Here is a 117363-nt window from a genome sequence, read left to right as displayed (position 1 = left end):
TCTAGCAGTTCGAAAACATGCAAATGTGAGTAGACCAATAGGTACCGCTCCGGCAGGAAGGTAACGGCGCTCCATGCAGTCATGCTGGCCACATGACTTTGGAGGTGTCTACGGACAATGTCAGCTCTTCGGCTTAGAAATGGAGATGAGCACCAATCCCCAGAGTTGGACATGACTGGACTTAATGTCAGGTGAAAACCTTAGCCTTATCTGCCAAACAGAGCTGATCCCTTACCAAGCTCCAACTCCCAGGATTCCATAGCATTGAGTCAGGATGGTTAAAATGGTGTCACACTGCATTTATTCTACAGTGTAGATGTACTCACAGTCAGCTCTTATTTTCTTTCTCTGGGTTCCCTAAAACCTGTACAAAACTTTCAATGTTTCTTTACTTAAAATAGTGGTTCTGTGTGTTGTTCCCCATTAATAATGCTTGATCTCTTGTTGCCTAATCATACCAACCACACACTGATATTGCTCAGCCAAATGGCTTTCCATTTTGGAGGATATGGTTTCCACTATCTTCTAGACCCCTTCAGTTAGATAGACAGTGCTTCTGAAAAACGTTTAAAGAGTCAACGTTAAAGTAAAATTAATCTGCCAAGCAGTACATGGAATGAAGAGAGGACATGGTGCTGTCTTGCCCTTTGCCTTAGGCAGCGAAACACACACACACCTTTTTTTGTAATCTGCAAAAGCTCTGAATGTTCCTGTATTTTGGGGATGTGCGGTTTAAACCGTAACATGAACATGCCACCAAAGAATCACTGCTGGGCTGTCTGTTCCACTTTTCATCTAGAATATTTCTTCAAGGAAAGGGATGGGGATTACATTTGGGGTGGTTTTTTTTCCTCCCCTTGGTACACTCTGTTCCCTGAAAATTCATGTGTTGCCTCAGGTTGAAAGGAAGAGACAACTGTCAAGTCTTAGCATCAGTGAGCCAGGTGATGAGGAGGACAGAAATCAAGCTTGGAGAAGGGAAGGGAATGATACTCTCCACAATCAAAGGAAGTTGAGAGAGGGACCTACCAGGACACTGTCCTACACCATGGCCCTTGGGAAAAGCCCACCATCAAATGTGTGTATGCATGTTGCTTTGTAAACCTTCAATGAGCCCCTGATAGCACGGTGGGTTAAACAGCTGAGCTGCAGAACTTGCTGACCAAAAGCTTGCCAATTGGATCCGGGGAGTGGGGTAAACTCCCACTGTCAGCTCCAACTTCTGCCAACCTAGTAGTTTGAAAACATGCAAATGTGAGTAGATCAATAGGTACCCCTCTGGCAGGAAAGTAACAGTGCTCCATGCAGTCATGCCAGTCACATGACCTTGGAGGTGTCTACGGACAACGCCGGCTCTTCAGCTTAGAAATGGAGATGAGCACCAACCCTCAGAGTCAGACACGATTAGACTTAATGTCAGGGGAAAACCTTTACCTTTACCTTGTAAACCTTAAAGTCATTTCTGCCTTTTGGTGACCCTATATGACCCTCAGGAAATCACTCAGCCATGGAAACCCACTGGGGCACGCACTCTCAGCCCCAGAAAACTCCATGTGTGCACATACCATGAAAAAAAAAACTCTTTAAATCTGAAAAGGTTGAACTCTGGGCTTCTTCAAATGACAACAAAGCTGCTCATAACAGTTTCTAGTTCTCATAGATGTTACAAGAGCAGAAAGCTGTAGAGCTTGAAAACACTCCGATTTCACCCAGCCGTGGTGTTATGCAGGCAGCCCCAAAAGCTGCCAAATAATATTTGCCCTGGGTGGGAAGGCATTCACATAGGCACCATATACACTAATTATTCAATGTGGTTTAAATGTGGTATTGAAAAATGGCTTTGTTGTGCAGATGATTGCATATGAAATTCTGGAACCAGTTTGAGGCTAGGATGGTGATTATTACACAAACCACAATGCACTGATATGTATTACGGGTTTTCTTTCATGGGCTTTTGTGAGTGTTCATTGTCTGTTCATTCACTTTGAAGCTAGCTTTGAACTGCATTAAGTTGTCAGTGTAGATGAGTACCTAAACATCTTCCCTTTCAAGTGCATCAATGTCCACAGGTGTACCAATATGAGCCAATAATGCCTTCTGTGTGCCCACTCATTGGTGCCCAGTTCAAAAAAGGATGCACCAGTTCTGCTGGAGGTTCAGAACCACTGTTTGAGGGTGGAAAGAGTTTCAAGGTGCCGACTGTCCAAACATGTGCCGTTTTTCTCTAACGGGTGCTGTGCTGCTATGCTGGGAGCGAAAGGTCCCGCTTCCATTCCTCCCTGTCAGCATCTCGGCCCCGGGGACAGGGCGTTCCCATTGGAGGGAGACGGGGCTTCTCCTCCAGCAAGAAACACAGCTCTCTCCTTGGTTATTCTGGTCCTGCCCTCAGCCTCTCCAGTTACACCACGAGACATAAACAGGGCAGGGGAGCTTTTTTTGGTCCGGGCAGAGGTTTGCACCGCAAGGAAGAGGCTAGTCAGGAAAATACAAGCCCAGAGAGTCCTGTTTCCTAGCAACTTCTGGGAACTCTAGTCCACAGCATACCCTTTAACCTGCAGTCTTTTATAAGAGGGCCTCGTAGGAAGCTCACAGCGCCAATGTAGCATCATGGGCTGAATGTTAGATCAGGACTCAGAGAAACAAGGGTTCAAATCTCTGCTCATCCATGGATGCCACAGGGAGATCTTAGGCCACTCACGCTCTTTCAGCAAAGAAAAAGGCCAAAGCAAATCCCCTCTCAATAAATCTTGCTAAGATAACTCTGTGATAAGGTTGCTATGAGCTGAAATCTCTGTGGCCCAACCTATACTGCTATATAGTTCAGTTTAATTGCATTGCATTGCATTGCATTGCATTATATGCTAGGGTATACTCTCATAGTCAAGTTCGATGCAGTCAAATTGCATTCTGAAACTGCATTATATGGTAGTGTAGATAGGCCCTTAGAGAGAGTTGCCATAAGTCAGAAATAAATTTACATGATGTAGGAAAGCAGCCAATAGTAACTATCATCTACTCTAATATCCCACAAATATTGCCATCAAAATTAAATGTGCGTGACTGTTTTTAAGCTTTTCAACGGTGCAATACAATTTGAGATGCAGCCAAAATATGTACCCCTTTACATGCACAACATCCAGAAAAATGCTAACATATGCAGCATGATCAAAGCATTTTAGATGAAAGGAGCTTTTCCTTACTTAAAGCAATGAGGAATGCATCACCCGAGAAATACTTAACTTGTGTTAAAGAGACAGAAGCCTCTCTCAGTGCATCCAATAGTCCTGGATCCAAGGACAACTGATTGCAGAAATCTTGTAACAATTGGCCATTCCCAGGGTTGCCAGATTGATAACTAGAGTGGGCTTCTATACCTGTAGAGGTCAGTTGTCATGCAACCAGGTAGTAAGCAGCATGTGCTGAAATTCCCTCTGTAGAACCCTTAAAGATAGAGGCAACTTCTGCAGTTTCCACTTTGGCAACACTATGACTGCTCCTGGGAGCCCCTATGGCACAGCGGGTTAAACCGCTGAGCTGCTGAACTTGCTGACTGAAAGATTGGTGGTTCGAATCCGGTGAGTGGAGTGAGCTCCTGCTGTTAGCCCCAGCTTCTGTCAACCTAGCAGTTCGAAAACATACAAATGTGAGTTGATCAATAGGTACCCCTCTGGTGGGAAAACAACAGCGCTCCATGCAGTCATGCCGGCCACATGACCTTAGAGGTGTCTACGGACAACACCGGCTTAGAAATGGAGAAGAGCACCAATCCCCCAAGTCAGAAACAATTAAACTTAATATCAGAAGAAAACTTTTACCTTTATCTTATGACTGTTCCTAAATAAAACAAGACAATCAACTCATCAGTAAAAACAGCAATGTTGTTTCTATGGATAACAGCAGCTTTGTTTGCAGAAATTTCCAAAAGAAGCATATCAGAGTCAGGGTCAGCGTCTTTCCCTTTATGTAAATCAAGCAACTGTCAAAGTCACAGAACCAAGGGCCAGCAAAGGAATAAGCAGTTCTATCATACACACCGGAGATCCTGTATTGCTGCAGTCCATGATATTACAAATTCATTCTTTATTCTCTATGTGGATATTGCCAGCAGTCTGCTAGTTCTCTGGGGTAATATAGGGTGGGAGGAAGGAGGCAAGCTACATTGTATTCCCTCATTGCAATTCCTCATACACAGTCATCACCCTTTCACCATTAGACTTAGTATTTTACTCACTGACTGCTATTTCTGCTGTTTCTTTCTGACTTATAGTACCCCTAAATAATTTCTGAACTAGGCAAATGTAAATTCAAATCATGACAGGGTTTACTCGGCACAATTTATTCAGAAGGTTTGACTGTCTTCCTCTAAGCTAAAGAGTATGTGGCATGACCAAGGTTATGGGTTTCCATGGCTGTGTAGGGATTCGCACACAGGACTTTGGAGTCATAATCCAACACAATCACACACTGGCTAATGGTCCTCTTGTCCATGCCTGGGCAAAGATGCTTCTGGGTACATCTACACTGCAGAATGAATGCCGTTTGAGACTAACTGCCATGGCTCAACACGATGGCATCCTGGGAGTTGCAGTTTTACTAGGTCTTAAGCCATCTGTGCCAAAGAGTGCTGGTGCTCTAAACATTGCACAGCAGTGAACCATGTCAATTAGAGTAGCATCAAACTGCATTAATTATTGTTTTAACCTTTCTTTTTTGTGCAAAATTCTCACTCATCTATTGTACTGTTAGAACCAAAGAATATGGGGGGGGGGGGGGGGGACTGGAGACAAAAGAAGCATCTGTACTGTAGAATTAATGCCATTTGATACCGCTTTAGCTGCCGTGGCTCAAAACTATGGAATCCTGGCAGTTGTCCTTTTACGAGGTCTTTAGCCTTCTCTGCCAAATAGTGCTGGTGCCTCACCAAACTACAATGTCCAAAATTCCATAGCATTGAACCATGGCATTTAAAGTGGTGTCAAAATGCATTAATTCTACTGTGTGGGCACATCTGTTGGTATAACTTTGTTGTAATAATAATAATAATAATAATAATAATAATAATAATAATAATAATAATATAAACTATTTCCATCTCCCCAAGGGGACCTAGAGTGATTCACATGGGGACCAAGCCCTATCAACTGATAAAACAATAAGATGACGGCATATATAATTAAAACGATAAGAGTAAAATAACATTCATAAAATACATCAGTGAGCATCAGGACTAAATGGTGGGGCTATTAAGAAATTACAGGGAAGGTACTATGAGGTGTATACAGCCAGTGCGGCGTAGTGTTTTGAGTTGACAAGCTGGAATGTGTCCAGAGGAGGGTGACTAAAATGATCAAGGATCTGGAGAACAAGCCCTATGAGGAGCGGCTTAAAGATCTGGGCATGTTTAGCCTTGCAGAAGAGAAGGCTGAGAGGAGACATGATGAGGGCCACGACTCAATATGTAAGGGGAAGTCATGGAGAGGAGGGAGCAGGTTTTCTTCTGTCCTGGAGACTAGGACGCTGAACAATGGCTTCAAACTACGGGAAAGGAAATTCCACCTGAACATTAGGAATAGTTTCCTGAGAGAGAGCATTGTTCAGCAGTGGAACTCTCTGCGAAGTGTGGTAGAGGTTCCTTCTTTGGAGGCTTTTAAATAGAGGCTGGATGCCCATCTGCCAGGGGTGCTTTGAATGCGATTTTTCTGCTTCTTGGCAGAGGATTGGACTGGATAGCACACAAGGTCTCTTCCAACTCTAGGATTCTATTATTCTATGAGTGTTGGATTACAATTCTGGAGATTAACGTTTGAGTCCCGGCATTGGAAACCCACTGGGCAACCTTGCGGGAGTCGCACACTCTCAGCCCCAGAAAATCTCATGATAAGTTCGCTTTCGGGTCGATGTGAAGGCATACTAAGAGGCAATGGAGTAAGGGAGTGGAAATCGTAACCCTTTTTCACAATTTAACCTTGAGTGAAGCCACCACCATGTATGGAAAGCAGAACTGAATAACACCAAGAACAGAATCCTGGACATTATTCAGTACCGCTTTCCATACATACCCTTATCCTGCAGAAAAATGAAATGAAATGGCTCTCCTCCAGTTCTCTCTCCTGGAGCTAAGCTGCTTTCTTGCATTTACCCTTCTTTTGCAGGGAAAAGACAGAGGGCAGAGGAATGCCCAGCTGTCTCAGTGTAGTTCTAGGAGTTGGTGACTGGAATGTGAATGCACAACCACTGCGGATAGTGACGTCACAGACACATAAACACTTCTCTCTCTCTCTCTCTCTCAATCTCTCCCCCTCCCTCCATGGGCTCTCTCTTTCTCTCTGTAATTCTCTCTCGCACACAATCTTTTCCACATGGGGAGAGACACAGCACACCAACACAACCGCCCACCAGATTACAGAGAGACACTCATGAAGGATGGGAAGCCCCCTCCATGTACTCAGATAAATATCAACCTGCCTGCAAAACAGAGATATCAGGCAGCCTACATGCGGACAGGCATAAACATAGACACAATGATGTATGAGGGTATTATGAGAGTCATCCTCTTTTGTTCGTCAAGGCAATATCGGTGGAGGGAACAATGTAAGCTCTCTAATAACACAGTACACATTGACAAGGTATAGAGAAACAGCCAATATTAGCCGGCATCCGCTCCCACTATTATTGCTCCTTAAACAAAATGATTTTCTGAGTGGATGTCATTAGCCTTTTCAAAGTGGAGATATAGCTTGAGGTGCCGCCAAAATGATGTTACATATACAGAGTCCAGAAAAATGCTAAGATATGCAGCACAATCAATGCATTTTTAGATGGAACTAAGAGCCATCCCTCAAAGCTAGTATGGGGTAGTGGTCAAGGTTTTGGGTGATGCCTCCTGAGAACAGGGTTCGGTTCTCTGCCTGGCTATGGAAACCCATTGGGCGACCTTGGTGGAGTCACATACTCTCAGCCCTAGATTCATCTTGGAATACCATTAATCAACAATGACTTGAAGGGGCACAATAAGAACCAACTATCTGCCCCACATTGTATATATATATACATACACATACATACACACACACACATATATATACATAATTCATACTGATTGCCTTTGACTGCTACTGTGCACTATATCTATATATATAAAAGAGTGATGGCATCACGGCGACTCACAAAACAGCAAAAGTACAGGCCCCCCAACCTCAAAATTTGACAACACAACCCATCATCCACGCCTCAAGGTTGATACAACAAAAAGAAAAGAAAAATAAAGTCCTAATTAGAGGGAGAGCAATAATTTTTTTTATCCAATTGCTGCCAGTTTAGAGGGCTAATCTCTGCCCACTTGGTTGCCTAGCAACCAAGGCACAGCCAGGTTTCAGTTAGGGGACAGGCAGATTTAGGCCTCACTTAGGCTTCTTCCACAGATTATCTAATTCGCACTGGATTATATGGCAGTGTAGACTCAAGGCCCTTCAACACAGCTATATAACCCATTTATAATCTTATATTATCTGCTTTGCTAGATTATCTTGACTCCACACTACCATATAATCCACTTCAGTGTGCTTTTTATACACCTGTGAAGAAGGAGCCTCATATAATCCAGTTCTGAGCAGATAATATAAGATTAGAAATATACAGTAGAGTCTCACTTATCCAACGTAAACAGGCCGGCAGGATAAGTGAATATGTTGGACAATAAGAAGGGATTCAGGAAAAGCCAATTAAACATCAAATTAGGTAATCGTTATACAAATTAAGCACCAAAACATCATATTATACAACAAATTTGACAGAAAAAGTAGTTCCATGCGCAGTAATGCTATGTAGTATTTACAGTAGAGTCTCACTTATCCAACACTCGCTTATCCAATGTTCTGGATTATCCAACGCATTTTTGTAGTCAATGCTTTCAATATATCGTGATATTTTGGTGCTAAATTCATAAATACAGTAATTACTATATAGCATTACTGTGTACTGAACTACTTTTTCTGACAAATTTGTTGTCTAACATGATGTTTTGGTGTTTAATTTGTAAAATCATAACTTAATTTGATGTTTAATAGGGTTATCCTTAATCCCTCCTTATTATCCAACATATTCGCTTATCCAACGTTCTGCCGGCCCATTTATGTTGGATAAGTGAGACTCTACTGTACTGTATTTACAAATTTACCACTAAAATATCACAATGAATTTAAAACACTGACTACAAAAACATTGATTATGAAAAGGCAGACTGCATTGGATAATCCAGAACATTGTATAAGCGAATGTTGGATAAGTGAGATTCTTCTTTAATATGAAATAATTACTGGGATAGAATAATGCAGAACAATATAATCTCTAAAACCAGGACAGTAAATAAACAGGGGAATTCCACACAGGAAACAATCAGGGCCAGCTAACACCTCCCAACAAAGTATTCCCATCATCAAAGTCTGGCAAATCCTGTTTTCTCAGGGCCACAGACAGTAGAAGCACATAAAATATCGCAAACAACACCACTCTGAAAACATGGGAATTCCTGACAGGAAACAATCAGGGCCAGCTAACACCTCCCAACAAAAAATTCACTCAGGGAGGAAACAGCCAGGCTTTAAAGCTGCAAGGCCATTACATCCTAATCATTTTTCCTAATTGCAGCATTCATACTTGCCTCCAACAAACAAAAAAAACCAATCAGAAATATTGTATATTCACAACCTTTAGGAAATAATATCCCCTGATGGCGCAGTGTGTTAAAGCGCTGAGCTGCTGAACTTCTGGACCGAAAGGCCACAGGTTTGAATTGGGGGAGCGGAGAGAGCCCCCACTGTTAGCCCCAGCTTCTGCCAACCCAGAAGTTCGAAAACATGCAAATGTGAGTGGATCAATAGGTACTGCTCCAGCGGAAAGGTAACGCCGCTCCATGTAGTCATCCCACATGACCTTGGAGGAGTCTACGGACAACGCCGGCTCTTCGGCTTAGAAATGGAGATGAGCACCAACCCCCAGAGTCAGACACGACTGGACTTAATGTCAGGGGAAAACCTTTACCCTTGACCTTAACTACCACCAATTCCTCAATACTTTATTTCCCATACCACCATATTTCGCCACAGCAACGCGAGGCCGGGCACAGCTAGTATATATATATATATATATAGTGCACAGCAGCAGTCAAAGGCAATCAATATGAATATTTGCCTTGGCTGGATATGTAAACAGGCGAGTCTACATTTTTCTAATAATTTTTTATCAGATGCACACAAATGCATAAGTTTCTAAGAGTAGAATAATGTAGAATAATTGCATCACTTTAATTCAAACATGGGCAAACTTGGGCCCTGCAGATGTTTTGGTCTCCAACTCCCACCATTCCTAACAGCCTCAGGCCTTTTCCCCCTTAGCCGTATAAGCTGATGAGGGGAAAAGGAAGAGGCCTGAGGCTGTTAGGAATGGTGGGAGTTGGAGTCCAAAACACCTGGAGGGCCCAAGTTTGCCTATGCCTGATTCTACAGAAAGATGTGTAGATCTTGCAAAAGAAATCCAAAAGTACACCACTTTCTGTCCTGCAGCTCCCTCTGGTGGCCATTGACATGAATTCCACCTGGAACAAAAGTCTGAAAGAGAGAGTGGTGGTTAATTTGAAACCTGGCGTTTCTTGAGCAGAAAGCAATCCTTTCAAAGGAGTCAAAATGTGTTTGCAAAAAAAGGAAAGGGCTTGTACTTTCTCTTAATGGCACTAGCAAAAAAGACCAACCTCAAAACATTTTCCACTTGGATTGTTTAAAATACATATTATTCATTTCTAACAAACAGCACCGTGTTTGGCTATGGCTGGAGGTCAAGGTCCAAATCCTTGCTCAGTCATTAAACCAGTGGTTGCCAACCTTTGGGTCTCCAGGTGTTTTGGACTTCAGCTCCCACAGTTCCTAACAGCTGGTAAACTGCCTGGGATTTCTGGGAGTTGAAGTCCAAAACACCTGGAGAGCCAAAGTTTGCCCATGCCTGATCTAGTGTCTACCAATCCCAATGGGTGCTGGTTAACTGAGGCCCCTTCTACGCTGACATATAGTCCCGATTATCAAAGCAGATAATCCACATTATCTGCTTTAAACTGGATTATATGAGTCTACACTGCCATATAATCCAGTTCAAAGCAGATAACCTGGATTTTATATGGCAGCGTAAAAGGGACCTGAGAGTCTAGTGTATATGGAAACACAAATACTTCAGAAACTGAATAAAACCTTTCTGATTCAAAGCTTTTCAGATCAGGAATATTCAACCTGTACTAAAAATCTGAATACAGTCAGTTCTCCACATTTGCTGGAGTTAGGAAAATAAGGAAAACAGCTATCTAATAATATCTAAATCTTCCAGCCATTTCATAAAATATTATAGGAATTTCTATGTTCAACATCCACATGTCATCTCTACTGACTCCTCATCTCTCTGTCTCTGACTGATATAGATGTGGGGCACAATGGAGGGTTAGGAAAGAAGCATAACTTGACTCTGTTCTGCTTCTCCGGGAGGAACGTGTTCAGTTTTGGATACCACACATTAAGGAGAACATTGACAAACTGTCTTGTGTTCAGAGGAAGGCAAAAAAAATGATGAAAGGTCTAAAAAACCAAGCCCTGTGAGGAACACATGACAGAATTGGGCACATCCAGCCTGGGGAAGAGAAAACTGAATAAACTGACAGAGATCTTTAAATATCTGAATAGCTGTCAGGTAGAAGATGGAGAAAGCTTGCTTTCTGTTCCTCCAGAGAATAGGACATAAAAAGACAAAAGATACACATTACCAGGAAGAATTAAAATATACAAAGCAAACCCCTAGGAGGGATTGGGAATGTCAGTCTTCTCTTTCCCGTTTGATGGGGAACAGACCCCTGTCAAATGCAGCAGTTGCATTGGGGGACGTTGATGAACTAGCAAATATGCAAGAACTGCGAATGTAAAACACTCAATTTCTGTTATTCATTTGTGGCCACCCAAGTGAATTCCAGTCCTCTTTGATTCTGGCAAAACCTAATTCTCAAACAAGCATGCTTCAGAAGCAATAAGCAGTAAGGCAACAAAAGAAAAGACCAAAGAGACACACAGTAGGTTTGATAAATATATTTTATACTGAAATGCATAGGTGGATCAGTCTATGGTACTGGCTACAGGGAACCACAAACCAAAGGGGAGAAGTGGATGTGGGAGACGTCTGTTATTCCCAAGCTGTGATGGGGGGAGTTTGCAAAGAGAAAAGACTGAGGCAGGAAACTGATGGAAGACCCATGTGCTGCAAGGACTGGGAAGATCACAGGGAAGACAATCCAACAGCAATGTCTTCAGATGGGAAAACATCCTGGCACTTTTCTGGTCTTTGTAATAACACTGATCAGCGTTCATGAATACAGGAGCTAAGTTCGAATAATGACCTTTTTTGGAGTGGGTGGGTTTACAATTCTCAATATTCTGCCAAGAAGACCATTAACTTTTCCAAGCTCTGTCCAAGAGTTTTGATTGTGTCCCCTTCCCCTCCATGGAGGCCCAAAGTTACATAGGGTTTGAGGCCCTTTCCTCCTGCTATACTACAAGCCTGAGTGGCTGGTGGGACTCTGTGCTTTTGGAGCTGTATCTAACCACTATCCATTATCGTCTCCAGCTTTGGAGTCCTTGGTCAGGCAGACCAAATGTATAGGAGTTTCCTGGCCATGCTATCCATACTTTACAGCTAGCTGTATCAAGAGACACAAAGGACACATAGAGGAGATATAGCTGGCTGAATAACATGGTTTCTCGTGCAGAATCAAAGGTTTAATTCAGGCTGGATCTACACTACTAAATAATGCAGATTGAACTGCATTATATGCTCAATGGAAACCCATATATTGGAGATTGAATTCCACTGAACTGCATTATGAGTCTATACCAGGCATGGGCAAACTTGGTCCCTCCAGGTGTTTTGGACTTCAACTCCCACAGGAATTGTGGGAGTTGAAGTCCAAAACACCTGGAGGGACCAAGTTTGCCCATGCCTGGTCGACACTTGTCATATAATCCAGTTTAAACCGCATTATTTGGCAGTGTAGATCCAGCCTCAGCCTCAAGATGAGAAGGCGCAAAGAGGGACTACCAATCCAGACACATCAAGATCTTCCTTTTTCACAAACTAACAAAAAATTCTTCCAGCAGACTGATTCTTCCTCTTCTCAACCTCCTGCCTCAATTATCAGTCAATTCCTTTTTTTCCCCCAACAGCTAAAATTTCCCTGGAAAGTTTTATCAACATTACTATCTTATCATTAACTTTATTTATACCCCAAATCCAAGACTCGTTGCAGCTTAGCTTTGAGTTATACCAAGCTCAATGACTTAGTATTTTTAAAATAATAAATTAGCATGGCCAACATAATGATATTGGCCACATCGGGACAACTTTTTGTTCCTGGTAGGTTTTGATCACGTTATAAGATGTTTCTTGCCTTCACTGCTCAAAATGGACAGAACGCCTTTCCCACATCAAACAGTAAAGTGAAAAACCATGTCTGAGTTTATGGATTACAATCGGGGTGGGCAGTTCTGGAGAATGCAGGAATTGGGGTGAAAGTGCCATCGTGAGTTGCCCACACCTTCATTTTAAACATGGAAAGAAACTTGACAGGTACAGCTTGGGAGAAGAAATGTAGACAGCTGGGTGCCCATCTTAGCAGGACAAAAATCCAGAAGATACGTACGTCGCAATAAATAAATATATGTATAGTATTCATATAATAGTCCATGCACCAAATATAAGAAAAAGTTTGCATTTGGACATGCTGTGTTAATGGAAGAAGGGAAATATTTTCTCCTCGGAGTCTAGCGCCACCTCCGTCGCTGTCATCACTTCCTAGCAAAGTTTGGGTTTTTTAGCAGCTGAGCGGATGACGGGGGCAGCTATGTTTGAGGAAGCGAGGCAAAGGCGTCAATGAGTGGGGCTGAGGCAGCCGGACCCAAAAAGGTGAGGACTGTGCCACACAGAGCGAGGAGCCAGAGCCAGGAGGACGGGCCGAGGAAAGGGTTGAATGGGATTTCACAGGAGTCAGGCATCCTTACGGGGAGGAATTAGGGACTGATACTTTGTTAGAGATATCTAGTTTGAGATTACGTCATTACACTGTAGCAGACGAGGCTTGAAACAGTACCATGGATGGGACATTTAGGATTCATATTTGGGAACGGGACAAGGAAAGACCGCTGAAGAGGTAAGAGGAAGCGACTGGGATGATAATTTGATTGAGAAAGTGGGGAAGTGTTGATTCCTGATACTTTCCCAATTAAAGGTTGACCTCACGGGAACACAAAATCATTATAACTTAACATACAAAAGTTCACCCCTGAATATTTTAATAAAACCTATGAAGAAAGGTTCATCCTACGCAGACACTACTCTTCTACGAAGAGGTGCCCTCCGATGACCATGCTGGCAGGGAATACTGGGGGTTGTAGTCCAACATGCAAGGAGAGGACCTCATCGGGAAAGGTGGTTATGTGCAACTAAGACAAAGAACACCAAAACAGGAGGTTCCTATACCGCTTCAGTGTGGACCATCACCACGGGTAAAAATGTTGAAGATTTGTGATCTTGCTTTAAAACAATGTGTAGCCCCCCTGCGCTTTGTTTTGACATGCAATAATACATTCTCTTCACTTGTTTTTTTTTTTTTTTTTTGAAAAACTAGAATGAAAATTTGGGCACTTCTAGGCTGGTGTGGCATGTGAGGTGTTCAGTTAGCTAAATACTGACCTCGGACCTCCATCCTTTATGATATAGATTAATGACACAATAATTCACAGACCTGCATGCGTGATCATTGATCGTCTTTTGATTATTTGTTAAGCCCGCACTCTGCTAATTTAATTGTATCCCTTACTGAAGAAATGACACTCTGTCAAAGAAGGAATCACAGAATCCCAAATGGCGTGGCCTCTGAAAGGAAGAGTTAAGTGACTGCTGCAGAGTTGGATCTCAGTTGTGAAGACACAACTTCATGGAAGTACGGTCACGATTCATTTCATTTTCCAAAGACAACCTTGGGGAAAACCTTGGAATGAGGCCAAAGCCCAGGTCCTGAGTGACCCCTTGTCAGATTTCATCCATTTTACCTGTCACTTCTTTTAAAAAAAGCAAATATAGCTCTGTCTGTTCCTTTAAATCTAGATTTTAGCAAAACTATTGTCTTTATTGTTTTTAGCCATTTAAAAAGGGGCATTCAGGGAAAACCTTCACAGACCAGGGTTGTGGGTTACCTTTGTGGTGCGAGCACTGATGTTACTGCAGAATATTTACACACGAATGCTACGCAGCATTTGAGATAACACAACATCAGTGAAACTTTGGGATGTTCAAAAGGTTCCACTGAAACTTAGGAAGGACTTCTGTAACTGGCCAGAATATTATATCATGGTCTACACTGAGTGCCTTTTCACATACTTAGCTATATAGCTGAGATGCGAAGGAACTCTGGTGTGAATTGTGAAGATACATGAAAGGACATTGGCAAGAGTGTCCCAATCTCCACCATTGTGCATTGGGACCAATTGTGCATTGGTCCAGATGCACATTGGTCCTGATGCAATGGTCTTCATTCATTTTGCTTGGCTCACCAGCAAAATTGCATAAGGGCAACCCCTTGCTGAGTACGGACACTGCGAAACGGCTCAATTCTATTTCCTGCAGACCCAAGTCCACTTACAAAGACTTAAGTCCCCAAGTGAATGCTGACCTTTATTTCTCTAGAAATACATATATAGTGACTGTATGTGTGTGTGTGTGTGTGTGTGCTTTCATTCTTAACCTCACCAGTTTGGATTCACCTAAGGGAGGTAAAGGAGGAAGGAAGCAACACACCAGAAGAGGCAATCAACAGAATGCAAATGGATGAGAGGTTGTATAAGCTCAGGGTTAGGGCTGGGCTTCAAGCTGGAGTCATGCTCTTGGGAGCAGAGTTCTACAGGCAAGGCTTGACTGAGGGATGTTGAGTATCCCAGGGTACCAAGAGGATCCATTCTCACACTAGGGAAGTCGGGGAGGGCAGGATGCCTGTCGGGGAGAGGGGCAACCCCGTCGGGGAGAGGGGCAACCCCGTCGGGGAGATGGGCAACGCGGTTGGGGACAAGCTGCCACGCCGCAAGGTGGAAGGGTGCACAAAATCGGGGTTGATGAAGGTGAACCCTTGGAATTCGCTCTGGTCAAGGCTTGCCATGACCAACTGGTCGGGGGGTGTCAGGGCAGGGGGTGCCCGTGTGAAAAATTTGTCAAAGTTTTCACCACTCCGGCCACACTGCAAGGGAAGGAGGAGGAAGGGAAGGGAGAGAGGGAGGAAGAGGAAAAGAGAAAGAGTTATCTATTAATCTATAATACAACTTTTCCTCATTTTTTTCATTTTACTTTCTTGTATATGCATACATGGAACTGGGTGCTTTGAGTTCAATAGAGCTAAGATCAGAGCAGACACATACAAGACTGCATTGTTAATGAAATGAAATCAAAAGCCAAATGAAAACACTCATTTTAAATCTATTCTTAACATCTTAGCTATCTTTAATTTTATCTAAAGGTGGTAAACTCTCAAGAGGGAAAAAAGGAACTTAGGAAAACTACGACGCAATGGGTTAAACCCTTGTGCTGCTGAACTGTTCAGAAATTGGAATCCACAGGACGGGGTGAGCTCCCGCTGTTAGCACTAGTTCCTGCCAACCTAGCAGTTCGAAAACATTCAAATGTGAGTAGATAAATAGCGGGGGGGGGGGGACATAGCTTTAGCGGGAAAAGGCAAAAAAAGACGCTCCAATCAATCATGCCGGCTACATGACCAGGAGGTAACAATGCAGGCTCCTCAGCTTGAAAATTGAGAAGAACACCTCTCTGAATCAGAGATGAGCACTGCCTCCAAAAGCCGGAAATGAAAGGAGAAGTCTTTGCCTTTGTCTGTGTTGTGTGTCTCATTGTATCTGAGTGTAAATAAGGCATTGAATGTCTGCCTTTGTTTGCTTTATATATACTGTAATCCGCTCTGAGTCCCTTTGGGGAGAAGGGCGGAATATAAATAAAGTATTATTATTATTATTGTTGCTGTTGTTGTTGTTGCTGATATTAAAAATCATATGCATTCTCATCTTTATATTTACATTTATGAGAAAAGGTGTAGAGTTTAATGGGCAATGATAATAATGTGAGAGGCAATGGACAATAAATGGAATCGAAATGAAACTTCCATGAAATGTAACTCGTATGAGATCATTAGGAAAACTATTGAAAGAATACAGCATTATAAAATAGAGAAAGGAAAAGACAGCATTTGAGAAGCAAACATTTCTACATGACACTCACTATACTATAGTTCTGATATAGTTCTGGAAATGGCAAGAGAGACAGTGGGGGAAACAGAATACAAATTATTTTTCTCTAAGCACACTCTGTGAAAAGGCAAGCCAATATCATGTATCAAGTCTTTATGTGCAGGAGTTGAGATATGAAAAATTATATGCATGTGTCAGCAGAGGAGTGTATGGGGGAAAGCAGCTGTAAATAGTAATATCAATAATAGTATTTCTTACCTGCCTCTCTTCATGACTTGAGGCGGGTTACAACATGTCACAGTACATAAATAAAACTGGTGCAAGCTTATGGAAGCTTCTACTTATGGAAGCTTATGCCTTAAAAAATCTATGTGTAACAATGCATGGATAAACTCAATAAATAAAATGGATTTTAACAGGTGCACAGAACAACAGGAGAGTACCTGACCAGGTATAAAATGTTTATGTGGACAGCATGTATGGCATGAGTTTAAAAAGTTTGTTGGGTACCACATTCTTGAGAAAAGTCATGGTATTTGCACTTCTTCATATGAGAAAAAGATGCTGCTAAAAATGCACAGATTATGTAAATAAATGTACATATTTGGGGAAATATATGTGTCAAAATTCCCATGCAATTCTCCCAATGACAATCTCAATCCATGATGAAACAAAGAGAATAAGAAAGCTGGAATATTGAGAAATGCAGTGAAATTCGAGGTGAAGAAATGTTCACATTTCTGCCTGTGTCCAGTTCCTTTTGGGAATGGAAGGCTACTCACTGGCCTGGGGATGAAAGGTGGAGCAATTTCTAGCTGTTCCAGTCGCTCCCAGTCCATCCAACGGAAAAAGGCATGCTCCCGAATATCCCGCTCCCCTTCTGGCCCCGAGCCCAGGCGCTTCAGTGGGTGTTTGGTCAAGAACTGGGGAAATGGAGAGAGAAAGAGATTTGTGAGTAATCCTCCCTCTTCTAATGACATTCAGTCTCCAATACAGTAACTATTCAGGGACGAACTAGACGTGGGAAGCTGTTTTCTCCCTTTGGATTGTGAGAGTTCGGATCCAAACCTTACCCCTTTGCAGATAGAGACAGCCTCCCGCGAAAGTGATTTGGGATAGGAGACAGTGTGCTCCATAATGGACTGGAAGAGTTCATCTTCATCTTCTCCATCAAAGGGTGGCTATGGATAGAGAACAGAAGGAATAAATGAAAGATTCCATTATTTTCCTAAAGCGAAACATTAGGAAAAACACCAGATTGGCTACACTGTATTTCGAAACCAGGACTTTCTAAATTCATTAAGGAACCAGCTTCACAAATATTAACACATGTCTCCTCTTATTAGATACATAGTCTTCTTAGATCCAGTATGGTTAGCATTAGAGAAACCTACCTCCAGAATCCATTTAGCAAAAAAGCTAATGAAAATCCTATGGCCAATGTCATGTGCACAACTACAAATGTGCATGCATCTTTTGAGAAAACAAGATCTTGCAACTCCTGGGACTATTCTCTTAGGAGTATCCTAAAATATCCACACATACAGTAAATTTCCCAAAGGACTGAGCTATCACTGAGATCAATTTTTGGAAGGATCCCGAATTTGCTGTTCCTTTCCCTACTTTGCAATTTAATTGTCAGAGTCAGAAACTACGATCTCATGATACCACAAAGAACTGGGTTGCTTTGAGTTTTCCAGGCTGTATGGTCATGTTCCAGAAGCATTCCTCCTGACGTTTCACCCACATCTATGGCAGGCATCCTCAGAGATTGTGAGGTCTGTTGGAAACTAAGCAAGGGAGGTTTATATATCTGTGGAAGGTCCAGGGTAACTGACTAATCTTAAATTGACTAATTATTGAACTGAGCAACTTCATGACCAGAGCCTGGAAAGTTATTTTTAAAAGTAACGTATAGCAGTTCTAGTCCCTTGAATTACTTTCTCAAAAGCAACTAAGATTGTGACTAAAGTAACCGAAGAGTTGCAGTTACACTGCAAAAGGAGTGAAACGATCTGATCCCTTGCTATGTTACCATAGTACAGTAATGTCATGCAATGTAATCCCTCCATTATTGGGGAAAGAAACTAATTACCTTCAAAATCATGCTCCTCTCACAACACACCTACCTGCCCAGCTAACATTTCATACAGAAGGACACCGAATGACCACCAGTCCACAGACTTCCCATACGGCTGATAGGCGATAATCTAAACGGGGGAGAAATGGAAAATGAGGCCACTTCAGATATTTACTTCAATTTCACTCCCTGACATGAATAATTCCAATGACATAGCTTATATAACTAAATAATAAAGCATTCTATAACAAGAACTATATTCCACTTTAATCTGGAATGGTTTTAGGATGCTCTCCCTAAAGAAATCAGACAGGTGCCCTCTCTAGCTAACTTTAGGAAAGAACTAAAAACCTGGATCTGGAAGCTGGCTTTCGAAAATGGTTAAATACTTTAGTATGATGGTGGTCTTTTAGCCTTGTTAAGACCTATTGGTGCAATGTGTTTTAAACCCAGTACAATTTTAACCTATGCATTTATTTATTGTGATGTCGTTTTTAAAAATTCTGTTTATGATTATTGGTTATATATTAGTCTTGTATTTTTGGTTTTTGCTTATGTATGTATTGGGTCTTGATTCTGTTGTGGGCTGGCCAGAGTCCTTTTGGAGAGGGGGAACATTATAAAGATGATGCCGATGATGATGATGATGATTATTATTATTATTATTATTATTATTATTATTATTATTATTATTATTATTATTTGCCATGGCAACATCCCATTTTTTGGCGTGTCAGGAGCAACTTGAAAATCTGCAATCCGCTTCTGGTGTGAAAATAGGCCATCTGCAAGGATGTTGCCCAGGGGACACCCAAATATTTTACCATCCTGTGGGAGGCTTCTCTCATGTCCCTACATGGGAAGCTGGAATTGACAGACAGAAGCTCACCCCGCTCGCCAAATTTGAACCCCCGACCTTTCAGTCAGCAGTCTTGCTGGCACAAAGTTTAAACCCATGAAATCCTAGGATTTGCAGTTTAGATGGACATTTAGAATCCTGAGCCAGACAGTTCTTAGGCCTCACAAAACTGCAAACCCCACAGGATGTTGCCATGGCTGTTAAAGTGGAATACAGCATTGTAACAATGTAGTGTGATAAAAGTAGTTTAAAAAACCCGAAATCCAACATGAGCACCAGTACAGCTCAAAATAAACTCCTTTTGAAATAACAGTTGATCTTCAACCAAAAGTCAGAAAACTAGAACAGAAAGTGCTAAGATGAGTCCTTCTGAGAAGTGAGTTCCACCATCCAAAAGTGTCAAATCACTGTTGGGGCAGTCCACAGAGCAGAACTATTGTTTTGGAATCAAATGTGTGTGCTTTGAGGCAAGTTTCTTCTGGAATGAGATGGTCCATAATGTCTCAGGGTCTTTAAAATTCAATGATGGCACCTTGAATCAGAATCAGATGCTTAAAACAAAGTTGCTTCAAAACTGGTGTGATATATTCCCATTGACTAGCTATTGTCAATAGCCCAGCAATTGCATTCCAGAAAACTACAGTGAACTTTTCAAGAGCAGCCCTATGTAGGCAGCATTGCTGTAATCTAGAGAGTCAATAACCAGGTCTCACGAGTCCACGGGGAAAAGAATAAGGGTCAAATGGAATTGTATGTTCATTCATTCAGTGTTCTGCTCCTTATAAGGAACTAACTGCAAAACTAAATGTGATGTGGGCACCTCCAATACTGGATGCGACCTGAGCTACAGAAAAAATGGAACAAGATAAAATAAGACAGAATTCAGATCCTCAGTTCACCCCCATACACATTTCATTGTGCAAAATTAGAATTCGGAGTGAATAAATGTGAATGCCCATAGCACCTCTCGTTTTTACACATCGTGGTTAGGAATTTGAAACCAGGGCCCTGGTGATTACACATGGCAAAAGGTCAACCTTAAAATTAGATGATGCCTGGAAGAGAATTTAGATTAGACCAGAAAGTCCTGAGATTTCTCTGGAAAAAAAACCAAGTGCTTTACTGAGAAACTCTGAATGAAAGATTCCGTACCTCTGGAGCGATGTAGTCAGGCGTTCCGCAAAAAGTCCGGGTGGTGATGCCGGGGAAAATGTTTTCTTTGCACATCCCAAAGTCTGTAATCTTAATGTGACCATCAGCATCCAACATTACATTATCCAGCTTCAAATCCCTAGGCAGAAAGGAACAAAGTGTGCAATTGGAATACTTCCTCCCAGTGGAAGGTGTCAGATTACATCTAGGCTGATGGGGCTCAAGAGGCCAATCCTGCCCTGGCCATTAAGTTCATTACACTGGAAGTGCAAATGTGCTCCAGAGGCACAGGGAGGATCATGAAAGCGTATCCCCAAAGGTTTCACGGATGGAAAGTAGGGCATATGGGGCCAAATCGTATCACAATGTGTTAAGTGTTAAAGTTAAGGAGAGGTTGCAGCAGTTTGCTTTTGCCGATGTAATATTAGACAAAGAGAGATGAAACCCTGAGATCTTGGAGGAAAGGAATGCAATTTTATGGACAGGCTAGAAGGGCTATGATATGGGACCTTTCGACTACACCAGTGGTTCTCAACCTGGGCCCCCCAGATGTTTTTGGCCTAAAACTCCCAGAAATCCCAGCCAGTTTACCAGGTGTTAGGATTTCTGGGAATTGAAGGCCAAAAACATCTGGGGACACCTGGTTGAGAGCCACTGCCCTACACAATTACAGAATTATAGTGTTGAGAGGAGCTCCATAGACCATTGGGTATATATATATACACCCTACACACACTCAATGCAGAACCCAAATTAGAGCATCCCCAGTTTACCCCCACTTTCAGTGCCATGGTTTGAATTTTGCTGGGGCACTGGAGTTATCAGGCTGAGAAGCCTAAATACCCCTGCCTTAAACTGGAAATCCCAGGACCTCACTGGATGTAACCATGGCAAGTTAAAGTGGAAGCATAGGACTATAGCTCTGCTGTATATAATGGCTCCAAGCTTCCTACATCCCAGCTGGAAAGGCAGGTAGATGGAATAGCTGTCACAGACTCACCTGTATATAATTCCTTTGTTATGTAAAAAGAAGAGACCGATTGCGATTTCTGCAGCATAAAACCTGTAGCAGAGAAGATGAAGGCAACAATGTGGCACAGACAGGATGAAGTGGGCAATTGTATGGCAAATATCCCTTTAGTAAAGGAGAAATTGGAGTGGTTCTAACACCCACAGTTTGTGCTACATTTGAAAGACCCAGGCAGACGCGTTCTTTAGGCAGTCAATCCACTTCAGTAGCAAGTGGCTCCTTCGTACTTGACGTCTGCCCTGTCAAGTACTAAAATTCGCATCAAAAATCAAAATTTGTGAAACTAGTGTGTGAATCACAATGAGAACACTTGTCATTCCAGATAGAAGTGGCAGGGACCCTGAGTGTAGGCTGGCTTCCTGTTATGTATCTAGTTTGTTTTTGTTTTTTTCAAAAACATATGTGCCACCAATACCTGGGTTGGCTGGCATGTGCAATATTGATATTATAATACCAAAGGCCACCTGAATATATTTATGCCAGCCAGCCAACTCAGGTAACACTGCAAATGTTGTATCTCGTGTATTGAAAGCCCCACTGTTTTTTTATTTAGCTCCATGAATGTGCATTATATTTTACAGAGTAATCAGATGTCAGATCCCAGTCCCAAACCTGACATATTTAAGCTAACATTTTTTGGATGGAAGTATTTTTCTACCAAAGAACACATCTGGTGTAAACTGTTGGTGGGGGAGTGCTAACAGTGTCAATATGTTAGAGGGACCCCATGAATTTCAGAGGACTTTCTAAAGCAGTGGTTCTCAACCTGTGGGTCCCAAGATGTTTTGGCCTTCAACTCCCAGAAATCCTAACAGCTGGTAAACTGGCTGGAATTTCTGGGAGTTGTAAGCCAAAACACCTGGGTTGAGAACCACTGCTCTAAAGAAACACAGGTTGAGAACCACTGCTCTAAAGCAAGGAATACTCGGAGGTTGTTTTGCCCGTTCCTTCTTCTGAAACATAGCCTGCAATACCTAGTACTCACTGGAGGTCTACCATCTAAGAACTAACTAAAGCTAATCCTGCTTAGCTTCCAAGATCAGATAGGATTTTGTGTGCACTAAATGTGAGTAAGGGGACACAGTTTGTCTGGATGCCCACCAACTTTTCTCTTTCCTTGTCTGCAATGGGAAGGCAAAAAAAGATAGGTCTCTTGTGTCAAAATTGTGAACCATTCACTTACAGTAGGCTTTTGAAATGGTCTGCATGAAATGGCATTAATTCTACAGTATAGATCAGTGGTTCCCAACCTTTTTTTCAACAGGGACCACTTAACCAGGGTCCACTTTGACCAGGGACCACTCTCCAACATTAGTACCAAAAGGATTACAAATCAGTTTTTGGTCAACTTTACATTCGGTTTGATTATTTGGGGTGCTTAATCAGAAAATTACATTAGATAGACCACATCAGCTCTAGATTATTAAATATGGTTTTCTGTGGGCAAGCAGATGGTGATGCCTGCCATAGGTGTGGGCAAAACGTCAGGAGAAAATGCTTCTGGAACATGGCTATACAGCTGGAAAACTTACAGCAACCCAGTGATTTTGGTCATGAAAGCCTTCAATAACACATAGGTAAAGGTTTTGTTGTATCTCCGCCATCACGGCCTGCTTTGCAGCAGGAGTTGGAAGTGGATTCAGAATCTGACTCAGTTTTTGGGGCCATTCAGGACTTGGATCAAAGCCCACTGCCTTTGCAGGTGCCTGAAGTTGTGGTGCCTGAGGTTGGCGTTATCAGATGTTGTTGACGCTAGGGAGGATGCCGTTTTTAATAGGAGAGAATCTTTTGCAATGGAAAGGAGGCAGACGGAGTGAGATGAAGTAAGCGCTTGGCTCTCAAGCGCACTAATGACTAACTTTCCCATGTGAATTTTGGCATGTATCAGTTCTCATTGACTTGTAGCCTTGGAATTCCCTTAAAAGTGTTTCGCTCCCTTCTCTGCGGTGTCAACTTTGCAATCCTTGGAAGAGGAGTCCGTGTTCCAGTACCTTGTTCCTTGCCTTGGTCCCGTGCCTTGTTTTCAGATTTCCAAGCCGAGTTCATGCCTAGTGACTCTCGAGTATACCTCGCCTTGTTCCTCCAGATTCCTTGCTTCCAGAGTTCCTCCTTTCCAGGTGGATTACAGTTTGTGGCTTCACGGTGCCTTGTTCATGTTCCTGTCAACTTTGGGTTGATCCTGTTTGGATGATGTTTGTGGGCTACTTTGATGGCTTGCTGGAACTATGACTTCCGTTTGTGGATTACAATTGAAAGACTTTATTGAACTCATATCTGAACCATAAGAGACATTACTTTATGGACTATTTACTCAACCGACTTTAAACTTAGTTGCTTGCATATATATATAATCTTTAATAAACTACTTTGCTTATGATCCTGCCTCCAGTGTGGTTTTCAAGGTTTTCCCCTAACATTAAGTCTAGTCATGTCTGACTCTGGAGGTGGGTGCTCATCTCCATTTCTAAGCTGAAGAGATGAAATTGTCCATAGACACCTCCTAGGTCATGTGGCCTGCATGACTGCATGGAGCGCTGTTACCTTCCTGCAGAAGCAGTACCTATTGATCTACTCAAACTTGCATGTTTTAAAACTGCTAGATTGACAGAAGCTGGGGCTAATGGCGGGAGCTCACTCTGCTCCCCAGATTCAAACCACCAACCTTTCGGTCAGCAAGTTCACCAGCTCAACGGTTTAATCCACTGCACCACCGGGGGCTCCTCAACAACACGTAGAACATTGCTAATTTTAAATAGGGTGGCATTTTAAAAATTTGAAGCAATGCAGAATATTCCATCATCCCAGAGTTTTTTCCCACTGACTCATTCTTCCCTTATTCTTCATTCATCTGTTTCACTCTCCTAAACTGACCTTGGGGCAAAGTCACCACTACACATTTCACCACGAATTTACCATTGGTCTCTACAGTCGGCCCTCCACAGTCACTGGGGATAGGGACAAAAAAAACCTTATGAAAGTTTAAAAAAAAACTGCAAACCTGCTATTTCAAAACCTGAGAGAATGTTTAGGTCTTTTAGCCTGACCCTATGATCAACTTTTGATGTAAAATAAGTGCAGAATAACAATGGAGAACCTAGGGATTCCTAGAGAACATTTTCAATTAAATTATGAATAATCAAATCTGCAAAAATCAAAATTACAAATGTGTAGGGACGACTGTATTAACATATTTTTTTTTTACTAAATAAAGCCACAGGATGGGGCTAAAGGGAACACAATACTTACAAGAAAGGAAAATGCTTTCACTATAGTTGCCAACTCGGATAAAGGACAGAGTTCCTGTGACTTTAATACTCAGCAGATCAGGGAGAAGGAAGAGGTACAGTAAAGCTCCATCAAGAAGGATGAAGGTATCTTTACCTTCCAAACCCCATCTGTCATCCACAGCTGTCTCTCCCAACACGCCAAGAGAGAGAGAGCCAGCTGCATCCTGAGGTGCAGCCACACTGTAGAATTAATGCAGTTTGACACCACTTGAATTGCAATGGCTCAATGCTATGGAATCATTGGAGTTGTAGCTTGGTGATACACAAGAAATTTTGGTAAAGAAGGCAAAATACCTTGTAAATTACAACTTCCAGAATCCCATAGCATTGAGCCATGGCAGTTAAAGTGATGTCAAACTGCATTAATGCTACAGTATAGATATACCCCCTGTCTCCAGTCCCCTCCACATCCTTTGATCAATAATAATATACTTTATTTATATTCTGCTTTGTCTCCCTGAGGGGACTCAGAGCGGATTACAAGTACACATATGGGAAACATTCAATGCCATTTGACAAAGACAGACAGTACATAGACAGAGGCAAGGCTTCTGTTTATGTACAATAGGCGGGTTTCCTAACAGAACAATAGACCAATGAGAATCTTGCCTAAGAAAGAAAGGTAGGGAACAAGAGAAGAAGGGAGGAAACAGGGGAAGGCCCCCCAAAGAAGCTCCCTGGAGACTCACGTACATAGCATGCGGTTCCTTGAATTTCCCAACCTGCTGGATGTGATACATCAGGTCTCCTCCATTGACATACTCCATTACAAAATAGAGCCGATCCTTGAAGAAGGAAAAAGCACAGTATGTGATGCACTCTAGACAGACAAGATAAAGGACTTCCAAATAATACAGGATATCTCCTTTCCTGTACACTTGGTATGTAGGAGAGGAGCGACTCAATTAACTGGTAAATTTATTTAAATCCATCCTAATTGACCAAAAATGTGTCCCAATTACTTTTTAAAAAAGCCCTCTTTTGATCAGAAATACTTTACAATCTTAAAAAAATGCATTTTCTTCTCTGAATGTTTTATTTTCTTAAACAATGCTGGCCTCTATGTATATGTGCATGCATTAGGAATAGAAAGAATATTCCAAGATATTTTAATTGACAAAAATGTGTTTCTCAGTCAGTGCCAGAATCACTAACAAGGTGAATTCTGAACTGAAGAGAATCCCCATCACTCAGGATTTATTATTAATTTATTTGCCATATTTATATCCTGACTTTCTCAACCCCGAAGGGGACTCAAGGTAGCCTTACAATAGGCAGCAATTTGATGCCATACACACATATATCAAATAAACAATTACAGTGTTCCCTCACTTATCGCGGGGGTTAGGTTCCAGGACCACCCGCAATAAGTGAAAATCCGTGAAGTAGGGACGCTATATTTATTTTGATATTTATACATTATTTTAGTAGTTATACACTATTTTAACTCTTTATCAACCAATCGTGTGTTGATAAATCACCTCCTTCTACTCCTGTTGCCACTTGGGCTCCTTTTCTCTCCCTTTGGCTTCTCCTTCCTCCCTTCCTTAGGCTGTAAACTGTAATTTTTTATGATTTATAATAGTCTTTTAGAGTTTATTGAAAAACCGCAAAACAGCGAATCCGCAAAAAGTGAATCACGAAGTAGTGAGGGAACACTTTCTCTTGTCTCTACCAGTTGTGCTTGCGAAGGAGATGGGACCGAAAGCAGGGCCTCCCCAGACAATCGTAATCTCTGAGGTGGTTCATACGTTCGGACAGGTAAGCTGGGCCGGAACCGTTTATTACACGTAAAATTCACACATAGTAGTTTTACACAGAAAATAGTGTTTTTCTAAACAGAACATAGCATTTCTGTGTTGAAATAGTATTTTATGCACAAAACTGGCAGTTTCCGGTGCCAAAAATGCTGTGTTGTGCACAAAGCACCACATGTGAATTTTCCGCAGATGTCTTCTAGTGCAAGTAGTCTTCTAAAACTGTGGTTTTTGAGGGGTTTCTTGTAGTGAGAAGAAACTTGCTAACATTAGCAAAGAATTGCACCCCTAGAATGCACCCTCAAAAGCTACAGAAAGTGTGTTTGTCCATTCTTTCAGTTGTTTTTTCTTATGTGAAAATTTTCATTGCTGATAAATAGTGCTTCAATTCATCATAGAATTAAAATGGCAAGGAGAGCCTCACTAGGTGGCCAGAGATTACCGCAGTTTGGAAGGTAGAGTGCAGTTGGGTCAGGAAGTGGGGGCGTTCCCCCATTGCCAAGACTCGCTTTTCCACCATGGTGCATTCCACATCGTCATCTTGGATGATCACATCTTTCTTGAGGATTTTAATGGCATACAGCTCATCTGTTCCACGGCGCTCTGCCAGCATCACCTGTGGGGAGAGAATCCCAAAGTCTTGAGTCTTGTGTTCACCTAGGCTAGGAGACATAGAGAGCCTGGCTCTTCTGCCTTTCCTGTGATCATTTCTTAGATCAGCTGCAAGCACCCAAGGAAGTAGGACTGCATGACTGGGGGCCCTTCTCTGACCACCCAACTAATAATATCAAAACTATAATCAAACAAGAAGCAGTAGCTGGACAGTAGCATTATTGCAAGCCATTAACAGATGTTTTTCTGATATGAAAAAGATTTGATTCCACAATGATCAAACTAGAATACAACAATGAGAGCAATGATGTTATGTCATAAGTAATAGTCACAGACAGAACTAAACTGGTGCAACTGTGCTACAAAACCATTATGTGATTTTGTTTTTCCCTGCAGCGTACAACTTACTATCAACATCCATGCTGCCTTGGGGGCTCTTAAAGTTGAAAGAAGAAAGTTTCTCAACCTCTATCTGAGCAGATAACAACCTGTCCATCCTCTTTTTTTATCATGTCAGAAACAACTTGAGAACTTACTGCAAGTCACTTCTGGTGTGAGAGAATTGGCAATCTACAGAGATGTTGCCCAGGGATGCCCAGCTGTGTTACCATCCTGCTGGGAGGCTTCTCTCATGTCCCTGCAAGCTAGAGGTGACAGACGAGAGCTCACCCTGTCTTGCGGAGTTGAACCATCAACCTTCAGGTCAGCAACCCAACCTTCAGGTCAGCAATTCAGCTAGCACAAGGGTGTAACCCATTGCACCACCGCGGTTCATTGTCCATCATCTAACCAACTCTCTGCTCAGTTGCCAAACAGCAAGCCCACCTTGCCAAAGCTGCCTTTGCCCAGCACCATAAGAAAGTTGAAGTCAGAGATGTGGAAGCGGTTGGTACCAAAGAATCCGCCACGCTTGGAATCTGTAGGGCTTGGAGATGGAGACTGGATGGGGCCATGCCGAACCTTCTGCAGGGCACACAATAATAAAGGAGGAAGGAGAGGAAACAGGGACAAGGTGAGAGACGTGAGCACCTCCAGCTGGTTTAGAGCAAGGGATGGGGGAGGTGGTTCTAAAAATGATACATTCTGCAATGTCTATAAACCCTGGTCCCAAGTAAGGATGCTCATTTCCATTATCTTTGCTATCCAGCTGTCTATTGACTTATAGTGACTCCATGAATCGCGCAGGGCTTTCTTGGGCAAGACATGTCTGTATAAGTTCCTTTCTCTAAAATACCACGCACAATCTGGTCTTCATCAGCAGTCTCCCATTCAAGTTCTAATTGGTGTTGATTTTGCTTAGCTTCCAAGATCAGGTGGGATTTGACCTTTAGGGCATTAATATGCTAGAAAACATCTCCAGAACTAATTTCTATGGACAGCAAGTGCAAAATCTCCTCCACCCCGGGGAAAAGTTGGAATTGAAGAAACTGTAGATACCTCATAGAGCTCCAGAGGGAAGTTGCAGGCCTGAAAAGTCAAAAACAGCAAGACTTGGAGGGATGAACTGGCAACTTCCATCCCGCCCGCTCTCAAGTTCAACACCACTTAGCAAGCCAGACTGCCCACTTACTCTCCTACCCCAGCTCCTAAAAGGCAAAGACGTCTGCAGGTGCTCCCTCCACCCCTTCTCCTCCTTTCCTCACAGCAGCAATCCCTTTCCCCCAGCTGAGAAGTGGTATAGGCTTTGTGGTGGAGCTGGGCTGGCACACAGTGGGGAATCAGAGGAGTGTCCAGACAGCCACATGGTTACCTCAAATTTCTGCAGCAGCCCACAGTTTTCTGCATCAGCCACAGGGACACTATAATATTCGCCCTCCTCCTGATTGAGCAATTTGTACCTGGGACAGCAACGCAGACAGGGACACCGGGCAGGGAGAGGAAGGGAGGTGAACAAGAGGAAGGCGGGATGGTGGAGAAGAAGAAAGTGGTGGGAATGAGAGAAGAGAGTTAAGAAGAAATGGAAGTAAAAGTGAGAGATTTGATGGGTAAGATTAGACAGAAGATAGAGATAGATAGATAGATAGATAGATAGATAGATAGATAGATAGATAGATAGATAGATAGATAGATGATGGAGCCATCCAGGCAGACAGATAAAACCCCAAAAAGACACCAAGACGGAGGGGGAAAGAGAGAGAAAATGAACCACTGGTGTCCCATCAGCTGCCAATCATTCTTTTCCACCTTTGCTTCTGCCCCCCAAGTGTCCCCTTACCAGCCTTCCAACGGGCCCTTGAAAAGCTCTGAGACCCCAAAGGACATGGCTCCCATGAAATCATTGCGGGTTGTCCGGTCCCAGTCCCACACCTCAATGGAGAGCCGCCGTTCCATGTCACCTGGCTGCAGGGTGCTGGCCAGATAGAAGAAAAGGGTCACAGAGCAAAAACAGGTAAATATAGATACACCCCTCAAAACTTTCCACTTCCACCCTTTTCCTAACACCTGCACTTACAAAATGAAGGTTTCATTCCATACTGGATTGAGTGTGGATCTCACTGTCCGGGTCTTTTGCTTCGTCTGGTTTTTAGGGTCGGGAATGAGCTTGATTTTCACATAGGGATCCGAGAGCCCATTGGGATCCATTGGGATCAAGTTCAGTGCTTCCAAAACTGATAAAAAAAGGGGGAAAAGGGAGGAGGGGGATACAGTATTAGCTTTTAACAGAATATTAGCTTCCAGCAGGGTTAGTATCAAAGGAACACATGAGTAGGCGGGAAGACAGGCCTCCTGCATTTTCTTGTAGGCGGAGGGAGGAGGTTCTCCTGGCTTCCATCCCCAGCCACCTGCTGCGGGCCAAGAAAGTTTCTGAGGCAGCAATTGCCACCGCCTTCATATGCGGAGTGGTGGGGTGGGAGAGGACATAAAGGAGATAGTAAAGGGATGGGTAAGGAAATCCCCTTCTGTCATGAAAAATACAGTGATGGCTTTCTTCCCACCACCTACATGCTAGATTCCTGGATGAGGGAGAAAAGAAAGAGAGAGAAAACATGCAAGAGAAGGTGTGAAAAACACAGGCGGGGGATGTCAAGTTCTGCAGCTTGGAATAGAAGCCAAGCATCCTTCATCATCGCCACCACTACCATCATCGTCATCGTCATCACAGCTCTCCAGCTCCAGCCCTCTTGCTCCCTTGCAGTTTGCTACCTGTTGGGACTTTCTTCGCTTCTGAAAACATCAAGGTGGCTTCCTAAGTAAGTCAGCCTTATCATCTGAGCTGACTCTTAATCATAATCATGAGAATAGAAACGCATGGCAGATGGTTCAGTAATAAGGAGAGTAAACATACTGAAATCAAGGGGCCTTAAGCTCATAATAACTTGGTATCCGTTGACATCTACTGGGTTTTGATTCCAGGGCTCCTCGTAGATAGATACCAACATTCATATTATATACAATGGTAGAGTAAAATGCTGTCCCTTATTTAAAAAAAATGTCAAAATCAAGGTTTGTTCTTCTGGAATTAAAAAAAATTAAACCATAGAGGATTAAATCTGCATAGTTTTGTTGTTATGTTCCTTCAAGTCTGACTTCTGTTTCTCTGAGTCACATCTGACTTACAGCCATCCCCGCCAAGGCTTTTCTTGGCAAGATCTGTCCACAGGAGATTTGCCATTTCAGACCTTTTGCCCAAGGTCTGAAATAGGAATCAAAATCTATGCCATGCTGGCTCTCAACAACTAACTTACATCCCATTGATTTCAGCATGTCTGCTCTAAGAATAATGAAGTCTGGGTCCAACCTGTTTTCTTGTTATTGTAATTATACAGCACTATTAGCACTATTACGTTGAGACAGAAAGGGGGGGGAAAAGAAATATACAGAATGAATTATGTGAATAAAGGCACTCAGAGTGATGTACATTTGTGCATAAACATACAGAAATATTCTACACCAAGGAAGGCTCAGTACCATAGGCAAATTAAGCTGAATCCTGTGACCTTTATGTGAAGAACATTCTGCATGGAATATGCAAATTGAATGGGTATTTATATAATTTATTCAATCCCTGTCTGTGATAAGGAGGCAATAAAAAACTGTACAAAATTCCAATTTTATATCACTGGAGGTCTCTACTATTTCAGCTAGTATTATCTGACTGGGATGCAGAATGGCTTAATTATGCCAGAAGTTACTTCGAGTTTTGCTGGCTAGGGATTTTTGGAAACTAAAGCTCCCTGAAATAATATTTCCAAGCTCTTTGCACAACATGCCTCATTTGCATGAACTATCTATATTATCTATCTGTCTATCTATCTATCTATCTATCTATCTATCTATCTATCTATCTATCTATCTATCTATCTATCCATTCATTCAGGATTGCCGGATCCTGGCACTGAAAAATGATAACATGTTTTAGAAGAGGAAAATTCCCAGTTAAAAGATCTCATTGGGTTCCTCTTCTCACTAAAAATGCCAACCCAACCACTACTCAAAACCATGCGCTTGACCCATATAGATCTGCCAACTCCAAATTCCTGCAGACCAATGGTTCCCAATCTTTGGGCCTCCAGGTGTTTTAGACCTCAGTTTCCACACTTCCTAACAGCTGGTAAGTTGGCTGGGGTTTCTGGGAGTTGAAGTCCAAAACACCTGGAGACCCAAGGGTTGGGAACCACTGCTGTAGACTCATCTTCCATATTTTCAATGCTAACAGTTTACAGACAGATAATGCTACAACCCTGTGCTTTCTGCTCATAAATGCCTTTGGGTTGAATTCACAGTGAATTGCACAGCACAATTTAATATGCACACAGACCAAAGTTGTGGCTCTAGGATCCTTAAGATGTTGCTGGACTCCAGTTGCCATCATTCCTATTCACTGGCCTTCCTGGGAGTTGCAGTTGAGAGAAACTAGATGGCCAAAGGTTTTCCACTTATGATATGTGATCGACAACAACCTATTTATGAAGAATCTAAACAGTAAGGAAGTTTGGCCGTGGCCTTGCGTCATCCCTATCACACATACTTAAAATGAGAGGCAATGAAGAGCAACATGAAAGCAAAGGATCTTCATTTATCTCACCAAATACCTGTGCACACAGAACCATTGTGAAATGTTATTTAAAAGATAGAATAGACGGATCTACAATCTTTCTAGAAGCCACTCGACAGCTAGAGAACCACCACATAAAAGACCCTGTTTCCAGCTCCCTTCCACACGGAAGTGCCTAGAGTGCATGATACAAGACTTACAATGAAGATACAAGACTTCCTATGGAAGCAGGGAATCCTATTCCTACCTCGGTTCACCTAAACTGGACATCCCCTTACCGGTCACACGGATCTCATCGCTCCCAAATGTCTCGATGCTGAGTTTCAGGCGCCCCCGGCGTTCTGTGTGGTCCACCCCACACAAACTCGGCACACAATGGACGCAACGTTTGTGCACATTCATTTCACAACCTGCAAAGGGCAAAAGCTGTTAGCAGGGATCAGGCAAGAACAAAATTTCATATGAGATCTGCAACTTTAATTAAATAATGAATTGGGTGGATGAATTGACTTTTTAAAAAATGGAACAACATATGATTAATCAAAAATGCACCCTTTCCTCAGAAAGCAGTTTCTTTTTTTAAAAAAACAAGTGCAAGATTTAGGAAATCTATGAGAAGAAGTTTCAATTTCAAAGCAGCATTCCTCTTTCACTGTCTCACCTTGGATATAATGTCTCCGCCTGCTGCAATATGTACATATGTTGTATAAATAAATATTATTATGATTTATGCTTATTTTCATGGATATAATAACCTTGGGAGCCCCCAGTGGCACAGTGGATTAAACTGCTGAGCTGCTGAATTTACCAGCTGAAAGGTCAGCAGTTCAAATCCAGGGAGTGTGGTGAGCTCCTGCTGTTAACCCCAGCTTCTGCCAACTTAGGAGTTCGAAAAAATGGCAATGTAAGTAGATCAATAGGTTCCGCTCTGGCGGGAAGGTAATGGTGCTCCATGCAGTCATGCTGGCCACATGACCTACAAACAATGGCAGCTCTTTGGCTTAGAAATGGAGATGAGCACCAACTCCCCAGAATTGGACTCAACTAGACTTACTGTCAGTGGAAAACCTTCACCTTTAATAACCTTCCGTAAAGACTTGACAACTTGGATGTTCCAATGTGCCTTTGAATGACAGTTTAGCCCTGATTAGGTTCTGCCCAGCCCTCATTTATGGTTTGGCTTTTCAGCATTTTACTCCCAGCCCCAGCCCTATAGTCTGCATTTTGCACAAGACCTCTTGAATTGAAACATACCCACTTTTTCCAACGACTGCTTGTAATGCTGGTTGATGAGTTTTATTATATTTTTACTTTTCTGGTTTTAATTTGTTTAATTGCATTGTTTATTTGTTATATGCTTTTAATTATGTTTTACTTTGTAATCCTTGTTTATACTGGTCTTAGGCCCCATGTAGGCCACCCCGGGTTATAAGAATAAAGTTATTATTATTATTATTGTTTTGTATTATTATTGTAAACTGAGCACATCTATGGAAGATCTTTTTCACGCTAAACTCTGAATGCAGAGGAAAATTTGTCAGAGACTACCAACACAAAATCATAGAATAATAGAGTTGGAAGACACCACATGGGCCCCTGCCATACAGGAAAAGCACATCAAAGTATCTCTGATAGATGGCCTCCAAAGAAAAAGCTTCCACTACAGTCCGAGGCAGGGAGTTCCACTGCTGAACAATTCTTACAATCAGGAAGTTCTTCCTAATGTTCAGGTAGAATTTCCTCTCCTGTAATTTGAACCCATTGCTCCAAGTCTGAGTTTCCAAGGCAGCAGAAAGCAAGTCTGCTTCCTCTTCCTTATGACACCCTTTCACATATTTATACATGACTATCATGTCTCCTCTCAACTTTCTCTTTTGCAGGCTAAACAAACCCAGCTCTTTAAGATGCTCCTCATAGAGCATGGTCTCCAGACTTTTGGTCATTTTAGTTGCCCTCCTCTGGTTGTCAAGCTGGTTGTCCAGCTTGTCAACAAATCTTCTGAATGTAATTATTTGTTAACAAAAGAAAAAGTGCATTAAAGTCCTATTTCTGTGGAATTGCTACCATCCCTTCAGAAGAAGACATTGAAATTCAGAACATTCAAGGACAGGAAGGCTTGAACATCAATAATCCAATTTGGCACTGGAGGTACAAGGAAAATATTCTAAAAATGGTTTCTTCCAATCAATTGATAAAATGGATTAAAGGACTCCGATTCAGAGAATTAATCAACTAAAATGCAATGGCGCGACAGGCATTACATCTACCTCTTCTGACATTTCACTAGAGAGACAAGATCGATTCTGGCTGTGTTTTTATGCCTGTTTGAGAGAACATTTAATCAAATTTGGCAAGTTCATTGAGGACTGTTCTCCATTTCTAGGAGGAATGACTGCAACAATTTACCTTAAATCTATGGGAGCAGAAACACAGAGCATATTAATAAGCTGCTGCTTATGAACATACTCAATAGCCCAAAGCTTTTCATGCAAGTCAATGTGATGGATTGGCAGGGGGTTTTGTTTCCTCGTTGTGCCAGGGTTTGGCACCAGATATATGCCCAGTGACTACAACTGTTTTGTTCCTTCCTTTCCTCCTAGAAACTTGCCAATGGCTGATGGACTGGCTACATCATGTAGACCACCATTCGATTTAGTGCTACTGTATAGAATCATAGCGTTGAAAGAGACCTTGTGGGCCATCCAGTCCAACCTCATGCCAAGAAGCAGGAAATTGCATTCAAAGCACCCCGACTGCCTTGAAGCCCTAGTTTCAAGAAGTCCCACACATCAGCCTTTCTCATTTGTAATCCCAAGACTGCCACTGCCCACTTCCCATCTTGCAACATCAGCATCCTCCAGAGTGGGCAAAAATGCTAAAAACAAGATTCTAGTCTGCATCAATAGGAATAGGAACGGATTATTATCTTGATCCCTCGCAGTCTGGTTTTAGGCCTGGTCACGGAATGGAGACAGCTTTGGTTGCCTTGGTGGATGAACTCTGCAGAGGACTAGAAAGGCGGAGTGTGTCTCTGCTGGTTCTCTTGGACATCTCAACAGCTTTCAATACCATTGACCATGGTATCCTTCTGAATCAGCTCTCCTGAATAGGTCTTGGGGGCATTGCGTTGCAGTGACTCTGCTCCTTCCTGGAGGGTCAGACCCAGATGGTGATGCTGGGGGACACCTGCTGAGATCCCTGATCATTGTCCTGTGGGGTCCCTCAAGGTTCTATTATTTCCCCCATGCTTTTCAACATCTACATGAAACCACTTGGTGAGGTCATTGGGTGCCTTCTCTACGCAGATGACACACAACTCCTAGTCTTTTTCACACAACTCCTAATTCCAAGGAAGCTCCCCGGATCCTAAACCAGTGCCTGGCAGCTGTGACAGATTGGATGAGGGTCAACAAGCTGAGGCTTAATCCAGACAAGACAGAGGTCCCCCTGGTCAGTTGTGGGGCTGATCGGGGTATAGGGTGGCAAACTGTGCTCGACGGGGTTACACTCTCCCTGAGGACACAGGTTCACAGTTGGGGTTCTCCTGAATTCATTGCTGATTCTTGAAGCTCAGGTGTCAGCGGTGACCGGGAGGGCCTTCGCACAGTTAAAACTTATGCACCGGCTGTGACCATACCTCGAAAAGCCTGACTTGGCTACGGTGGTCCACACCTTAGTTACATCCAAAATGGACTGTTGTAATGCATTCTACATGGGTCTGCCTCTGAAACTGCAGTTAATGCAAAGATCAGCAGCCAGATTACTAACAGGGGCAAGCTTTGGGGAGCATACCATGCCCCTTTTAAAGCAGCTCCACTGGCTTACAAGTTTCCAGGCCCAATTCAAAGTGCAGGTGATTACCTATAAAGCTCTATACGCTTCAGGCCCAACCTATATTTGAGACTGCATCTCCTTCTATGAACTGGCACAGGCATTGAGATTTGCCAGGGAGGCCCTTCTCTTGGTCCCACCACCATCTCATGTACGCTTGGTAGGGACGAGAAAAAGGGCCTTCTCAGCGGTGGCTCCTTGGCTCTGGAATACTCTCCCTAGAGAGAATAGGTTACCCCCCACTCACCAGGCCTTTTGTACAAGTTTGAAAATATGGCTTTTTAGACAGGCCTTTGACCTTGTGTAATCTATGACCAGTTTTGAGGCTCCAACGATTGCGCCAGCTTTTTCCCTGCAGCTTAAGTGGCTGAGGGGGAAAAGGAAGGGGCCTGAGGCTATTAGGAATTGTGGAAGTCCAAAACTCCTGGAGGGCCGAAGTTTGCCCATGCCTGCCTTAGAGTATGGTGGAGTCTCCTCCTTCTCTGGAGGTTTTTAAAACAGACTGGATGGCCATCTGTCAGGAGTGCTTTGGTTATGTATTCCTGCATAACAGAATGGGGCTGAATTGGATGGCCCTTCAGGTCTCTTCCATCTCTGCGATTCTAGGGCTGTAGCAAGTGTGCATATGGGCATGAGTTTAGCTGACATTAATCATTACAAAATCCTATTGAATTGCGTGAAACAGTTTTTCTGTGTGTGCAAAAAAAGTAAAAGTTGGGAGAGCTGATTGTAGCATGAGGGGAGAAAGAAGAAGCTATCGTCAAATAGACACTTACTATCTGGGTACAACTGCATAGCTAGAATCTTTCTCCTTAATGCACTTGCTTTCTCTTTTAACACTTTTTCCTTGGGGAAATATTCCACAACGGTATATCTCCACCTCCCACCTGCAGTGTGAAGTGGTACGCTCCATTCTACCACCTCAGGAATCTTCCAGCTCATCATGCTGCATATATATATGATCCAGCCTAAATCACAACTAATTTTAACTAGAATGAGGCCACCATCCTGCATAATATACTCAACGCCTTATCAGTCTACTTTGTAAGACTAATTGACATTTATAGAGCACTTCTCTAAAGTGCTCTAAGAGAGACACAGAAGGGAGTTGAATACAGTTTCCCCAACAACTAAGACATCTGCAACGCGGAAGTAATGATGACACTCAACCAGCCTCCTCAAACACAGGTGTGCTGGACTACAATCTCCACAATCCCCAGGCTCCACAGGCTTGGGGCATGGTAACTGGGTGATGGGAAATGCAATCCGACATATATATATAGAGTGCTAAGATGTGGAAAAGCTGGCTTAGTATAATTATTTCTCCCATGTTTTGAATGTCCTAGAAAAGATCTATATTACACAGTTATACCGACTTAATCCCACTCGAACTGTCATACATTTATCCTGCAGTATCACAGAATTTGTAGTTTGACTTACATTGGTTAGTATTCTCTAGCAGAGAAATCTAAATCATTTGCCACACTAACAATCCCATATTTTCATAGGATAAAGCCGTGATAATAAAAATGGGATGACACTGTTATAATTGTGTGATTGAGACACTCCTATTGATGCAAGCCAAAATCCGTTGGCTTTTTTAGCCGCTGCGAGTTAAACTGCTGAGCTGCTGAATCCAGGGAGTGGGGTGAGTTTCCACTGTTAGCCCCAGCTTCTGCCAACATAGCAGTTTGAAAACATGAAACTAAAGCAGAATGATAGTGCTATAATTCTGTAGTGTGTTGTGGCCAGGAGCAGGCAACTGTAGAAGAGGAAGGAGCCCTTGCTTGCCCCTTACTGCCCCCCAATCCTTCCTCTTCGAAAAAACCAGGCAAAACTGGCACACTCCACATAACAGAAAATTATGTTGTATTGCTTTTGCTAATATTGCAGAGGGGGGTCTTGTATGAAGAAGGATTCTGTGGAAATATTACTATGTTCTTCAGTAGATCTGAGTTATTGGTAGGTTGGGTAGAAATTGCTGGAAAAAATAAAATGTGAGAAGAGGTCTGAAAGTTGGTGAACATTAGAGGAACTTCAGGAGCACATTTTCCATCATGAAGAACCTGAGAATTTACATTTGGAGCTCATTGTTTGTACTCTCCAGGGTGCAACAATGTTTGGATGAAATAAGCCTTCTCTCTCCTCTGGATTGCCCATGGCATAGCCTGCCTTTCTGGTACAATGAGACCGCACAGTTTCAGTGGAGGACTTTACTCACAGGTGCATTTCATTCCCTGGTGGACCAGCCCATAAAGAAGAGAGCCACAGTGATCGCAGAAGGTTGGGCTGCTGTAGCTGTGGGATTTGAACTTATGCTTGCTTCGAGGATCCTATAAAAAGAGAAAAAAACACAGGTGCAAATCACAATGAGGATGAGACCTGGAACTATTCTCTAGTGTACAGACATCATATGGACCTTTCCCCACTTCCATTCTTACGACCTCTAGAGCAGTGGTTCTCAACCTTCCTAATACCACAACCCCTTAATACAGTTCCTCATGTTGTGGTGACCCCCAAACATACAATTATACTTCATAACTGTAATTTTGCTACTGTTATGAATCGTAATGTAAATATCTGATATGCAGAATATATTTTCATTCACTGGACCAATTTGGAACAAATGCCCAATACATTCAAATTTGAACACTGGTGGGGTTGGGTGGGTTGATTTTGTCACTAGAGAGTTGCAGTTGCTGGGATTTATGGTTAACCTACAATCAAAGAACATCCTGAACTCCATCAAAGATGAAATTGAACCAAACTTGGCACATAGAACTCCCATGACAAACAGAAAATACTGGAAGAGTTTTGAGTTTTGGAGTTGTAGTTCACCTACATCCAGACAGACTCCACACCTACATCTGTGGAGTCAAGCAAAGATGGATCTGGACCAAACATGGCACAAATACTCAATATGCCCAAATTTGAACACTGGCAGAGTTTGGGGGAAATAGACCTTGACATTTGGGAGTTGTAGTTGGTGGGATTTATAGTTCAGCTACAATCACAGTTCACCCTTGAACCCCACCAATAATAGAACTGGGCAAATTGGGCTTTTGGTGGTAGGATTCACCATCAGTTTCCAAAAAGGAAAAGGACAGAAGAAGAGATCTTCAGGCTTCTCTGCTAAAGGGGTTCCTAAGACCATCAGAAATATGTGTTTTCTGATGGTCTGACACCCCCTCAAGACCATCCCCCCAGGGTCCGAACTCCCAGGTTGAGAAACACTGCTCTAGATAGTAGTGGTTTTATCGTGAATGAATACTCTATGACTGTCCAGATTTGAGAGGGACCATCCCTATTAATCCTCTGTTGTTCCATTTTTGAAGCTGCTTTTATAATGCTCCAGTTCCTCAATCCTCTTCGGAACTTCCTCTTTTGTCCACAGCTTACCTCAATTGCTGCAAACTGAACTCAGAATCAAAAATACTCTGTGCTCAGTTAATAAAGGAGGAAAGGGAAGAAGGAAGAGGAATCTTTCCCTTCCCTATATATACAAACAAAAGCAAATAGGTGCATGTTCTTATTATTTTAACATTTTTTGCCATCTTGAACACATTTTGTTCTTCCTTGTACACATTTGCCTTGTTCTTCCTCTCTGAAATGTTGGAAGACATGAAAATGCATATGAGGAGATATCATGGTGGGGGAAATAGAGCAGCTGCAACCAGTGCCTCCATCATGTGAAATGTAAATACAGAAAGAAAACAACCAATTTTCCCATGCAGATTTCAGCACAACCAGATCACAAGTTTGCCCCCTCCCCCTCCGCCAAATAACTCTTTACTCCGAAGCTCTGATCACAACCACAGAGGCCTCTGAAGTCGCATGACTTGTGCTTCTGCCTAAGGGCACGTCCAGCGCTGGCTGTGCAAATGTGTGCCATCGAAGGAACAAGACAGATGAGGCAAGCCAGCCCTGTCATCCTTCCCTAGAATTCCAGGTCAAGGACAAGGGAAATGGGACACTGAGCTGCATGAGGATATCTGCTCCCTCTGTCTGTTGTATAAATAGCAAGGAAACCGGGACGCTCACCTGGAGTGGAGGAGAGACCCAAAGTGCTGTCCCAACCCCCGCCCACAACATTGTTCCCATTAAGACTGTACTCATCTCTCTGAGAACCACAAAGTCCCAGTGTTCCCAGTAGGGGTGCCACTTACATCTGTCTGGGGTCCTTTCCCAGCTCCAGGACACTCGAAAGTGACAAATTCGTGGCATCTCTTGTGAACAACAAAGCTGCACACTGAGAAGGGAATAGAGAAAGGAAGAAAAGTTTATTAGGGAAACAAAGGATAGACGGGGGTGCTAAATTTCACAAAGGAAAGGAGAAAAAGAAAATAAAGAGTAGATAAAAGGACAAAAAGAGTGAAAGAAAGTTTTAAAAATAGTCTTGTTATTCTTTATGAGAGAGAATGCTGCATCAAGACCATAAATGTATCAGAGATCTGACTGCAGAAAACACAAAAACATTGACTTATGCAGCTAAATCAAGCCATCAAACCCAATACCATTGTCAAAGGCTTTCATGGCCGGAATCACTGGGTTGCTGTGAGTTTTCCAGACCGTGTGGCCATGTTCCAGAAGCATTCTCTCCTGACATTTTGCCCACATCTATGGTAAAGAAGATCTCACAACCTCTAAGGATGCCTGCCGCCTTGAGTCCCCTCCGGGGTGAAAAAGGCAGGGTATAAATGGGGCAAATAAATAAATATATGTGGGCGAAACAGCAGAAGAGAATGCTTCTGAAACATGGACATACAACTTGGAAAACTCACAGCAACCCAAACCCAATAACATATGGGAATGGCTTTTCAGAGTCCCTTTTCTCCTTCTATCATTACGTTGATGATGGTGATTTATATCCCACCTCAATGAGACTGAAAGCAGCTTAAAAAATCAAATCACACAAAGTTACAAGCTGGCATTCAGCATTTGATGAAGGGATAACTTTGACATAGCAAAGGGAAGAGAAAGAGGAAAAATCAGAATGAAAAGACAAACGGGAATAAAAGGAAGTTTTTAAAATCTTGTTCTTTATTGAGGAGAATTTTACACCAAGGCCACAAGTTTGACAGCACATAAGAGAAAAATGCTGCCTTCCACTAAATCAAGCCATCAAACCAGTAACATCTGTTCTAGCTGACAGTGGCGTCTCAGGGTCCCTTTCCTATTACTATCATTACATTGATGATTATGATGATTTATATCCAAGCTTCTTGGGACTGGAAGCAGCTTTTAAAAAATAAAATCACACAAAGTTACAAGCTGGCATTCAGTTATCAATTTGTAACCTTGAGTTAGAAATTCAAACTGGTCTCCACTCAATAGGATTATATAGTCTTATTGGAAACCAGGATAAATGACACCAGTCCACCTTGAGAGTCAGTAGCCTAGGTAAAGGAGATCTGTTTGTATTGTCAAAGGCTTTCATGGCCAGAATCACTGGGTTGCTGGGAGTTTTCCGAGCTGTATGGCCGTGTTCCAGAAGCATTCTCTCCTGACATTTCACCCACATCTATGGTAGGCATCCTCAGAAGTTGTGAGATCTGTTGGAAACTAGGCAAGTGGGGTTTATATATCTGTGGAATGTCCAGGATCAGCTAACACCTTTCAACAAAGGACTCCCCCAGGCAAGAATCAGTCAGGCTTGGAAGCTGCAAGGCCATTCAATGCTAATCAAGGTGGCCAATTTCAATATTCACACTTGCCTCGAGCAGACAAGAGTTCTTTCTCCCGCCCTGGATATCCAACTCTATGATTCCACCCTCCTACTGCCAGAAAGCAAGCCTTCACCCAATGCAGCTTCTGGCTCATAAGACAGACTTGGGAGCTGTAGCCAAGAAATGTTACTTATTATGTCTCCATAAGTTAGCAGAAGATCTGGGATACTGGTGACATTTATCAGTGTAAGTATTAAAATGATGGTGACAGTTATTAATGTGACTCTTAAAAGATAATTATACTATCAATAGATAATAGATATGGTTTTTGGCATTTACAGTCACTACAGCCAATTAGAATCGTATTATCACTCATAAGCCTGGGGTTAGTGGGAAGAGAGAGATGCGATACCTTTATCGCCTCACTATTGGCACAGGGCCTGCCTGAAATGGTCCTGTGGGATAGAAGCTGGTATTATATGCACATGAGTACTTGTGGAAGACCTGGCTGCACGGCGGAAAAGATTTATAGGCCTACTCATAGGCACAAGTATTATTTATTATTCAAGGCATTCGTTTATTGCTTTTCGACCTTCGAAGACTCCCAAGGTGATACACAATCAATAAAAGCACTTTGAAAACACAAAATAACTACAGTTGCATTGCTAAAATAGAAGAAGATTCCAGACAACCCACCCTGCCTATCCCTGCTCAATGTTATGCCCTCCAAATATCCCAATTTGGAAGGGAAGGTACCAATTGAACCTTTGTTGACCCACTTTTTCAGCTACTTTTAAAAATGTCCCGGTTTCTCTCACCTCCTCCCACTTTTCCCCTTTATCCTCAGCTTACTCCAATTAACACCAACTGAGTGCAAACTGTAGAAGTGGTTTGCACTCAGTCAGCTCAATAAACCCAACTGGGAGAAGAGAGATGGAGTGGGAGGAATACTGCCCATCTGTTCTTCCTTATCAACAAATTTGACCACACACTGAAATGTTGGAAGGTATTCAGTGCCAGCCTGAGAGAGACTAGAGTTTGGTATCGCATTAGATCCTCTTGATATCTGGCAAAGAGCAACAAATCAAGTTTTACAAAGTAGCCCTAGACAACAGTGCCTAGACTATATTACTGAAATAAATAAAATGTGCAGTATCTTGTATTGAAACACTGAGAAGGGTACGGGTTGTGAACCTAATGTATAACATGTGACTTCTGAAAGATTCCGCGTGAGTTTTGTGTGTTGTGTATGTCATGTTATAAACTTGCAAAGGCCAAAGAACTGTTTTTGTAAGGCATTTTAAGACAATGTGTTGTCGAAGGCTTGAATGCCCGGAATCACTGGGTTGCTGTGAATTTTCCAGGCTGTATGGCCATGTTCCAGAAGCATTCTCTCCTGACGTTTTGTCCACATCTATGGCAGGCATCCTCAGAGGTTGTGAGATATATTGGAAGCTAGGTCAGTGAGGTTTATATATCTGTGGAAAGTCCAGGGTGGGAGAAATAACTCTTGTCTGAGGTAAGTGTGAATGTTGCAATTAATTACACTGATTAGCACTGAAAAGCCTTGCAGCTTCAAAGCCTGGCTGATTCCTGCCTGGAGTAACTCCTTTGTTGGGAGGTGTTAGCTGGCCCTGATTGTTTCCTGTGTGGAATTCCTGTTTTCTGAATCTTGTTCTTTATTTACTCTCCTTATTTTAGAGTTTTTTAAAAAAAAAATTGGTAGTCAGATTTTGTTCATTTTCATGGCTTCCTCCTTTCTGTTGAAATTGTCCACATGGTTGTGGATTTCAATGGCTTCTCTATGTAGTCTTGACATGATAGTTGTTAGAGTGGTCCAGCATTTCTGTGTTCTCAAATAATATGCTGTGTCCAGGTTGGTTCATCAAGTGCTCTGCCATGGCTGTCTTCTCTGGGTGAGTTAGTCTGCATTGCGTTTCATGTTCCTTGATTCATGTTTGGGCAATACTACGTTTGGTGGTCCCTATGTAGACTGGTCCACAGCTGAATGGTATACGGTAGACTCCTGCAGAGATGAGGAGATCCCTCTTGTCCTTTGCTGAGAGTAGCATCTATTGGATTTCTTAGTGTCTTGTTTTAAGACAGTAGTATTGGATCCTGGGGCCCCTGGTGGCACAGTGTGTTAAAGTGCTGAGCTGCTGAACCTGTGGACCAAAAGGTCCCAGGTTCAAATCCCAGGAGCGGAATGAGCACCCGCTGTTAGCCCCACTCCTGCCAACCTAGCAGTCCGAAAACATGCAAATGTGAGTAGATCAATAGGTACCACTCTGGCGGGAAGGTAACGGTCCTCCATGCAGTCATGCCAGCCACATGACCATGGAAGTGTCTACGGACAACGCTGGCTCTTCGGCTTAGAAATTGAGATGAGCACCAACTCCCCAGAGTCGGTCACGACTGGACTTATCGTCAGGGGAAAACCTTTACCTTTACCTTAGTATTGGATCCTAATATTGCTCTGATAAAGAGAAACGAATAGGTACTAATAGTATTAATAGGAAAGGAAGACTGAAAACTTTCTGAAAGTCCTCCAAATAGTACAGAAATTATTTGAAGAATATGGGTGCAAACTAACCACGCTATGTGTGAATTTTTAAAGAACCTGTCTATGTGTACATCTGCACCAGACATGGGCAAACTTGGGCCCTCCAGGTGTTTTGGACTTCAACTCCCACAATTCCTAACAGCCGGTAGGCTGTTAGGAATTGTGGGAGTTGAAGTCCAAAACACCTGGAGGGCCCAAGTTTGCCCATGTCTGATCTGTACTGTAGAAGGAATGGTGTTCATCATGTCTCTATGTTATGAAATCATGGGAGTTGCAGTTTTACAAGATCTTCAGCCTTTTCTGCCAAAAAAAAAATGCTCGTGCTTCATCAAACTACAAATCTCAGCATCCCATAGCATTGAACCATGGCAGTTCAAGCGGCGTCGAACTGCGTTAATTCTACAGTGCAGATGCACCAAATGTTTATATGGAACATACATTTTGCAGATTGCAAAACAGATCTTGCAAACATATGGCCCTCGCTCTCGAGCATGGATCCAGGGGCTTTCTGTTAAACCCAATGAATGGAAACCAGTGGTGTGGGCTTTGAGGAATGGGGAAACAGATTGTGGGTGTTAATCTGTGGGAGCAGGGTGAGGGGGTGACTGCTCTCCCCTCCCTTTCCCCCCCCCTCTCTCTCTCTCTCTTGCCTTCTGCATATCCAGACCTGAGATTTGGAAGATGGGTCTCCATGGCAACAGGCGGGGGACGAATCCACAAGTACCCAGCTCAGTGGGGAAGAGGGATCCAACCGAGTCAGGAGGAGGGGGGCAGGAAAAACTTTTGCACGAGAGTGCATGCAAAGAGACCCCCATGAGTCCTGGATGCTTCGGCATTCCCATGCTAAACATTTCCGCTCCTTTCCTCTCCCATCTCAAGCATCCTACTCTGCAATCCATCAAGCTAAAGGTATCTCCTATGTTGCTTGTTCTTGTCTATTCACCTCTGCATCCCGCCGAAACAACCACAATAACCCCCAAAGTGGCCAACATTTAATTGTCAGTTGTTGCAGGCTCAATTTAGTATGCATCTAATCTCAGACGACATCGCGTCAACTGCTATGTCCTATCAGCAGATGATATCCCATGGGGCTGATTTTCGTTGCTGTTTCCTGCCATATCAAGCTATGGTTCAAACCACAAGAAGAGGACACGGCTGATATCCTACTAGCCGTTTCGACAACTTTCTCCCGGATCCATATCTTTCACTCTATCGCTTTCATTAGTGCCTCTGGGTTCCCATGGCAATGGATTTCCGAACGAAAGTGTGTGAACGAGAAGAGTGTGTGTTTATATTATGTCCAGCAGAAAAAAAGGGAAATACATTATGGGGCGGGTAGGTGGATACTGACACCTACAATACATGGGACAGGAGGGGAGCTATTGAATGGGGTACAGTTGATCATATGGGTGCTGGGCCAAAGCAAATACAAGAACAAGGCTGCTTTGATGCTTGTGGCTGGGTTGACTTATGCACAGTTGGAAAAGCAGAATACGATATGGAACTGCAATTGATTGGCAGGTGTTGATGGAAGTGGCAAGTGAGAAGGGGAAGGGGGTTGCTTAGCGATCTACACGGCATGGCATCCGTACTGTGGTTTCTTAGCAACCGGCAGGTCTGGACACAGAGCTGAAGATGTGCTTTCCAGAATGTAAGACAAGTCAAGGAAGAGGGGGAGAACCCTCTGCCGAGAATCTACTTCTGAGATGCTAAACGGGATCATTCTAAAAATTAAATCGGGCACCTGAAAAAAAAGGATGGTGAAGGACAAAAGCGTTCTTGTTGATCCATTGCCAGGCGTAATGCACAAGCACCAACTTGCCAATGCAAATGGCTACAACTGGTGGAGGAGGATGCATGGCAGGGGGTTGGACTGGATGGCCTTTGTGGCTCTTCCAACTCTAGGTCTGAATCTGCACTGCCCTGAGTGTACACTGCCAGATAATCTGAGATAAGCAGATAACCTGGGATCAGATCCTGGGATATAAGGCATTGTCGATCCAGACCTAGAGTTGGAAGAGACCACAAAGGCCATCCAGTCCAATCCCCTGCCATGCATCCTCCACCATCAATTGCAATCATTTGCATTGGCAAGTTGGCGCTTGTGCATTACATCTGGCAATGAATCAACAAGAATGCTTCTGTCCTTCACCAACTTTTTTTTTCAGGTACCCAATTAAATCCCATTTTGGGTTCTATGAAATTTCACATGATTTACTGTGAGTTTTCCTGGCTGTATGGCCATGTTCCAGAAGCATTCTCTTCTGACGTTTCACCCACATCTATGGCAGGCATCCCATCCTGGGAATGTCTCCCACCCTGTACAATCCACAGATGTATAAACCCCACTGTCTAGTTTCCAACAGACCTCACAACCTTTGAGGATGCCTGCCATAGATGTGGGTGAAACATCAGGAGAGAATGTTTCTGGAACATGGCCATACAGCCCGGAAAACTCACAGCAACCCAGAGTCTATCCCTTCTCTTGAACTAGGATTTGCAAAACCTAAATGCAAATCCATACTTACCTAAGAATCTCACTTGGACAAAGACAAACAGGACATAGAACCTTAAAGTCCAAGAAAAAAAATCAAAATACATTTTTAAATGTAGAAAAGAATGTAAAAAATATCTAAAGGAATGGCACATGAATCAGTGCCATGTGCAGATTGGTCTAAAAAACAAGTCCTTTCTTCTAGGTGCATTTTTGTATGACTATGATTCTTCGTCAACTGCCATGGTTCCATCCTATGGGATCCCGGGATCTGTAGTTTTGCTTGGGGCATTGAGAATTCTAAGGGTTCCAGTGCCTTGATGAACTAAGAAAAACCCAGGATTTCACAAGATGCCACGACATCAGGGATATGAGAATAATCGGGTTAGAACTGTGTAGTGTGAAAGGGGACCTGATTATGGAAACTAAGCTTGGAAATGTTTTCTATCTTTTTTAGACTATAACTCCCAGCATTCCCTAGAACGCATGGCCAAAGGTGGGTGGTCACATTGCCTGTGGGTTTGTGGGAACTGTAGTTCGAAACACTTCCAGCAAAGGAGAGCGCCGGTCATAACCTGAGGCAGTTCAATCTGACACTGAATAATTCACACAACTAGAAAGTGTTTAACCCAGATTCTCTTTCGTGCGATTTCCAACACGGCATCTAATCCTCCCCCCTCTGGAGTGACAAAGAACAAGTCTGCTCCATCTTCAACATGACAGCCTTTCAGATACATGAAGACAGCTGTATAATTTCACTAGTCCTTGTCAACAGATGACAGAAACAGATTTTAGCTCAGCTCCATGGCACTGAGAAGTCAGTTTTGCTGCTCCCTGTCCAGACAAAATTGATACCTCTTATTACTTAGTTCTGGAAATCACACTGCTCATCTCCTGGGAAGAATATAACCTGGCATTTTATTGCCTTCTAATGCATGGCATTATTCACACCACAAGCCCTTTATGTCTGGCCAGCTCTTTTCCTGAGAATTTACTTTCCTACAAATACCCCTATGCCCCGAATTCCCATTACATGCTTCCCACTGCATATCATCAACCTAGTCTAAAGCGTGCATCTACATTGTAGAATTAATGCAGTTTGACAACACTTTAATTGCCATGGCTTAACTCTAAGGAATCATGGGAGTCATCGTTTGGTGAGGCACAGTACTATTTGGTAAAGAAGACTAGGTAAAGGTAAAGGTTTCCCCTGACGTTAAGTCCAGTTGTGACCGACTCTGGGGGTTGGTGCTCATCTCCATTTCTAAGCCGAAGAGCCGGCGTTGTCCATAGACACCTCCAGGTCATGTGGCCGGCATGACTGCATGGAGCGCCGTTACCTTCCCGCCGGAGCGGTACCTATTGATCTACTCACATTTGCATGTTTTCGAACTACTAGGTTGGCAGGAGCTGGGGCTGACAGTGGGCGCTCATTCCGCTCCCGGGATTTGAACCTGGGACCTTTGGGTCCGCAAGTTCAGCAGCTCAGCACTTTTAACACACTGTGCCACCAGGAGCCCCAAAGAAGACTAAAAATCTTGTAAAATGACAACTGGGTTCCTGTGAGCTTTCTGGGCTATATGGCCATGTTCCAGAGGCATTCTCTCCTGATGTTTCACCCACATCTATGACCGGCATCCTCAGAGGTTTTGAGGATGCCTGCCATAGATGTGGGCAAAACGTCAGGAGAGAATGTTTCTGGAATATGGCCATATAGCCCGGAAAGCTCACAGGAACCCAGTGATTCTGGCCATGAAAGCCTTAAAAAAAACCCTACAATGCCTAAGTGGTGCCAAACTGCATTAGATGCACCCCAGATCTTACAGTTCTTATTACTCAACCTGTGTGCATACACACAAGTGGAAATGCTTGGAAAAAGTCATTTTTTGGCTTACTTACATTCCAAAAAAGTTAAATTTCCAAAGCTCTTGATCCTGTCACACTGACATATGTTTTACACATTTGGATTTCCTTGTTCTGAATGCTGGCTGCCCCAAGTTTGGCAAAGACTGTCATTGTTTCCACTTTCTGAGCCCTGATCAAAGATCAAATCGGTGACATCTGAGAGCAGGAAAGCACACTATCAAGAGGCTGCAAACAAAACCACGCTAGAGATAACATTTGGGAGGGCAGGAGTACACATTGTTCCATGGGATCAAATGTACTTGCCAGGAACCTCTAAGCATTGGGACTGTGCCCCGGGTACCTAGCTAGAGAACATAGCACCCAAGGAGCCAATACACATATTGACATATTCGCCCAAAATGCTTCTGGTCTCGTATCTTTTGGATAGCCTCAACAACAAAAAATAGAACACAAAGAGCTTTGTATCATAATTGAACATCTTGTTCTGTGGCACTGACACCTGACTGATCCATCCCTGTGTCAATACATTGTAAGAAGAGTGAGATTTCAGGGTCCCATCAGACTGACTGAAGAACTGTAGGAAATGAATTAAGTACTACACAGTTTATTTATTTATTTATTTATTTATTTACTTCACTTCTATCCCGCTCTTCTCACCCCGCAGGGGACTCAGAGCGGCGTACAACATATATTTAGACAAAAATGCAATGCCACATTATACAATGCAAATAAAACATAACAAAAAATCAATAGAAACAAATAAAATATAAATATAATTTAAAACCATTAACATTAAGATATTAAAACATAAAAATATAAAAACAGCATCTGGGTACACCTTCCCCCTCCCCCTTCATGGTCTTAATGTCTTCTTTGACTCTCTTGGATGCACTGGGCCCTTGCCAGCATCCTCCTTTTATGCCCCAGCCTCAGGAGGCAGCAGGTGTTTCTGCTGGGCCTTTCTTCAGCCAGGCAGTCAGGGCCAGAGTCTGCAAGGAGCCAGTCACCAGGAGCTGAGGTCAAAGGCAGCCTGCAGCAAACAAACACTGCCCTTTCCTCCAAGCTCCTCGTTGTTGATGTTCCATGGCTGTCTAAGATGGTGCTGGGTTTGCAGTTTGGCAAAAGGAGTACAATCAGTCCCCCTATCCACAGATTCTGCATCAATTGATTAACGCATCCACAGCTTGAAAACATTCCAAAAAGAGCAAATGCAAACCTTGATTTTGTAATTTTGTGTAAAGGATATTACTGTACATAGCAGTAATCGGGTATCCATGGATGTTGGCATCCACAAAGGGTTTGTTGTTGTTTATTTGTTCAGTCACTTCCGATTCTTTGTGACCTCATGGATCAGTCCATGCCAGAGATCCCTGTCGGCCGTCACCACCCCAGCTCCTTCAAGATCAAACCAGTCATTTCAAGGATACCATCCATCCGTCTTGTCCCCTCTTCCTTTTTCCTTCCATTTCCCCAGCACCATTCACTTTTCCAAGCTTTCCTGTCTTCTCATGATGTGGCCAAAATACTTCATCTTTGCGTCTAATATCCTTCCCTCCAGTGAGCAGTCAGGCATTATTTCCTGGAGGATGGACTGGTTGGATCTTCCTTCGGTCCAAGGCACTCTCAGAATTTTCCTCCAACACCACAGTTCAAAAGCGTCTCTCTTCCTTCGCTCAGCCTTATGGTCCAGCTATCGCATCCATAGGTTACTATGGGGAATACCATTGCTTTAACTATGCAGACCTTCGTTTTCAGTGTGATGTCTCTACTCTTCACTATTTTCTCGAGATTGGTCCTTACTCTCCTCCCAAGAAGCAAACATCTTCTAATTTTCTGACTGCAGTCTCCATCTGCAGTAATCTTCGCGCCTAGAAATACAAAGTCTGTCACTGCCTCCATGTTTTCTCCCTCTATTTGCCAGTTATCAATTAGTCTGGTTGCCATAATCTTGGTTTTCTTGATGTTTAACTGCAACCCAGCTTTTGCACTTTCTTCTTGGTTATAAGGCTCCTCAGCTCCTCCTCACTTTCAGACATCAAAGTGGTGTCATCTGCATATCTAAGATTGTTAATGTTTCTTACAGCAATTTTAACTCCACCCTTGGATTCATCAAGCCCCGTACGACCCATGATGTGTTTTGCATACAAGTTGAATAGGTAGGGTGAGAGTATACAGCCCATTCCAGACTATTTAAGTTCACTGACCCGTCCTCCCGCCCCCCCCCCCCCCCCCAGAATGTCTATCTTTAATCTTGACATCTCACCAATAACCACGTCCATTTTGCCCTGGCTCATAGATCTTACATTCCAAGTTTTATAGTGTGTTGATCTTTAGAACATCGGATTCGTCGTTCACCTCCAGCAACGTTGGCCGTTAGCCTTCCTTTCGGCTTTGAGCTAACAGTATCATCACATCTAGGGCTAGTTGAACTTATCCTCTGTTCCTCCCCAGTAGCCTTTTGACCATCTTCCGACCTGGGAATCCCACCTTCCAATGGTATACCGACATATCTCTGGTTGTACTGATCCATTTAGTTTTCATGGCAAGAATACGGGGGTGGGTTGCCATTACCTTCCCCAGAGATTTAGTCTGACCTCTCTGCCATGACTTTCCCGTCTTGAGTGTCCCTTCACGGTTTCACTCATGGTATCATCGATGTGCCCAACCTCCAGCACCACGACAAGGTAATGATTGTTTGCAGGGGTTTGGTACCAAATCCACAAAGGGATTTGGTACCAAACCCCGGGAGATACCCAGGGTCCACTGGATGCAGAGTAAAGTTTTCTGCCAAATTTGTTGCATACGTTAGATGGCTATTTTGCATACAGAAGTAAACAGAGCCTGCAAAATGTGAAGGGGAACACACACCTGTGGACACGAACCAAGGACTCACAGCTGTTTAAACATGGCTTAAAATACCATCCAAATGATCCTATTTGGCAGGGACAGCCCCAATTAACGTCTCACCTCACATTTTTAATTGCTTTTAACTTATCTCTCTTCTTCCTTTTGTCCTTAGCTTATTTCAGTCGCCGCGAACTAAGATCCCTTTTACACTGCCATATAAAATCCATTTTATCTGCTTTGAACTGGATTATGTGGCAGTGTACGTTCATATAATCCAGTTCAAAGCAGATGATCTGCATTATATGACACTGTAGATCCAACCTACATGTAAAAGTATGCAGGAGAACAGATTTTGGGCTGATTTTTCAAGTGTGTGTGTTTAGGTAAGTCATTGCCGCTACACTCATTTGCAAGCAGATATATATATATATATATATATATATATATATATATATATATATATATCTGTTCCATATGCCAAGGTAGGTGTGCAGCATCATTATATAGCTTCTTCCCACTCTCTCACTCCCCCTTCCTTATTCTTTCTTTCTCTCTCGCTTATCCCCCCCCCCCATACACACACATATATATTCTAATAGGGAGAGAGCAAGCAAACTGGAAGTAGGTGCAAATGTGAAGGTAAATTTGGACTGAAGTGTCAGGTACAAGGGTAGAGGAAGAGCCAGAAATGTACATAAAATGCAAGAAGAATGGGAGAGACGTTTCACAGCCCTAAAATAGATGAAGGAATCTAGTTCAGCGAAACAATAAAACCTGGCTCAAGGGCCATATGTGTGTGAAGTGCTTGATTAAAATGGGAATTAGGGAAATTAGAAGCAGCCCAGCACACACACAATCCAGCTCTCGTGTCCCAGTCCTAACTCTCAGCTCTTTTGCTACACTTCTCCCAAAGAATCCAGGATCTTATCTTCTTCTTCCATCCTTCTTCCAAGGTGGACAGATGAGTATATATGTGTGTCTTTCCCCTGCCCTACAAATACTTATAACCCCGCAAGGTAGGCTAGGTAGAGAAAAGTTGATTGATCCAAAAGCCAGAGGACTCTGAGCCCCAGCACCAATATTTTAGAGATGTAGGTTAATATTCCTAGGGAATGCTAGAGCGAATCCCCAACAAAGATTGGGGCTTAGGCACAGTAATGGAGGTATATAGACAAGATACATCTTTAGCCTCTTTCTCTTCTGTTCTGCCTCTAAAACTGGGATCTAGGATGAATCATGGATGCACTATCAGGCAAGGAGCCCCCAGATGGCGTAGTGGACTAAGTGACTTGAAGGTTGGGTTGCTGACCTGAAAGCTGCCAAGTTCGAATCCCACCCGGGGAGAGCGCGTATGAGCTCCCTCTATCAGCTCCAGCTCCATGCGGGGACACGAGAGAAGCCTCCCACAAGGATGGAAAAACATCAAAACATCCGGGCGTCCCCTGGGCAACGTCCTTGCAGACGGCCAATTCTCTCACTCCAGAAGCAACTCCGGTTGCTCCTGAGACGAAAAAAAAAACAAAACTATCAGGCAGTCCTTCAATTGCCTATTTTGTTTTAAATATCCATAATAAAGGTCTAAAAAAATTTTGGTCCCAACTATTGTAGGTACCTTTTCTCTAAAACGTTTCAGGCACCCAACCATGGTATCTTGCTGGACTGAGGCCCCATCTACACTGCCATATAATCCAGTTTCTGAATTCAGATTATCTGCTTTGAAATCCAAATGAGAATCACATATCTTTCCTTTTGAGTTTAGAAAAGTTAACAAACTATTCAGTATACAAGGATACTAGGAGACCAGACTTGGAATGCTCAGCTCACCCATAGAAACCCACTGAATAGTCTTTGGCAACTCACAACTTCTCAGCCTTAAAGGAAGGCAATAACATGTTCTCTCTGAATCTAATATGTTTTATCGAAGGCTTTCATGGCCGGAATCACTGGGTTGCTGTGAGTTTTCTGGTCTGTATGTCTATATTCCAGAAGCATTCTCTCCTGATGTTTCACCCACCTCTATGGCAGGCATCCTCAGAAGTTGTGAGGTCTGTTGGAAACCAGGCAAGTGGGGTTTATATATCTGTGGAAGGTCCAGGGTGGGAGAAAAAACTCTTGTCTGTTTGAGGAAAGTGTGAGTGTTGCAATTGGCCACCTTGATTAGCACTGAAAAGCCTTGCAGCTTCAAAGCCTGGTTTCTTCCTGCCTGGGGGAATGGTTTGTTGGGAGGTGTTAGGTGTCAGACTACACAGAGAAGCCATTGAAATCCACAAGCATATGGATAATTTAAACAGAAAGGAGGAAACTATGAAAATGAACAAATTCTGGCAAACTAGTATTTAAAATTCTAAAATCAGGACAGTAAATAAAGAACAACACTCAGAAAACAGCGGGATTCCAGACATGAAACAATCAGAGCCAGCTAACACCTCCTACCATAACAAATAATAATAATAATAATAATAATAATAATAATAATAAAACTTTATTTATACCCCGCCACCACCTCCCCAACGGGGACTCGGGGCGGCTTACATGGGGCCATGCCCAAAACAATACAAAATAAACAGCATATAAAAACAACATTTCAGAACACAATGAACAGTACAATAAATAAAATATCCATTACAATACAAATCAAGAGAACAATAAAAACAAGAATTCCCCTAGATAGGAAGAAGCCAGGCTTTGAAGCTGCAAGGCCATTCAATGCTAATCAAGATGGCCAACTGCAACATTCACACTTGCCTCAAACAGACAAGAGTTCTTTCTCCCACCCTGGATCTTCCACAGAGATATAAACCCCACTTGCCTAGTTTCCAACAGACCTCACAACCTCTGAGGATGCCTGCCATACATGTGGGCAAAACGTCAGGAGAGAAGGCTTCTGGAACATGGCCATACAGCCTGGAAAACTCACAGCAACCTTCTCTGAATCAATCCTACTCAGACAAACTCATGATACTTTGCCCTTAGGGATGCCATTTGTGGGAAAGGACTTGAGAGCACACAACAATGAGTTGGTCCCCTAATGACATACTCTCTCCACCTCCAGAATTTTATAATTTCACCACATTTCTGCCCTTTAAGCCTTTGTAGCCCCAGGATAGACCTTCCAGTTCACTTCCTGCTTAAAAAATAAGCCATAATCAGACCCAGTGTGGGGGAAAACGTGTCTAAGCATTTGGCACCAAAAATGTTGACCCTTGAAGTTCAGACAGGCAACGCTCTATCCCGGTACTGATGGGAGGGCATTCAACTTCTATATCATCCCCTATTTTTTTTTCAAAAGGAGGAAAAATCACAAGGAAGGAAGGTTTGAATTTATGAGAACTTTCTTCCTAAGAACAAACAGGACTTTAGACCACAACCCCAAGAGACCTCACTCCCTTCTTTGTGGATGAAAACCGACTGGAAAGTGCTTTCCAAGAGCATTGAGAGCATTTGCAGAGCATGAGCACAAACTTGCTATGGGCAATCCCTTCACCGCCATCTGGACTCATAAGGCAAAGGGGGTGTAGCTCCAACCCCCACAGCCTCCCTTCTATAAAATGCTGTTTCTTTTTCCCATTGTGATCCCGGTGCATAGCTTCGATTGTGCTTTCGCGACGTGCGGTGCTCTAATTATGAACCAAAGAACCAACTCAGTGAGGAAACAGAGAAGAAGGTTCTTACCTAAGCATTGCAGCCCCTGCTTTCCAATCCCCCTGCAGGAAACGAAAGAAAAGAAGAAGAAAAGAAGCAGGTGGTTAGCTCACTTAAAAGCGTAGGATGCCAGTTTAAGCCCGCACATTTCTCAAATGTGGCATTCGCAAACATATTGATGACAAGGAAATGGAGGATAAACCTGATTGTCCAGAGAATCTCCGGCAACAGTTAGACCACATGGAAGATGTATGGAATTGAGACGTGCCAAATTCTCTGGCAAACAAAGGAGATCTTTGGCACCATGTCTGTATGAAACCAGAACCATTTACCATGGATTAATTAACAGAATAATATTGCCTTCTGCATTCATACTCTGTATAATAACTAACGTGAGCTGGAATCCAGAGTAGATGATGGGTCAAAGCATACCAGTTCATTACTCTGACTGTGGTTACGGATGTGTGACCAATGCCAGAATCCTTTTTTCTTGAACATGTGCAGTGAACCATACTCACAGGTAAGTAACACATAGTGCAAGAATAAGGTTACACATTGCTGACATTGCTAACAAATCATGTCTGCTGTGGACGTCCAAGACCACATAAAATTTTTCAGTTTTTCCCAGAAACCTAATTGGCACACCTGAGATTGACAGTAACCTGGATTAAGGAATGCATCAGCCACAAAATACAAACAAAAGAAAGGATGCTACATGCTTAAGACCTACTTGTGGGATTCCCAGACACATCTGATCAGCCACTGTGTGGACAGCATGCTGGATTCCATGGCATCATGCTCTCCAATTGTCCCAGTTTGGAAGGAACAACCCAGATTGATCCTGTATTGGCCCACTTTTTGACTGCTTTTACAATGTCCCACTTTCTTTCCCTTCCTCCCACTTTCCTCCATAGTCCTCAACTTACTGAGGTAAATTAGATTAAACCCTTGTGCCAACTGAACTGCTGACCTAAAGGTTGGTGGTTCGAGTCCACGAGATGGAATGAGCTCCCATCTGTCAGCCCTAGCTTCCCATGCAGGGACATGACAGAAGCCTCCCAGCAGGATGGTGACACATCCAGGTGTCCCCTGAGCAACGTCTTTGTAGACAGCCGATTCTCTCACACCAGAAGCAACTTGCAGTATGTTCTCAATTCACTTCTAACACGGTTAAAAAAAACTTACTTCAATTCCTGCAAAAGTGCCAAAGTAGTTTGTACTCTATCAACTCAGGAGAAGAAAGTAGAACTGTGCCCTTCCCTGTAGACCAGTGGTTCTCAACCTCTGGGTCCCCAGATGTTTTGCCCTTCAACTCCCAGAAATCCGAACAGGTGGTAAACTGTCTGGGATTTCTGGGAGTTGTAGGTCAAAACACCTGGGGACCCACTGGGTGAGAACCATTGCTGTGGATCCAAGCAAAAGCAAACTCCTGAAGATTTAATTGTCTATTCTTCCTCAGTAACAATTGCCATCTTGACCACAATGTGACGTTGCTCTGCTGCATGTCTTCCGGTTTTCACCTGGACACTCAGCCTTCCCTATTTACAGATCTGACTTTTGTGGATTTGATTTTATGGACCTACAAATGCCTAGAGATGTGTTATTTCTAGGAATTTCTAGGTCCTCTAGTGGTGGAGGATCTAGAGATTCCTAGAAAGAACACATCTCTAGGCATTTGTAGGTCCTTCATAGCCATTTGGGCCCCCGGGGGCACAGTGGTTAAACCGCTGAGCTGCTGAACTTGCTGACCGAAAGGTCGGCGGTTCGATTCCGGGGAGCGGAGTGAGCTCCTGCTCTTAGCCCCAGCTTTAGCTAACCCAGCAGTTCAAAAATATGCAAAATGTGAGTAGATCAATAGGTATCGAAGATAACGGCACTCCATGCAGTCATGCTGGCCAGATGACCTACGAGGTGTCTATGGACAATGCCGGCTCTTCAGCTCAGATGAGCGCCACCTCCCAGAGTTCGACACAATTAGATTTAATGTCAAAGGAAACCTTTACCTTTACATAGCCATTCTGATAGAAGTTGGTCACAAAGTCTTTCCTGAATATCTACAATTTTCTCTTGGATGAAAAAATAGGGACTTTGTTCACATTTTTCCACTTTGCAGGCATCACACTAGAGAATGGATCCACTTTAAATCCAGTTTCTGTCTCCTGCAGAATTCTGGGGCTTGTAGTTTAGGAAAGGATCTTTAAACTGCTCAGCCAGACAGGTCATGAGCCTCACTAAACTACAAATCCCAGAATTCAGCAGGCAGAAACCATATTTAAAGTGGACCCATATTTTAGTGTGATGAAGCTGTAAACACAGCAAATGTGGAGGGACCACCCTAAAATGATGACTAGTATGTAGCATCCCCTGGTGAGAGCTACTGGACTTTACAGACAACCACAATTCCAAGTTATATATGTGCGCATTGCAAGTCAAATCTTCCCCCTCCCCAACCTACTATCATCTCTGGCAACTGACAGATAGTTTCTTAGTGTTCCACTGAGCTTTGATAGATGCTGGGGGAGTTAATTAAACTTCTTTCACCATGCATGAGGAAACACATATCTGCACTTTTCTTAGCTATTATCAGAATACCAATTGTAATGTTTTCCCCCACTCCATATGGTTCAGGACTTCGGGATTTAATTAAAAATGCACAGAAGGAATAAGCTAGTCAAGCAGGTTATGACAGGAAGAATGCAGAATGCTGAAGGAAGAAGGGAAGAAATCAAGAAGCTAGACGAGAGAGCTGTAAATATCCCTGCTGTGCAATAAACAAACATAGCCACATTTTATCTCGTGCTGGATTTTAAATTATATGTTGTTGTTTTGCAGGGGGAGAGATGGCAATCTCAGCTGGCAAGTGGAAGTGCAGTAAATGTAATTTTGAAATAAGTAAAAACTCAGTATGTCAGGCTAGGGTGAACGTTGGTATTTAGGATTCCTGGACTCTCGGGAGTGAAAGAAGAACGAGGTCTTGAACGGACAATTTGCAGCAGATCCATCCAAAACAAAAGCAAGTGAGTCCTGAGAAAACTAGGATTGTCAAAGTGAAAACCTGAGAGGGCTCATCTGCCCTTAAAGGTTGTGTAGACAAGGGAATTCCATCAGGTATTACTTGTTATCTAGTTGAAATTCCTTCTTCTATTCAACGACTGAAAGTACAGGAGCCTCTCCAGTTTTCAGTCGGGCGAATCTAATTTTCTGCTGTTACCTCCTGCCATGTAACATTGCTCACTGAGAGACTGCACATACATGAGTCCAATTAGGGAGAAAGTGGTAGGAAATCAAGCACCACCTATACTCCAGAGTCCTTCCATATTACACAAATATAGCACTAAGATTCTAGTTTAATTGCCATGGCAACATCCTATGGAATCTTGGAATTTACAGTTTAGGGTGGAGCATTAAGTACTCAGCCAAAAATCTCCAATGCCTCGTCAAACTATTTAATGGCTAGTTCATGCATCTAGCCATAGGGGAGAAGCATAACACTTGGATACTCCAAACATCCCATACTGAGCAGATCTGGATCTCACTGAGATTTATATGGCCTCCTTGTACACATACAGGTTGAACATCCCTTATACCAGGCATGGGCAAACTTCAGCCCTCCAGGTGTTTTGGACTACAACTCCCACAATTCCTAACAGCCAATAGGCTGTTAGGAATTGTGGGAGTTGTAGTCCAAAACACCTGGAGGGCCAAAGTTTGCCCATGCCTGCCTTATACAGAATTCCAAAATCTAAAATACTCCAAAATCCAAAATTGTCCTCATGGGCGACTGAGATAGTAACACTTTTGCTAACAGATGGTTCAATGCACACACATTTTGTTATTAAAAATATTGTTCTTCAGGCTATCTATAATGTGCACATGAAACATTAGTGCTTAAACTTGTGTCCCATCTCTAAGAGACGTGTATCTCATTTTATACATATATGCAAATATTCCAAAATCCGAAATGCAAGTGACACTTCTGGTCCCAAGCATTTCAGATTAGGGATACTCAACCTGCCCATATTTCCTTGTGGAACTGAATAGATCAAATAATACATACTACGCTTACAAATGTTATACTGCATTTACAGTTATTGCATGCTGTTATTTGCAAGTGTCATATGTTATATTTAGGAGCCCCCAATGGCACAGCGGGTTAAACTGCTAAGCTGCGAAACTTGCTGACTGAAAGGTCCGCAGTTCAAATATGGGTTGCACAGTGAGCCCCCGCTGTTAGCCCCAGCTAACATGCAAATGTGAGTAGATCAATAGGTACTGCTCCAGCAGGAAGGTAATAGTACTCCATGGAGATGTCTACAGACAATGCTGGCAATTCGGCTTACAAATGACCACCAACCCCCAGAGTCAGACACAACTAGATTTAATGTCAGGGGAAAACCTTTACCTTAATGTTATATTTAAATTTCATTTATTTACGCTGCTGGTCACCCTCATATGTTCAGGCCACCCCAAGTCAAAATTTCTGATTGTAGGATTGGGTTAATTTACCCAACAAAACTCTAAAAAGAAACCCTTTTTTGGGTAAAGAACTGGAAGGAGATAACTCATGTTTATCCCCATGACTGTGGACAAGAAAGATTAGTTTAAATACATGCTGCATCAAGTAGAATTGCTGAGCGCTTATACTTGAGAGAGACAGTCTCTTCTCAGATCTAAATACAGTGAGAAAAATCAACCCAGAGTTTGTGGGGAGACATTTTTTTAAAAGTGAAAGAAAAACAGGGCCCCATTCTATCAGGTTTAATAAATGTTTGGAAAGGCGTGAAAAGGAAGATGCTGAAAACATACGTACATTCATTCCGCTTTCTCTTGAGGAAAGAAAAACTAGTGGGGGAGGCACGACAGAGAAAAAGAAAAAGGTGGTTTATCTGTTTCTGGCTGGTATTTATTGTCTTTATTTTTTTCCCTAGAGATACCAACCTATGTCTTTGAGCTTCCTCGTCCCTTTATGTTCCAGGACTGGATCAAAGCTACACTGCAGCTTAGCAGCTTTTCAAATGGGAGGACAAAGACGGAGCAGGAGGAGGGCAGGAAGGATGCTGAGATATAGCCCAGAATTGTAGGCTTTGAATTCTCTGCAAAGAACAGAGGAAAGATGCAGACCCTCGGCAGGGTTGCCAACTTCTCTTTTCCTGTCAGAGCCACTTTAACTTTCACAGCTAGGTGCTTCATGACAGGAGAACATCTGGCAGCCGCTGCTTTTCCATCCGCTGCTTTTCTTCCCACAGAGAAGCAATGTAGGCACAGGGATTCAAGATCACTTAAATGATGATTAACAAGGCTGAATGCTGTTCCCTTCCCAATTCCTTTTTTGCAATTCTTAATTCCTTATTTGACATAAAAGCGGAGATGATGACTGAGTGAGGATCTGGGGATTAAACAGAGTTACATTCCAAAATAAGATTTGGGCGCACACACCCATCACATATTCATATGAAAGGAAGGCTATCTTCTATAACTGGAATGGGAAGCATTCCTGATGCTGCTGAAATGCAACTCCCATCATGCCGCACCAGTATTCCCAACTGTGAGTACTGTTGCCAGGTTTTCAAACTAGCAAGGTTGAAATTAATGGCAGGCAGGATTGACCATCAGAAACCAAGTGGGGCAATGATATTGGAAAAGGAACATCTACCCTGTTTCCCTGAAATTCAGGGGTCCCCAAACTTTTAAAACTGGGGGCCAGTTCATAATCCCTCAGACCGTTGGAGGGCCAGACTATAGTTGGCCAGCGAGCATTAATAATAATACTAATAATAATAATCCCAACACCCTTCTGCCTTTGTGGACCAAAAGCACAAGCAAAGCACCCCTGACAGATGGCCACCTAGTCTCAATGTTAATAACAATAATAATAATAACAACAACAACAATAATAAAGAGGGTTGGAAGAGACCCCTTGGGCCATTTAGCCCAACCCCCTTCTGCCTTTGTGCTGTGGGGGCCGGATAAATGGCTTCGATGGGCCGCATGTGGGCCGCGGGCTGTAGTTTGGGGACCCCTGTATTAAATTTTGCTCCAAAAGATGTGCTAGGGTTTATTTTCAGAAGATGTCTTATTTTCCAAAATGTCTTTTTAAATGAACTGTACTTAGGGTTTCCTTTTGAAGTAGGGCTTATATTTCGAGCATCCTTACAAATGTTGAAAAAATCATGGTAGGGCTGTGTATTATCAAAGGCTTTAATAATAATAATAATTATTATTATTATTATTATTATTATTATTATTATTATTATTATTTTATTTTTATATCCCGCCTCCATCTCCGCGAAGGGACTTGGGGCGGCTTTCATGGGGACAAACTCAACATCAACATAGGTTAAAACACAATCTATGAATTAAAACAATATGACAAATATAAAAAGACATAAAGCACATCAAATGCTTTAAAACGTAGACATAAAATACATTCATGGCTGGAATCACTGGGTTGTTGTGAGTCTTTCGGGCTGTATGGCCATGTTCCAAAAACTTCTGGAACGTGGCCATACAGCCTGAAAGACTCACAGCAACCCATGTTAGGGCTTATTCTCGGGATAGGTCTTATTTTCAGGAGAACAGGGTAGCAGAACTTAAAGCTGCCCTGGGGCACACATTGGACTTTTAAAATGGTGTATTCTGTAAACGTCTGACACAGAGAGGTCAAAGAGGCAACATAGTACTAACATTCCAGGATCCAGAGGTGAGATGCAAATTCTGGTCCTTATTACATACTCTCAATGAAGATCGAGTACTTGAACTAAAACAGCATCTTCTTTACAGAACAAGTGGGAAAAGCCCACCCAGAAATGGAAACTGGAGTGGTAGGAGATGGAGGAATTGTTGTCACAGCACCTCGTCCTTTGTTACATACCCAAAAACCTTCCAGCTCCAACAAGAACATAAGATCAGACGCATGGGACATCGAAGGAACATGATGGATGGAGCACATCTGGGCAGTCCTAAACATGGATGTGCCATCAGATTTTTCCCCAGAAACTTGGAAGGTTGCCACTGTGAGCACAGGGGAAATTGGGAAATTAATGACAGGAATAACCCTCAGCATTTTCAATCATCCACTAGAAACTTCAGTTGACTAGATAAAAAGCAAAAAGGGCTGAAAATAGTCTCCTGGAATGTGGCTGGCGGGAAAACAAATGGCAAATAAGGAATTTATTGGATCTCTTCAGAAATTTGACATAATCTGCCTGCAAGAGATCTGGACGCATGCACTCAACCCCCCATTTCTACACGGCTATAAAGCATTTAGTCAACCAGCCATAAAGTTAGCAAATTTGGGCTCTTCCTGAATACCAAATGAAAATATTGATTTCCATGAACTTAGCCAACTGTGCAACACAGTGTCCATTTCCATACATTATGTAATACAAAAATGTAATGAAGGACCCCACCACAAAATATGGAATTTTTTTCAGCCTGTATAAAGGGGAAAGTTTTCCAACTTTTGAATAGGGGACACTTCTTACAATAAGAGATACTTGTCAGATACTGAGAAACCCTTGGCTAAAGGGCATGCCTTATGATAACCTTGGCAACCATAATGGTGAGGGATGCTAGGATTTGCAGTGCAGTAACATCTCAAGGGCTTCATAATTCCCTAAAAGTTTCTACAAACTGCAAGCACTCTTCAATGTGCTTCTCTTACCTGTCACATTAAAGACATAAAGATCAGGTAGTTAATGATAATGGAGTGTAAACAGGGTAGGCAGGCACATCATTTGGTAAGGCCCCATAGTTTTTTGCAGAATTCTTTGTTTCTTATCATTGCAATTGTAAGGTGATAATGGAAACTCGCTTAATACACATGGAGTTTTGGGTAAGTTTTAACAGCAATTTCTGGAAGAGTGTCCCCTCTGATAGGAAACAAGATTTGGGAGAACATATAGCTTATGCTGGTGTGTGTGTGTCTGTGTGTGGTACTGTTTTTGGTTTTTTTACTATAATGCCCAGAATTCCTCAACCATGTCAATGCTGTGTAGGATAATAGCATCCCTCAGAAAGGCTAGTATTTCCAGCCTTGAGTCTCAAATCTGCTTTGGGTCTCAATCCAGTGAGAAAAGCAGGGTTGTTGTTAAAGGTAAAGGTTTCCCCTGACGTTAAGTCCAGTCATGACTGACTCTGAGGGTTGGTGCTCATCTCCATTTCTAGGCCGAAGAGCCGGCCTTGTCCATGGACATCTCCAAGGTCATGTGGCTGGCATGACTGCATGGAGCGCCGTTACCTTCCCGCCAGAGCGGTACCTATTGATCTACTCATATTTGCATGTTTTCGAACTGCTAGGTTGGCAGGAGCTGGGGCTAACAGCGGGCGCTCATTCTGCTCCCGGGATTTGAACCTGGGACCTTTTGGTCCGCAAGTTCAGCAGCTCAGCGCTTTAACACACTGTGCCACCAGGGGCCCTGGGTTGTTATTATTGTTGTTGTTATTGTTACTGTTATTATTTAAAGCTCAGGTCTATATTCAAAATTAATAAGAGCTTTGGAGACCACTGAAAAAGCTGGGAAGCACAAAAAAGGAACTGGAAAATGTTAGTCTCACACTTACTGATATCATCATGAATTGAAAAACTTCACCCTTCAGGAAAAAGGAGGATTCATGTGGATTTGATATAATTTCCTCCTATCATGATTGCTTAGTCGTCTTCTTTTTAAAAATGGGAGCAGGTGTGTGTAAGGAGGTAGAAGAAGTGCATTTCTGTATTTCCAGATCTACATGTTGCCAGATGTGTGCCTCACATTTGAATTTTGCTGGAGTGTACATAATCTTGGGAAACAGTGTTAAAATAAATGGGGATGTGGAGAGGGGGTCTCATTGGTCTGCTTGCTTCTACCAGCAGCTTGCTCTGAAGCAAGATGAGAGCATTTCTCTCCGTGCCTTGAAAGGTTTCCCTTGCTTGTGATGTCTGAAGATCAAACCACATACTCTTCAACATTTCAAAGGCGAAAACTGGAACACATGTGGCCAAGCAACATCACAGGAGGCTACGATGGCAGAAGTTATTAATGAGGAAAACCACACACAAGGCTGGAGAGACTGCAGCAGTTTGCTTTTGCCCAAGCTGACTGGGGCCCCTTCCACACAGCTGAATAAAATCCCACATTTTCTGCTTTGAACTGGAATATATGGCAGTGTGGACTCAGATAATCCAGTTCAAAGCAGATATTGTGGGATTTTCTGCCTTGATATTCTAGGTTATATGGTGTGTGGAAGGGCCCTGGGATGTCAAACACTCTCTCCCCTCCTTCCCCATTTTAAAAGAAGCTGAAAAAATGACATTACAATACATTTATGCATGACCCATACTTTCCCATCGTCCCAATTTGGCAGGTACAGCCCAATTAATACTCAGTCATCCACTTCTGTCTCGTCCGCCTACCTTCTCCTTTCATACTTGGTTATCTTCAATTGCTGCAACCTGAGATCAAAGTACTAAGATAGTTTGCACTCAAATAATTCAACAGCGGGAGATAGGAGAGGTGGTATGAAATCTTGCCCAGGGAAAAGCAGACTGACCAATTTGGTCTGGCTGGTGTGTTTTGGCTCTGCCCATCTTGACCACACCCTGATGTTGTCTGGCCACAGCTGTCCTGGATTTCTGCTGCAAAATGTTGGAGGATATGATGTCCTGTGTCTCAACTGAAACTACCTATGAACCAGGCACCCTTTTAGCAGTGCTGGCTTCTGCTTAGCAACGGCTTTGCATTTTGATTCATTCTGCAAATTCAGGCACAGCTGCCCTGGACCCCAGGGAGTTTATATTTACATCTAGGGTTCTGCAGCTTGCTTCTGGTATAGGGAAAAGGCCTTCTATTAATTTAATTGTGCTCTCGGTGCCCACTTGGACTTTGACCATGGCCTTTAGAACGACTTGCTAGGCCATCATTGGTACAAATGCAAGACTGAGGGTACATTACACTGTAGAATAGGCATTGGAAAACTTGGGCCCTCCAGGTGTTTTAGATTTCAACTCCCACAATTCCTCACAGCCGGTAGGCTGTTAGGAATTGTGAGAGTTGAAGTCCAAAACACTTGGTGGGCCTAAATTTGCCTATAGCTGCTGTAGAATTAATGCAATTTGATGCCACTTTAATTGTCATGGCTCAATGCTATGGGATCGTGGGAGCTGTAGTTTTATAAGGTCTTCAACATTTTCTGCCTGAGAGGAGTCTCACCAGACAACAAATCCCAGAGTTCCGCAGCATTCGGCCATAGTGGTTAAAGTGGTGTTAAAATTCATTAATTCTACAGTGTAGCTCAGTGGTTCTCAACATGTGGTCCGTGGACCACCAGTGGTCCACAAGAACTAAACTATAGTCTGCGGCCTAACCGTTACCACATCGTTGCAACGAGAGCGACTGGTTTCGCGAAACCCTCTTATAGTGCCGAGACAATGGGGATGTCAGGAGGGGAGAAGCAGACTACCCACAAATGGTGTGAAAACAACTGACTGCTGCTTCTCCTCCTCCTCCCTCCCCCAGAGCAGAGCCATTTCATGTGATGCCTGGAAGTGGGGGTGCCTTGGTGTCTTCATTTTTAGGTCTGTTCCTGGAGTCATTTGGGATGCTGATTTAGAAAATTGCATTGGACAGATCACATCAGCTCTAGATTATTAAATATGGTTTTCAGTGGGTGAGCAGATGGCAACTACTCTGTGGCGTATGTTCTGTATCAGAAACTAGAGCTGATGTGGTCTATCCAATGCAATTTTCTGAATTAGCACCCAAAATAACCAAACCTAAAAGTTGACCAAAAACTGATTCGTAACCCTTTTGGTACTAATGTTGGAGAGTGGTTCCTGGTCAAAGTGGTCCCTGGTCAAAAAAAGGTTGGGAACTACTGGCGTAGATGCACCTTGAGACTCATGTCAGGCTGATCCAGTTTATTTGAAGAACCATATCTTTCCACCTGAGCCTGCCAAGGATTTAAGACAGGCATGTGCAAATTTTAGCCCTCCAGGCTGTTAGGAATTGTGGAAGTTGAAGTCCAAAACACCCAGAGGGCTGAAGTTTGCCCATGCCTGATCTAAGGTATGCAGAGAAGGCAATTCTTACCACCTTCAAGGCATGTTTTGTGGGAATATGTTTGCCTCTGTGACATTTCTAGGGATGATAGGATGGCTCCTTCTTTACTGTCTTCATAGCTGCAGGTCGAGACCTTTCTACTCCAAGTTTTGGGAACTAATTTTTAAGTAGAGAAGGCATTGTGGTGCTGTATTAGTTTTAATTGTAATTTTAAAGGTGTATAGGTGGTTCCCTTGATCCATGTCTATAGGCTCTAACATGACTCTATGGGCCAGAAATCTTTCATTTCAAGAGAGTTTGCTATTATCCATGTTTTTAGGAATCCACGTAAATTCTGAGAACATATCCCTTGTGGATACACAAATATAAATACTCTATATTTTTCATAGTTTTCACTTGATTGTTAGTTTAATACTATTTTAATCTCACTGTTTTCAGCTACATCTCCTTTTATTGTAATTGTATACTTTTTGTAGGCTGATTTGTCCATGTTTGTGAGAAATATGGGATATAAATAAAGTGATGGATGTATAGATTTGAGGTGCACAATAGGGAAGCGAAAACCTGTCAGTTTCTCAGTTTCCCACTGACATTCTCAGATTCAAGACTACAGCATGATAATGTACATTTTCCAAATGTCTGTATTTTTAACATCAGCACAGGTTTTTGTCTCTTTGAGTCACATTTTCCCCTCTCCAACACAATCTAGCAAATATACTAGGTTTCTGAGTCTAGATACACTCTGTTGGCAGTCTAACAAAGTGCAGAATGGGCATTTTGATAGAGAAATAAAATGGTTGAGAGACACTTCATTTCGGTGCCACTTCTAATACACACAGGAGTCTCTCATTTTGTTTTCTAGTGTGCTGTTTCTACATTGGGCTGCCCTTCAAAACGGCTCAGGAGCATCAGCTAGTGCATAATGCAACAGACTTGCTCATTATCTGGCAGGAGTCGGGAAGAGAGTGATTCACTCCGGTGCATGGACCCATGTGTAGTGACTTTGGATTTACTTGCAAGACCAATTCACAGCAGTAGTTCTGGATCATCATGCTTGGCTGCGGAAGCATCATCCACCATATATGCCCTTCCACCTGTTATCTTAAGATCAAAAAGAAATCTGGAATAAAGGTTTCATATTTGGTTCAATAAGACTTCCAAGGCTGGGTCAAGCCAGTGTGTGGTAACTCAGATTCTATCTTTCCAAGAAAAAATGAGCCAGCCGTTCCTCTTTGTTTCCGACTGAACCTGCTTCTCTTTTCTCTAACCTCTACCAAACCGTTTTTCTTTTTGTAATCCAGTCTTATGCATTTGTACTTGAAATAAGCCCCACAAAAGACAGTCAGCCTCATTTCTAAGACTATAATCTTAGTCATCATCGCAGGAACGGCAGTTGTTCTTCCTCTGCAGCTGAACTTCACTGAATCATAAGAATTGGAAGAGACCATAAGCTCCACCTGGTCCAACCTCATGTAGGAACACATAACTAAAGCACTCTTGAGAGTCAGTCATCCAACTTCTATTTTAAAAGCCTCCAAAAAGGACAGTCCACTATCCTGCAAGACAGTAAGTTCTTCTTAACATTTAGGTGGGAATCTCATCTCTATTCATTTGTGTTCTAATCTTTTGATCAGCAGAAAACAAGCTCACCCCCACCTTCCACATGACATCAGACGTTTGTAAATATAGTTGGTTAATTACTAACAGAGGATTTTATTTGTTTTTTAAAAAAAACAGTTTATTTTCCCATTTATCCTGTGTAACTAGAATAATTGCCTCTTACTTATTTTTCTATAGGGAGCTGTGGTGGCACAGTGAGTTAAATCCGTCGTGCCAGCTGAACTGCTGACCTGAAGGTTGGGTTGTTGACCAGAAGGTTGCCGGTTTGAATCTGTGAAACAGGGTGAGCTCCCGTCTGTCAGCTCTAGCTTGCAAGGACATGATAGAAACCTCCCAGAAGGATGGTAACACATCCGGGCATCCCCTGGGCAACTTCTCTGTAGATGGTCAATTCTCTCACCAGAAGCAACTTGTAGTATGTTCTCAAGTCATTTCTGACAGGATAAAAAAGTTGTGTTTTTTTAAATATATATATATAGTAAGAGCATCATATCTATGGGGATACATTCCAAGCTGGTCCACAGTTACCTGAAACCATGGATATGACCAAACACCATAAAATTATCTGACCACTCCCAACATACCATAAGACTTAGAAATTCCCCAAGAGATATGTTGTCTAGGAATGTACTTTCAACATAACTCTATAACAACTGTGAGAAACATACCATAAAATTCTCTGGTGACCTAGCACTTTTTTCCCAGACACAAATAAGAGACCACAAATATGGGTTCTGTGGTTACAGGAGATCTTTTTATAGAGATAAAGTGGAATAGAAATCATAATCATCCCACTACAATGTTGCCCTGTGTAATAATAATAATAATAATAATAATAATAATAATAATAATAATAACAGCTTTATTATTTTATCCCGCCACCATCTCTCCAAAGGGCTTACACAAGGCATAAGGTGCCCAAAAAGCAGAACACGAAATAAAACACAATATAAAATAAAATTGAATAAAACATATAAGCGTGTAAACAACATAAAACTCAGAATAAAACAGCCCTCATCTGTCAATGGCAGTAGCTAATGTAAACATGTCCAGGCAGTCTGCAATGGGGCAAAGGAATGCAGAGCTGTAACCATGGGACGAGGGCGTGGCATAAAGTGCAAGGCTGCATAACAAAGGGACTAGGCATTCTCAAAAGCTCGGTTGAATAGCCAGGTCTTCAAGTCCCTACAAAAGGAGAGCAGTGTATGGGCTTGTCTAATCTCCCTGGGGAGGGTGTTCCAAAGCCAGGGGGGCACCACTGAGAAGGCCCTCTCCTTCATCCCCACCAACCGCACTTGAGACGGTGGTGGGACTGAGAGGAGAGCCTCCCCGGCCAGTCTTAGAGCCTGTGCCAGTCCATGGGGTTGATGCGGTCACGAAGATAGGCAGGACTGAACCGTTTAGGGCTCTGTAGGTAATAATCTGCACTTTGAATTGGGACCGGAAACTTATTGGCAGCCAATAGAGCTACTTTAATAGGAGCATTGTGTGCTCCCTATAGCTAGTTCCAGTTAGTAGCCTGGCTGCCGATATTTGCACCAACTGCAATTTCCAAGCCATCTTCAAAGGCATCCTCACGTAGAGTGCATTGCAGTAATCCAGTCGAGATGTAACTAAGGCGTGGACCCCCTTGGCCAAATCAGGCATTTTAAGGTACGGTTGCAGCTGACTCACAAACTATAATTGTGCGAAGGCTCTCTCAGCCACCAGTGACACCTGAGCTTCAAGCATCAACACTGAGTCCAGGAGGACTGCCAGACTGTCCTCAGGGGGAGTGTAACCCTGTCAAGCACAGGTAGTCAACCTATACCCCGATCGGCCTCATGAGGCTCCTTCTTTGGAGGCTTTTAAGCAGAGGCTGGATGGCCATCTGTCAAGGGTGCTTTGAATGCGATTTCCTGCTTCTTGGCGGGGGTTGGACTGGATGGCCCATGAGGTCTCTTCCAACTCTACTATTCTATGATTCTATGATTGACCAGGAGGACCTCTGGCTTGTCTGAATTAAGCTTCAGCTTGTTAGCCCTCATCCAATCCATCAAAGCTGCCAGGCACTGGTCCAGGATCCGGGGGGCTTCCTTGGAATTCGGTGGAAAGTAGTAGTAGAGTTGTGTGTCATCTGCGTACAGATGGCACTGAACTCCAAAACTCCAGATAACCTCACCCAGCGGTTTCATGTAGATATTGAACAGCATGGGGGATAGAATGGAACCTTGCAGGACCCCACCAGTTAATGGCCAGGGGTCCAAGCAGGTGTCCTCTAGCTTCACCAACTGGGTGTGATCCACCAGGAGGGAGCGGAACCACTGCAGTGCAATGCCCCCAAGGCCCATTCCGGAGAGCCGCTCCAGAAGGATACCATTGTTGATGGTATCAGAAGCCCTGAGATATCCAAGAGAACAAATAAGGACACACTCCCACTATCTAGCTCTCTGAGGAGGTCATCAACCAAGGTGACCAAAGCCATCTCCGTTCCGTGACCAGGTCTAAAACCAGACTGTAATGGATCAAGATAATCGGTTTCATCCATGAAACCCTGGAGTTGAGAAGCAACCAGTTCACCCTACTGTCGCCTCCCACAGTATAAGAGAGCTGTAAAAGGCAGAACTGGAGCATTCCTCTGAGATCTTACTCCAATAACTATTAAAATTTCAGTTATCTTACAAAAGAGGTGACTTCCTCCTTTTTAAACTACAGTTGTGATGCAATCTAGTTGCTGTTGTTGAGGTGTGCCTTCAAATCATTTCCAACTTATGCTAACCCAAATGGGAACATTCCATAGGGTTTTCTTGACAAGATTTGTTCAGAGCAGATTTGCCACTGCCTTCCTCCAAGACTGAGATAATGTAACTTGTCAACATCACCCAGCGGGTTTCCATGGTCAAATGTTGGCCTCCTAGTCTTCCACTCAAAACACTATCACTTTCTTTCTGGTTATATCTTCATGACTGGGAAAAGGGAGCTAGAAGTCCCAGAGCCAGAGATAAGCACCGCCTCCAGAGCCGGAAATGAAAGAAGAAGTCTTTGCCTTTGTCAGTGTTTGTGTGTCTCATTGTATGTGATTGTAACAAGGCATGGAATGTTTTCCCGTGTCTGCTTTATATACTGTCATCTGCTCTGAGTCCTTTCGAGGAGAAGGATGAAATATAAAGTATTATTATCATATTATTATTATTATTCGTAATATTTATTATTATTCATAATAATAATAATAAGTTTACTTCCATTAACTAGCCTATGGAAATAACTGTAAAAACAACAAAATAAATATCAGGTTGAGATATGATGTCTGTGCAGCAGACCCTGACAGACACATCCCCAATGGGGAATAGAAATGTCATGAGGGTTAGTTATTATAAAGACTCTGGTGCCCTCTGAGTCACAAACAGAGATGAGGGGTTTAGCAAATTTTGTCTCCGCCTGACAGTAAAGCCTGATGCTGTGGGGGTTGCTGGTGCCAACGCTCCAGGTTTTACCACAAGCTGACACACAGCTGCCTTTTCATGTGACTTCAAACAGAGTTTGACACTCCTTCCAACAGCCTTTCTCCCCACCATACTGGATTATTCCTTGGAAAGAGTCTTTATTTGTTGTTTGCTTGCTTGTCCAAACAGTACCATTAACCATTTTTCACCTACACGGTCACAAAAACAACAGTTGCAACAGAGGTTGCTTTATCAAATCTAAACTCGAAGAAGAGAGAGGAAGGAACAACGTTAGCCAAGGGGACAACACGTACAATACGGAAATACGTCTGTACTGGACATGACACAGGACATCACAAGTGTGATCTGATTTTTACAGTTTTAACAGCAAATACACTGAGGATGAGTTTTGAATCGAGACAGCAGTGCAGGAGTGGACATTTAGCCAATGAAAATTGCCATCTCTCCTTTGTCTTATAGAGTAAGATACTGTTATTTCTAAGATTTGCTTCTTGGGGAAAATTGAAACTTTGAAAGGATGGTTTTAATTAGGCAACATGACACACGGATCCTCCAGTATTTTGGATATGAAAACTGGAAAGTGTAGCCATGCAATAAGGAAGAACACACGTTCTATGAGATGCCACAGCAGTTTGCTTTTGCCTAAGCCTAATTAGTTGGAAAGAGTAATATGACACAGTGGGTCATTCACTGGTCCTTAAGCCAATTTATTTCACAAGGCTGTTATGAAGATGAAGACAGTGACATGTGTGAGAAAGGAGGAGAAAGCAATTTAAAACAAAATACAAATGAATGCATAGACACAGCACATACCCATAATGTAAGGAACAAGCAAGCAGGATTGTTACTCCAGTAAGTTAATGGTCATCCTGCATTCCAAGATCCATCTATATGTGGACAAACCTGTCACCAATCCCTGAAATACCAAACTAAGGTGGTTCATATGAAAACTTTGTAACAAAAACACCCCTTCCACCATGGAAAATGCAAGGGGTAAGAATCAGTAGGTGGAATAACCCCATAAAATTTGCAGAAATACCCTTTTCCTTTAAAAAAAAACTCAGAAAGAAAGAAGTAAACATTGCAATGAGGACAGAACATGATTCAGTAGCAACCAAATATCTGTTGACAGGGAGGGAAAGCAGGAGGAGGAGAAGAATAGGGAGGGAACATCCTGGACAATCTCATGGCTGACTGACTCGGATACTGAATTTCTCCACGCAGCAACAAATTGTTGCTGAACCTCCTTATATTATTGAGATTCTGTGTGAAACCAACCTGTTTCCTCTCTGCTTTTTCTCAAAAATATAGATTCAAAGAGGAGGATTCTCCTTTCCCCAGCAACCAGCCAGAAACCCCTGAGAAGTTCACAAACCGAACAGTAATTGGTGTGTTTTGTCAACTATTATGTTGCAGTTGGTTCCTTATTTTCAATTCCTTGTATGTCTTTCTTCAGGTGAGAACTACCTCTGTACTGAAAGTAACTTTCACAGCTCAGACCAATCAAGAGATCCATCCTCCTTCAAGATGGGGGTCTAAGCTCTTGTTAAACCCATCTATGCTCAGTGCTCACATCCATATCTTTGGGCACAGCATTCTCTGGATATTTGTGTTTTATCTACCAGAGTATTATTTATTAGCATCAATAGTGTTAGCATCCAATTCTAATCGGCAGGGACAATTAAAGACATTTTGCTGCCGGACCAAAAAATGACAAATGGAGCCTCCTGCCCCCAGTTGAAGGTGGTGCATAATAAGGAAGGATGCCTGGTTTAACTTGACATCCAAGGGAGAAAATCCCTCCAGTGCCTCTACCTAGAAGTACAAACACAATAGTAATAAATTAATAATCTGGTTCCCTTTTGTGTTACATAACATCAGCTGCCCTATTCTACTAGCAGTAGGTAAGACCAGCCCTGTTAATGGGGCATTCCTGTGGGGAAGGGAATGGTACATCCTGACCTGGAATGAAGATGCCCAGAGGCAGCCCCGAGACATTTGGCTGCCTGAGATGAAAGACAAGATGGTGTCCTTTTCAATCTATATAGCAGCCAAGCAGTTGTTAAATCTTAATTCAGTATTGTCTTCCACCACACCTGAGGAAAGTCAGCTATTTTGAACAGTGTATAGCTGGCTATGTAGTCCACACTGTTCTGTCCTGCAAAGGCATCACTGCCACTCCTGACAAGCAGAATCTGACACCAACACTGCCCGTTTCACGTTCTGGCATCGTAGTAAAAGCAGAAGGGACAAACAATTCCCCATCATATTAAAGCCTGAGCTATATTTCATTTGGCTTTGAAATAGTCTGTGTTTGTTTACATTCTCAGATTCCAGAACTCCACAACACTCTTGAATCTTTTATTCCTTATTCTGGCTGATTTTTGTTCACTTGTTTGTGAGCCAGTGTGGTGCAGTGGTTTGAGCACTGGATGAGGATTTAAGAGACCAGAGTTTGAAACCCTATTTGTTGAGTGACTAAGGGCAAGAAATATTCTCTCCGATTCAGAGAAAAGACAGTAGCAAACCTCTTCTGAATAAATCTTGCCAAGCATAGGGTCATCATAAGTCAGACTTAAAGGCATTTTGCACTGAAGTCAAAGAAGACAGGTCTCTACTGTAAGGAGATTAAAGTCTAAATTTTGACACAGAGAGGGAGGGTGGTGATTAGGGTGCAAATAAGCACTGGATTTTAGTTGCATGTTTAAAGGCAAACAAATTGTGACCCGCCAGATGTTGCTGGAATCTTCTAGGGCTCATCAGTCCCAGTAAACAAAATCTGGAGAATCATAGATTCCTTGCCCTTTAAATGAAGCTTAGTTTTAGGAGGGGAAGTAGTTACGGGGTTGTGCCATAGACATCATGGAAAATAGGAGGTTTTGGAAGAGAATTGAAAGAGATAAGGAAGGCATCATCAAACAGGTGTTAGGAGGAAAGCTCTTGATCTAACAAAAAGGTAACCAATGAATGGTTGAAAGTAGTGGAGCTGGAGGAACCAATAGTCAAGGGAAGCATACATACAGGTATAAAGTAATTAAGAGGGAACTAAGCAATTAGGAAACTGTAACCAAAAAATTCTTCCCTCCTTGAGCTCTTATGTTCTCTGCTCAGGCTCAAAGGAAACACAATTATGTTCATAATAATTTATCCACTCCAAATACTTGAAAAATGTTGTTAGAGTATCCTCAGAACTGAAGGTTTGCCACCTCCTGCAGTAGGATTTTTATAGATTGGTTCATGCTTCGGGATCTCTGCTCATAATAAGCAGAAAAATGTGTTATGAGTCGGGTTTCTTGCTTGTTCTTTGAGATGGCGAAATTGTGTGTCGGATCAAATTTCCATCACTCCTACTGCCTTCGGGAATGGGTCGGAGAAGAATATATTTGAGAAAAAGAGCTTGTGGAGGCAGCAAACAGGAACCCTCAAATATGGTATCAGAAGAGAGGGCAAGAAAGGCAGAGGTGGGGAGGGAGGGGGAGAGATCATAATAATGGTCCGTTCTTTAGAAGTAGAAGGCATCGTGTTATTATTTCGTGAGCGTCACACCCACCATGAAAACTGAAATTGCCATGGAGCAACATACAAAGCTGCAAATACTATTAGGAAATAGGGATCTATATTCCAACAATGCATTTATTACGTCGAATATATTTTTAAAATGACAAGATACAGTAGAGTCTCGCTTAGCCAACATAAACAGGCCGGCAGAACGTTGGATAAGAAAAAATGTTGGATAATAAGGAGGGATTAAGGAAAAGCCTATTAAACATCAAATTACATTATGATTTTACAAAATAAGCACTAAAACATGTTTTACAACAAATCAACAGAAAAAACAGTTCAATACATGGTAATATTATGTAGTAATTATTGTATTTATGAATTTAGCACCAAAACATCACAATATATTGAAAGCATTGACTACTAAAAGGCAGACTGTATTGGATAATACAGAACGTTGGATAAGCAAAGGTTGGATAAGCGAGATTCTACTGTATATACATTGTCCTATGATTTCAGTTGACCTCTACATTTTCTCCATGGATGCTTTGAATGGAGAGATAGTCAACCATTTGGCAGGTCACAAACACAGCAAATCTACCACATAGCATGCCTCTTGGCCTCAGAATGAGGCACTGTAGGACAAAAGTCCTAAATTTGGGATAATTGGGAACAAAAAAACCTTGAACAGAAAGTCATGACCAAGGACATCTCTTTAGATGAGCTGAACGTATATCTAGACATCAGAGTGACAATTCTAAAGAGATAAATACGTGCCATCAATAACATTTTTCTTAAAAACTTAGATTTTAATAAATGATAAGAATCAGGGATTCAAGGGGTGATTGCTAAATAAATTCAGGGCCATTTCTAATGTGTAGTTCGGCATCTTGGGCACTGCAGCACCTGTTATAAAAAGCAAGTGAGTTTGTTTTGTCATATCTCCATGCCTCCCTTCGGCACACCCCCATCATCACATTGTTCCCACAAAAGTTCTAATGCTTTCCACAGCTGAATCACCAAAAATGTGATGAATTATCCAGAACTAGGCATCTTATGCAAATACAATGAATTTGCATAACATATTCTGACACACTTCATCCCCAATTACAGAATTTCCTTTCCTGGCATCAGAGATTTTACTAAAGGGACAGGATACAACATACAATACATGGCATTAGGATAGAAACAAAACAATCATGGGGACAAATATAGGATGATAGTGCAAGGCAGGGGATCCTTTGGTCTTCCTTCACTTTCCAAGTTCCTTGTTTGGGGCTTCTGGCTGTTGATCCAAAATACCAGGCAGGCCAAAACTTGAGATTGACAGGTATAGGGTAGTGAATTATGAGAAAGAAGCTTTCATAAGGATGATAGATTGATAAACCTACAGGACTATAGGAAATTTGGGTTTTGGGTTACAGAATATAGAAAGGGAGGAGGACAGACAGGGAGGTAAAGGATTTTTTTTTTTTGTGTCAGGAGCAACTTGAGAAACTGCAAGGCGCTTCTGGTGTGAGAGAATTGACCATCTGCAAGGACATTGCCCAGGAGACACCTGGGTGTTTTGATGTTTTTACCATCCTTGTGGGGGGCTTCTTTCATGTCCATGCATTGAGCTGGAGCTGATAGAGGGAGCTCATCCGTGCTCTCCCCGGGTTGGATTCAAACCAGCAACCTTCAGATCAGCAACCCAACCTTCAAGTCAGCAGTCCTGCTGGCACAAGGGTTTAACCCACTGCGCCATCAGGGGCTCCAGTTAAAGGATGACAAGACTAGGACAGTTAAGGGTTATATTCTTAGGATTATAGGGTAGCAACCTATTATCTCTTGAGCTTCAGAGAAATAGATTAAAATAACAGGATTATACTATGTCGGTAGAGGTGATATTAGAGAAACTCTTAATACAGTCGTTACTTTGCATGTACAAAATCCTCAGTTTGAACCCTGGCACCATCAGTAAGGGGGCAAAGTAAGGACAAATCAACCATACCGAGCCCCTCAGGGTTAAGAAAGAGGGCAGAACTTGCCACTGGATATTTTTTTAAATTGTGCTATTGTCTTGCCCCATTCACAGGAGATGTTATATGTGGTCCAAGAAACATACATTTGCAACCTTCCCTAGAATTCACACATACTGTTCCATCTTTTTCATTATTACAAAACATCTGAAAAGGTGGGGAAGACATTGCCTTTGGACCAATAAGACCAGGAGCTTTGAAACACCTAGAGAGAATCTGATGGTCAGCTCAGGATGGGCAGTCAGTAAACACATCTGGGCTAAAACTACCTAAAGCCTTCAGCCAGAAGCATTTAATTACCATCAAACCCCGCATACTTTTGCATCATTCATTTTGTGTTTTGTTTTCACCAGGAAACATGCTTTTGCATCATTCATTTTGTATACTTTTTCATCATTCATTTTGCAGTTACAGAGAAGAGGGACATTCCTCCACTAGAAATCCTACAAAGCACCACTCTGGTTTGAAAGAATTCAGCAAGCATGGCTCAAGACTATGTTCACAGCTATAAGAAACTTACTTTTAAAAAAACATTTTTCAAAATAAAAACCCTATTGAGATTCTCAAGATGTTGAATTCTGTTCCGAACCAGCTGTGTATCGACTCACAGAACATAGACAGGCAGATTTGAGTATACATAAGGCAGTTCTCAATACAGACATGGCCCATTGGGTTGTTGAAGTGCGGAAGCAGATTGAGAATCCCTTAGCTGAAATGCTTGGGACCAGAAGTGATTGGGATTTTAGATTTTAGAAGACCTGTATTTGTTTATATGTATGTAATGAGATATTTTAAGAGTCAGGACCTTATACACATAAGAATGAAGGTAATTTTATACATAATATTTTTAAGAACTTGATGCATAAAACAAAGTCTGCAGACAGTGAAATATTAGAAAGCAAAGGCTGTGTTCTCTTGACATTAAGTCTAGACATGTCCGATTCTGGGGATTGGTCTTATCTCCATTTCTAAGAGAAAGAACCTGCGTTGTTCATAGACACCTCCTAGGTCATGCATGGAGCGCCGTTACCTTCCTGCCAGAGCAGTACCTATTTATCTACTCACATTTGCATTGTCACAAACTGCTAGATTGGCAGAAGCGGGGACTAACAGCAGGAACTCACCCCACTCCCTGGATTCGAACTGCCAACCTTTTGGTCAGCAAGTTCAGCAGCTCAGCGGTTTAACCCGCTGTGCCAACAGGGGCTCCCAAGCAGTACTTATTGATCTAGTCACCTTTGCATGTTTCTGAACTGCAGCTGGGACTAACAGCAGGAGCTCACCCTGCTCCCTGGATTTGAACCGCCAACCTTTCGGTAAGCAAGTTCATGAGCTCAGTGGTTTAACCTGCTGCACACCCGGGGGCTTCTAAGCGGTACCTATTGATCTACTCACATGTCTATGTTATCGAACAGCTAGGTTGGCAGTAGCTAGGGGTAACAGTGGGAACTCACCCCACTCCCTGGATTCAAGCCACCAACCTTTTGATCAGCAAGTTCAGCAGCTCAGTGGTTTAACCCGCTGCAGTACCTATTGATCTACTCACATTTCTATATTATCGAACTGGTAGATTGGCAGAAGCTGGGGCTAACAGTGGGAGCTCATCCCGTTCCCTGGATTTGAACTGTGGACCTTTCGTTCAGCAAGTTCAGCAGCTCAGTGGTTTAATCTACTGCGCCACCCGGGGGCTTCTAAAGTTGCTACTATATCAAACAATTTGGGAGTTTTGGATAATTTCACGTCCCACTATCTCAGCCACCCATGTGGAGAATTTTGGGCAATTTCTGGACAATTTCAGAATTCTGGATAAGGGATGCTCAGCCTGTATAAACATTAAAAGGCGATAAAGTCAAAGGTTGGGGGAAGGGAGGGAGGCGAGGGTTTCCGTGGGAAGCAGTACAAGTGGCATGCCAGGAGGAATAAGTCTCACCAGATGAAGTCCGTGCAGTGGCTGCAGAAGGTGGGCTGCTTGAAGAAGCGGGCGGTGAATTTGTGGCTCTTCACCTCGTGGATGACCTTCTGGCGCAGGGCCCCCTTCCGGCAGAAGAGCGGCTTGGTCAAGCACTCGGTCTCAGTCGGGGAGCTCAGCAGAGCCATGGTGGTGGTGGAGGCGCCCAAGTGCCCCAAAGGCCCAGGAAAGGAAACCAAGAAGCGGGATTCAGAGGGAGGAAGGGATGGGAAGAGGAGGGAGGAAAGAGTGGTCAAAGAGAAGGAAAGGGTGAGGAATGGATGGATGGATGGAAGGCAGGTGGGAAAAAAGAGAGAGGGACGGATGGGAGAAGGAAGCCAGAGAAAGGTGGATGGGAGTGGAAAGGATTAAGAGGAAGGCAGAGGAGATGGAGGAAGAACAAGGTGTGGATGGATTGGAATGGATGGATAGATGGATGAGGCGGCGGTGAGAGGAGGGAGGAGGGAAAGAACCGAACGAGGAAGGTGAGGAGAAGAGGGAAAGAGCAGATGGCAGGGAAAGGAGAGGAGAGGCAGGTGGGGAGCTGAGCCGCAGCTTCGCGGGCTGAGAGCGCGGAGGAAGGAACGAGAGCGACAAACAGGTTGTGGGCTTGGGCTGAGCGGAGATTTGGAGGGGGAGGAAGAGGAGGAGGAGGAGGAGGAGGAGGAGGAGTCGACGCTTGAATGGCTGGGAACCAGGAGGCACCTCTTCTCTAGAACCACCGGCGCCAAAGCCCTTTTTCCGGGTTGCTGTGAGTTTTCCGGGCTGTATGACTATCCTTTCCTGACGTTTCGCCCACATCTATAACAGGCATCCTTTGAAGTTGTGAGGTCTGTTAGAAACTAGGCAAGTGGGGTTTATATATCTGTGGAAGGGTCCAGGGTGGGGAAAGGAATTCTTGTCTGTTGAATTGAATGTTTCAATTAATCACCTTGATTTGCACTGAAAAGTCTTGCAGCTTCAAAGCCTGGCTGATTCCTGCCTGGGGGAATGCTTTGTTGGGAAGTGTTAGCTGCCAGGCTATTCAGTGCTAATCAAGCTGGCCAGTGGCAACATTCACACTTGCCTCAAAGAGACAAGAGTCCTTTCTCCCACCCTGGACTTCCCACAGATATATAAACTCCACTGCCTAGTTTCCAGCAGACTTCACATCCTCTGAGGATGCCTGCCTTTTCTTTTCTTATATTCCACCACTCTTTCAGAGAATCTGTGCATCCTTTTTGCCAGCATCCCGACCAATATCACCCAGCCCCAGCTGCATTTCTCCTTTGTCTTCCCAAAAACAAGGGAAAGAAACACCAGACAAGAAACCAGTTAACACCTCCCAACAAAGGATTCCCCCCAGGCAGTAAGCAACCAGACTGTGAAACTGAAAGACTATTTAATTCTAATCAAGGTGGCCAATTTAAACATTCACACCTGCCTCAAACAGACAAGAGTTCTTTCTCCCACCCTGGACTTTCCACAGATATATATATATATATATATATAAACCCCACTTGCCTAGTTTCCAACAGACCTCACAACCTCTGAGGATGCCTGCCATAGGTGCAGGTGAAACCCCAGGAGAGAATGCTTCTGGGACATGGCCGTACAGTCCGGAAAACTAACAGCAATCCAGTGATTCTGGCCATGAAAGCTTTCAACACCAGCAGAGAAGTTTGAAGTCCAGGATTTTTCTTTCATGGCAGGAGCAACTTGAGAAACTGCAAGTCACTTCTGGTGTGAGAGAACTGGCCGTCTGTAAGGACGTTGCCCTGGACACGCCTGGATGTTTTGGTGTTTTACCATCCTTGTGCAAGGCTTCTCTCATGTCCCAAAGTACAGGATGAGCTTCCCTTATCCGGAATTCCAAAATACTCCCAAATCCAACATTGACCAAATGGGTGGCACTGGCTGGGATTATGACACCTTTGATTCCCGATGGTTTCATGTACCCAAACTTTGTTTCATGCACAACATTGTTACACATAGTCTGAATACAATTACCTTCAGACTAAGGTGGATATGAAACATACATGATTTGGAAATGTCTTGTAGATGTGGACTTGGGTCCCACTGTCAAGATATCTCACTGTTGAAAATACGAATACAGTATTCCAAAATCCAAAGCTGTTCTGATCTCAAGCATTTCAGATAAACAATATTTAACTTGTATTGTCAAAGGCTTTCATGGCTGGGATCACTGGGTTGCTGTGAGTTTTCTGGGCTGTGTGACCATGTTTCAGAAGCATTCTCTCCTGACGTTTTGCCCACATCTATGGCAGGCATCCTCAGAGGTTGTGAGGTCTGTTGGAAAACTAGGCAAGTGCGATGTATATATCTGTCGAAGGCCCAGGGTGAGAGAAAGAACTCTTGTCTGAGGCAAGTGTGAATGAGGCAATTGACCATCTTAATTAGCATTGAATTAGCATTCAAAACCTGCCTGCTTTCTGCCTGCGGGAATCCTTTGTTCGGAGATGTTAGCTGGCCCTGATTGTTTCCTGTCTGGAATTCCCCTGTTTTCTGAATGTTGTCTTTATTTACTGTCCTGATTTTAGAGTTTTTTAAGACTGGAAGCCTGATTTTGTTCATTTGCATGGTTTCCTTCTTTCTGTTGAGATTGTCCACATGCTTGTGGATTTCTATGGCTTCTATGTAGTCTGACATGGTGGTTGTTAGAGTGGTCCAGCATTTTTGTGTTGTCAAATGATATTCTGTGTCCAGGTGAGTTCATCAAGTGCTCTGCTATGACTGACTTCTCTGGTTGAATTAGTCTGCAGTGCCTTTCATGTTCCTTGATTCAAACAGACAAGAGTTTTTTCTCCCACCCTGGACTTTCCACAGATATATGAAACCTACTTGCCTAGTTTCCAACAGACCTCACAACCTCTGAGGATGCCTACCGTAGATGTGGGCAAAACGTCAGAAAAGAATGCTTCTGGAACATGGCCATACAGCCTGGAAAACTCACAGCAACAGAGATATTTAACCTATTTTAATAGGCCTTCTGGTTGGAAAACAAGGGATAATAAATAGAGAGAGAGTCAAAGCAGGGAGTTCCGGATTCCCTGGAAAAGCAAAGGAATGGGAGGGTGTTCACAGGTTACTATAGAGACGTACAGTATTTTAAATAAATCTGTTTTGAGTAAGAACTGAGATGAGCCTGTGTGTGTGTGTATAAGAAGATCCATGAAAGCCTATGACTCCTGGTTTTAATGTTACTGGATCCTGGCCTCTTGACAGGAGTTTTGTTTTCTTACTTGGGGGTTCAGAGTTCCCTGTGACAGTTCTGGGAGACAAGCTGCCCTTTGGCAGGGTCTCTCTATGGACCTTGTTAATGAATAACTTCGGACACCAGATGTGCAAGGTGGCTATATATGTCCAAGGGATACTCAAATCCTGGTTATCAGGCTGTCCCAACATTCAAAACCTATGAGCCACGGTGTCCCACTCTCCAGGGAATCACCTAGAGATCTCATCTTTTTCTCTGCGGAGAAGCAGAATCTGGAATCTCCTCTCTCACGCTCAGAGGCACATCACAACTTCTTGCCTCTTCGGTAGAATATAAAATTCTGACTCCAATCCCCAAACTTTTCTTGAACTTGTTGAACACTCCCAGAGAATCTAGTCGTCTTGCCTTCTCAACGTTGGGTCTCTCCAGGCATCATGTTCAGGTTTGCCGCAGTGTTGCTGATGCTCGTGGCTCCTTCTCTTCTACTCATAGAAAACTCTGGACAAATTGGAGGTGAGTCCCTCTTCTGCACTCTATTTCTCCTGCTACTCTTTATAATCCTGGTTTTTAATCACTTGCCTCTTTGGAAAATGATACAGCTGCCTTGCATTTGAAAATTCAAAGCATCATGCAAGTGGGAGATTCTAGAAGGTGTGCTTTAGAACAAACTATTTCTCCATCAAATCTTGCGGAGGTCCTTATGATCTTTGGAACCAAAGGTTGGCCGTGAGAAATTTGACATGCGAAGTAGGTGTTTTCCCAATCTATGGCCCATCCACACACTTTGGAGGTATACTAATGTGCTTCAGCTCCCATCCCCAACCTAGTCATTCATCTCTATCCCAAAATCTGTGATTCACACAATTTAGCAAATTCTACTGAATCAAAACAACCCATCATAGCATAAGGGTGTCTATGAAATGGTGTGCCAGAGCATCAATGGGGATAATGCAAGCAATGGTGATGCAAACTAGGCAAGTGGGGTTTATATATCTGTGGAATGTCCAGGGTGGGAAAAAGATTTCTTGTCTGCTTGAGGCAAGTGTGAATGTTGCAATTGGCCAGCATGATTAGGATTGAATAGCCTGGCAACTTCAAAGCCTGGCTGCTTCCTGCCTGGGGCACTCCTGTGTTGAGAGGTGTTAACTGCCAGGCTATTCAATGCTAATCAAGGCAGCCAGTTGCAACATTCACACTTGCCTCAAATAGACAAAAGTTATTTCTCCCACCCTGGACATTCCACAGATATATAAACCCCACTTTCCAACAGACCTCACAACCTCTGAGGATGCCTGCCTTAGATAGGGGCGAACCATCAGGAGAGAATGCTTCTGGAACATGGCCAGACAGCCCGAAAAACTCAAGAAAAACCTTCTTTGTCAGAGGCTTCATTAACTAGATATTCCTATGTTTTTTTCCCCAAATGTACGACATACATGGCTTGAAACTGTTTTAACCTTTTAAATTTGCTTCAATGTCCTAACTTTTTCAATGCAACTTCAATCTTGTTACATTAGTTTTGTTGCTTTAAGTGCCATATTGTTTTAAACTGTTCAGACTGGTGTTGTTTTCTGCTGCCCCGCAGTCTTGAAATAAAGGGCAGGATATAAATATTTTAATAAAATGAATTAAAGCAAACCAACTCCCAAGGCACAGCTCTAAAACCGTGTTGCCTAAATATTTCAAGCACTAAAATGCCAGCCGTATCAACCGCACATCACTAAACAAGCCACAAGAGGGAATGATAGGCTGTCTCCAGGGAAAATGGTAAAGCTGGGGTGGGGCTTTATCAGCTGTTTGTTTTTCTTCATTCTTTTCTTGATATTTTTCATTAAAGAATCAGATGGGAGGGATGGATTCATTGATTTATTTATTTTTCCAATCACTTCCTCCATTTAGACAGAATCATTAAATACGAGGAGCTCCCGGTGATGCAGCAGGTTAAACTGCTGAGCTGCTGAACTTGCTGACCAAAAGGTCGGCAGTTTGATTCCGGGGAGCGGAGTGAGCTCCCACTGTTAGCCTCAGCTTCTGCAAACCTAGCAGTTCGAAAACATGCAGATGTGAGTAGATCAATAGGTACCGCTCCGATGGGAAGGTCACGGCTCTACATGCAGTCATACCAGTCACATGACCTTGGAGGTGTCTACGGACAATGCCAGCTCTTCAGCTTAGAAATGGAGATGAGCACCACACTCAAGAGTTTGACATGACTACTTAATGTCAGAGGAAATCTTTACCTTTACCTTTTTATTAAATACAAGAACAAGGAATTCCTGACAGTTTTGTGTGGCAAAGATAAAGAATTGTAGAACCACAGGCTTGCAGGATTATGTACCTTTAGAAGATTATCATTTCTGCACACACGTTAGCTTCTCCAATCTGTCCTATGGTCCAAAGCATCTGTCTTTTAAACAACACATCTGGAGCAGTGATTTTGAAACACTGGTCATCCAAATATTTTGGACATCAGCTCCCAAAATCCCTGATCACAATGGCTGAAGATGCTGGAAGCTGAAGTCCGAAACACCTAGTGGACCAGAGTTTGAAAATCACTTCTTTAGAAAATTCAGTGTATTTGAATGTAGAACTCATCTCACCTGAAAATGCAGAAGAGATAACTAGACTGTGTGGGCCATCCAGTCCAACCCCTGGCCAAGAAGCAGGAAAATCGCATTCAAAGCACCCCCAACAGATGGCCATCCAGCCTCTGCTTAAAGGCCTCTAAAGAAGGAGCCTCCACCACATTCCTGGTGCAGAGAGTTCCACTGCTGAACATCTCTCACAGTTAGGAAGTTCTTTCTAATGTTCAGGTGGAATCTCCTTTCCTGTAGTTTGAAGCCATTGTTCCGCATAATAGTCTCCAGGGCAGAAGAAAACAAGCTTGCTCCCTCCTTCCTATGACTTCCCCTCACATAGTTATACATGGCCCTCATCATGCCTCTTCCCAGCCTTCTCTTCTGCAAGCTAAACTTGCCCAGCTCTTTCAGCCACTTCTCATAGGGCTTGTTCTCCAGACCCTTGATCATTTTTGTTGCCCTCCTCTGGACACATTCCAGCTTGTCAACATCTCCCTTTAATTGCGGTGCCCAGAACTGGACACAGTTTTCCAGGTGTGGTCTAACCAAGGCAGAACAGCAGGATCGAGACACTAGACTCCTATTTATGCATTGGCTTTTTAGCCGCCGCATCACATTGCTGGCTCACGTTTAACTTGTTGCCCACAAGGACTCCAAGACCTTTTTCCCACGTACTGCTACCGAGCCAGGCATCCCCCATTCTGTATCTTTGCATACAACAGGTAAGTTATTATTCTGTCCATTTTGCACAGAGAAAACCTGAATCCAAGCCCAAGACTACTTGGCACCTTTCTAGAATAGGGCTGAGCTGTAATATATGTATCCAGTCAACTCACCAAGATCCAAACCCAAAATTCTAGCCTGTGGTTGAATTTTCTTCTTTGCACTGTTTTTCTAATTTCTATGCACATAATTGTGACACACTGTTTTGTCTTTATTCATCCAGTAATAACTGCAACTCCTTAGTGGGGAGGGTATAAATTATATAACTCAATTTATCTCTGCCTGTCTTAACTAAATATTAAGTAGATTCAGTATATCTGTTACAATACAGACAACAGTGCTTTCCAACTCTTCGTGTTTATTTTTAGCACTACATATGCGCAGTTGTCACTAGTTTGCTGCAGTGGTTTAACAGATTTGAGGAAGAGCCAAACACCTTTCATTCAACGAAGCACTTTTGTGGAAGGCCAAACAAACTCTATCCATCTCCCACTCAACATGAAAAAGTATAACTTTCTGTCACCTAAATGCGATTGCAGAATGGGCATAGCAGCACTGTAATTTATTTGTGGGATTGTACAAGAGGCAATCAATGCAACTAGATTTTGCTATCCAGATCAGTGGGATTGGCAGCTGCCATATGTTGAGTTTATCTTTCCCCAACCTGCTGTCTTTCTGATACGCTGTGGACTACAATTCCTGTCACCCCTAGCTAGCATACCCAATGGCTGGAAATAATGAGCATTGCAACTGAGTTTTTCTAGAAAATATTTATCTGAGGAAGTCTGGTCTTTTTTCCTGCATTTTTTCATGAAAGATTCAGATGAGAAGGCCCTTGGAGCCTTTGAATCATGCAGGCTAAAAGAATGAAGTAAACACAGTGTGTGTGTGTGTGTGTGTGTGTGTGTGTGTGTGTGTATGAGTGAAAGCATAACAGGTAGTCATAAATAGTGTCTTGTATGTAAAACTAAAAAGCATATTTTAATGCCAAGAATATTTCCCCCCATCTGGTGGCCATTGCCAGTAACACAGCTCCCTTTGATAGTCTTAGGCCCCTTCTGCACTGGCCCTATATCCCAGGATCTGATCCCAGATTATCTTCTCATCCCAGATTATCTGGCAGTGGAGGCTCATATAATCCACTTCAAATCAGATTACCTGGGATCTGATCCTGGGAAATATTGCAGTGTAGAAAAGGCCTAGAATGGCATGAAAGGATGTTTTCTTAAGACAACCTGAATCTCAAGTTTTTGCAGTGGTCAGTTGAAGTTGGAGCTGAATTGGGTGATGGTACTGCAAATCCCATCATCTGTTGTCCATCCTCCCCCAATCTACACCAGGACGTAAAGTGGGTCATGGGGGTCTGTGTGTCAAGTTTGGTCTAGGGCCGTCATTCATGGGGGTTGTAGTAGTCCCAGGAAGTGAGTAAAGGTACTGCAAATCTCATAATCCGTGGTCCATCTTCCATCAAACTGCAGCAGGACGTAAAGTGGGTAATGGTGGTTATTTTTGCCAAGTTTGGTTCAGGTCCGTCATTTGTGGGGGTCGCAGTAGTCTCTGAAAGTGAGTGAAGGTACTACAAATCCCATCATCTGTTGTGCTTCCTCCCCCAAATTGCAGCAGAATGTAAAGTTCGTCATGGGGGCTGTGTGTACCAAGTTTTGTCCAGGTCCATCATTCGTGGGGGGCACAGTGGTCTGTGGGAGCCAAAGTGATTGAAAGTACTGCAAATCCCATCATCCTTGGTCCTTCCTCCCTCAAACTTCACCAGGATGAGAAGTGGATCATGGGGGTCCTGTTTGGCAAGTTTTGTCCATGTCTGTCATTTGTGGGTGTCACAGTGGCATGTGGAGCTGGCAGCAGAAGAAAACATTGCCACATACAAACACTGAGTTTTATTGTTATAGCTAGCTTGGGGACCCAGCGGTGCCCAGATTCCTAGAAGATGGCATTGTTTGTTTTGTGATGTTACGTAATATCACTTAAGTTTGGTCCAGTCGTTGGCTGGGTTCATGCTGTCTGGATAAGGGTGAGCTACAAATCCCAGATTCCTAGGGTAATCACCCTCAAACCCTGCCAGTACTGACAGTCGGCCATGTTGGGTCTGTGTGCCAAGTTTGGTCCAGATCCGTCATTGGCTGAGTTCAGGGCTCTTTGGATAAGGGTGAACTACAACTTCCAGATCCAAGGTCAATCACCCCCAAACCAGGCCTGTATGCACAGTTGGCCATGTTGGGTCTGTGTGCCAAGCTTGGTCCAGATCTGACGTCAGCTGGGTTCAGGGCTTTCTGGATGCAGATGAACTACAACTTCCAAAATCAAGGTCCATTCGCACTAACCCTTGCAGTATGTTCAGTTGATCATGGGGCTTCTCTGTGCCAAGTTTGGTCCCAATCCATTGTCAGTGGGGGTCACAGTATCAGTGAAGGTACTGCAAGTCCCAAACAATGGCAAGTTTGGCTCAGATCCATCGTTGGTTGGGTTGCTCTCTGGATGTAAGTCAAGTACAACTCCTGTAAATCATGGTGAATTCTCCCCAAACCTTTTGTTCAGTTGCTGATCAATTCCTCTGTTAACTGTGTGCCAGAGGAAAGGGTAGGAAAGGGTTAAGGGAGAGGCAGTGGGCAGGGTCATGCAAATTAAAGAACCCTGGCTGTCCCTTCTGGAGGAAAAACAGAACACCTGGGATGAAATTGTCCCGCATGAAAGCCTTCACTTGGGTGAGGGGCAGAATGGTGTTTTGTGGAGGATGCTGCAGGGTTTGGGCTACATGTTCATGGTGCTCACTATAACCGGAATGTCAGTGGAGGGAGGGCCTTGGTATTTCCTGCTCAGTGGGAACTATACCTGTTTGTGGAGGCGGGAGGCTGTCTGTGTAAGTGGACACTTCCTCTACATACACACATACACATTTGTCACTTGTATTATGTGTATAGATATAGATTTTTTAGGTAATTGTATAATTAATTAATAATAAAAGACTTTATTTATACAGTAGAGTCTCACTTATCCAAGACTTGCTTATCCAAAATTCTGGATTATCCAAGGCATTTCTGTAGTCAATGTTTTCAATATATCATATTTTGGTGCTGAATTTGTAAATACAGTAATTACAACATAACACTACTGCGTATTGAACTACTTTTTCTGTCAAATTTGTTGTATAACATGATGTTTTGGTGCTTAATTTGTAAAATCATAACCTAATTTGATGTTTAATAGGCTTTTCCTTAATCCCTCCTTATTATCCACGATATTCGCTTATCCAAGGTTCTGCTGGCCCATTTAGCTTGGATAAGTGAGACTCTACTGTATTCTGCTTTATCTCCCTGGAAAGACTCAGAGTGGATTACAGTACAAATAAGGCAAACATTCAATGCCTTTTTTACACAATGACATGCAATACAATACACAGACAAGGTAAAGGCCTTGCCCTTTTCATCTCCGGTGTCTAGAGGTGATGCTCAACTCTGGCCATGGAGAGGTACTCTTGTTCCATTTCTCCATGCCAAGGAATCTGTTGTCCATAGACATCTCCGATTGTGTTTTGCCAGCATGTCTGCATGGGGTGCCCTTTTACCTACCCACCGAGGCAGTACCTATTGATCTACTCACATTGCATGCTTTCAAACTGCTAGGTTGGCAAAAGCTAGGGCTGACAGTCAGGAGCTCACCCCGACTTGCACCTTCGAACTGCTAACCCTTCGGTTATCAGCTTAACCAGCTGCAGCACTGTATCCCCTTTCTAATACAGTTTTAAACCCAGGTTCAACAGTAGTAGTCCGTTGTTCTGCAATAGTTTGGGGGAAGTAAAAGATCACTGTGCTTTTCAGTTCAGATTAAAGTTCAGCTTGATATCTTTCTTATCAGTGAGCCTAAATGGACAGACTCACATGTCAGGCATCGGAGGCACCGCAAGGGTAATGAGGCACGGCTTAAAAATTAGGTCCTGCCGAGGGACATTTGGGAAACACTCTTGAAGAGGAAATGAGGCAAGAAATCTATAAGCTCTCATTCACCACAGGGAGAAGCAGGACTGGGTCTGCCATAATGAGATGACCTACCCAGGTGCCAGGTTTTGGAATAACATTATAGGATAGCTAATTGTCAATTAAGCTGTTTCTGTCTCTCTCCTCTCTCCAAAATCTCTGGATGTTCAAGTCCCATTATATACAGTGGCATAGTAAAATGGTGTGTGATATTTTATTGTTTCCCTTGGAAAGCCCAGAGGTCATTCTAGTTCATAGTGAAGGCAAGCACTGTATATATACTGAGACAACAAATAACCAATACTGCTGTGCAGAGATCCTCTTCCACCTGTTTTCCCAACAGATAAATATATATTATTCTTAAATATTGTATAACAAGGAGAGCTGTACAGTTATTTGATTGAGTACCAAAAAGAATTTAATAAATGAATTCACAATAACTTTAATCTGCTTTCTTAAGTTGCCCAAAAATAAAACGAGTTATAGTTTACAAATTCATGTATTAACTGTGTTGTCAAAGGCTTTCATGGCCAGAATCACTGGGATGCTGTGAGTTTTCCAGACTGTATGGCCATGTTCCAGAAGCATTTTCTCCCGACGTTTCACCCACATCTACAGCAGCCACCTTCAGAGTTTGTGAGGTCTGTTGGAAACTAGGCAAGTGGGGTTTATATATCTGTGGAATGCCCCAGGCGGGAGAAGGAACTCTAATCTGTTGGAGGCAATGTGAATGTTGCAATTGGCCACCTTGATTAGCATTGAATAGCCTTGCAGCTTCAAAGCCTAGCTTTGTCCATGAGCATATGGACAATTTCAACAAAAAGTAGGAAACCATTAACAAAATCTGGCTACCTGTGTTTTTTTTTAAAAAAAAAAAACTCTAAAATTAGGACAGTAAATAGAGAACAATACTCAGAAAACAAGGAAATTCCATAACAGGAAACAATTAGAGCTAGCTAACACCTCCCAACAAAGGATACCCCCAGGCAGGAAGCAGCCAGGCTTTGAGGCTACAAGGCTATTTAATGCTAATTAAGGTGGCCAATTGCAACATTCACACTTGCCTCCAACAGAAAAGAGTTCTTTCTCCCACCCTGGACCTCCTACAGTTATATAAACCCCACTTGCCTAATTTCCAACAGACCTCACAAGCTCTGAGGATGCCTGCCATAGATGTGGGCAAAACATCAGGAAAGAATGCTTCTGGAACATGGCCATACAGCCTGGAAAATTCACAGCAACACATGTATTAACTTTTGCTTTTTAATGGTTCTTATAAAAATATTATGTTTTATTGATTAAATTTACCCTTCTAGAATACAGAACGAACTTGGCAGAAGTGCCATTTGTTTTCAGATCCCTTGTATGTACATAGATAGTACACCACCCTTCATTCTCACTCTCAGATCTCATTTCTCCATTCATCCTTGCTTCCTTTTCCAGTCAAGAATATGAAGGACCCTAAGTGTCCTCCTCGGAAGAAGAATTTTGCAGCACTGACAGGCCACATATGTCAGAGGAGTTGTGAGCGCCGCAGCTGCTCCAAACAGAGGAACTGTGTATGTGATGGAGACTGTGGACTGAGCTGCATTCCTCCAGGTGGGTGTAAAAGGCAATGACTTCATGCTACCTCACCTTAACCATCTAATCTACATTCAATCACTTATTACACTCAATTGTATTTATGATTTCCACTCTTTCCTATCTAACTTTGCTCTAATCAAATACAGAAACCACCATACATTGGATCCAATATCTATGGATTTTAAAACAGATGCCACCTCTTTCAAGCACATAGCCATCGTTTTTCACATGAATATATAATTCCATATAATCTATAATTCCCAGGTCCATATAATTCCATATAATCTATAATTCCCAGGTCCATATAATTCCATATAATCTATAATTCCCAGGTCCAACATCTTACCCCAACATCTCCGACCACATCTCATCTGCAGTGAACCTAAGACACCTGCTTATATTCTTTTCCCTGTTCGGAGAAGCCATAGTTCCTTTCCTGCATTCCAGAACTTTCAAAAATGTACAAGTCCATGTTTGGTACAGTAGAGTCTCACTTATCCAACATAAACGGGCCAGCAGAACGTTGGATAAGCGAATATGTTGGATAATAAGGAGAGATTAAGGAGAAGCCTATTAAACATCAAATTAGGTTATGATTTTACAAATTAAGCACCAAAACATCATGTTATACAACAAATTTGACAGAAAAAATAGTTCAATATGCAGTAATGCTACATAGTAATTACTGTATTTACGAATTTAGCACCAAAATATCACGATGTATTGAAAACATTGACTACAAAAATGCGTTGGATAATCCAGAATGTTGGATAAGCGAATGTTGGATAAGTGAGACTCTACTATACTAATTTTCCAGTAATGTAAATGTGATTGGTCTTATATTCTCTAACAGCAACAGTACAGACTGGTACAGACCAATAGCTCATTTGTCTATTTTAGGAAGGCAGGCACTGAGAGATATTTCGGATGCTCAAGCCTCCATCTTCTCTTTGTGGTTATGATGATGAGACCTGGTTTCTACTCCTCTCAACACCATTCTAATTTCTGGCCTTCCTATTCTTCCTTTTCCAAAGGAATTCCAACTTCCATGTTTCCTCATTCCTCTAGCATCCCCATTTCAGAACATTCAGGTTTCGTGGTCACATTTGATCCACTAAATTAACCCATGGTACCCTGAGATAAAAGGAATCTTTGCTTTCACCCCACTTCATTCACTAGGCCCCACTTTCCCATCACAAGAAACCTAGAAGCACTGGTTCCCAGTTCCTCTTGCAATCAGATTACCCAACCCTGGGAATCTCTACTCTATCTCAGTCTCCTATGCTGTAATCTGCCAGGTCCAAATGCTCCAAAGATCTTAAAGTCATCTTGTGTTCCACCATCTCTCCTTTTGTGTTCATTTCAGGTTTGAGTTGTCCTTGGCCAGTGATGATAGAAAACGCTGAGACACAGATGGCTCAGGAATCCAATACGTTTGGGGACTTTATGAGGGTGACATGTCACCCCAGATTTATAATGCATAATGGACAGGATGTAGCAATGAGTCGCTGCCAAGGAGATGGAAAGTGGAGCTTCACTGCGCCCTGTGAAGGTAACCAACTGCTTCTTCCCAAGACCATCCATTTTATAATAATTACTTGGTCGCCCCAAACCTTCAACCAATCCAAACCCATCGCTAATATCCAACTCCTGTATCAAATGACCAACATACACCCAACATTTCCTCAGATGGCTCTGCCATGCATTAATAGCTGTCATAGATTAATATGTCTCTCCTTTCCTCTCATCCCCCAGACAGTCTTAATCTTTCATCAGTTTGCAAACCTCCTCCAGAAATTGAAAATGGATTCCATGAAAGTGGCCCCTACAAAGTGGGAAAAACAGTAACTTATGAATGTAACTATGGGTAAGTCGATACTATCATCCTTAATTGTCATGACCAGAATCACTGGGATGCTGTGTGGTTTCCGGGCTTTATGGCCGAGTTCTAGCAGCATTTTCCCCTGATATTTCACATGCATCTGTGGCTGGCATCTTCAGAAGATCCTCTGAATATGCCAGCCACAGATGCAGGCAGAACCTCAAGAGAAAATGCTGCTAGAACACGGCTATACAGCCCGGAAACCACATAGCACCCATCATCCTCAATTTTTTCACTGGACTGCACCCAGAATCCTGATCCTAACACATATTACCATGCATTACTTGCATTACGAACTGATGTCTTCTCTGCTCCCATCATCACCAACTTTCTGACCAAAAGGAGTAACCAGACAGTTTATTTTTTATTTCTCTGCCTCCCCACCCTCTCCCATAAGTCATCTTCTGTAAGATACATGCAAGGATCGCCTAGGATGGATGGTGCCATTATCTTGGGTTACTGATTGGTCTGTTAAAATGTCTAACCCATTTTATGGGAGTTCCCACCCTCCACAGAAATATCATTCATTGTGAAATACTGCTTTGTCTTTAAACTGGATGACTGACAGCTATTTGCTTCTATATTTTGCAGAAGAACATTACTGGTAGGAAGGGTAAAGGGATAATGTCCTTTTTCCTAATATCAATGCTATATTTTTTCATATATCACAGATATCAGCTAGAAGGAGCCAGCACACTCTTATGCCAAGAGAATGAAGAATGGTCACACGCAGCCCCAACATGTCATCGTAAGTACAGTCGGCCTTCTGTATCCACAAGATTAGAAGTGCCTTGGTCAGCATGCACTGCTTGCCTTGCTCACTTGTTCCCCCAACCCTCCAGCTAAGGAAAAAATAATCTACAAAGATAAGGAAATCACCTTGTTGTATAAGGTTTGAGTTTTCAAGTAAACTATAATGCAGCAGTCCAGTGTTCCCCTCTCACATTTGACTATAGGTTGCATTTGTCTTAGTAAGTGGAGGTTGGATTGTAGTTCTGTATTCTCAGGAAATTGTTGATAGATGTACAGTATTTTATCCTCCAGTCTTGAGTTGCAATCTGACCCAAAAGAAAAAACCCAGTTCTGACATGAACTTGTATGACTTGCAAGTATTTCAGCACATTGTCATATTCCTGGAAACATATTCCTGCCAATATCCATATCCTAAACATCCTAATGAACTATAGTCCTATTTGAGACTGAAACAATAACCCCAGAACTGACTTTAAGAAGATACAACCCACGATGCATTAACTAATAAGGATAAATTATTAATTATCTCTGTGAAGGATTTTGATTCTGCTAGTCCAATTTTTGGTATGTTTGTAAAAAGGGATTTTTTAAAAGCCTTAACCGGCATTTTCTTTCCATCTGTCCACAGGCTTGTGTGTTCACACACTCATCTATAATTTACTTGTTTCTCTCTCTAGCTGTTAATTGCTCCCAACCGCCCAATATTGCTCATGCAACCCTGGTTGCTGTGCACAAACCTGAACACCCAGTGGGAACCGTGATCTATTACTTGTGCAACAAGGACTTCTACTTAGATGGCTCCGAGAGAGTTGTCTGCTTGGAAAATGGAAGCTGGTCCCAACTACCCCACTGCAGAGGTAGTTTCTTCTAAATTCACATACCCTTTTGATAATACTTCCTCAGTTTATATACTCAACCCCACATCCCATTCTCTTTCTGTTTGCCATCTCAAAGGGTAAAAAATGAATAGATCCATTGCACCCATTTAACAGGAATTGTTTTTTTCTTGCTCCAGCCCGCTGTCCTATCTCCGCCCAGCGTAGTCGGGTGATCTACAACGGACGCAAGCTCTGGATCAACGAGATCCCAGCTGGTTTGGTCCATCATGGGGAAACTGTCAAGTTTTTCTGCCGCAGCCAAAACAAAACATGTAGCTTTGAAGCTGAGAGCCAATGCTTTGATGGTGTGTTGAAAACACCTGACTGCTATGATGGTGAGGCCACAAAACAAGACAATACAATGCAGTTTCTTTTACTACAGTGGTTCTCAACCTGTGGGTACCCAGGGGTTTTAGCCTGCAATTCCCAAAAATCCCAGCCAGTTTACCAGCTGTTAGGATTTCTGGGAGTTGAAGGCCAAAGCATCTGGGGATCCACAGGTTGAGAACCACTGCTTTAGTAGAATGATGTTTAGTTTGAGGAAGAATTATCTGGAATTGTATTATGGATACAACTGTTTCATGTTCTTGGAAAGCCAAATCTTTGTCAGACCTTTCTGTCAAGATACTATATATCCTAAAACATTATTCTGGCTAAATAATGTGCTTCAATCCAAATGTGCTTCATTCCAAATTGCATTTCTTGATCTAGGTTTCTGCTTTCAGATTTTGCCAAGGACGAGTCCATTATTACAGTAGAGTCTCACTTATCCAACACTCGCTTATCCAACATTCTGGATTATCCAATGCATTTTTGTAGTCAATGTTTTCAATATATCATGATATTTTGGTGCTAAATTCGTAAATACAGTAATTACTACATAGCATTACTGTGTATTGAACTACTTTTTCTGTCAAATTTGTTGTATAGCATGATGTTTTGGTGCTTAATTTGTAAAATCATAAGCTAATTTGATGCTTAATAGGCTTTTCCTTAATTTCTCCTTATTATCCAACATATTCGCTTATCCAACATTCTGCCGGCCCATTTACGTTGGATGAGTGAGACTCTACTGGATTAATTTTTTATTTACAGCATTTATATTCCGCCCTTCTCACCCCGAAGGGGACAGAGCAGATCAGAGAACATACATATGTGGAAAACATTCAGTGCTGTTTATATACAGACAAGACAGACAATTGTACATAGATAAAGGTGTATATATATAGGCTTTTCCCATCTTTGGCATCTTGGAGGCTTGTGCTCAGTTACGGCCACCGGAGGGGGGGGGGGGGGTGTGCTGTTGCTCCATCTCCCTGCTGAAGAGCTTTGTTCGTAAGATTCCCCCTAGATTAGTTCTTAATCTGGGGTCTCCAGGTGTTTTGGCCTTCAACTCCCAGAAATCCTAACAGCTGGTAAACTGACTGGGATTTCTGGGAGTTGTAGGCCAAAAACATCTGGGTACCCCCAGGATGAGAACCACTGTCCTAGATCTAATCACTGGCCATTTTCTGACATTTCTGGGTGCCTTTAAAATACCTCCCTGCTTTTTTAAACGGTACCTATTTATCTACTTACTTACATGTTGCTTTCAAACCACTAGGTAGGCGGAAGCTGGGCTAGAGACTAGGAGCTCATCCTGACCCGAGGTTCCGGGGTTCCTCTTATAGACAGAGACCTTTTCGCCCATCAGGTGCAAGGTGGTGCTTTTCCCTCCCCCACTATGAAGGGGGGGGGGGCTATGGAGGTCTCCACCCCCTCCCCAATCGGGCAGGATTTGGCAGTGTTCCCTCCAGGGACACTAATGATGTTTTGGACTTCCGGCTCCATTGCAGGGACAATATTCGAACTGTCAACCTCTTGATCGACAGGATTTACTGCATCTGGTGATTTAACCTGCTGTGCTAAAGCCCAGTCCAGGACTTAAATTTTAAAAAATGGAACCTTGTACTAATATAAAATCCTCAATCCTTATTACAGCAAAATTGTGCAATCAGCATGCAAAGGAACTAATTGTATAATTCATTGCAATTACAGAACTTGGTAGAACTGTTAAAGAACTCAAACCCAGCCTACTTGAGGAACCATAGCTCCTTCTACCAACCCACTCGAGCCCTGAGATCCTCAGGAGATGCCCTTCTCTCAGTCCCACCATCATCGCAGGCACATTTGGTGGGAACGAGAGAGAGGGCCTTTTCGGTGGTGGCTCCACAGCTCTGGAACTCCCTCCTTAATGAAGCACGATCGGCCCCCTCCTTACTGGCCTTTCGTTCACAAATTAAAACCTTTCTGTGGACCCAGACCTTCGGGTGTATTTGCTCAGATGTATTTGTATCAATTTTATATGTTGTACGCCGCTCTGAATCTCACCCATGGGAGAAAGGCAGGATAGAAGTGAATAAATAATAATAATAATAATAATAATAATAATAATAATAATAATAATAACTTAGAATGGAAAGTGCATAGCATAAAATCTATTTTAGATTTCCTGGTATTTTCATAGAGGTTTTGCATCACTTTCTGTCTGAGTGACCGGGGCGGGACCAAAGTTCTGAAAGTCACTTTTCAGCTGAATTAATCTAATATGCTATAACTAAGCAGCGGTAGTCACTGCTCAATGGATGGCTTCAGCATATCATTATAATCATTCTTCCTCCAAGTAACTTCCCAAGCTTGTGGGGAGCCCTTTTTTATTACATTTCAGGCAACTTTACCAATCACCACTTTTTTTCTTCTCCCAGAGCCCACGTATCTGCAGTACCATCTGTTCCCTAAAAGAGTCGTTTCTGAAATACCTGCCTGTTGAACGCCCTGCCGGCCATTCGTTCTTCGACTGAGATGCCTCCTTCTTCCTTGTTCAAGTTTAACTGGCATCCTCGGGGTGCAGAAAAGAGAGGTGGAAACGAGGGAATCGAACTGGATGCAAGAGAACCAAAACCAACCACATTTAAAAGTAGTAAACAGATTGGGGATTCAGATACTTGAGACAACACTCTTAATAAGCAACCGCTGGATACATTATTTATTCTCTCACTCTATGGCTCCCTGGGTGAGCACAATATTTCTCCCCTATACCACCTTAATCATACTTACTTTACACAGATTTTATGGTTGGATCAACCTGTCATAAGCAAAATAATAGTTCTGCGGGAGGCTTTTTTTTTTTAAAAAAAAGTGAAGGCAGCTTCATTGAGAGTTCACAATATGATGAGATACTTAGGACACAGCAAGCGTTCAGCGACTTCATATATGTCGACGGCAAGATTCACAAAAGCAGAATAACAATAGATTTTGCACTATTCATGAACTTCATACCTTTGGTGCTTGTAGGGATTGTGCTGATTTTCGCAATGAAAATTATTCCTCCGACAGGGCTGTATATAGGAAAATGGAAAGATAACAAGAAAAAAGTATAAAACTGCAATTTTATGCATTCTTACTTGGAAGTAAAAATCTCTATTGAACTGAGTTACTGCACCAAAGTTAGTTGCACCAAATTAGTTGCTGTGAGTTTTCCGGACAGTCTGGCCATGTTCCAGAAGCATTCTCTCCTGACATTTCGCCCACATCTATGGCAGGCATCCTCAGAGGTTGTGAGGTTTGTTGGAAACTAGGCAAGTGGGTTTTTATATATCTGTGGAAAGTCCAGGGTGGGAGAAAGAACTCTTGTCTGTTGGAGGCAAGTGTGAATGTTGCCATTGGACACCTTGATTCGCATTGAATAGCCTTGCAGCTTCAAAGCCTAGCTGCTTCCTGCCTGGGGAATCCTTCGTTAGGAGGTATTAACTGGCCCTGATCACAGCAACCCAGTGATTCTGGCCATGAAAGCCTTCGATAACACATGGAAAAGGTTTATTAAATTGCAAAATACGTTTTGTTCTAGTTTCTCAATTAATATCTCATAGAGTCCCAACCAATTCAACATGGTTTGTGGCACAAAAACAAAGTTTCTGAAGTATAACAACTACTTTCAAAGTATGTACTGCACAATTAAACAGGAAATAATACTTTCAAACTAGGAACATAATTTTGTTTTCAAATTTTGTTACATAGTGCTATTGGGACTTAATGGGACTTCAGTTTCTCATGACGAAAGTTATTTTAGTGGATCTAAACATTGGGTTTATATAAAACATTCAATGGTTAGAAGGTTTCTAAAAGGAAACGGGCAAACAAATGTATTAAAGTGTCGTCGAAGGTTTCCATGGCCGGAATCACTGGGTTGCTGTGAGTTTTCCGGGATGTATGGCCATGTTCCAGAAACATGCTCTCCTGACGTCACACACCCTCTGAGGATGCCTGCCATAGATGTGGGTGAATCGTCAGGAGAGAATGCTTCTGGAACATGGCGATACAGCCCAGAAAACTCATAGCAACCCAAATTATCAAATCTCAAAATAAACATTAATAGCAGAATTGCAAAAGTCCTTCTCGTGCCAGTGCTGTGGTCGGTATCTGGCATTAAAAAGGACACAAAACATTTTTCTGTGTCTTCTTATCAAACACCCTGAATGCTTTTTAAATTTCTCACAATGCTCTGAATTTAGCATCCTTCCGCGGGGAATTAAAAGGGGGTGAGATATAGCAATGTTTTGAAGCACTGCCAGCAAAACTAAGACCCCCACCCCAAAAAATAAATATCTGGCAAAATTGGGCTTTTATGTAGTTGAGCATCCTCCAGCATTATCTCTAGGAAGTGTACAAAATGATCTAACTGTATGAAATATTAAGACAGTAATTGTTATTGAGTCCTCCCATGAATAATAGAGGCTGCTTGCAATCTGCCATGTGCATACTTGGGAGTAAGCCGCAATAAACAAATGGAGGGCACACATTGTCCTTGCAAGAGTCTTTGTATTGGTGGATGATTCAGTGATAATGAATGGGAATGCAAAGCACTCCAAATTGGTAAAATTAATAACAAGCTGTCTGCTAATGTGGAGGCCCATCACCCTTAAAATCAGTTCTAGAGTTCCTGAATACATCCGGCTACGCTAAGCATGGATGGTGTTTTGGACTTCAACTCCCACCATTCCTAACAGCCGGTAGGCTGTTAGGAATGGTGGGAGTTGAAGTCCAAAACACCTGGAGGGTCAAAGTTTGCCCATGCCTGGGCTAGGCCACCTTGGACTCAGTGACACAGAAGAACAGCATATATTGTCCAACCAATCTGAATAATTATCAGATGTTCCACATTTTCAACACATGATCCATAGACCTGGTCTGGAAAACCAATTGTTTCCACATTCCCTGAGATGAATCCTCTACCGAAACACTTGCAATTCATTCTTCAGTTTTAACAGAACCTTTGCTTTTAATACCTTGCTAAGACTTTTTGTTCATGCCTAGGCCAGGCATGGGCAAACTTTGGCCCTCCAGGAATTGTGATAGTTGAAGTCCAAAACACCTGGAGGGCCAAAGTTTGCCCATGCCTGGCCTGGACCGACGAACCATCCTGGAGGCAACCAAGTGAATCTTTGCCCACTAGAACTTCAGAGATGGAGCTAATTCACATTCTTCCAGCTCTTAGAAAAGCAGGAATTCGATCAGGCGATCTCCCTCAGGAGAAAACCACTGAAAGAGGAAGGAAGGAAGGAACGAAGGAAGGAACGAAGGAAGGAACGAAGGAAGGAAGGAAAAGAGAGATTGAGATTGAGATTGAGATTGAGAGAGAGGGAGAGAGAGAGAGGGAGAAAGAGAGGGAGAGGGAGAGGGAGGGAGGACGGAAGGAAGGAAGGAAGGAAGGAAGGAAGGAAGGAAGGAAGGAAGGAAGGAAGGAAGGAAGGAAGGAAGGCAGGCAGGCAGGCAGGCAAACTTTGAAAAATATTCTATTCCAAAAGTAGACTGTTGGAATGCACTACTCCTGGGAAAACAGTATGCGTTCACAGAGTGAAGACAGATTTCCTTAACTATTGTTAAATCTGGGTACTGTTATTCATAAGATATTTCACCCTAACCATAGGGAAGAGAAGGGTGAGGACCTTGAAATATTCTTCTAAATATTTCAAGGTCCTCACCCTTCTCTTCCCTATGGTTAGGGTGAAATAGTTTAGGAAGTTTAGGAAGAAGAGGAAGAAACCAAGCAAAAGCTGCACAAGGCACTAGGTAAAGGTAAAGGTTTCCTCTGATATTAAGTCCAGTCGTGTCCGACTCTGGGGGTTGGTGCTCATCTCCATTTCTAAGCCGAAGAGCCGGCGTTGTCCATAGACACCTCCAAGGTCATGTGGCTGGCATGATTGCATGGAGTGCTGTTACCTTCCCGCCGGAGCGATACCTATTTATATACTCACATTTGCATGTTTTCGAACTGCTAGGTTGGCAGAAGCTGGAGCTAACAGCAGGCGCTCACTCCACTCCCCGGATTTGAACCTGGGACCTTTCAGTCTGCAAGTTCAGCAGCTCAGCGCTTTAACACACTGAGCCACCGGAGGCTCCCAGCTAAGCACTAGGAAGAGAAAAAAAAAACCTGCCACACAAATGCCACTGATTTCATTTTAAGGGAATAAACTCACTGTTTGACGCTAAAAGAAGATGTAAAATGGTTATCTGGAGCCAGCAGAGGTCAGGCATATAGGCCTTTATTCTAGGAAGAGAAACAACCCCGGCACTGTTTGTGTATTCAACATGTGCTTGTATAAGAGGAAGAGGTGAAGGTCTCTACTGACGACAAAAGGATTGTTTTCTTTCTGCCTGCCAAATACCAAATCGCTGAGCCAGAGGATACGTTCTGGTTGCCAACTGGGATGCTATCGAAAACAGGCTCGGTGCAGGGAGAGATGATCCATCCTGGAGGTAGTATTTCAGAATGCTCAGTGTACCTTAAAAGTCACCCCTGCTGTGTGTTCCCTGCAGCAACATGACAAAGGTCAGTGACCTAATGCATAACCAGATTGGCACATCTTCCCATTCTCCCTGTTTACCTGGAACAGTCTCTAATTCTTTGTTTCTAGTAAATCCTCCTATTTTTGTCCCCGTGCTTTCGTTTAATGAGATGTTTTACCATTGATGAATTACGAGCACTTCTTCAGTGTTGAGCTTTCTTCCCATCTCATGCCTTTATAACCTCCAGTTGTCTCTTTTTGGCAGGGACAGTGCCAATAAATCCTCTGTTGTCCCACTTTTTCAACTGCTTTTGAAATGTCCTATTCTCTCTCCTCCTTCCCCCTTCATCCTCAAGTTACCTCAAACTGAGTAGACTTGTACTCAACTAAGCAGGATAGAAAGGAAAGAAGGGGTGAAATCCTTCCCTTCCTAACTCCAGTACATAAATTCCAGGGTTTCTCTGCTTAAAGTAGTATTTATCACTATTAGTCATAATTAATAACTTTTCCCTGGTCATAAATTTTTAACCACACTCTGATGTGGTTGGATGACAAATGTCCTGGTTTTCATCTATGAAAATTTAAGGAATCTGAGTATACCTTGCCTAGGAAAACCCTATCAAATTCATAGGGTCACCATACAACAGGTGATTTGACAGCACACACACACATGTATTTGAATGTCATATTCTATGTACGTGTAATACTTCATGTGTCTTGCTTAAGACATCAGAACTCCTCTTATAAAAGGACAATCCTCTGGAAATATCACATAATCATCACCATTGTTGATCACTTGAGTTCATGTAGGATGATCTTCCAAGCGTAGGGTCTTGGTGGTGGGTCCATAGGTGACTGTGGAGGCCTATTCTTGACCCACACATTCTTCCACAGTGATAACATTGGTTTCCAGATGGAAGGTGGTCCCAGTCAAGGTTGGCTTGACACGTTTCTCCCTTTCGCCCTCCATTCGTGCCTCTTCGAATTCCACAGCACTGTTGGTAACAGCTGACCTCCAGTTAGAGCACTCAAGGGCCAGGTCTTCCCAGTTCTCAGTGTCTATGCCACAGTTTTTAAGGCTGGCTTCAAGTCCATCTTTAAGCCCATCATCACATAGTATGATCTCAAGGTCTTAGGTTTTGTCTCTGAAATATCAAAGACTGGGATGGTCCTGTAATGGGAACCCAGCCTCTATATCATGAGGAAGCAGAGCTTAGAAAAAGTTCATCTTTGGACTACTAGGCTTCCCTGAACCGGCACAGTTGGTACTTTATGGGGAAGGCAATTTTGCAGTGTTAGATTCCTGCCAGAAAGCAAATATTCCAAGTTCTTTAAAGAAAAGTGTACCCATTACTCATTTTGAATTGTACAATAGTAGATGATATGGGTCTTCTGACTGTTGTCCTTTCTGTCGTGCCCTTGAATTTATTAATGATTTGCAATCAGTGGACAAAGGAACAGTATGTGAAGTCAACGGGGATAGAGAGGTTGGCAAAGAGGTGGCCCTCTTACCCAAGAGAGCATAACAGATTTCAGGAAAACCGTGGGTAGTTTTCCTAAAAGGACCAATCTGACCTCAATTGAGGGGTCCCTGGGTAAACATCAGCTATGTTCATTGATAGAGCAATGGAATGAGCAACCTCTATGGCCTACAGAGTCTGGAACAAAGTAGCTAGTTTATTTTACTTGTAAACACCAAAGTTCACTGGAATAATTCAATCCATTCTGAAGAAGCCATTCCTACACAACATTAAACTTTTTTTTTTACTTTTCTTGGATCTGTAACTCACTCTGTAACTTTACTTGGATCTGTAACTTACTTGGAAGCAGTCATCCGTCTTCCTGCCAGCATGGGCGAAAAGGTCCCTGTTCTAAGATCCGTTCTGTAATAGAAATGTCAAACCATCTCTCTATTGGAGAGTGTTATTGCTATAATTCAGAAGGAAACAAACCAGCACTCTCTAGCAGATAGCTCTCTAAGGTTCCTTCTACACTGTCATATAATCTAGATTATAAAAGGAGATAATCCACATTATTTGCTTTGAACTTGATTATATATGTCTACACTGCCATATAATCCAGTGCAAAGCAGATAATCTGGATTATATGGCAATGTAGAAGGGGCCTAAGTAGTAAATGCCAAATCTCAGAATTTCATCGGATGGAACCATGGCAGTTAAACTGCTATAACTACGTAATGTAGACACACTCTTAGGTCTGCTGTTAATGGATAGGACAGGGGCCACATACAGCTGATAAATGATTTCCATAAAAGGTCAAACATTCTCTTTTATTTCTCCTCTCTCTAATCTTGTAATAGCAAATTTAAACCACCCTTCAGCTCAAGTGGGATTTGGGTTAAATGGCTAGGGAAAAGACAGAACGATTATTACTATGATTATATCTATGAACCCCTCCTCCTTCAAAGGGAACGGAACCACCTATACTGGGCTCTACAGGCCAATGGATACTTTATCATAAACATCAGAAGAGCTGCAAGGCCAAGAACAAGCCATGAGAGTAAAGACAATGATCTATCCAGCGGAAAAGTGTTCTTACTGTGCCATCCGTCGGACAATAAAAAACTATAAAACTGAAACGTGCTGTCCTTTATCCGGGCGAACTGCAAATCCCTATAAGCTGTCCTATAGATATTGAACGACTGAGTCTGGATAACTTCAAAAAGGATGTTTATTCATACAAGGTTGTAAACCTGGCACAGATCTTAAAGTTGCAGAAAATGAAACAAATTTCTATAGGTTTTAGTCACAGAATTATCCCTGGTTCCAGAAGGCAAAGGTGATTATAAAACCACTATACCCTAATCACGCTGCCTATATTAGAAGGAGAAACTCTTTCCTTCCCTATCTTTACAGCAAAGATTAGTTCTAGAAGCGATGGAATAACTCTGCTCCTCTAACTAGATTTCTTATTCCAGATCAATATAATTCAATACTTATCTAATTTGGATAGGCTTAGATTGGCCTGGTTTTGAGGATGATTTGTCCCAGTTAGCCTTGCACAGCTCCAGCACGTTGGAAGACTATAGCCAGAATGAAGCTCCAAAATGGAGACTAGACCCTGGTAAAAAGGGCGGTCCTAAGATGTTGCATTCTTTGACCAATCACTGCAAAGAAAACTGCAGCCAGCTCTTGCAGATTCCAAGCCACTTTTCCTAGGCTATTGCAGCCAGAGGCTCAAACAAAATGTAAAGGAGGGAAAACAAACAAACGACCAATAGGTAAGGCAAACCATCGTCCTGGGGGACGGAACACTCCCCGCTAAATTCCCAGGATGTGGGAATTTACCAATCAAAAACATACAAACACCTTTGTATACACAACAATACAAACACTAGAACTTTAAACATCTCCAATAAGCAACACGAGGTCACTAATTGGTCTGTCCAAAATGGACACTTTGCCTCTGTTGCAAGTCTTTAATTGAACTTTCCTGACCTTACCGTCCGGGCAAGGAAAGGTCTTTAATACAATGCCCATGGGCCATGCATGGCGGGGCAAGTCTTTGTCCTTTAACAACACAACGTTGTTAACCTCAATGTTGTCCTGTGGGCTTTGCCAGATTCTTCTAGCTTGAAGCTGGCTTAAGTATTCAGCTTTCCACCTTTTCCAAAAGTGGTTGGCCAAGGACTGCACCTGTTTCCACAGGGCACGGTGAGTTCCGTCCGGAACTGGCAACATGACGTCCTTCCATCCTGGCACCTTTTGTGTCAAAATAAGTGCAGGAGTCAGTGGTTGTAAGTTCTCAGGGTCACTGGTAAGGGGAACCAGCGGCCGGTTGTTGATAATTGCGGTAACTTCCGCCATAAGTGTCACCAAAACATCATGCGTCAATGACCTATGACTCAAAAACATGGCATTAAGGATTTTGCGACTAATACCAATCATCCTCTCCCAAACACCACCCATATGGGAGGCGTGAGGAACATTGAAAGTCCACATAATTTGTTCAGTATTCGTAAAGTTCTGAACCTTTGGGTCTCTCCCAAACCTAGACACACAATTGAGTTCTTTGGTCGCACCTACAAAATTGGTGCCACAGTCCGACCGAATTGACTTAATTGGCCCTCTGAGGGCTATGAACCTTTTCAATGCGTTTAAAAATGATGAAGTGTCCATCCCTTCTATGACTTCTATATGGACAGCTCGTATTACTAAACAAGTAAACAAAACTGCCCACCTCTTGTTATTTACAACACCACCCCTGGTTTTCCTAGTGACAACCTCCCAAGGACCAAACACATCGATTCCCACATGGGAAAAGGGTGGGTCTGTCAAAGTCCTATCCTGAGGTAGTTCTGCCATCAACTGACTTTGACAGTTTCGCCTAAGGCGCCTGCATTTAACACATTTGAAAATACAACTGTTGACCAACCTTTTGGCATTAACTACCCACAGACCTTCGTTTCTAAGGGCTGCCTCAGTTAGAGTTCTACCCTGATGATGGATTCTTTTCTTTAGGGACCAGAGTCTTTTCCCTGCCATGTGTCTATTGTTTGGCGAAGTGGGCTTATCTGACTTAAAGGGCAAAGGAGCTACCCAATTTCCCTCTGTACTTCGTGAGACTTGAGCATTCATACTGTCCAAGAACCTTTGCTCATCTTTCAAGAGCGCTATGGCTTCGTCTCTCTCAGAGACTTTGAAGGTGGAGGAATACTCTGGAGTTATTCCTTGGCAGTAGACTGAGATGTGACTTAGGCAACTGCGCACAAGTGTAGGACGTCCACCTTTAAGCACCTGTGCTTGATTGGAGTCCAACGACGATGGTGGGTGCATCTTGTTTATGCACACTGGGCCTATGACTGTCCAGCCTAATGGCAATTGTTGTGCGATAGGTGCACCTGGAGGTCCTTTAACTTGGTCGTTCACACAGAACAAGCTCGGGCAGTCCGAGCCAAGCAAAAGGGCAATGTCCACATCTGGCCGAAAGGCTGGTATAGCATTCTTTAACCGTCGCAAATGTGGATGAGCCTCCACAACTTCTCTAGTGACAATCTGCCTTTTGTTCCGGGGAATAGAGGAACACTCAATCAGGTCTGGCAACTTGAACTGTCTCTTCTGGTCGCAAGAGGAGACAACGAAGCCAGATGCTATGCGACCCTGCAACTTCTTTTTTCCTGCACACGTAGTCATAGTGTAGTCGACCATCTTGGTTTTAAGGTCAAACATGCGGAAGAACTCTGGAGTAGCCAGGGAGGCGTCGCTCTGTGAATCCAGGGCCACATAGAGTCTCTTTCTAAGCCAAGGGCTCTTGGCTGGATATACATCCGCTAGGCAGATAGGATGACAAACTCTGTACTGGTGCGAGTCAGAACACAGCTCTGTACAGGCGACTGCTGAAACTTCCACCTGCATCTCTGGTGCGGCTGGCTTGTCGGTGTCTTCGACTGCTGACTTTTCTTTTGGTGAAGCGTTCTCTTTGGGGTGGGAGATGATATTGGAGTTGTGCATTGCGGTGCAATGCTTGAGGCTGTTGCATTTCTCACACTTGATGTTTTCTTTGCAGTTGGATGCAAAGTGTGGAGTTGCTCCACAGCATCTAAAGCAGATTCCCTGCTTTTGAACTAGCTGTTGCCTTTCTTTGTATGTCTTTCTACTAAACTCCCTGCAGTTGGCCAAGCTGTGAGGCTTTTGGTGAATAGGGCAAAGCAACTCTTTTACCTCCGACCTGGGTTCGTCAGTCTTGAGTTGAGTTTCGACTGCCTTTACGCTGACAGGTCTATTGGCCTCTCTAGGTGGTTTCTTGTCCACTTCAGGTGCCTTCTCTGGCTGGGTCCCTTGGTATAAGGTGGGGAGGCCCGTCTGTGGATCATTCCTTTCTCTGGCTGCCCTGGTGATGAACTGGACCAAATGAGAAAATGGAGGGTATGCCTGGGAGTGGGCCTCCTTGTAGTTGAAGACCTCCTGTCCCCAGCGTTCTTGCAAAGTGAAGGGCAGCTTGGTCAAGATCTGCCTCTGGGACAGGTGCTGATCGAGGCACTTCAAACCGGGCAGTTCTGGATTCTCCTTGGCCGACTCTAATTCCGCAAGGAGATCGCTGAGGTCCCACAAGAGTTTGAAGTCTTTGAGTTTTAAAGCTGGGAACCTTTGGAGCTTGTCCATAAGAGATGCTTCAATCTCTGTGCTGGCCCCATACCTCTGCTGCAACCTGGCCCAGGCCTTTTCCAGGGCTTTGTCGGGATCGGCTACGTGGGCTGCGTAGATCTTCTTAACTTGTGAGGATGAGGCTGGGCCCAACCATGCAGCCAGAAGAGTCAGTTCTTCCTCAGGCAATAACTTTAAGTCTCTGATTGCTCTCTGGAAGGTGGCCTTCCAGAGAAGAAATTCCTCAGGCTTGTCCGAAAACTTTTCGACACCCTTGTCCTTAAGATCTCTTCTGGGGCTTCTGATGATGGAGACAAGCTGGGACTCTGGCGTCGAAGGGAACAATTGAGGAGTTTGCTGTTGTGGAGTGGACTCCCACCGTGCACCTTGCGTCAACCTTTGGCCTCTTGGAGGGATGACATCGACCACTGACGAATCGGTGGCTCCCTGTGCAGCTGTCTGTAAGGGCCAACTAGCACTCGGCCTTGAGGCCCTGATTGACTGACCTAGGGTTTTAGCAGGAGGCACAGGTAGCTCGAGCAAGGGTGAGCTCCCCGCTATGACGCTCTGCTCTGCAGGAAACTCAAAAGTGACTTTGGGGCCCTGCTCTGGGTAAGGAGAGAAGTCTCCCTGTTCCTCATCCGAAAACTGGCTGTTCATGCTGCCAAGGTGCGCAAACACTTTGGCAGAAGGATCCTGTATTGGTAACTGGCTTACATTTTCTTCTGTGAGTGGCTCAATTAGGGCTTTGGCCAAAGTCTCAGCCCTTACCCTTTTGGCTGCGGCATCCATCTTTATTCTAAGCATTTCTATTTCACATTGCCTTTGGGCCTGTTCTATTTGCATTTCGCTTTGTCTACGGGCCTGTTCTATTTGCAGTCGTTGCTCTTCTTCTTTAAAGGGAAGGGTGAGATCAGCTGCCTTAGCATCAGCCTCCGCCCCCGCTACCTTGCTCTTTAGCTCCAGACGTGCAGCCTCCTTAATGTGCAAGGCAGCTAGGGAAGAGATGGCACTCCCAGCAGCAGAAGACTTGCTAGAGTGGCTATGTTTAGATGATGCACACTCCCTTAGTTTAGATACCTGGCTAGAGCGGTTGGACTTAAGACTAAGTGCCACAGCAGGTGATTTTAAAAGATTGGTCTCATGGCTGCATAAGGAAGACTGATTTCCTTTTGGCTCAGACCTTAGATTAACAGGTGGAGAACTAAATTCCAAGGCATCTAGAATTGCCCTCACCTTATTTTCTTTCTCATTAGTGTCAGCTAAGACACTCACTATTTCTAACTCTGAATCCTTGGCGTTAATGCGCTCGAGGACCTGGACTATCTTAGACACCAAACCCCTCCAGAGACCGAAGGTCTCTTCAAGGTCGGTCTGTAATATGGATGGCACCCTTGTAATACCCAAGCTCTCAATTCTGTCCATCAATGTTACAATTCGCTCCCATGCCGAACCTAACCTCACATGGAGGAGCTCCTTTTCATCTATTAGATGGGCTAGCATCTTGGCTGAAGGGTGCTTTATCCTTTGGGGCCTTTCATTCCTACTTTCAGCCTCAGAAGGAGGTATACCATCTGTATCATCTTGAAATTGCATAGACATTATGTATTCTTAATAGCAAGTAAATTTACAACAAAAGCAAATACAACATACCAGCAAGTAAATTTACAATAAAAGCAAATGCCATATATAATACAATGCACAACACTTAACCATAGCAATATATATCACTAAGTAACTATACTTTACAAAGATTGTGACCTTTGGCGCCAGATTTTAGTGGGCAAGCTGCAAAATGCCAACTGACAGCAACTTGCCACTTGATACCTCCCTTGCCCGAGTGACGTAAACTGCCAAAATGGCGACTTCGCCAAATTTTCAAGCACCTCGTGCTCTGCGGCTCGAGGCCTGCCGCCGAAGGAGCACCGAGGCTGGCTTTGGAAAGGAGGAGAGAAAAGACGCCTCCTCCCCGCTGTGAAGGGAGGTCACCACCGCAGGTCGATGAAACAGGTCACCACCGCAGGACGATGAAGCAGGTCACCACCGCAGGACGATGAGGCAGGTCACCACCGCAGGACGATGAGGCAGGTCACCACCGCAGGACGATGAGGCAGGTCGAAGCCGGCCGAGTGCTCCGGCCGAACTCGCAGCAGCGTTGCCAGGCCTGTCCAGGTTCTAGCCTGGTTCTGGTGGGCTTCACGCCTCAGAGCCAGCCAAAGAACTGTCGCTGGTGCTCCGCGGCTTGAGGTCTACCGCCGAGGGAGCCCTGGACGTTGCTGGGAACTGCACAGCCTGTGCAAACCCAGAAAGCCACTGGGCCACGTGCGCACACGCGAGCCAAATAGCAAGGAAATAGAGCCCCACTATTTGACTCCTTCAGGTCTGAGAGCGGGCTCCACTGCCTCAGACGCTGGTAGAGTCTTTAGGTATGCAGACTGAGCTCAGGCGGAAAAGCCGCGGCCTAAACTAAACTTCCTAAACTATAAAAAACTATAAGCCGTGCAAGCTAGCTCAAGCGGAAAAACCGCTGATCTGCCTCAAAACTGTGCCGTCCGCCGGACAATAAAAAACTATAAAACTGAAACGTGCTGTCCTTTATCCGGGCGAACTGCAAATCCCTATAAGCTGTCCTATAGATATTGAACGACTGAGTCTGGATAACTTCAAAAAGGATGTTTATTCATACAAGGTTGTAAACCTGGCACAGATCTTAAAGTTGCAGAAAATGAAACAAATTTCTATAGGTTTTAGTCACAGAATTATCCCTGGTTCCAGAAGGCAAAGGTGATTATAAAACCACTATACCCTAATCACGCTGCCTATATTAGAAGGAGAAACTCTTTCCTTCCCTATCTTTACAGCAAAGATTAGTTCTAGAAGCGATGGAATAACTCTGCTCCTCTAACTAGATTTCTTATTCCAGATCAATATAATTCAATACTTATCTAATTTGGATAGGCTTAGATTGGCCTGGTTTTGAGGATGATTTGTCCCAGTTAGCCTTGCACAGCTCCAGCACGTTGGAAGACTATAGCCAGAATGAAGCTCCAAAATGGAGACTAGACCCTGGTAAAAAGGGCGGTCCTAAGATGTTGCATTCTTTGACCAATCACTGCAAAGAAAACTGCAGCCAGCTCTTGCAGATTCCAAGCCACTTTTCCTAGGCTATTGCAGCCAGAGGCTCAAACAAAATGTAAAGGAGGGAAAACAAACAAACGACCAATAGGTAAGGCAAACCATCGTCCTGGGGGACGGAACACTTACCATACATCGAGGGAAACAAACCACTGACCGCATAGGGAAGCTGAGGAAGAAACACAACCTACAAACTATCTATAGACCCACTAAGAAAGTCCAATAAATTCTACGTTTAGCAAAGGACAAGAGGGATGCTCTCACCTCTGCAGGAGTCTACCGTATACCATGCATCGGTGGAACAGTCTATATAGGGACCACGAAGTGCAGCATTGCCCAAACACGAATCAAGGAACATGAAAGGCACTGCAGACTAAATCAACCAGAGAAGTCGGCCATAGCAGAGCACTGGACGAACCAACCCGGATACAGCATATTATTTGAGAACACAGAAATGCTGGACCACTCTCACGACCACCATGTCAGACTACACAGAGAAGCCACTGAAATCCGCAAGCATATGGGGAATTTCAACAGAGAGGAGGAAACCATGAAAATAAACACAATCTGGCTACCAGTATTCAAAAATTCTAAAATCAGGACAGTAAATAAAGAACAACACTCAGAAAACAGGGGAATTCCAGACAGGAAACAATCAGGGCCAGCTAACACCTCCCAACAAAGGATTCCCGTGGGCAGGAATCAGCCAGGCTTTGAAGCTGCAAGGCTTTTCAGTGCTAATCAATGTGATTAATTGCAACATTCACACTTGCATCAAACAGACAAGAGGTATTTCTCCCACTCTGGCTATTACACAGATATATAAACCCACTTGCCTAGTTTCCAGCAGTCCTCACAACCTCTGAGGATGCCTGCCATAGATGTGGGTGAAATGTCAGGAGAGAATGCTTCTGGAACATGGCCATACAACCTGGAAAACTCACAGCAACCCATTGATTCCGGTCATGAAAGCCTTCGACAACATATTATTACTAAAATTAGACAATAGAATACAGTATAGTTCATTAGTAAGAGGATTGACAGGAAAGTAGTCTGTAAATGTTAATGACCTACGGAGGCAGGATGAATGGGGTGCCTCAAAGGTTTAGATTGTGATTTGTTGCCTTACTGTGATACTGTGGAAATGTAACAATTGCAAATAATAATAATAATAATAATAATAATAATAATAATAATAATAATAATAATAATAATAATAATAGCATGGAAAATTGAAGGAAAAGCTGATAAGGAGAAGACCTGGCGCTGGCTCATGAATGGGACCCTGAAGAAGGAGACAGAAGGCCAGATCCTTGCAGCCCAGGAGCAAGCCATCAGAACAAATGCAATTAAGGCCAAGATCAAAAAATCAGCTGATGACCCAAAATGCAGACTGTGCAAGGAAACTGACGAAACCATTGATCATATCCTCAGCTGCTGTAAGAAAATTGCACAGACTACAAACAGAGGCACAACTATGTGGCCCAAATGATTCATTGGAACTTATGCCTCAAGTACCACCTCCCAGCAGCAAAGAACTGGTGGGATCACAAACCTGCAAAAGCATTGGAAAATGAGCACGCAAAGATACTGTGGGACTTCCGAATCCAGACTGACAAAGTTCTGGAACACAACACACCAGACATCACAGTTGTGGAAAAGAAAAAGGTTTGGATCATTGATGTTGCCGTCCCAGGTGACAGTCGCATTGACAAAAAACAACAGGAAAAACTCAGCCGCTATCAGGACCTCAAGATTGAACTGCAAGACTTTGGCAGAAACCAGTACAGGTGGTCCCAGTGGTGATCAGCACATTGGGTGCCGTGCCAAAAGATCTCAGCCGGCATTTGGAAACAATAGACATTGACAAAATTACGATCTGTCAACTGCAAAAGGCCACCCTACTGGAATCTGCACGCATCATCTGAAAATACATTACACAGTCCTAGACACTTGGGAAGTATTCGACTTGTGATTTTGTGAAACGAAATCCAGCATATCTATCTTGTTTGCTGTGTCATACAATAAAATAATAATAATAAACAAAAGGAACAAACCCATTTGCTTGTGTCTAAGAAGAAAGGTGCAACTGGCTACACCTTTTCAGAAATCTTGGAAATCTACCCCAATGGGGATTAATTTGGAAGCCAGGCTTGTTTCCTGCCCTAGAAGTTACATCTTATGAGATGCTGACCGCCAGATGGTGCTACTGGCACAAGTTTCAAAATGGTAACTGGACAGATTATTGGAAAATGTGTGTGTGATCAGGCGCAAAGGGAGGAAAGGACAGAAGGAGGAGAAGAAGGAGAAAAGAGGGAGGAAGGGAAGGAGAGAAAGAAGAGAAGGAAATTAATTTTCAAGAAAGTCAAATTCACAAAGTTTCATTCTTTTGTGGAACGGAAACAAGAATGTTGTGTGGCATACTGTAACCCATGCATGGGCAAACCTCGGCCCTCCAGGTGTTTTGGACTTCAACTCCCACAATTCCTAACAGCCGGTAGGCTGTTAGGAATTGTGGGAGTTGAAGTCCAAAACACCTGGAGGGTCGAAGTTCGGCCATGTCTATTTTAACCTAATATATATTAATAATACTCTCTATATACAATAGCATAGCGAGCTGTAAAATCTATGCAATATATTGGAGTGAAGATTATATACATCATGTCATTTAATTGCATAATTTTAAAAGTTTAATTTTAAAGACCAAATATAACAAAAGGTTTTTTGTCATGGAATAACAAAGCAACACTGTACAGATGTTTGCATACTTCACACACACACATTGCCTTCTGTATGTCATAAATTGTCCTATAACTTTCCATTCATCTTGCAGATTAAGGTTTTTTTTAAAGTGCATTCTTGAATTCGATGTTGTTGGTTTGTTTGGTGTGTGTTTTTAAAAAAATGAAACATAACGCCTTAGAAGCAAAGGGTTCCCCTTTTAGAGACAAAACAGAAGGTTTCTTAGCAACCGGCTTTGCGAAAACAGTGAATTTGCTCAGCTCTGACCATGATGAATCCCTGCTTCCTAATCAAGATGATGATGGTTTTGAGATCATGTTTTTTGGAAAAGAAACAGCGTTGCGCATTATTTTTCCCTTGTTTGGCTCTCTCTGAAATCTCAAGTGTTTTTATGATGCTCGGGAAAGTAAGATAATCCAGTTAATACACAATGCAGATGTGACTTCGGATTTGCTTGTACATCTCTCTCTCTCATACTGGCAACATTATAGTGATATTTCACGGTAGAAAAGGATATGTTAAGCCTTAGTGACAGCACACCTGCTTTGTCTGCCCCAGGTAAATGGAAGGGCTCTGTTAAGGGATCACACATGTAAACATATGGCATGTAAATCCCAGATCATTTCATTCTCACATGGACGTACACATTATTAAAGTTGGTTTTTTCTCGCTGCAGGAGAAAATTCCTCTATAATATTCTCCCTGTATTTGAGCATTCCCAGGTGATGTTTGGGAATTATGTTGTGGAGCAAAGCACGCGCACACACACACAAACTGTTTTCCATGCAGGGAACACATTTCCTGCCCAGGAAAGAGTATTTTATTTGCAGGACATCATTTCAAGGAAAACAGTGTATGTGTGTCTAATATGTGGGGATTTATGCAGAATATATCCTACATCACACTTTAGGCCAGGGGTCCCCAAACTAAGGCCCGGGGGCCGGATGTGGCTCTCCAAGGTCATTTACCTGGCCCCCACCCTCAATTTTATAATATAATATTTTATATCATTTTAATAATATATTGTATTTACATATAATATTGATAATAATATTATAATGGTATACAATATAATACTAATACCATATAATAATATTAATTATATGTTATATATTACATATAATATTACAGTATAGTGCAGGGGTCTCCAAACTAAGGCCTGGGGGCCGGATGCAGCCCTCCAAGGTCATTTACCTGGCCCCCGCCCTCAGTTTTATAATATAATATTTTTATATCATTTTTAATAATATAATATATTGTATATACATATAATATTGATAATAATATAACAATATAACATTATTAATAATACCATATAATAATATTAATTATATGTTATATATTACATATAATATTACAGTATAGTGGTATCGTTCTTTATAGTAATATATAATGCTAATATTGTGCTATGCTAATAATATAATATATTGTATGTACATACAGCTGCTCTGAGTCCCCTTCAGGGTGAGAAGGGTGGGATATAAATGTAATAAATAAATGTAGTAAATGAATAAATAAATAATTTTAGACTGAAATGACTTGAAGGCACACAACAACAACAGTCCTAATTCACTTGATTATCTCATTGGCCAGAAGCAGGCCCACACTTCCCATTGAAATCCTAATAGGTTTATGCTAGTTACAATTGTTTTCATTTTTAAATATTGTATTGTTCTTTCATTGCTGTTGTTTTGCACTACAAATAAGACATGTGCAGTGTGCATAGGAATTTGTCCGTTTTTTTTTTCCAAATTATAATTTGGCCCCTCCACAGTCTGAAGGATTGTGGACCGGCCCTCTGCTTTAAAAGTTTGATTACCCCTGCTTTAGGCTGTCCGATACCAGAAAACAGTGTGGAATTCTTCCCAATGGGATTTCCTGATTGTTGGGAAATCCATTTTCTAAGGAGCCACAGTTGCACAATGGGTTAAATCCTTGTGCCAGCTGGACTGCTGACCTAAAGGTTGGGTTGCTGACCTGAAGGTTGCCAGTTCAAATCTGCGAGATGAGGTTGATGACCGTCACCCCAGCTTTCAAATTGATTTGAAAACGCAGCGGAGAGTTCCGTGGATCGCTCACCAAAGGAACGGAACGGGACCGCAGCAGACTATTATTAAGAGATCTTTTTTATTTCACTTTCCCCTTCCCTGAACTATGTAACAAAATCCCCCAATAAAAGTAGCATTTATTTTAACAATAACACTCTCTATCTGGTTATTTTGTATCTTTCTCTGACTCCTTCCTTTGCATGCAATTTCTCTCTCTCCCGTCCCTTTAACTCCGGCTGAGGTTTTCTCCGCCATAGATTAACATGGCGGACGATATAAATTGGCTCATATCTCTATCAAAATTACCCTTAGAACGCTCCTCTTTTAGTCCTAACCCTTTCTAAGGCTCCTGACTCGAAGACAACCAGCGGAACCGGAATCGGTCCAGTTTTCGGCACCTCAACAGCTGACTGTCAAACGGGACCGACGGCTCCTTTCAAGCTAAACTGCTGCCTTATCCCGGACTTTCCTCTCCCCGCAGCCCGCGGAATGGTTTTAAGAGATCCCTAGCCCCTTTCTGTGAGCTGGGGATGGGGGGATCGCTCTCTCGCTGGGGAAACATAGTTCTCCAAGAACCCTTACCCTCTCTACAGCTGCCAGGGGGTGCCCGGACGGGTGCCCTCCACGTTTCATTCATACTTTCATAATTTTATGAAGGAGAAGAACACTCTTCCCCAGACCTACCCCTGGACTTATGAAATCCTATACTTCCAAAGACTGCAACCCACATGTGCCTCTTCCCCATGCCATCTCTACGAATTCCTCCCATCACAGATGAACTCTTTTTCCTCATGTATCCATGAATTTGCATATTCTATGTACCTGGACACCCTCATGACCCACTGTTGTATGAATTTCTAATCGTTGGGCTAACTTCATGAATTGTGAAATCATGCTGCTTGAACTCCACTCCTATGACTTTCCATATTGGGTTCCCCAGATGTTGTAAACCTCATTCTTATCAAATGTTTTCAATTGTTTATATCATCCATGGTTCCCCTTTGTGCAATGTAACCCCCCCCCTCTATGGATTCTCCCTTTCCTCCTTGAAATCTACCTATCTGCCTATATGTATTTATACTCTTTGGGATCCCCGGAAAATATGTGTTTTTCCCAGCTGGGTTTATGTTCCAACTTTATTTTAATTTTCATTCTATCCCATATAATTGTCAAATCATGAAATCAAATGGGAAATATTATGACCCCAACGTGAACCCTAGACCTCCCTTCCCAAAAACCAAAGGATAATCTGCCACAGTTTAATCCAATCTCATTCCGATCGCATGGACAATATAGGGCTTGAGTCACCAAATTCCTAAAGGTGACTCGCCCCCAAGGCAAACATTGTCATATCCCAGGCCAGGACGCCTCAGGAAGGCACCCCTGTGGAGCCCGTCAATGACGGCTCATCACCACCCTTCTTTACTTCCCGTCTGACACCCCAAAGACATATCTAAAATCTGTGAACGTGACAGGACCCCGGACATCCTTGATGGGTGCCATTAATTCCTTTAGAAATCGGCCGGGCCAGGATTAATCTGATATTTCCTGTCCGGTCACTTCATTGTTTTAATAGCTCCCGCCTCCTCCTCTCTGATTGGCCCGAGTGGGGACAAAAGCGGCTCCCCATTGGGCCAGCAAGGCAAGGCGGGAAACGAAAGCCCGCCTCGTTCAACCTCCCAGCCTATCCGCGATCGGATGGGTGGGGAAGCGGGGCGGGAAATTCAAAGGGCTGTCAGACCGAAACATTGTATAAATATGGCTTTATTTGAAACATATGTTACGCTAGTAGATTGAATGATCGCTATTAGCGTCCTTTTCAGCTGAATTGCTCAATAAAGACTCCTTGGCGGATTTTCCTTCACCCTTGGCGGACCTTCTTCATTTCAGGCTTCAGGTTGTATTGCGGCTTATATTCTCCTTTTGGCTTCGCCAAGGTCCGTTCCCTCAGGACCGGATCGGGTCTCTCCTTAAGGGCCCGATCCCCGAAAACGCGGTCGACAACAAGGTGAGCTTCCATCTGTCAGCTCTAGCTTGCAGGGTCATGAGAAAAGTCTCCCAGCAAGATGGTAACACATCTGGGAATCCCCTGGGCAACGTCTCTGTAGACAGCCAATTCTATCACACCAGAAGCAACTTGCAGTATGTTCTCAAGTCGCTTCTGACACAATAAAATTAAAAGCTGACAATGAATCATGATTAATACCTCTTTCCTTTCCTGTGGAAGCATATGCTATAGAAGTCTGAGATTTACAAAAGCCTATTCATACAGGTGTGAAGATTTAAATCCAGACTGTTAGCCCGCATTTCAGTAAACCCATTGAATTAC

At 42.9% G+C, this 117363-nt stretch overlaps 2 protein-coding genes across 2 annotated transcripts; one reads left to right on the top strand and one right to left on the bottom strand.

The window, feature by feature from the left end:
- Window positions 1–11099: 11099 nt before the first annotated feature.
- Window positions 11100–79251, bottom strand: prkcg (protein kinase C gamma). Its single transcript, XM_008118445.3, has 18 exons — window positions 78562–79251; window positions 55038–55069; window positions 40096–40178; window positions 38151–38262; window positions 32377–32508; window positions 29555–29711; window positions 29318–29452; window positions 28853–28940; window positions 28540–28569; window positions 27928–28065; window positions 26933–27106; window positions 25427–25518; window positions 21417–21479; window positions 20417–20555; window positions 18455–18535; window positions 17399–17506; window positions 17108–17248; window positions 11100–15307 (listed from the first exon to the last, which is right to left on the bottom strand). The coding sequence occupies exons 1-18, from the start codon at window positions 78726–78728 to the stop codon at window positions 15035–15037; spliced, it is 2145 nt and encodes a 714-aa protein (XP_008116652.1). The 5' UTR covers window positions 78729–79251; the 3' UTR covers window positions 11100–15034.
- A 2631-nt stretch (window positions 79252–81882) lies between these two features.
- LOC100557974 (beta-2-glycoprotein 1) lies at window positions 81883–97652 on the top strand. Its single transcript, XM_003225847.4, has 8 exons — window positions 81883–82306; window positions 90528–90683; window positions 92035–92220; window positions 92424–92535; window positions 93222–93298; window positions 93981–94160; window positions 94319–94516; window positions 96926–97652. Exons 1-8 carry the CDS (start codon window positions 82228–82230, stop codon window positions 96988–96990), a joined length of 1053 nt encoding a protein of 350 aa, XP_003225895.2. The 5' UTR covers window positions 81883–82227; the 3' UTR covers window positions 96991–97652.
- Window positions 97653–117363: the final 19711 nt, after the last annotated feature.

The sequence above is a fragment of the Anolis carolinensis genome, chromosome 6 (assembly GCF_035594765.1).
Source record: "Anolis carolinensis isolate JA03-04 chromosome 6, rAnoCar3.1.pri, whole genome shotgun sequence".
Taxonomy (NCBI): Eukaryota; Metazoa; Chordata; class Lepidosauria; order Squamata; family Dactyloidae; genus Anolis; species Anolis carolinensis.
The sequence above is the reverse complement of the archived record's forward strand: the minus strand, read 5'-3'. Positions and strand labels throughout refer to the sequence as shown.

Coding starts and splice junctions, on each gene's coding strand:
- prkcg (XM_008118445.3), bottom strand. CDS start 78,728: ATGGCTCTGCTGAGCTCCCCGACTGAGACCGAGTGCTTGACCAAGCCG. Junction 28,941..29,317: donor AAGGGCCCGTTGGAAGGCTG/GTAAGGGGACAC, acceptor TTGCTGTCCCAG/GTACAAATTGCTCAATCAGG. Junction 15,308..17,107: donor CACCTTTCATCCCCAGGCCA/GTGAGTAGCCTT, acceptor CTTCCCTTGCAG/TGTGGCCGGAGTGGTGAAAA.
- LOC100557974 (XM_003225847.4), top strand. CDS start 82,228: ATGTTCAGGTTTGCCGCAGTGTTGCTGATGCTCGTGGCTCCTTCTCTT. Junction 90,684..92,034: donor ACTGAGCTGCATTCCTCCAG/GTGGGTGTAAAA, acceptor TGTTCATTTCAG/GTTTGAGTTGTCCTTGGCCA. Junction 94,161..94,318: donor CCAACTACCCCACTGCAGAG/GTAGTTTCTTCT, acceptor TTCTTGCTCCAG/CCCGCTGTCCTATCTCCGCC.